This window comes from Oryzias latipes, chromosome 23, assembly GCF_053564925.1.
Source record: "Oryzias latipes strain Hd-rR chromosome 23, Olatipes_Hd-rR_3.1".
NCBI lineage: Eukaryota > Metazoa > Chordata > Actinopteri > Beloniformes > Adrianichthyidae > Oryzias > Oryzias latipes.
Window position 1 is genome coordinate 7,347,810 of NC_136259.1, and position 144,179 is coordinate 7,491,988.

General features: G+C 40.1%; 5 protein-coding genes across 18 annotated transcripts; 3 read left to right on the plus strand and 2 right to left on the minus strand.

The window, feature by feature from the left end:
• Nucleotides 1-4,546: 4,546 nt before the first annotated feature.
• cald1a (caldesmon 1a) lies at nucleotides 4,547-85,655 on the plus strand. 11 transcript variants are annotated; one of them, XR_013653450.1, is made up of 17 exons: nucleotides 4,547-4,894; nucleotides 44,336-44,421; nucleotides 58,646-58,783; nucleotides 62,216-62,618; nucleotides 62,712-62,744; nucleotides 62,839-63,063; nucleotides 64,979-65,082; nucleotides 65,835-66,102; nucleotides 68,349-68,486; nucleotides 74,455-74,498; nucleotides 75,917-75,992; nucleotides 77,558-77,698; nucleotides 77,833-77,928; nucleotides 79,048-79,116; nucleotides 80,607-80,659; nucleotides 81,594-81,630; nucleotides 84,231-85,655. XR_013653450.1 is itself a non-coding variant. In XM_078941519.1 (16 exons), the coding sequence occupies exons 2-16, from the start codon at nucleotides 44,345-44,347 to the stop codon at nucleotides 84,242-84,244; spliced, it is 1,863 nt and encodes a 620-aa protein (XP_078797645.1). In that variant the 5' UTR covers nucleotides 4,547-4,894; nucleotides 44,336-44,344; the 3' UTR covers nucleotides 84,245-85,655. The 11 variants fall into 11 exon arrangements, 7 of the variants coding, with proteins under 7 accessions (XP_078797645.1, XP_020569942.1, XP_011489221.1 ...); XR_002293119.3 differs by having other exon boundaries at nucleotides 62,839-62,949; XR_013653451.1 differs by lacking the exon at nucleotides 4,547-4,894 and adding an exon at nucleotides 42,158-42,297 and having other exon boundaries at nucleotides 62,839-62,949.
• An 8,305-nt stretch (nucleotides 85,656-93,960) lies between these two features.
• Nucleotides 93,961-116,118, plus strand: LOC101158987 (troponin T, cardiac muscle). 2 transcript variants are annotated; one of them, XM_023952303.2, is made up of 13 exons: nucleotides 93,961-94,024; nucleotides 94,813-94,836; nucleotides 95,432-95,506; nucleotides 95,957-95,977; nucleotides 96,401-96,422; nucleotides 96,535-96,595; nucleotides 97,394-97,510; nucleotides 97,622-97,699; nucleotides 99,001-99,114; nucleotides 99,187-99,299; nucleotides 99,379-99,469; nucleotides 114,752-114,789; nucleotides 115,987-116,118. In XM_023952303.2, exons 3-13 carry the CDS (start codon nucleotides 95,461-95,463, stop codon nucleotides 116,024-116,026), a joined length of 741 nt encoding a protein of 246 aa, XP_023808071.2. In that variant the 5' UTR covers nucleotides 93,961-94,024; nucleotides 94,813-94,836; nucleotides 95,432-95,460; the 3' UTR covers nucleotides 116,027-116,118. The 2 variants fall into 2 exon arrangements, with proteins under 2 accessions (XP_023808071.2, XP_023808070.2); XM_023952302.2 differs by having other exon boundaries at nucleotides 93,965-94,024; nucleotides 95,408-95,506.
• A 40-nt stretch (nucleotides 116,119-116,158) lies between these two features.
• LOC101168415 (dynamin-1-like protein) lies at nucleotides 116,159-133,257 on the minus strand. Of its 2 annotated transcripts, XM_011490924.3 has the most exons (20): nucleotides 133,120-133,257; nucleotides 130,320-130,557; nucleotides 129,827-129,968; nucleotides 129,691-129,737; nucleotides 129,534-129,605; nucleotides 128,011-128,097; nucleotides 127,571-127,733; nucleotides 127,365-127,485; nucleotides 125,390-125,521; nucleotides 123,349-123,555; nucleotides 123,055-123,175; nucleotides 122,802-122,957; nucleotides 122,040-122,129; nucleotides 121,872-121,964; nucleotides 121,674-121,727; nucleotides 121,384-121,464; nucleotides 118,832-118,963; nucleotides 117,676-117,785; nucleotides 116,752-116,911; nucleotides 116,159-116,653 (listed from the first exon to the last, which is right to left on the minus strand). In XM_011490924.3, exons 2-20 carry the CDS (start codon nucleotides 130,419-130,421, stop codon nucleotides 116,597-116,599), a joined length of 2,127 nt encoding a protein of 708 aa, XP_011489226.1. In that variant the 5' UTR covers nucleotides 130,422-130,557; nucleotides 133,120-133,257; the 3' UTR covers nucleotides 116,159-116,596. The 2 variants fall into 2 exon arrangements, with proteins under 2 accessions (XP_011489226.1, XP_020569690.1); XM_020714031.2 differs by lacking the exon at nucleotides 121,384-121,464.
• On the plus strand, nucleotides 130,636-132,689 carry stmp1 (short transmembrane mitochondrial protein 1). The gene is made up of 3 exons (XM_020714032.3): nucleotides 130,636-130,795; nucleotides 131,010-131,063; nucleotides 132,277-132,689. The coding sequence occupies exons 1-3, from the start codon at nucleotides 130,781-130,783 to the stop codon at nucleotides 132,346-132,348; spliced, it is 141 nt and encodes a 46-aa protein (XP_020569691.1). The 5' UTR covers nucleotides 130,636-130,780; the 3' UTR covers nucleotides 132,349-132,689.
• A 1,713-nt stretch (nucleotides 133,258-134,970) lies between the features above and the next one.
• LOC144989313 (uncharacterized) lies at nucleotides 134,971-140,279 on the minus strand. Of its 2 annotated transcripts, XM_078941517.1 has the most exons (3): nucleotides 139,568-140,275; nucleotides 138,197-138,375; nucleotides 134,971-135,326 (listed from the first exon to the last, which is right to left on the minus strand). In XM_078941517.1, exons 1-3 carry the CDS (start codon nucleotides 140,145-140,147, stop codon nucleotides 135,204-135,206), a joined length of 882 nt encoding a protein of 293 aa, XP_078797643.1. In that variant the 5' UTR covers nucleotides 140,148-140,275; the 3' UTR covers nucleotides 134,971-135,203. The 2 variants fall into 2 exon arrangements, with proteins under 2 accessions (XP_078797643.1, XP_078797642.1); XM_078941516.1 differs by lacking the exon at nucleotides 134,971-135,326 and having other exon boundaries at nucleotides 135,346-138,375; nucleotides 139,568-140,279.
• Between the last annotated feature and the right edge of the window lie 3,900 nt (nucleotides 140,280-144,179).

Consider the following 144,179-nt stretch of genomic DNA (forward strand, 5'->3'; position numbering starts at 1 on the left):
ACGCGCCGCGTCGAAAACTATACGACCAATGAGAATGGCGCTTTTGCACACGTGTCTGGAGCTTCTGAAGTTACAGTAAAACACAACTTGGGGGCGCTCAAACACAAAACTGCCTTTCTGAGCACACATACCAGCGAAGAAGATAGACGCTAAGTAGCGTCTACACTGCCGCGAAGAAATAATGACGGACATTCTAAAATATCCCCGAACCAAGCACCAGTTGGAGCAACTGGTGCCTGGGTGTGAACACAAAAAACGTGGCGAAAAACGCTGGCGAATATTCGTCCCGGTGTGTACGGGCCTTTAGAAGTGTTTTGCAAAGAAGAGGGGGCCAAAATTCCTCCAAATATGTGTAGAAACCTTTACAGCCCTCCACAGGCCCAGACAACCCAAAAACCCACAGCACCTGTACTGCATGTGACTAAGGATTAAGGGTGCCCAACAGTATCTGGGTAGGTGCTAGTAACTCCATGACCCCGCACGAAGATGAGGGGTATAGGCAATAGATATTTTAGTTGGCTACATAAATAGGCCGTAGCGTGGAGGGTCTTGCCCAAAGACCTACACTGAGTGACGCTCAATGCATCACCTGAGAATCGAACCCTGGTTTTCCATGTTGAATACAGTAATAGTAACAATGTACACTGCACTGCAGTTTTGAATTTTTAATTTAATTAGAGGAGAAATGAGATTACAGCCACAGCAACAAAAGAAATATGAAACATTAAAGTGCAATTATTATATGTATAAATAAACAACTATATACACTTAAAATATATACAGTAGATATGAGCACAACAAGTACATATTTGAAAGTTTGACGTCCATTCTGTCTACACTCATACATATTTCTAGATAGCACAGCTTTAACGCTAATATCTCCATGACACAAAGCATAAGTTACACATGCAAACAAGCAATCAATACTCAGCTTTACCTTAAAAAAATCCCCTCTAAATAGAGCACATTACATATGGGTCTCTTTTCTACATCAGTGGTTTAATGCTCTTACGTTTGCCCTTTGTTCTGAGCATCACTGCTTTAAAGCGGAACACAAAGACGAGCAGTGTCTGCTGCTTTCAGAGCAAAATGTAGAACACTGTAGCTATTGTGTTGGTCACCTTGTGTATCCACAGGAACACATCTCTGACAAAATAACTGCAAGTTACAGATCACTACTTATCATGTTAAAAATCCCTCTTTTTCATTTATCAATCTATTTAGGGCTTGATTGCCTGATACATGAAGCCCAATCAGGACTGTAGCTTGTATTGAGGACACACATAACATCATCTTTTTCATTTTCCATATCCTCGTTATCCTGAACAGAGCTGCGGGGGCCCAGATGGCCTGTACCAACTGTTACCGCATTAGACAAAGAAGTACAGCTCACAGATCGCTTGCTCATCTGCAATTCTGTTTTTGTTTATTTATTTTCCCTCCCTTCCCAGCTGTCTTCTGATAAAGGTAGAGTACATCCTGGACAAGTCACTAGTTACAGGATACACAAAACCACAGTCACTCACTGAGACAAGAATTCATTGGGACAAGAACGTGCAAACAAGCATATTCAAGCAATCAAATCAAGTCACATGATTTGTCAGACGGAAACTTCCTTCGCCAGTTGAACACACAATGAAGTGCAGAACTTGATTTCTTTCTATTGTGCCTTGTAACATCTATACTGCCATATAATAAATACATCAATATAAAGATTCTAAGTCAAAAATATTGTTCTAAGCCTGATTAAAACAACAGTTGAAAGTCGTTGTTTTTTATTGGGCAAATTTGAAGCCAGTTTTGAAGTTTATCTCCATCTCATTATGACATGATGCAATATAACATGTGATGTCATCATCCACAGGTTTTCTGAAAAAGAAAAAAAAACACAACAAAGAAACTAATTGGTTGCTTCACATGCCCAGTATCTAAATCTATAAGTGCAATTCAATCATAAGGCCACACCCCTGTTTAAGTGGAAGCCAGAACACAGGTGAGGGCATCATTTCAAAATAATCATTTCTACTTTTTTCAAAGTTGTTTGGACTGCGGTCACTCTTACTTCCTAAGCTAACTGTTGAGGCCCGTAATAGTCCTGAACTACAAGGACCTCATTGTCATCGCAATTCTTCTTTCTTACTGTGCCTTTGAGCAAACGTTTTACCCCTGCCACAAACTCAAAAACTCACCAAGACTTCCATACACCTTGTCCCTAGTTAAAATGAATTTTGGGCATGGTGAATGACCCCCCCCCAAAAAAAAATGATGACATCACAGTGGGAGAAACTGTCAAAAAATGAATATGGCCAAAATCTCTGGGGCTCAAAAAAATATTTCAAAATTAATTAACGAAACCAAAACACATGTGTCGGGGAAATCCAAAGGAGGTTTTCAAATTATTATGGGATGCCCACAGGACCTGAGACTTGAAAGTCATTTTATGGCAAAGTGTGAAATTTCACTTTTTTTTTCAAGCAATCTTCACAAAACTTCACAAACCCACCACCAGGTTAAGTCTACAACCACAACAAAAGTTTTATTGACCTTTGACCTTGATAAGAGGCAGCAATCTTGAATTTTCAAAGAAAATCATATTCAGTTCCTTTAACAAATTTAAACTTCTCTGCGTCAGCATGGGGGGCTCACAAAAGGAGAGTATCTTTGTTGTTTACACATTTTTTACCGTAGCATTGTGAAATTGTAATACATGAATCCCAGACTTAAACTTAACAAAACAATATTACACACAAAATGAACATGTTAGGAATGTGGGCATGGTTTCCAAAAATCAAAAATGCCAAGAAAACCCCAAAAGTTTACTTTGCTGATTCTTCTAAAAAAAGCATAGAACTGTTCGTCACCCCCAGGTGACCAGAACAGAAAGTGGTTGCTATGGAGATAAACCAAACAAAAAAAAAACCCATCAGTACATTTGTTAATTTCATACTACATGTTGGCTTTTTTTGTAATATGCATGTCTCGAATGTTTTTTTTTTTAACTTGAAAATGTTTAATTTTAATGTCTCGTGAGAACCACAAAGAAAGGTTTTTGTGTGTCAGTATGGGGCAGTAAACTCTGGAAAAGTAAAGTGCTAGGCTAAAAAAAATCCACTATTATCCATATGTTAAAAATAACTTACAAAGAAATCCTCATGTAGAGGTGAGGAATATTAAAGGACACAGATCAAAATTCCAAGTAAATAAATTTGGAATATATAGTTCACTTGTGTGTTCTGTTAATAGACTTTTCTGATGAAATCATAGAGCGCTTTCACATGTTTCCTTTATATTATCAATATTTATTACTGTGCAAAAAAATATGAATTTGGACTGATACATTTATGTACTTTCAAATAGAGATCATGTTCTTTAATAGAATCATGGAAACAATTTAAGTAGAGCATAAAAAGGTGGGATCATACACACTACTCACAGTAAGTTAGGGGTAAAATTTATTTGAGGGATTTTCCTTTTGGTCTGAATTTTAATTGAATACATCAAAGTTCCCTTTGACATACTAATAAAGAATATCCCCAAACCAAGCACCAGTTGGAGAAATATTCATGTTTTCTTTGTTTGATTCTGATAAGCACGTAAATACTTGCTCTCTTCTTCTGAGTGAAAAGCGACTTTAAGAAGCGTAAAGTTGCGCAGCGCCACCTTGTGTACAGGAGTATTTCTGTTTTACATTAAGCGCCATCTAATGTCAGGGAATGAAATTGCATGTTCGCTCGGCTCATCGTCAGCGAAAATTGCCTGGGTGTGAACACAAAAAACGTGGCGAAAAACGCTGGCAAATAACGCCTGGCGAATATTCGTCCCGGTGTGTACGGGCCTTTAAAGTTGACATTTTTCACCTATCAACTGTCTGTCCATTGTTTCAGCCTCAGTGGTTCAATTCTCCGCCAATTCCTTGTCATGGCTTTTTTTTTGCAAGCCATAATTATGACCTTGGACAGATAACTGTCCTCTGTTTGTATCACACTTGTTGGTAACAGTCCCACATATAGTATCCGTGGGTCAGCAGGTATTTCATACCCAGGAATGTCCTAGCGAGTTTTGATGATGCTTTGCCAAAAGGGATCAATTTTACTGCATGTCCAAAAGATGTGAGAATGGTTGGCGTTCAGTCCTCAGCTGTTTGCTCTTTATGTAGGGGCTGATGAAGAACCTTGTTATACTTTTCCACCCAAATTCTCTCCATTGTCTTTAAAATCAGCTTTTTAAGTAATATATTTATGTTAGATAGATAGATAGATAGATAGATAGATAGATAGATAGATAGATAGATAGATAGATAGATAGATAGATAGATAGATAGATAGATAGATAGATAGATAGATAGATAGATAGATAGATAGATAGATAGATAGATATGTTTAAACTAATATCTATCTTGTTTTTTTACTTTATTATTTTTTTCTAAAAACTGTATGACTGTACGACATTAGGTTTGACATTTGTTTTGTTTGCATTTTTGTTTATTTTATATTACTTTAAACTATTTTTTTTCATATCCTGATTCTGACCTCAGAGACCCACGGAAGGGTGACTAAAAAGCGTGTTAATTACCCGCGTGCGTCAGATGAGGTGTCCGAGTGGTTAAGGAGATAGACCCGCGTGCGCAGTTAGGACTTCAGCCCGCGTCCCGCCTCGCGCGGTAAATTGACATAGTTCCGTTTTCCCCCGAGACTTTACAAACTATTTGAAAGTGAGGAGCCCGCTGCTGCCCGGCAGTGAAACAGCAGACTCAGCCGTGGATGTGAAGTTCGGCAGGGAGGAGCCTGAACGGGTTTTCAGTCTGCTTTCATCATCGAGCCCCGCGGAGGACCGATTGCAGCCTCTCCTCTCCCTCGACTTTTCGGCTCTACTTTTGTCCTATTGGGCTCAACAGGTAACCGCAGACTCTCACTAAGTGATTCCAAACTTTATTTGTATTGACAAAAACAAAAGAAGCGGCGGCGGGACAGTTAGGATGCTAGTTTAACAGCGGGTATCTGTCTGTTTGCTGATTCTGTTTTTCGGAGAACCCTGGCTGTGAGCCGCTCCCTCTTTTGTGAGCTTTTCTCCCAAACATTTACCCAACAGGGTAAGCAAAAAAAAAAAAATTGACCTTAGAGCTCAAGTAACGTCTTTCAGACGACGACGCTGCCATTATAAAAGTTTCTAACTGCGCACAAAGAAAAGCTGGGCGAAGTTAATCAGTCTGAAGGGGGTCGGGGGTTTCTCCAGACCTCATCCAAGCTCAGTGGCCGACATGACGCTCGTGATGTATCCGGAATCGGCTTTGCTGGCTGGCAGAGAATGATTTGGGGGTCCAAACTCGTGCAGACTTAAAAAAATAAATAAAATAAATATCGAATGTATTTTAACCTGTTGAACTTTGACACGTAGAAAGAGTCCAGACTTGGCCTGAGGAGTTCATTTGGCCTGACTATCACTGACTGACCGCAGAATTCATACCGAAATGTGTCTGAAACTTTATCACATCCAGGTCTGCTGCAGACAAAAACTACTAAAGGAAAAAAAGTTTTGGCTTCCAGATATCACATAACTCCCTCCGGGGCAAATGGTCTCCTCCACCTTCGTTGTAGTTGAGTTGAGCGGTGGTCTTTTGATGTTGGCTGAGTGGCACTGATGGGGGGGTTGCAGCTTTTGAACTTTCAGGCCAGATCCTGAATCACCACGAAGACTGACATCATGACAGATGATTAAAGTCTCTATAATATAATGTATGTGGCTCCTGCTTCTATGCTAACCTAGAACCTTCACATCAATACCACTTCAATCCATGGCTAAATTCATACGAATTTGTATTTGTCAGTGGTTAATATATGTGAACTTATATGTAAACTTATCTACAATATTAAAAAAAATAGTGTCCAATAGTTTTTTTTTCATGTGGTTCTTGGCACGTGTCACGCATTCTTGAATGTGCGTTTAGCCCATCCTGTTCACACTGCACATGCAGGGAGGGGCTTTTTCTTTTTCGTTTTCTACTGTTAACTAGCTCATCCCTGCCACCTACAGTTTGAGGAGGCCTGGTGCGAAGCGGTGCAAATTTTGCTCCAGAGTATTTCTTTCACATCTCTATTTTTATGGTATTTATAAGACTTGGCGTCGTAGAATTCCGGCCAGGCACAAACCGTAATTCATTTCTCCTCCAGAATCAATTTTCAAATGGTTGGCACATCTATAAATGAAAAGGGACGCCATCCATTTATCACCACCAAATCCAAGTTCCTGATTGGGCAAAGTTCTGCCTGGTTTATCTTTCAACAAGCGTTCAACGCCGTTTTCTACATAGAGACCAAACACGGATTTAAAAAGTTGCGTATCTGCATCTTAATGCGAAAGTTTTTAATGCGGATTTACGCTCATTAACATACTTTTGACCTGGCGTGACCTTAGCTTAAGAAGTTCTTACTTTACGCTTACACTTTACAGTCTTGTTGGTTTTGCTGTTTCAAAGCTCAGAAATTCATGAAAGTTCTAATAGGAATGCGCACTGATCAGGCTGCAGCCTTTTAACTTCCGGATTGAAGCGATTTTAAAAAGACATCTGGTGCTTGAAGCACAAAATGTACTTGGATGTAAAAAAAAAAACACTTAAATTTGGTTAAAAAAACACATTTTTAATTGGAATTGAAAATAAACACTATGGTTTCATTTTTACATTTGTTATATGGGGTGCATTTTATTTGTTAATCTTCTTTTTGACACAACAGCATGGGAAAAATATTTTGATTGAGGAGTAACTTTTATATTCTATGGCCTAACTGCCTAACATCCAGCGATTTTGAAATCTATCTCACCTAGATTCAAAAGCAGTAGAAAAGCCTTTTTTATGGCGCGAGGCTTGTTTGCATCACCCTCTACTAGGAAGTGTTATGTCACTAGCATAAATGCCTGCATAAATAGACTGCACACAGAAACATTAAATTATAATAATTATTAACCCTTTAACACTGCAGTTTTAGCTCCGGCCTTGACATTATTTTGACCATAACTCTCTTTTTTTTTTTTTTTAAACCCAATCCTTTGGAGGAGTGAGGGGCTGTAAGCTAGTGGGATATGGAGTGATATTTCTGCCACTATGTTGCACACAAAACTTTCTGAGTTGCAAATTAAAATATTAAATATTTGCTTTTCAATCATTATTATTTTTTTGCTTTCAATTTTTTTATGCTTTCACAAACTTTTTTTCAACATTTATGAATGAAAATAAAACAATAGTTCAGATACAAATCTTTAAAAGTGTAACTTCGGGCTGGACGGAGTCGGAGCTCGGACGTTTTTTCTGCTGCTGACATAAATAACTACAAAACTCTGTTTTATTCTAGCTGCTTTGCTGGTCCTTCTGGGTTTTACTCTGAGACAAACGGGCCAGAATGATTGAAAACGGCAGAATCCCGTTAGAACAGAACCGACACAGTCCAAAGTCCATGTCTGCCTCCAAGCACTGTCAATACCAGAGATACCTGATTGGTTAGAATCAGGACCAATCAGCAGCTGTTTGATGGCAGCTTTGTCACGCTAAACTGAAACTTATGTGAGCAAAATCAAAGATAGGAAAAAAGTGAGAGGACACACAACGCATGAGAAAACTTGTGTTTTGCCAACGGAAAAAAAGTTTTTGAAGCAAAAAAAACTTTAAAAGCAAAAGAAAAAAAAAAATTGAAACGCAGAGCTTGGGAACAGGGAGGCCATGCCAACGGTTCTGCCCAAAACTCGGAGGCAAATTTTTCCAATTTTGGCTAAAAATGTAAAAAAAAAAAGACCGCTAGTAACGCTTTGAATTTAGATCAAAAGATGACTGTTGGGAGACTTTACAGCAGGGGTGCTCATAAATAACCAAAATAATAAAAACATATTTCTAAAAAGTCCATCAGCGAATCAAAATCCTCACCGAGAAGTACGGGACTTGATACACTGAGCGCAAATTCTGTCTGTCATCAGAAAGTCGCTACTTGCCCCCCCACAGCACATCAAGTCCCCGGCAGAAGACCACTCCGGCCCACTGTGGTGTTTGAGGCCCGGATCGGCCTACGTGCTTCCGCAGTTCCCGCCTGATGGATCCGAGCCCACTATAGCTATATCTATCTATATCTATAGATATAGATAGATAGAGATATATAGATAGATCTTTAAGACATTGTCGTCTCAAAAGTAGCTCACATGCCAAAAAAGTGTGAGCACCCCTGCTTTACAGGGTGAAAACTGTCACATCTAAAGTGGTGTATTTCTTTTAAAAGTGACCTAGTCGCATTATTACCCTCAGGTATTTTCTGTGTTTGCTATTTTATCTTCCAGATCATTCTTCATAGCATAAAACCTTATTTTATACCCTACATCAAAAGGAGGAGGAGAGTTTACAGAAGTAATCAAGTTGTTAGACTAAGTTATCGGCTAATCTCTGACGTAAATGATAAAGTGAGTGTTTAGCTTTTCACTGCGTAAGTAAACTGATCCTTTGGCATGGATGATAATAGTAGTTTGACTTTTTGGAAATAAGTCTTATATTTACATTCAAATAATTTTTTATTTATTCAAATCTGGATGTTTTAATGTCTTCAAACTCACTTTTTTGCTTAAATAATTCAAATAAATAACAGAGGTGACACCTTGGGTCAGTTTTCCAGTTTTTTTTTAAATGTACTTTCAAATGTTAAAGTTGTTATTTTCCTTTTCACTAAAGTTGCCTTTTTAAATACACAAAAACACTGTTTGCAGAAGATGGTGTCATATATGGAATTAAAGTAGAGATAAATCCTTTATGATTTTTTTCTGTCATATTACCTGCTTTGTGTAAACAGTAATTTGCAGTTTTCCCTGCCAGCTGCAGCGCTAACCCTCTATTAGTTGTTTTTCAGTCTTAGCAAGCATGTTAAGACTCGCTAAAGTCCTCTGACACGGCTATTTCTGGACCAAAACGCACCTATTTCATTGCGTTTAGAAAGGGGGGGGGGTGAAAATTGGCCCCAATTTGATGTGCATGCAGAGGAATCTGGAGGTAATTGCAAAGAGCGATAAGAGGGGTTTGGCGGTGTGAGATGGGAGCCGGGGTTTAGGGCTGGGCAGGCAGGCAGGATGTAGAAAACACTGCCATGCATTTCCGGAGTCTGGCTCTGGACTGCGCTGTGCGGTGAAGGCTCTTAGCTCATTTTCTCCAATCCTTTTTGTCTGTTTTTCCGTTCCACGTTTCTCCAAGACTCAAGCGAGATGTCGGGTTATTATTTTGCCTCAATGTTATCACAACCAAATTAAACAAATGATGAGTGTGTTTTTTTTTTCCTGTAGTTTGACGCTACGTAACCCATAATCTACCAAAATATCAAATTCCAAAGCAAAAAAAGGCAGTTTCCGACAGATGCCTTTTGTCTTATTCTCCTTTTTTTTTTTTTAAATACCACTAAGTAGAGACAGTCAATCGAGTGGCCAACTAAATTTGAGAGGAATGGAAAACTGGCCGAGGCATTCGTCTAACTCAAGTGATCTGACTATTACATTTTTTTAAAGCGATTTGTACCTTTGCTGTGTTTGATGTTAAAGTTTTCCAAATGTGGTTCATTTCCCAGCAATCACACTCTGACATGTCAGTCTAAACACACGTTGTTTCTGCACAGCAGGTGCCAGAGCTATCTTCTGGTTTCTTTCCATAACATACCAGTAAAACTGTCAAGCACTTTTTTGGGGGGTTTCTGCAGGATTCATTTGATGCCAACTTCTTTATTGGACAGTATTTACAGCAGAACCACTAAACCTTTCAGGTTTCTTTTATCCAGTGTGTCATGACCACCTACTTTCTGCGATGAAAAACGATTAGGTTGAAGCTAGCTTGTGTCTTCATAGACAAAAAGAGCAGGAAGAGGAGGAGGCACAGCTCATTTGAAGTAATTGTGATTGACGTGCAGCTAAGGCTCATGGGATTCTGGACCCAGACGAGAGGCCAACAGCAAACTTGCAGTTCCCCCTAACTCGCCTTTGAATACGATAGCATGTAATATAAATGTACTGCATCCAGAACCACACACTAAGTTGTGTAATATGGTGACTTTGGATGAATGAGCCGATGCTGGCTCGCAGATTAAAGCTTAACTCCTTCGCTGCACCCCTGTAGTCTTCATTTTACTTTTATTTTACACAACTATTTGTGTGTTTTAACCCTTAAACATTGGAACTTTAGCTCCAACTTTGATATTCTTTCGACGACTGTAACACGGATTCTGAAGCAGAGAAAAAAAAACAGCCAGACTTTTTAGTACTGAGGTTTTTATGCAATTCCACACGAATGAACCCATTCTCTCGCGGAGTAAAGCAGACGCTTTTCCTTGCAGACTGAGCATGCACTGATGTATAGCAACGCAGTGTGAAGCTAACTGCTAAGGTTCCTTGTTAACCACATTGTGTTGTTTGTGTTGTCATCACAGAGCTTTAAAGGCAACACATCAGCCTTGTAGACAAATGTAAAATCACTTCAGCTAAAAGGGCTTTTAATTTCATTTTTCTGTTGGACTTCTTGGACTTGAAAGATGGTTTTTGATGATTCAATACGCTTCTTGATACATGTTCCACAAATTAATACATCAAACATTCAAATAACTTTGTGTTAATATGACACAGTCCAATACCTTTGACTAAATGGATGCAATCTTGATATTTATTATTCATTTGGCATTTAAAACTATAAATGAAAAGGACTTTTAACAGAAAAACATTTTTCTTCTTGCTGAGCACTTGAGTAAAATAAAATGTCTAAAGGACACAACAGCTTCAAACATTAAAATCCGGCATTTTGGGCCTTTAGACTGTTTTATTCCGTTTGGTTGTCAAAAATGTGTCCTATTACTCTATTCAGATATTGTTTGCAGTGTTGTGGGAAAAGGGTCATCATTTGTTTAGTGAACACAACACACATCCCTCATTGTAGTTCACCTTCAGCTAAATATAATTGAGCTGACTTGGTAGAAGCAAGCTGCTGATTGGACGTCTTTTGCTTGCATCACATGAACATAAAAAGGAAAAGACAGTAAAGACACAACAGGAAGAGAAACTGACACTTTGACAGGAACCAACAATTGATTTTATACGTTTTTACCAACACAGCCGTGTTTGTGGTTTTCAACAGATATTGTTGTTACTCCCAGCACTCGACTGATCTTTTTTTGATGACCTTTTACGTTCCTACAAAGTATGCAGATCCTCACAATGACTCCATCTTCCAGGATCCTTTATCTTTGCATCCTTTCCTCCCAAACAGTCAACGTTTGCAGTTTGAAGCTCTCTGTAAGCAACAAAGACACACGTTTGAGTTCCTTCTAGGGTTTAGTTACGCTCTAATTCAAACTGATTTGATAGATCAACCTCTTCCTGGTGTCATTTCTGACCTTAAATCGCGATCACTCGAGGCCAGATTGCTTCATAAACAGCATGGTATGTCAATGTTTGGTAATTGGCATATTGTTCCGCCATCTGCTCATAGCCAGATGCCAAGCTCTGCCAGAGGTTACAGAGCCATGATAATGAAAAAAACAAAAATCCTCTCTTTTACAAGGAGATGATTTAACTCATAAGGCAGCCTTGCTTTGCACTTCTAAAGGTAAATGCTGCTCTCTTACCTCCGTGGCCCACATTTCACTGTTCCTTTTTTACAGATGATTGATTGTGTGCGGGTGAGGTCAGTGCTCCTGATGTCATTCCCCAAAGATGCATGTTCTCCCTTTTGTTCCCAAACGCAGCTTATCCTGAGAAGTGTGCAACCTTGTTAAGGAAGGACATTTAGCCTTTAGGCTCCTTCTCATCTGATAAAACGAGTACAGGAAATGTCTCTTAGCTGATTGGCCTTGTGTTTTCCTTCGGCAAAGTCCCACAGGGACCTCAGACATGCACAGCGCTTTTCCCGTAGCAGAGAAAACCCCGTCTCCCCATATTAAATCTCCTTCTGCTCCTGTAATGCTGCACACACACCGGCAGGGGCGGCTCCAGGATTTTTTCTTTGCAGTAGCTAAGGTGTTGCTAAGTAACTGTAAGGAGTTGCTTATTTGCTTTTATGTCAAATTACATTACCAAGAAGGAAAATTACAGGAACGCACATTCATGCGATGCTAATTAATATCAGATTTTACATTTATTGTCTTGTCAATAGATTGACAGTTAACGCAGTTAAAAAAGTAAAGTCCGAAGACAGACGGGCAAAACTGAGTCCTTTACGCCACTTTTCCAGCCGATTTAAAAACCCTTTCGCGTGCCACGGCTCGACACCTGTGCAAAAATGTGTTCATAAGCTTGACGCCCCAGCGGCGTGTGGGAGGAGCTACCACTAAATGTTTTTAGCCGGATCGCTGCATGGAGCTGTGTCTGTGTGTCTCATTCAAATTCAAATTAATTTTATTTATATAGCACCAACAACGACAGCTCAAGGTGCTGTACATAAAAACAAAATCAAATGCAATAAAGTACAATAAGATACATTAAATTAGCCCCACACAATAAAATACACAAAGACAAACACCAGTGGAAAATAAATAAATGAATAAATAATAATATAAAGAGAAACCAGAAGGCGCCGTCTGCCCTGTCCTCCAATTTGGCAGGGGTGTCAGTATAAAACCCAAACACCCAAGCCAAGGGTGAGAAAACACTCGTAAACAGTCTAATAAGATAAATATGTGTTAAAATATCATAAAAAAGTATAGATTAAACAGATATGTATATGGTAAAATGTCATAAAATACAAGAATAAAAAATTCTAGAATAAGCAAAAAAAAAAAGATAAAATGGTGTGATAAAACATCATAAAACGTAAAACGATTGAAGAATAAATATATATGTGATAAAATATCATAAAATATAAGAGTTAAAAAATATATAAATGCCGATATAGATTAAACAAGTAAAGTGCTATAATGATGTAATAAAACATCATAAAACATAAAAAGACATAAAATCTAATTAAAACCTAATTTAAAAAGGTGTGTCTTAAATTTTTTTTTAAAAACCTCCACAGTGGATGAGGCCCTCAGATCCTCAGGTAGGATATTCCACAGACGAGGCCTCGCCGTGGTTTTTTGTCCTGACCCTGGGGACCTCTAGCAGGCCTGCACCTGAGGATCTAAGGACTCTAGGAGGTTCATACGTTAAAAGCAAGTTGGATATAAAATGAATGGAAGACACGGAGGATGTTTGGAGCCGTGACGTCAGTGCAGGTTGTTGCTGGTGAGCCAGATTTACAAACAAAAGAAAGGCCTATATTATTGAAGCCCTCAACTGTAGGAACCTGTTTTAATATGCAAAAATTTCAATTTATTATCCATGAAACATGTCCCACAACATGAACCTAACCCTGTTAGCATACCCTCTGCTTTTAGCGAAACATCGATCCTATTATTGATGAATGTGTAGAAAAAAATCAGAAAGGTGAGGATCTCCTTTTCATGAATTTTGAAGCCCAAGAAACTCAAGGAACAAACGCAAGCTCATCAGCGCCCTCTCTGTTAAGACAGTGCTACATTGCGGTTTTGTCACATTTTAACACAAAATAAACTAGACACACTTGACATTTAAGTGGAAAGTGATGACATGCAATACAATTTTGTACAGTGAACATTTTTTTGAATAAATCATTAGATTCATGCTTTTATATATTTGATGGTGCATCACATGCACACCAGGGGTTCAAGAACAAGCTAAACAGGCATTCTTAAACGGGCTTATGGGATATGTTGTTCACACTGAACTCCCTGATACTAGTGCATGTGGTCTCAGCTGAAAGAGGCTTGGTGCGAAATGTGCAAATCTTGCGAATCTTGCTCCAGATTTTACTTTCACATCTCTGTTGTGATATATGAAAGACTTGGTGTCATCATTCCACCCGGGCACAAACAGCAGTTATTAATTTCTCCTTGATGATCAATTTGTAAACGGTTGGCACTTCGCAAATGGATAAGGATGCTACTGATACCTCACAACCAAAACTGTTTTGTTCAACTGGTTTTACTTTCAACGCAAGTTCAGTTGCTGTGCTTTTTGAACGTAGAGCCTGAAAATGGCCGTTAGAACTTGTGTAGTGGACGCGTGTTTCCGAACCCAGTGTGACTGTAGCATAACACCAATCTCCTATGCCCGAAAAAAGAAGTTATTGCTGCTGTTCCCTTCTTTACTGGCTGTTTGCTTTTTATTTGCCCTCCTCCATCCTTACCACCTTTTATTTTCTTCCTAAAAGGGCCTAAACCTAAACAAATATCCAATCAAGAGCTCATCCAACCGCAGCTTCAAACTCATATTTTTAGGGGAATGGAGAGTTGAGGCAACAGGGGGGTAAAACGGTGACGTTAATCCCAAAGGAGCGTGTGAAAAATACCATTCAGTAAGTACACATGATCGGTGAGTTCATGTGTTTACACAGTTTGCAAGGTTAACCGCTCAATGAATTGCACCGGGAGGTGGTGGGGGGAACAGCAGACAGGCCAGTGTGTGGGTCAGTTATAGGGCTGCAAGAATTTATGCTTGTGGCTTCTCTGAATGTGCTGAAGTGTGTTGATCGTGAGGGACAACCCGGTAGAGGCAGACTTGGATGGCCGCCATCCTGGGAGTGAAAAGTGGCGAGAGAGAAATTGAGCATGTGGTAATGATGGGGTGGAAGACTTACCTCATCCACATAAAACAATCGCTGTGTCCTTACATGGGTATTCTTACTAGTCCGACTTCTTTTCTTTTTCACCCTTTAGAGGAGTTTTGTACTGTTTTAAAAAAAAAGCAATGTTGACACTCAGTTTGTGGTTTTTAATGATAGACATTTTTTTTAATGTTGGCTATGTTTTGTTATACTGTGCTGTACTCTGTTTACTTGTTTATCAACATAAGTTTATCGACTCAGTTCACCATGTGACCACAAGGTAGCTTAATACATAATGCTTTACAAGTACAAGTCGCATTCACACACTTATGCCGACTCTGCTGCCATGCAAAGCTGCTAACCAGACCACCAGTAGCATTGTGGGGTTCACGGTATTGCCCAAAGACACTTTTACACATGGTGGGAACCAAACCTGTGACCTCCCGATCAGATTCTACCATTATTGTACTGCTGCACTGCAAAAGCAAGTCACTCCCTATTCACTTCATAACATAACAGTCCAACTTGACAACAAAATATAAGCATATTTCAAGGATCTCAAAAGTGACCTGCACCACTGCAAAAATTTGCTCTCCCAGCAAAATACCGTATTTTCCGGACTATAAGTCGCTGCGGAGTATAAGTCGCACAAGCCCAAAAATAAATTATAAAGTAGAAAAAAACACAGTTAAGTCGCACTGGACTATAAGTCGCATTTTGACGTGAAATTTATTTGACAAAATCTGGGACCAAGAACTAATAACTTTCACAACCTCATGTGACACAACCATAGCAGACTGTTTATCTCATAATTTCACAGTAATTCTTTCTCAAACCTATTTATTTATTCTTTTCATGAAGCATCATTGGCCAACTAATACTCTGTTTTCATCATATTTGTTGAAACAGTTGTCATTTTTATTGCATTTCTGAATCTATGAAATCATTGGAACATAGAATAATATGTTGTTAGCCTTCAAGATCTTACTGTAAAAAAGGGTTTGCTGATTCTCTGAGTCACTTAACATACTCTTAACACTTAACATACCTCATACATCAAATTCACCCTCTGTTCCTCACAAATGAACATAACAGGAGGGTTAACAATGTATTTATTTCAATTTATTTTTAATATAAGTCGCTGCGGAGTATAAGTCGCAGCCCTTTCCAAACTATTAAAAAAAGGGCGACTTATAGTCCGGAAAATACGGGTAATCCGTGTTACATGCAGAGTCAGAATTCAATACTCGCTACTTCCCATTGCGAACTTTTTAAAATGTTTCCCAAGTAAATGTTTGCACCAAATAATCCATGTTTATTAGCCCTGCATTTGATGACTTTCTTTAATGCTCCCCCCCTATTGTGTGCACTTAAAGTCCACAATGTGCCCCCCCCCCCAACCCATGGTCACTCATGTTGGTTCATCTCCGTGTAACATTTGGCTAATGAAATGGCGGTATGTGACGATTTTTAACAGGATCTTGACAGAACTGGAGTATAAACCTGCTGGACTTACAGCAGCAACAAAGGGTTTAATAAAAAGCGTTGATTTAGAAATAACTGCGTCATCAGATACTGATGCTGTGACTATTATGCTATGATGGTATGCTAATGAGATTTGCCAGTATGTGACCACAGACTATATTTTCATGTACCCAACCTTAGGACGTGTTGGATAAACATGACAAAATAATTAATTGGAAATTAATAAAAATTGTATTTTCTAAATATAATAACAGACATGAATCAAGTTTGCATGGAACATTAGAGAGCCGGTAAAAATATAAGATAAGCAGTCACAGGAAAACAGGTTGGGAGAAATCATAGTTGTCAACAGTGATTGTTAAGTACTAAATCCCTATTCTCTACTGCTTTCAAATCAGCTGAAATAATGTCACTGGTGCCTGGAAAAGGCAAATAAAGGGCTCTAATTTATAAAATGTTTCAAATACCTTTTTTCAGTTTAAATGATTTTTATAAACTATAACTGCACTCAATATAAGATTTTATTAACTTAATACTTTGTGTAATTCTTACTATTTTAACATATTTTTTAAATCTACACTAACAGTTCTAAGTTTGGACATATTTGTCTCGTTACGATAATTCAACATTGTATCCAGCTAAGTTGCTCAAGGTGAAAAACCATCTGCCAGAGACAAACAAAACACTTTGTGGCACCGCGCAATGATCTATAGGGGTCAGTTTGGATTATCGGCACCATTGAGCTAAATGTGACATCACATCTTGGCCTTTTATAAAATGTGCAAGTGTGAGGGATCGAGCGGCCAAAGAGGACAACAGAAGTTTCACAAAAATGAAAATTTTAATTTTCTCAAAAAATGTAAAAAGATGAACAAACTGGGCCCGTAAAAGAGGTCAACAGAAACATAATTAACTCAGGCAGTAACTTTAACTTAACCAACTGAACAGACCAAGTAACAGAAACAAACTGACCTAACCAAAGACACAACAGGGGAACATATATAGTGGCTGATCAGACCACTTGAGAAACATGGGGGGGAACTAACATGACTACAAAAGACATTTAACAAAGACTATAAAGACAAGACTAAACACAAAACTTGGCCTCTTAGTGGAATAGAAAAATCATCAAAAGTGGAACAAAATGAATAATGAACAACAGAAGCAAAGCAAATAAACATTAAATAAGTCCATTGGTTTCTCCCCTGGAGGCTTCAGTAGATGGTGCCTTCCTAATTGCCTGGCTGGAGTATTTAAAGGCTGTGAAGACTTGAGCTCCTCCTTTGCCAGTCCTCACAGCACAGCTCCAGGAGCAGAACCTCAGCCACACCCGTAGCGACCAGTAGCCCCCTCAGCACTGGCAACTCAAAAACAGGTGACATTAATTAAACAAACCAAAATAAGTAAACTAAACAAGTGTCCATGTGCTAGAAATTATTGAAAATAAATAAATGTATATTTTAACTCAAAGAAATGTGTGCATTTATTTAAGAATAAAGAATCTGAAATAATAAAATTAAAAAGAAAGTGTGCAATGCTGAAGGGAGGTTACCGCCATGTTGTTTGTGGGTGTGGCAGGGTATGCTGCCATCACAGCAAGTTACACACAGTTGCATAAAAATTAACCCCACTTTAAGATTTTTTTGTTATAAATTAGGAGTTTCTATAAAAAAGACTGTTAAATTTAGTTGGAATTTTAGAAAATTGGTGTGTTTGGGGGCTACCTGTATACCATACCCCTAGTGGTTTCTTGTTGTACTTTCGTTTTGAAATATTCAGCCATGTATCAACCTTACTAAGATTGTTCTGTCAAACTATATTTCAAACTATATTTGTCAAAACATTTGTCAAAAACTGTCCAACTATATATTTATTCTCTTCCTATATTCAGAAAAATGTGTTTGGAACGTCATATCTTGGCAAGATGGGGACTACCTCTAAGAAAAAACCATGTTTCAAGTGTTGTGTCCATTTAACTGCAATCTTTTATACCTTTTAATGTATTGAAAGATTAGCTTGAGTTTTACTCAAAGGAATTGTGATCAAAGAAAACAAGATGGGATCTGAAGCAGAGCGGAAAACCAACAGAACTTTTTTGATAAACCATCAAAGTCTTAAATGGTTTATTATGGTGGTATCGGTTTTGATTTTGCCACTTGATCTGTTTGATTAGCTCAAACATTTTTGGGGGCGCTTGGAATCAAGTGTTTTCTAAACCAGTTGTCAGGGATCTGCATCCACCTGAGGAGTCGGGTCGAGCAGCAGGAGCAGCACAGTCCAAGGTCTGTTTCTCTGGAGCAGGGGTAATTGTTTAAAAGTGCTTTTGTGGAGTGCACTCCTCGTGCCTCCTAATCAATTGCATACTCTGGCATTTACATACAAGCCTCCAAGGGTTGCTCAGGAATGCATTATAAATTATAAGCCATGCGAGAGGCAGAGACCCGTCGTTAGTGAGCCAGTCGGTTCTCGCCATTTCTTTCCACTACATGTCACAGTCCTGTTTGAGTCACTGTGGGGGGTGCAAAAGATAATAAGTATGTGTATAAGCTGTTAAACTTGAGGATCTGGAAGGTAAAATAGCTGATTCTAAGTCAAAACCGAATGTTTGGACTCCCTTTTTTGATAATCTCCTCCTGCACCTTTGAGATACAGATACCTACTAGAAATCCAGCGTTCCTATCTATCTGGCTATCAGCGGCGCCTTCATGGATTAGGTCTGGTTTCATGGATTCCTTTCAACATGCATCAACTGCTTTGACAATATTTGTCTCTAAACTCTAACTTTGGTCTGGCATGGTTACAAGAAGAGGAAAAAAAAAACCATGGCCTCAGAAAAGCATTTTAATCACAGCGCGCTCCGTAGGGACAGAGGCTGGCATCAGAGAGAGCTCTTTACCTCATCAGAGCTCTGCCAGTGGTGATTGGTAGAAACACTCAGTCAGGTTTTATTGAATAACCTCAGCTTAGAACCAGTGGGGCTTTCCTGTAATAGAGCCGCAGAGGTGACAGCCAAACGGCGCTTATTAAACTGAAGGCTAATTCTTACTCCATGTTGTGCAGCAATCTCACCTTGTAGAGGGCTTATGGTTTGGCTTTACAGCTGTTGACTGTTTAATGACCGATTTCCATCTGTGCACAGATATCCTTTTAAACTATTTAAAAAAAAACACATAAGCATGCATTTTGGAACCTTAACGACCGCTTGAACTGTAGCACAGTGAGTAGCTTAGCTTACTGGAATCGACTTTTGCATCTTTTCTGCAACAACAGAGCCCAGCACTTCAGGAGTAAAAGCAGCGGGTTCCATCATCTTCGCTTATTTACACAGTACACATTTCTGCCTACAAATTGAGCATGACGTCTAATGGAGTGTGAGCATGGATTAATTATCCCTGCATTTACACTAATGGCTCCTTCTCCTCTGATTAATGATGACACATGTCACAGCGGAGCAGAGCACGACCAAAAACATAGGAAGATTTCAACGCCGGAATAAGATCTCCTATAAAGCAACGGTCAGATATTAAATCTGACAAAAGTGTCAGCTGGTGATCAGTGAGGTAATTTGGATGGGAACTATTGCCATTTGATAGAGTATGAAGTCTCTGGGCTGATATGGTTTTAAATGAAATAGATGGCTTTGTTTTTGGTTTGTATAGCTTTGGACGGTGGGCTGCATGTTGGTGTAGTGGTTAGCATTCTTGGCTCACAGTAAGGTCTTGGTTCAAATCTCGGCTGGGTCCCTTCTGTATGGAGTTCACATCTTCTCGATATATATATATATATTTTTTTATCCTTTTGACCATGGTGTACCTTAACTTCACCCAACAGTAAATGGGATGTGTTCCAGCAACCCTGTGATTCCAAAAGGGATTAAAAGGGAAAATGAATGGATAGATTTTTGAAGGTTTGTTGGGTCAATTAAAGCAGAAGGGACAGATCCAGGTGAAACTAAACACTCTAAATAGGATCTAGTGCTACACAAATGTAAACATAAACACTAATTTTATCATTGAGATGTTGAGTCCAATAAGCTTGCCGTACAAGGGTGGAATAATGGCAATTATTACTTCAGTTTTTTTTGTGGACTTTTATATGCTTTGGTTATTGTTTCTGTTTATAAAGTAGATGGTCTATGGTAAGTTCTTAAATAGAAGTCCTAATTCTTTCTGTGGACAACTGTCAATTCTGCTATTCAATATTAGCTTCTGAGACTCTTTTAGTAAGTCAAAGAGATGCTGTGGAGTTGGGATGTTAACAGCATTTCTATGAATTTGTCAGTTTATTTAATGCTTCTCTGGGTTCATTTTTAATGTCAGAAGACATTAAAAACTGTTTTTTTTGTTTGCCATCAGTTCAAAACTGTTTTCTAACTTTTTTTCTGCCTTTAATTGACCTTCTCACAAACACGACAAGAACATGGACCGACCAAGAGTTTGAGCTGAGTATTCATTTAAGTGAATGCTCAGCTTGAAAGATTCGCATGTGAAAACAGGAGCAGGGGTTGACATAGCCCAGAAATTTGCACTGGCCCACAGGGCCAGTAGTTTTTGAAAGTTACTGGCCCGACACTGCGCACAGCGAGACCCGCCGCTCCGCAGGTGCTTGCAACTTTAGGGGGGTCCGGGGGCATGCCCCCCCGGAAAATTTTAATATGGTGCAATTTGGTGCATTCTGGTGACATCTAGCACTTATTTATACACTATTCAATGACTAAAAATAGAGCATATCAAACTTAAATCTGCTCTAGTCTGTTGCAGATGTTTTGAAGAGAGCGCTGCAGTGTAGTAGGAAACACGAGTTAAGAAGTTTTCATGCTGCTTCTAATCACTGCTATTTCACATTTGTTCCTAATCAATAGTTAAGAAGTTTTATTGACTTTTTTGCCCTGACTGCCTTAAGGTTCTGCTTTTTGTTCCTGTTGCAAAGTTACATTTACTTTTTAGTTACTTTAGTTACCTAATTAAATTAAATAATTGAAAAATTAAATACAATTAAATTACTGAGATCATTCAGCTAACTAGAAATACTTACTGCTTACAGTGTTGTAAAGAAAAACAAAATTAAGTAGTTTGACCTTATACTCCATTTGAGTCTGAGATTCAGGTATTTGGAGTTGCCTTTGATTCTTTGACATTCAGCTTAAAGCTTAGTGCATACAGTTTCATCTTCAATGCATTCATTAAATATCTTGCTGTCCATAGTACTAATTCCACCCGTCACTCCATCTAACATATTCCTATCTATTCCTGCCATGTCTTCCACATCTCTGACATGCTTCAGTCTCTTTTCAGTGACGGTGTTGGATTTATGATCATCGCGGTGAAAAACCACCAGGGGGCGCGCTGATATGTGTGTCAGTTTAAATATATCTGCCTAAAATGTAATAATAACCCACTGGCTTGTTCCTTCGTTGTTGCTGTTTAACATTGTTTAGTATTGAATTGTTACATTCAATAAAGTTTGAAAAAAAAATTGAGTGAGCGCGTGCCGCGTGGTGCTCGGCAGTGACAGCCGCGCGCGCAGGCGGGAGAGGAGGAGAAGAGTGATAAAAGGTTTCCCATAGAAACCCTTGAAGTCTGAACACAGGACTAGCAGAAAAAGTGAATTATAAAGACGAGGTAAATCTACACGTTTTCGCAAAATATACTTTATTGTAAAAGGTGAAAAATGTATTAATTGTTAGATATTTTAGTGGCCCGAGCGGACAAGTAAAAAATAAAGTCTTGTGGTCCGTACTGCTCGAAAAACAGGACCGGGCCAGCGGACAAATGGCTATGTCGAGCCCTGAGTAGCAAGTCAAGAGAAGCTACTTTCCCCAAGCCTGGAGAAAAAAAAACCTCACTAGCGCATGCACTGCATGAAGCCCCACCCCCCTAACTTCTGCTAATTGCCTCTATGTAGCATTTTGGCGGCTGAAGCATGAATGAAACGTGACGATTTTTACCAGGTTCCAGACAGAACTGTTGGATAAATCTATTGGACTTAGAGCTGCAGCAGAACGTTTAAAAAAAATAAAGTGTTAATTTGGAGACAGCTGTGTTGTTAAGCACTGATGCTACGATGCTACGCTAACAAGCTGTTTCTGTGCGTCGCCTACATGTAATTGTAGATTACAGCAGATACCTTCACATTTCTGCCTGTCTGTGTCTCATTACATTGCATTGACGACACGGAGGATGTTTAGAGAACAGATTTATTTATTTTAAAAAGCACAAAAGCATCCATCGTATTCACGTTCATTCACATTATCCTGATGGTACGCCCTCAGTCATCTTGATGCAAAAGCCGCTTCCTGCCGCTACTTCCGTGTCTCTGTGAGCATTCAATAGGGGTAAAAATAAAAGCAAGAATGGTCGATCTGTTATTGTCTCGATGAAAATCTGAAAAATATCACATTAAGCTGGCTGCTTCACCTAAAGCACTTACCTTTAGCTCGTAGCATAACAACAATAGCAGTACGTCACGTTTTCCAGCATGCTTTGCGGCCAATGAATGACTTATGACGTGAATAATTATTGCGTTCGAACGGATTAATTATTGTGATCGAACAAAATAATTATTGTGTTCGAACGTGATAATTATTGCGTTCGCAAGAGTTAATCATTTTGAGGGAACGGAATAGTATTTTGAGGGAACGGAATAGTATCTTGTGGGAACGGAATAGTATTTCGTGCGAACGAGATAATAATCTGTGGGAACAAGATATATTTTAATATCTTAATGTCAGGACACGGGCTCCGTAGCAAACATTTTTACAGCTTGTATTTAGTTGAACTATATGTTAGAGCCAATTTCCAAAGTAGATGTTAGAAGAAAAGTCTTTGTTAAATTTATTCCACTATTTGTCTTTTTCTTTTTAAAGAAAGTAAAAGCAGGGAGAAAACAATTTAGAGATTTAATTTTTCCGCCATATCGCCCAGCTCTAGCTAGAATTTAACAGAAACGCCTGCTAGAATCTTACTTTATCTTACCATTTTATCAGACGTTGCATTATCTAAACTGATGTGGTTTGATGGAGATATAAAGTGATACTAACATAATTATCCTGACTCATCAGTGTAAAGAACAGCATAATTGGAAGACAAAATAAAAAGTTTATTTGGTGACTGCAAACATCTTTTCTTATCTCAGCAAAGCCGGACATAACAAATCTTGTGAATTAGAAATATGAGCAAACAAAGCAGAGATAAAGAGAGATATAGAAGTATTGGTCATCTTCAAGTGGTTGGTGTAATCTATACTAAAGAAGACTTATGGGACAGTCAGTGTGACATAACACCAGGAAGAGGCTATGAAAGCTAATTATCAGCATATGAGCTCAGAAAGTCCTGAAGAATCACTCTTAACATGCTAATGCTGAAGCAGTGAAAGACAGAGAATCATTTAGAGGCTTTTCTTCTCAAGAAATCTAATACCAAACAGTCCGTTTTTTTAGTTAACCCTCTTTTTCCTCGATGTCCAGCTCTTCTTCTTTATCTGTAACTGAATTAGAGCTGTTTTGTCATCTCCCCAGTCTAACTGGTGACTGCCCTAAGTTGAGCCATTTTTAAAACACGCTTTGGCAGCTCTTTGTAGGCAAAACTACATCAGAAAGATCCCACAGGTTTTTGTGACCATCTCTTTACGGGGGCAGAGTTCACACTGCGACAGTCTCTGTTTTTCACAGAACAGCAAAGCAGGAAAAAGGAAGTGTTGAGGTGGACACATAGGGGGTCGGAGAGTGTCTGAGGAATAGGCCATCCTTTCTGTCTGGCCTCATTAAGCCTGCCTTAATGAGAAACAAAGCCCCCCCACCCCCAACTCGTCTCGAGAACAATAGCTTCTTGTTCTCAAAGAGTCAGCGTCCCATGTTTGATGATGCCATGCTAGACTTTTCAGAAACCCTTTTTATGCCCAGAATCCCGCGGTGCCACTCACTCCAGTGACAGCCACCTCGGAAAATTGGCCCCCATTAGTTCAGGTTAGGCTTAATGACCAGCAGTGGTACTAGCCAAGCCAAACTGTGCAAAAGGGCTCCAGGCAGACCGAAATGAAACGCCCGTCACTCAAGCCTCTCAACATAAACACAAAGTGGGTGGTGGGTTGAGTTGGTATGTCTGCGGGTGTATGAGGGTCTTCAGATGTGGATCTGTAGAGGTGACGTATTTTCCCCCCCTGGAAAACGTGGACGAACCCCCATGGACAGATTAGCGCGGGAGGAGGAGGGGGAGGAGGAAAGAGGAGTTTGTTCCTGGATTTATTCCCGTTCCCATTGCTTCTACTTTGTGAACCAAAAGAAACCTTGCAGGAACCTTAACAGAGCTACTCGGAAAAGCCTTCTAAGAGCATGGCGCTATTAATTACAATTTCATGGCTGTCTGATGTATGTTATTCTAATAAATTTAGGAATTAGCAGGCTTAATCGCTGCACATTTATTAACCCTCTGAAGCACAATTTTACCCCCAATTTAGTGGGAAATGCCACATCCTGCTAATGATGATTGCATCTTCCTTGGTCTCACTTGCGAAGATTTAGGAAAGAAACACCTACATGTAAAAAAAAAGGCGTGCAAATGCTCAATGCAGCGAAGACTAGGAGTAGTTTGTATTTTGGGAAGCTTTAGGGTTCCCTAGCAACCAAAATCGCAGATCAACTGTAAGAGAGTAGATTCGGATGAACGTTAGCGTGTTTCTTCTTAATTTGCCAGCTTTAGCCTTTTACACTGGAACTGTCGCCAGTGACACCAAAATAACACACACTCTTTTACACACTTTGACCATTTACACGATCAACATAAATCAGCTGATTCTGATGAAACACATTACTAACCTAAAGTATTGCATCACCGTGCAAAACCACTTTCCTCTGTGACAGAATCAGCTGATTTCCGTTGGTTGGGTAAACACTTCAGTACTGTAAAGTTTTGCATATCAGCGCAAGGCTGCTTCTATTTACTTCAGAATCTGCTGGAATTACATTAATTGCGTAAACGGTTACAGACTTAAGGCCCGTACACACCGGGACGAATTTTGCCCGCGATATTCGCCGAAGTTTAACGCCTCGTGACTAAACAAAGGGCACCAATGTGAGTGTGCACACCGACGCAAAAAACGGGGCGCTCAAACATCAAACTGCCTTTCTGAGCACATATACCAGCGAAGAAGATAGACGCCAAGTAGCGTCTACACTGCCGCGAAGAAATAATGACGGACATTCTAAAATTTCCCCGAACCAAGCACCAGTTGGAGCAACTGGTGCTTGAAATATTCATGTTTTCTTTGTATGATTCTGACAAGCGTGTAAATACTTGCTCTCTTTTTCTGAGTGAAAAGCGACTTTAAGAAGCGTAAAGTTGCGCAGCGCCACCTTGTGTAGAGGAGTATTTCTGTTTTACATTAAGCGCCATCTAATGTCAGGGAATGAAATTGCATGTTCGCTCGGCTCATCGTCAGCGAAAGTCACCTGGGTGTGAACACAAAAAACGTGGCGAAAAACGCTGGCGAATAACGCCTGGTGAATATTCGTCCCGGTGCGTACGGGCCTTTACGGTAGTCAAAAGCATTCAAACACTGGAGCTAAAGATCCGGTGTTAGAATTCACACCTGTAATGGAACTCTTTAAAGGCCTGAACTGTGTCTTTTAAGAGGGTTAAAGGTGAGCTTGTCCAATGGAAATGGGGCACACACACCAAATGATGCTATTTCAGTTCCTAGCAATGTGATTGAAGCGTGATTAATGTAATTCAGCAGGAGTGAAACTATCTGCTGCAGAAGAAATGAAATGGCAGATGCTATGTGTTGCTTTTGTATCGATCAAGAAGAAATGGACTTCTGCTCTGAATGGCATGTTGTGAACATTTTTCCAGAGAGCAACTCTTTGTTTGACCTTTTCTGGACAAAAGTGGACACAACTGAAAGCAGTCAGCTTCTTCTCGTGGTCTGACGCTCATGAGATGACACATAACACAAGCCTGCTGAGTTGTGGAGTCTGTCCCGTGTAGTTCTGAACCCGTGCACACCTGCAAGAGAGCACGTTTGGCACCTTAGGACCCTGGCTTAGGCCTTTCACCCTTTAGGACGGGGAGAGGGGGCAAAAAGATGTGCTGCCGTCCACATTGGCTGCCTGCCACATTAATAACAGTCAGCACAGCTATGCACGAAGATGAGATCTGGTAAAGCGTGTAGATTTCAGCCGGGCTAAGCCCCAAAAGGGTCTGTGGAATGAAAAGAGTGGAATGTATGGTTTGGGCGGAGCTCTTTCCCTTCATGTGTTTTTGGAACTCAACACCACAGATGGATGGCAATGTTTGCGGGAGAATGCCAATATTTTACTTGCCCTGTCCTTAGCATGATGTGTCACGCCCAAATCATTCTAATAAAGCTATCCTTAACATTTCATGTTAATGAAGGCCATATAACACAGCCACTACATACATTTTGTGCATTTTCACGTATGAAATTTCTGTGTATGTTAATTACGTAAGTTAATTACGTATGTAATTCCATATTTAGTGATGTATGTAATATGTATTTCTTGTGTTCGTCATTTGACGATGTGCGCAGATGTCCGTCAAGGGTTTTGGGCGTTAATTCAGTTTTGAGCTGTTCAAAAGTTTTGGTTGGCTGATAATTATGCAGTTTACGCGTATTTTACGCAGTTTATACTCACTTTATAGCATGCTTTTCACACATGTATCACGGATGTTACTTTTAAATTGCGTAGAAGGTGCATGTCGTGTTAAAATGACGTAATTGACTCACGAATAACAAATGAATTGCAAAAAACAGCGTAATAATCACGCAGTTTTCATGTTCTACGTTAAATGAATGTGTTCTTTGCGTGGTTTAGTCATACTTCTTCTTTGGTTTTAATAGATGCATGTTTCAAATAAGAACCAGAACTTTTCCCGTGTATATTCAGGTATGACCAATTTTCATATGTGCAATATGAGGAAAATGTACGTAGCTGTGTAGTAGAGCCTTTAGATAGCTTCTATTTGAGGTCAAAACATATAACGTTCAGCTCAGGACTCCTTCCTTGACGATGATTGGTTAAATATAAGTTAATCCTTTAAGACCAGAGGTTCAGCTCCAGTGTTAACATTCTTTCGACTACTGTAACTCTTGAACCATTAACGCAATTAAGTTAATACCGGGGATTCTAAAGCTGAGGAAAGTAACCTTGCGTTGATATCTAACACTCTACAGCAGGGAAGTACTTACGCAATCCATGTGAATTGGCTAATTCTGTCGTGGAGAAAAGTGACTTTCACATAAAAAATATAAAAATTTGCTTTTCTCCGCGTCAGAATTACCTGATTCAAGTTGATCAATAGTCGAAGAGTGTGTTTTATCTGTGTGTCACCTACGGCATCTTAAGTGTCAAAAGGTTAAAACGGTAAGCACAAGTGGCCGATCGTATCAGCTGATGCAGATAAAACAGCGTTTTGGTTTTTTTTTCTGCCCCAATTCCTTTTTTTTGCAGTAAGATTGACCTTAAAATTGCGTTCAGGGAGCACTCCACCTCTCCACATCCCGTGTGAGTAATAGGTCTACTAGTTCAGGTCATCTGGATGGCTCCCCACCCCCACCCCATAGCCCACCCGCTCCCTTAATCTTCTCCCCATCTTTCTCCAGGAATGCAGCCCCTTATTTTAAAAAACACCTTGTCATGTAATACCCCTTGAAAAGCCTTGCAGCGCACTTCAAAAAATTGGCATTCCACTGTGTGATTTACCGACTTGTGTGTTAAAACAAGGCAAGGAAGATAAGGATTTATTGCTTTGTGTGTGTGTTAGTGTGTGGGGAGTTGATTTAAATAAATAAGTGATTTTCTTTGTTTTTTCCTCATAAGGTAAACTTGCATCTGGCTTTTTTGTTTTTTTAATTCGGTTGTCATGTTTTCAGCAAGCTCTTTAAGTGCTGGAGCGTTGCATCATGCTTTGTAGACTGCATCTACCCTCATGTATGTTTCCATGTAAGGGTATGATGGGAAGGCATTCTCCCTTTGTGTGGGTTTGAGTCAGCCACATAAATCACTCCTCAGCTTATATTCTTTCTCTCCCCCCACCACCACCACCTCCCCATCCCTTCCGATTTTCTCTTTTTCTTCTCGTCTCACCAGAGTGTAATTTCTTTGCAGCCACGGAGGGAGCCCCCACGTTTGCTGCGACTGCTTTTACAGGAAGCCTGTCACAAATGTTCAACAGATCCATTTTCTTTCCATTTCTCCTTCTGTTGAAGAAACACATAAGGAACCTCTCAAGATTTATGACAAAAGGCATTTTTCCGATCCGTCCATTGATTCTGTTGTTGTAGTCTGCAAACCAAAGGGTGGCGGTAGACTTTTGAGCTCCGGTTGTTTGAGCATCGGCGCGTGTCTAGATTGACGTACAGTCATTAAAGTTATAGCTAGAACATCTTTCGCACTAAATGTCATTTGTGCTTTATTTCCGTTGGTTTTCCCAGTCTTTTCCTTTTAGCTCTGCTTTATTGCCATCAGCCGGACAACACGTTTTCAAGCTACAGTGTCAGCGGTAGCAGTTCTTCCAGCAAAGCTCACCATATATCAGCGTGCTAGCTCCACAGTCTCCCTGGTCAGCTCACTAGTAGCAGATTAATGTCCTGTTGTGCAGACACAGACTGCTGCACAGGCCTCATTTACTCTGACTGAAGGCAGGTATCCCACATGGGCTGTCTGGGCGGAGGCTGCTGTCAATAAACCAGTGTCAGTATGGGACCGATTCCAAACCATTTTTCTTAGGTTTTATTCCTTATCTGTCTGACACTTATTTATTTACAGTGTGACCCACTAAAAGGCTAATCTAGAAGATGCTTTGCTGCTCATTGTAATTGCTTCTTTAGTTCTGAACTTCAGAATCCTCAGATGAGTCTTCCTGAAGACCAGAATCCTGCAATAACACGGCCTGGATGACTCAGTCTCTACAGACATAAAACAGAAAAAGACTGAATATCATCTTGTCTTATTTAAAAAAAAAAAGGCAAACAATTGGTGCTATTTCTACCTTATTCAACCCCATAACATTCCCACATGTGGGCCTTATCAACACGCATTAATGGCGCACCAAAAAGATTAAAGCCCGGTTGATAAACCTAGATGTATTATTTAACGGGCTGTTTTATTGCATGTCAACAGCAAGGGTGCGGATTTATTAGGACTGGTTGACATTCCGGATATATTCTGATCTCGTCTTTTTTTTTCTTTTTCTCTTTTCTTCCCAAGGACACACTTACATAAGCGTACCGCAATGATAAAAACGAATCCTTGCTGGATCCCAAGGAAAAAAAAAGGGGGGGGGGGGGGGGGGGGGACATGTTTTTATTAATCATTTTCCTCTTCGGTGCTTGGCAGCCAAGCTAAGAGTGTCTATTGGAAAATGTGTTGAATTCATCAAAGGATGTTTCACTCCCAAACAAACTGACCTAGTAGAATGCTAATATGTCTACTTTAACAGATCAGGCTTAAACATTGAAAGAAGTGAAGCATAGCTAACCTGCTAGGTGACAAACTCTGTGGATAAACTAGACTTTTTGAGTTTCATTTTATTTTTATTTTTTTGGCATTTTCTTTCTCTTGCAGTTGGTTATATGAACAATTATGAGTCTCATCCTAATAAAAACATTTCCTATCCCTGGAATTGAAAAAAAAATTCTGTCAAAGAACTAGCATGTAGAAAATTAAGCTAATAAGCAGATGAAGCAAATTTAAGGTAACATTTGCCTTTTATTTTACTATGTTGCATAAATATGTCCTGACATTTTTTAAATAATGCATAGTAAAAATGTGATATTTATTTTAAAATATGATTCAAAACAAAGATTAAAGTCTAGATTTTTCATATAAGGTAAAGGATTAAAGTACTGTAATTTCCGCACTTTGTCAAGGAGCCAAAAAATGCATTATAAAGAATAAAAAATCATTTTTAAGCCACACTTTTGGGAGAAATTTATGTCATAATACGGGAACAAGAATAGACATTTTAAGGCAAATCATAGTAATGGAATAGATAATAATAGACGGAATATATGCACGCTTCACTGCCGTACCACATTGGTGCTTAATTAGCTTTATGAATGAGGGTAGATGGGGGCGGAGCTGGCAGCGCAGACTCTTCCTGGAAGGGGCTGTTCCTTACTTTCATAACAAGAGAACCCGCTCGTTTTTGTGGATTGGGGGGGCTGGTGCTCGGAGGGCGGGGTTTTGGAGGAATGTGTGAATAGGTCAAAATACCACTTCAGGGTTTGGTTTTCGTCAGGAATTAACATTATAAAACAATTCAAAGCCCCAAAATGCTTATCATGATATAGGCCCTTTTAAAGGGTTACCTCAACTGGCACGTTTGTGTGTTTTTGCCTCTGATGACTCAGCATTGGCCCAATTTTTTTAAATTTTATTTCTATCCTGCATACATTTGTGACAACGGTTTGTGTTGGTCTCTTGTCAATCCCTTCCATCAGTTTTGTTGTTTCCAATTCTGTTATTTTCACAACTATAGTTCTTACTTTTGGCAAGTTTTGAAACTTGTGTCTTATTTATTTATTCTTCTGTATGTGGTTCAAGCCAAAAAGATTACACCTTTTCTCAGCAGCGTCCTGTGTTTAGTAGCTCTTGCAAAAGTTTTTAATTAGTCCTTTTAGCTTTATGTGAACGTTCAGGAGCATTCATCGATCACAGTGTGTTCTGTTCTTGCTGCAGAGTGTCTCTTCTTTTTTTCCCCTAATCGTCCTTCAGCTTTCTGCAGTTTTCTTCTTCTATTTTGCAGCTAAAAAGAAAAAAATAATCAGACAATTCGATAAGCTTCCTGCGAGATGACATGCCTGCAAAGAAATGTATTTCTTGGCAGTCGGCAGCTGCACTGTCAGAGTGACTCTACACAGCAAACATGGAGGGAGGGTGGAAGGGGCAGATAAACAAACTGTTTCTAACTTAAGTGGGGGAACTGTGGCATTAAAAATGGCTGGAATTTTCCCTTTCCAGGGGGGGATTCAAAATAGAGGCTCCCTTTTTTGGAGCTTATATGTTGAAGTGAAGAGAACTGCTGTACGCATAAAAAAGTGACATTTCAGCACGGCGGAAAGGTGGTCGTGCAGGTGAGCAGCACTGGCCAGCAGCGTCTGCTGAGGTGTCACCGCAGGTCCGACATCCCCATCAGTCAAGCTGCTTTGAGAGGAAGCCGACTCTGCGGCCACTGTGTGTAAGCGAGTGTGAGAGCTTCATCTTTTGCTGTGCAAAAACCTTTTTTTTTTTTTTTTTTCTCTCTCGCCGTCTTTCTTTTTCCCAGTTTGGTTACGGGAAAAGGCAGCATTTTTTCCTTCCATATTTGGTAATGTGGAGCTCCGCCAGCCAGCAGTACCCTTTTGATGCTGTACAAACATCCCTATTTTGTGTGGGATTTGAACATTTTGGAATGTTTTTTTTTTCTTCCTCTCATTCTGATTGTGGCCGCTGCATCTGAACGTGCACTTTAAACAGGGACACAATCCTTTTAAAGCCAAGGACTAGAGAGGGATTATATTGGCTCTTGTTGCTGTTTCACAAAGAAGTTGCCTCTTTACAGTATTATTTATGATTTGGTCGGAAGAAACCCAACTCTTGATGCAAATGTCCCCCTTAAAAACCAACATTTAAATTTAAGGCAGTGTTTTATCACCCTTGTTTTCAGCCAGCAGCTACATTGCCTGCTCTTCGGCAGTTATTTAATTTGGTAAATTGGACCAGTGGCTTGCAAGTAAGAATTTATTACCTTGTTTTCAGTTATAAACGTTTAAGAGCTGTAAATAAAAATGTTGAAGTCGGTTTCACATATGGAAAGGCAGCAGCTAACGTGAGTCTTTTAAAACAACAACAAAAAAGCAGCAGTTTGCAGAATAAGGATGAGGTATTACTGCTCCAGACGTTCGATCCCCAAAAAACACAAGATTCTACTGCAGTAGGATGGCAGATGTGAAAGCTCATCTGAAAATGAATAAGCTAAATACCCCAAACCTGGTCTGCTTAGGATCCTGGGTATCTTACAATCAAATGTTATGGATTATTGAAAGTGTGAATGCAATGAACGAAAGTCTATCTAAAATGTTTTATTGAAGTTCGTATTGTTGTGTTCAAGTACATTTAAGAAAAAAATGGCTCACAGCGCAAATAAAAAGAAGCACAAATTTTAGAAACATTGGAATTTTCCAATGTTTGTCAGTAAATGTGGGCTAGTGAGCAGGCCATTTATCATGCAAAATGTTAGTCAAAAACGCACATTTTGTTAGACTAAACTGTTTTTTTTTTGTTTTTTTTCCACTTGATGTTTTTGGTGCTTTTTTTTTTGCTCCCAATGATCAGTGCTTCATCTTGGATACTCCTTTATTACACACTGGTTTTAAGAAAAATGGCCCCTGCTATCCATTTTTGGTTTTAAAGCTACTAGAAAGTAACAAAGTTGCAGTTCCTAAAATGACCACTGGTGGCCTTATGATTTAGACACCAGAAAGAATAAATATTTTTTGCTTATTGCTTTATATTCTATTTACCCTTTAACACCGGAGCTTTAGCTCCAGTGTAGTTATTCTTTTGACTGCCATAACTCTAAAATAGTTTACGACAGTGTTAAAGGGTTAACACACAGCGCAGATTTCTGCATTATCTTTGATTAGCAGGTGGGTAGATTAACTAAAGCTATCCCTTTGTCACATTCCCAGTGTTGTTCAAATGATTGGAATAAGCTCTTGTCACCATGTTCTCAATCGGTGATTTGACCCAAGTTGTTGTTGTCAGTAGAAAAAAAACACCTGTCATGCAACCAAACACATCTTCTGTTTACCTTTATGATTTATCTAATAAAGCGCAACGTTGATTGCGGGTTTGGTTAGGTGCGGGTTTGGTTAGGTCATAGCGAACCAAGTTTGATAATCTTACTTGCCACAGGGAGCTTGACATAATCAATGTCATAGCTCTAAAAAAATACAACCTCAGCACATTTGGTGATCATGCCAGAGGTCCAACGAATCAATCTTATCAAGTATGCCCATCAGTTTCTTTACCTACTTGAGCATCCCAATTATCAACTCAATTCAACTTTGACACACTAATTGTTTAGTGTATGAATGACTTTAGTGGGAAAGGACGCTTCATGAAACAAACTTTAGCTTTAATTTAAAATGCTAGACAATTTAGAGATTATTTATTATTTTATCGCAGCAGGACTTTAGAAAGTATCAAGCTTACAGCCTCCTGTCCAACAGGGATGTGTCACTTTGACAGATAATTGAAACAAATGTTTTTCATAGTGTCAAGTTTGTGATAAGTTGCAGCTTCGGAAAAGTATGGGCCGTGTGATCAGGATATTTACTCCCTCTTATAATACTTTCTGTAGAGATTTCATTCGTTTTTGTAATACAAGATTCTGTTTATCTTCCAACCTGAAGGAGAAACCATTGTGACACAGTAGAAACCTATCTATTAAATGGATCAATGCAAACAACCTACTGCCGAAATGATAAAAACTATATCTTTTGGATGGAGCTTAAAAACTGTGGAATAGGTTTTTTTAAGATCACACTGACAACGTTCGCGCAATTTTTCTCTTGGACTAAACCAGATAGAAAGTTGGTCATTTTTTAATCCCGATCTCCTCACTCCCCCTCTAACATATGATGCCTCTGAGGTATTCCATTGAGATTTCTTGGCCGTGCGCGTGTAAACAGATAACCTCAGTCCGTCCGTCTCCCTGTGTATATTTCTCAGGGCAGGAAGAGTTGCTCTGGAATGTGAACCATTGTCTGGGAATGCAGGAGTCTCCTTTCTCTTCACCAAATGGAACGTTGACATTTTTTAACCCTCGTGTCAATTCCTCACACTTTCTTGAGATTTCCTGTTACTGGTTTATGTTGCATGCGACAGCCAAGCCCAACGCAGGAAACTGTAAAAGATGTTCTGTCAAAAGATTCTGTCTGATCAATGTGTCTGAAGACTTTTCGATATATGAGAAATGTTCAAGGGCCTGTTGCTTTTCACTTTGTTTGGGCATGGAATTCTTAGATTTTTCCCCTTTCTTACAGCGGCTCATGCTCGGTAAAAGTTTTTCCCAATTTAATCTGAAACCCAAGAAATTCATCTTGGAGGAGACGGCGCTTCAGTAGAAAGCAGATGGTATTAAGACTGAGCTGTGATGCAGTTGGCCACCTCATAGGTTGTTACAGCTCCAGCTGGACCTTGACAGCAGACGCTGTTGTTTGGTAATCCATCCATCCGTCTTCTATACCCACTTCACTCTGTTCAGGGACGTTGGGGAAATGGAGCCTATCAGTATATACTGTCTGTATTAACCATCTCGGCACAGCGGTAGAGTCTGACAGATATTGACTGTGGTTTAGGTTGCCTGGACGCCTTGCACACTTTGTGTGAGCTTTGCTTTTCCTTTCCACAACAGTTTTTATCTAGCAAGTGTAACAGGTTTCTTGCTCAAATCAAGCACCCCTTTAAGTTCTGAGTGTTTGGGAAAATTAGTTGTCCTGTGTTAATCGCAGTTGTCACGTTAAAAAAACAAAAAAAACCTGCAGTAGGCAAAATTGAAAGGTCATCTTTAGACCTGAACAATAAATTGCTAATTTATCGTTATGGCCATATCAAACTGTGCAATACACGTTTCACAAAAGACGGCGACAATTCCGATAAATGGTTACCTTAAATGGAAAACCATTTTATGGCAGCTTGAAGTATTTAATAAATCAAATAAATGCATTCATGCATTTGACCAATCAGATGGACGCCTTCCCGTTGTTGACCAATCGGCTGGAGCTCTGTTATGTTAGATGTTTACCTCCTATGTAGACAAAGGTCATTTGGAGTATGAATTAAGTTAAATTGACACTTATTTAAATAAAACTGTTGCAGTTAAATGGAAATGAAGTTTTTGGTTGATTTGCTATTTGTTCATGTACCACAAGATATATCGTCATTGCAATATCGATTACTAGTATCGCAAATAGCAAGTTTTCCACATTTTGTGCAGCTCTAGTCATCTTCCTTTTTTACAATTATAACAAAAGTTTTAACCATTTAACAATGAATTAGTTGCAATGTTTGCATTCTTTGAATCACCAGAAGTCATTGACCATTTGCGTAACTCACGGTATTCAAACGGATTCTAAAAGTTGAGAAAAGCAGCTTTGCGTTGATGCTTTTTCCCAGTGAAGTGTAATGCAAAATAGTTGTGCAATTTTACACTTTCTTATTTAAGCACTGTCAAAGTTCAAACCTTTGTAGAAAAATTAGTTCTGCATTTAGTCACACTAGTAGTGATGCTCCAAGCTGGATGCATTCTGTATGATACAGGAGACACAGCATGGTTGAGATTGATTCCCAATGGTCTGCAGCCAATCAGGACACAGATCACGATGTGCAGTAAAAAAAAAAGATATATATATATATATATATATATATATATATATATATATATATATATATATATATATATATATATATATATATATATATATATATATATATATATATATATATATATATATATATATATATATATATGACCACCAAAAGGTAACTGGGTTATAGCAAGGGACCACTGTAGTATAATCGGTGTATTTGTGTAAAACCTTACTTGGATGAGCCAGTTTGGGAAATGTGGCCCTAATTAGATGTTAAAACCAGTTAATCTTACAGAAGTTGCCATTGTGATTTAAAATCATTATAGAGTAATTCATGACCTTAAATGCCGATATAACTTTAATGCTACAGGCAGCAGCTTTACCTTTTCTGCTCTTAAGGGTTCATCAATAGGCTAAGCTACTTTTAAATCTGGCTGTAAAATGTCTAGTGAAGCTGCAGTTTATTTTCTGTTGTGTACTAATATGTTTTAACTGTGATCCAAAATACTCTCCATTTGGGGCCTATAGCCACTGTGTTGTTAAGGTTGTCACATCCAGCTTGGTTTCACACAAGGATAGTATGATGGACTTGGTTCAATTAGTTAGAAGAATGCTAATAATTTTCACACATTTTTTTTCTTTTCTCACCCATGTTGCTCTCTGCTGATGTCACATCCTTCCTTCCACTCATTGGTCCACTGATAGTTATTTTGTGTTTACACTCAAGTAAACCCGATCAGAGTATGCTTACAAGTGTTTCACGCTTGCAAAACAAAGCAGATTATCATTGGAAACGAACCTAAGTGCAAATCAAACCTGCTGGTGTGGATGAAGACACAAAAGGAACTATTTGAAGTTTCTTTGGTTCATTTAAATATGTGTCTTTGAAGTAATTTTATACTTCAATATGTGTACATGGCATCTTCTTTTCATGAAAATGTGTCAAATGTTGTGTGTGGACATTTTTAAAGTTTGGCACCTGTTTTGACCCTAAATATTGTTTTTCTTATTCATTTTTAAAGCACAGACCTTAACGATGAGGGTTAGTGTTATTTATTGTTGTCGCTCAAATGTTGAACATATACAAACATAATTATAAATAATCTCTCTTGAAACCGTTGGAGGGTTTTCGTTCTAATACTCGTGACATACAATCGAAATATCGGCATAAATGAGTCGCATTTGACAGCTTAATCTTTTAACCCTCTAGTTGTCTGCACATTTTTTCTGTGCCCTTTTAGAAGTGTAAATCTTAGTTTTGGAAATTCTGTTTACAATAAAGCTCAGAGTTTTTAAATACCAGGCTGCTCTCTGGAGACTATTTCCCCCTGCAGAAAACTAGAGGTTTAACCAACCCAAACTGTCCCAAAAGACTGAACCAAAATAGCTGTTAGAGTTCTCTACCTACCAGCATGTTGCTCTGATTATGTCTAAGCATCTTGTTGTTCTGCAGAGCTTTTATCTATTTGATAAAATTATCAAAGGTAATAATTGTTTTTTTTGGCCAAATGCATTATTTAAGCTGAGCTACCCCCACTGATCTGATCGCTGCCTACATTTTTTTCCCTCTTTACCATTTCTATTTTAATTCACTCCTATTATACCTGTGCTTGGACAACATGTTGCATCAGACATTGGTTTATGCAATGTTTATACTTCATAAATGTTTGAGGGCTGTGCAATGCCTCAGAGGAAATCTGAAGTGGTCAGAGAATTTTCTTTACCTCTTCATTTTAGTTTTCTTTCTCTCTCTCTCTCTCTCTCTAATTTAATATATATATAATTTATTTACAGCAAAAATCTTATCGTAACAATACAAAAAGACTTGCCTTGATAGATTTTATAGTTTCTTTTATCTTGTAATGAAACCCATTATGAGTACTTTGAATAACACTAGGATTGATTTAGGCAGTGGATATTTTGATTTATAAAAGGACTAAAGTCATAATTTAGCCATAAAAACAAGGATTTATGTCACTTTCATCATTAAATATTGGTCTAAAACATTTGACAACCCACACCATTGAATATACTTGTCAAGTGGGAATAATTGCACAGTTAAAGCCTTGACTTTGGCAGTTGGACTGAAATTTGATACATGAATACCAATGCTTTTCCTACTTTTTAACTTTTCCAAGAAGCCCAAAATGTCAGGCTTTTACATATTTATAAGTGAAGAGAGTGGAGGTCAAATCAAATGAACTCCTGCAGTTTGTGCAAAAAGCTTCTTTTTACAGTTAAGCCAACCACCAGAACAGCCCCATTATATGAGGTCTTTTGGCTGTGTATTTACATTGATAGTGGAGAGGTAAGTAATATGTGGGCTTTTAAAGAGCTGAAAGTGACTCATTAACCCTCCAACTCACCACGGATTACAGTAGGTGGTCAACATATTTTCCTCCACTAATGTCAAGACGAAAAAAGTGTGTGTGTGTGTGTGGGGGGGGGGGGGGGGGGGTGGCTTTGAACAAGTATTTATTTTGCATTACTGGAATACCTGTCGCAACCTGAACACCTGCATGCTTCAAACCTCAAGACCAATCACTTCTTTCTTCTCTGGAGCCTGACGGCAGCTCTATGTCCTCACGGATCAACTCAGTACCTGAGATGGTACTCTAGACAAGAAGAACTGATAATAGATGTATTAGGTGTGTATATAAAAGTTCAAAGTTGAAGTTCTTAAAGTAGGAAAAATACAAAATTATACACATGAAATACAAATAGTCTCTAAAAAAAAATACCTCGCCTCTCGTCTTTCTACTGAAAATGTGACTTTTGTTCAGATATTAGTTTTAAAACTATAAAGCAAAAGATTTATCAGTTTTATGTGTGTGGGGGAGGTAGACCCCCCTTATCTAACCCTCAATGCTTAGTCTCAGAGAGGGGCTCTGGATCCAAATATTTTAATAATCTTTGGTATGACCATGCAATAGATCAAAAGCACCATCATGCTGCTAATATGAAACAACAAAACAATTTTACGGTATAAATAAAAAAAAGTAATTTCACATTTTTATGCTATCTACCGATTGAATTTATTTATGAATTCATTCACTTACTTTATTAATGAATTAAATAACTGTATGATTGTGTGCTAAAATTGCACAACATGATGTAGATATTAGCCAACAAGCTTGTGACTAAAGAAAGAAATAAGTGGATGTTAAGTCGGATTTTTTTAGTATGTGCCGTATTTTTTCTGACTGTCAGCAGCACCAGATTTTAGTGAAACAAAACGGTGACATTGACTACACCCACTCCAACAGGACGCAGCAGGGGATTGGTCAGAGGAATTGATGGGAAGCTCTGCTTCCCATAGCAAACTGGGCAACTCGACAAACTGTATTGACAGTAAATATGAACATGGTTCAGTTGTAACACAAAAATACAAAACAATTCACTCGCCTTTTTATTTCATTTTGTAGAAGCACCATGCGTTCCCATCTGCCCGGTTTCTGACATTGGTACCCAAAATGCTCCAACAATCCATCAAGTGGTGTATCTTCATAGTTTACCAAAGTCGTATGAAAACATTTAGGGCCATTTTTGAGCACCGCATACCACAGAAAATTGATTCCAGGTCAGTAAACACAATTAAAATTTTTACATAAGAGGCCTTGTTGATTTTTGAGAAAATTTTAGAATTTTAAGTCCGACTTATTTGTAATTAATATGGTACTGGCAACCAAGTAACCATTTGCAGGTCACAGGAAACGTCAATTGAATTACAAAAAAAACTGAAGTAAACCAACTAACGAGATGAACTAAAAAACCTGGACAAAACAAATGACACTAAAGTTTCACATAAACTGATTTATCTTAAGATGAAGCTGCGATTATTACAAAGTGAAACCTGATGTAAAAATGAGATGGAGAGAAATAAAGTCTCTGATTTGCCTTTTACCTTTGAACTCTTAATGTTTAGCGAATATGTCAATATTTCAGTTGAGTTGAATTTTATGTTTTCATTATAACATGATAGAAAAAAAACAAATGAGCGTTGCGTTTAAGAAAACAATGTCAACAGCAGTTGACAGTATATTTACTCAGTATTCTCTGAAACATTCAGATTTATTTAATCATTGCATTCCTAAACCCATCCTCGCAATCACTAAATATTAGTGGGAGTAAGGCAGAAACAAGATGTTAGCGCTGATTTACCTTCACTCTGAATTATCATCACAAGTCTGTAGATTCCTTCTTTCCATTAAGTTAACACCCATCTCAATCTACCAGGCCAATGAACTGCGGAATCAGCGACACTCTTGTAGTAAATGCTACTGATTGACTGCATCGGTCTAAAAACTACCCTCCAAATCTTTTGTTTTTTTTCAGATACTTGTTGTAAACCTAATGTGTAATGACATTTCATTTCACGTGCTTTGAAAAATAGAAAACATTCTAAAATGGTTGCAGTTTCTGCAACTTGACATGGATTGTGATAAATAAACAAAGACCAAGTGTGCAGTATCACACCCCATTGCTCTTATATCTGCCTACATTTACATCTTCATGCATAGCACCTGAAATGGACGGTTTAAGCCTCGCAGTCACCACCAATTACAAGCCGCCATTGTTCCTTTATTTGCCAACCACGCAGCCGGCAAGCATATAATTAGCTGTAAATGAGTTTTTCCTCGTTCATCCTCACATTAATTCTGTCTCACTCATTACCCAAAACAGTGGCTGCGTACACAAACACACGTCTGGAGGAGTAGTTGTGTTTAATTGCCATATGAAAAGTCATTTGTTGGCTTTTTCAAGTCCCCTCCACCGAAATAAGAGGTTAAATGGAAGGAGTTCTGGTATGTGTTTGTAACCATAATGTGTAGATTAGTGTGTTTGCATTAAGGTTAAGACTTTGAGAGGAAAGGAGTATTTAGCCAGTCTTTCCATAGAGTTGCAGAATTGCATTAGGAACATTTTACAAAATCTAAAAATAGTTGCCTCGGGGTTCTATTTATTTTGCCGATTTTATTTCACAACTTTGTGGGAGTTTGATGACAACATTAGGTGGTGGAATCTAAGTAACTGTGAGCATATTATCAAGGTTTTTTTCTTTTAAAATAACTACTTAGACCAAATAATGTTCAGGCCAAGAATTAGCGATTTCACCAACTGTACTTTTACAGATAAAAGTGTCATAATGGGGGGAGTGGATGGGTGTGGGATTACAAGGGATGCCACAATTCTTGGTTTAAAAACACCATATGTTGCAAAATTGAACCATTGAACCAATGCATCCCTACTGCAAACCAGTATGCACATTGAAAGTTTCAAACATTTTTTTCTCAATTTAATATGTGTTGTATTCTTTTATGACAATACACCAGGTTTCGCATAAGACAACACACTGAATTATTATTATAATTATAATAATTATAACTATAATTATTATCATTATTACTTGGTTATTAGCAAATGTTTTCTTTTTTTGTTGTTTTGAAAAACACAAATGATTAATCACACCAAAATAAAACCCTGACCCAAAAATTAAGGTTTAAACCAAATTGTAGGGAAAGTGAACTGTTGCTTCCATAGGGATAATTAAAATATCATTAATAATTAGAATATGTTTGTCTTGGAAAAAAAGCAATATCCAAATAAAACCAAACACCAAATATTAGATAATTCAGGAGTTTTTCAAAATTGTTTCAGATTTTTTTTAGCTTCTAGTATAACTGTTTTTTTTTTCAGTGGTGCATCCTTTTTAACATTTGTTGAAAGCACTCCAGGTCAGTTGATTGTAAAGTTGTTGCGTCACTATTGGCTATTAAGAAGAACAAAACAAACTATACTATTGTTCTAGAAAATAGGCCACAAAGGTAAAAACATTAAACACACAGTTCATGTTAGACATTTTCTTCCCATTTATTGGTTAATGGTTAACCATAAAGATTACTTAACAGAGTCAAACTGTGGCGTCTTTGCTGAAGCACTCATCCTTCATTGTAAAGTGGGAATAGACTTTTAGGGAGTCGAGGAATTGCAAATAATCCCGAGCCATCCCAGTTTAAGAAACTGTACCAAGTAGGAATCAGTTTTTAGAAGAATAAATCATGCACACAAATAAATGCAACAAAAGCCGTACATTTATGTGCTTGCATGCTTGTGCTCCTAATAAGTTTGTCTCCCCTGGCATCTTTGGTTATAGGAAGTATGTGATTAGACTGGTGATTTTTGGAGGCCCTGTCGGTTCTCGTTATTGCTCTCATTTCTTTTTAATTACAGTTGTATGAGTAGCCCCACATTCAAGTGCCATTTGCCTCCCAGCCGCTTTCCCAAATGACGAGGCTTGGAAAGTTTCCCCTGCAGCCCTGTTTTCTTCTTGAACGTCTCTCTCACGTGTTTGCATACATATGTGTTTTTCCACCCCTCGTGCGCTTGGTAAAGGCTGTAAATATGCACACGCATGCTCTATCTGCAAGCGTAACCTGCGTCGGGTCTACAAAGAGACAGGGGGAGAACACTCACTGCAAACGGGAAGCCGTGAGCCCAAAAAACCAATACAGCCGAGCACTGACAGGTCAGTAAACAAGACAGGAAAAGTTAGCCGAAGAGATGGGGAGAGACAGGATGGAGTGAAGGGATGAGGGAGGGGCTATGAGGGCGTGGAATAAAAGGGAAGGAGGTCACAAAGAGATCGAGGGAGGGACCAAAAAAAGAATTAGCAGGAGGGGAAAATAAGCAAGCATTTGGCTTTTTTTTCTGAGGCCAGCTCTGGGAGACTACAACCACAAACTGTTGAATTGAGTGTTTTTTTGCCTTGTTGAGACGCCGGACTGGTATGAAGAAAAACCCGCATTTCCTTAAGCTGATTCCAGGTATGTCTTAAAATGTTGGGTTTTTTTGTAGTGCCAGAATCTCAGAAGAAAATATCAGGTTGTATAGTATGCGTTCCTTTTTTAGCATTTGGAATTACTGGTGGGTTCCGTGTAAACATTTTGCCGGTTGTTTGCTTCAGTTCAGTGTTTACTGGATGCTAAACGAAGGGAAGCTCACCAGCCCCTGGGTGGTCTAAGGCCTTACTGTCTGACTCATTTTTGTTAGTTGTTTTTAGCTGATGGTGTTAACATCCTGTTATACAAATCCCCTCTCATCTCTCTTTTTGTCCTCTTCTTTTTTGGGTTCTGACCTGGTCTTTTATTTTTTGGTCTCAAAGTTGCAAATGATGTCATTTCTATTTCAGTTTCTTTGATTTTACCCCCCCTCCATTGACATTACAATGGCATAAATGTGCCCTTTTTTTTAAGCTAACTGGAAGGATGTTTGCCAGAATTAAAATAAAACTGAGTGCTGATGTCTTGGTGTCTTGGTACTGAACCCTACATTTCCTGTTACTGCTGTCCAAAAAAACACCCATCTAAATAAAGGCTTTCTGAGTAGCCAATCAGGTGTTAGCTTGAACCTATAGTTAATGTGGTGGAATAAAAAAAAAATCCTCTGAATTAGGGAAGTGTAGAAACACAGTCTTTGACTGCTTTTACTTTAAGAAAGTCCTGTCAATTGACATTAGTATGGTTAAACAACACACAACATAAATGCATTATAACAGTCCCTCAATTATCGCAGGGGGTTTCATTCTAAAAATAGCCCACGATAAGTGAAATTCGCAAAGTGGGATTACAGCTGTTTTAATCTCTCACTACACACTTCATAACATTTTTTCAGACATGAACGTTTTTGCGCTTTTCTGTCTTTTAACTTTCAAAGTTCCAACCTTTTTTATAGAAAAATAAGTCCAGTATTAAAGAATGATAACAAAGATCTGATTGCAATCGAAGGTTTATGTAGATTATGGAAGTTGAATGGATATAGGAGACATGGCACAAAGGAGAATGATGGACAAGGTCAACAGTCCATCCAGGATGCAGTACACGGCTCTAAAAAATAAGCATGCGTAACCCTTGTGCTATCCTGGGCACTTTAACATTGGGAGTTGGGTCATCTAGACCCACTAGACAGTGCGCTGAACCTTTTTTCTTCAATGATTTGTGATCTTCACTGGTGTCCATGGATTGCATGAAATCTTTCCACCTTTATCCACCTTTGTCATGGTAGGAATAACACGTCAATGTAAGGATGGGGTCATCTGAGATAGCACAAGGGATAATTGTATTGAAAGAAATCCCAGAAACAGCGAGACATAGAAATCACAGGACAGCTGTATACAGTTAAAACGGCAGCTTTGTAGAGTATAAATAAGGGCATCCAAAATGTCAGTGGTAACTGTGTTTATCAATCCATAACAGCCGGAGAACTTGTCAAACTACTTTTCTTTCAGAACTGTAGACTAACCTTGTCTGAAATGACCTTAAGTGACCTACCGCTAGGGTTCGCTTTTCTTGTTTAGTCCAAACCAGCCCCCTAGATCTCATACACAAATTTGATCCAAACCCATTGACTGTATATGAGAACTGGACTGAGCTCAATTTCTTGGGAGTCCTAAAGGGGGGCGTCTAAGAAGCATCTGTGTATATTTGGCTAGAGTATTTGTTTTACACTCCTACATTCGCCAACCAAAATGTATTTAAGGAAACTTCTTAATGCGAACTACACAGACCTGGTGCGAAGAAAAGGAAACGCACAAACAGTGCAAAACATTTCACTTCCACAATCAATCCTTCCAGACTTCCTTGATTTATCTAACAAATGGCATTTTAGCACAGACAAAATGGAGAATAGGGCAATTGTATAATTTCACAAGTCTTGAATAGGTTTGATGCTATGCTTTTTTTAATCCTCACATATCAACAACTGGGATTTCCTTAGCTGGAAATGCAACCGACGTGTCATGTAAGGTATGGTAAATGAATTTAGGACGATAATGCTAATGACAGACTGGTAATGTCAACTCCACAGGGAACAATCATGGAGGAAATGGACTTTGAGCGTCGCCGGGAGCTGAGGAGGCAGAAGCGTGAGGAGATGCGCCTGGAAGCAGAACGGTAGGACCCGCTCAGTGTTTCCTCCCATTCGAGATGTGCAGATTAGCCCTCCAGCTCCACAGCTAATTCTCTGGCAAAGCAGAATTTAAAAAGGTCACTCCTCAGTGGGGTTTTAAAACTCACCTGAGGAAGAGGCTTTGCTGCCATTTACCGTTTGAGGTTGTTTAAACACTGCAGCACAGCCTGCGCGACGTAATGAAGCTTCGCTCCGTTGATGCTCAGCACACCTCCCCTGAAGATCCTGCTCTGACGGGGGAAGGAGGAAAGAAGGAGCAGGTCCTTTTTAAAACGCCACAACACAAATGTTGGCTTTCCTAACGCAAGCAAAAGGAACAAAGGGGTTGATAAGGAATCTAACATGATGTCCTTTAATCACTCCATAAAACTTACCATTTTCCAACCCACCCTGCCCCCATAATGTAGCCTTTTAACCCTCCTTGGTTTACAGGGAAAAAAAGGGATTAAAGTTCGTTTTAGCTAATTGAATGAGTTGTAACCCTGCAATTGGACTCATCAAAAATGTTTGAAATAATTTTTTTGTTGGGACCTGAAAAGAAGTATGACAGTGAAGTGTTGATATAAACTGCAGTTTTTCCACACAAAGTCGTTTTAGCTGTAGTACACAATTTTAAATTAAGGATGAGTCTGACTCGAATGCAGATAACTCTTCAAAGTCACCTGCCTCTGTGAATCCTTTTATGAGAGAGCCAGTTATGTTCTCGATCGTGAAAAACAAGCTGACATCGGTCTGACCCCTGCTGAATGCACAGATCGATGTTTTTGTCTGATAACTCGTTTTTGGTCACAAAGAATATGTGAGTTGCATTCGTTACGGAAAACCGAAGCCTTTTGCTGTGAAAAATGCTTTTCCTGTGAAGGAGAAAAACACACAAATAAAGAAAATCTCCACTTTGTTGAATTCAATAAAAAGTATGTTGAAGGTTAAAGCAACATAAACCTCTACATTAATATAATAAGTAGTTATGGCTTAAATTACTTCTTTAAAAGCTATATTGTAGCATGTATTTTGTGATTCGTCATTGTATGAATGTATAAATGATGATTCTATTGTTTTTGTGTATTATTCTTATTTGATTGCTTGAAATAAACCATTTCAAATCAAATCAAAAATCAAATTATGTATCAGGATAAAATTAATTTTCTTGCAGTGATTGTTTTAGCCACTAGGGGTCAGATCTTAACTAATTTAACTAGCTTATACAGCTCTTTCGTTAACATGACTCTTGCTAACTTGTTGGATAAATTGATCAAATGTAAAAGTTTCAAAGAGCAATTCTTTGAGATATTTTTTTTGCATTCATTTGCAATATAATGTTTTGTAAACTATCTGGAAAACATTTGTTGCTGACGATGCTGCGCTAGAATTAACTAGCCAAAACACTGACTTTTTTTGCCTTCCTGTTAGTTTTTCAACTGGTTTTAGCTGATTTGATCACTCAGTTTTGTTTTGCCTGTTAAATATTTAGTAAATTACAACATTGCATCATAATAGCTGGATGGCTTAGTTTGTCGAGTGAAGGACTGGCTGTTTTTCAAACGATTCGGAGCATTAAAAATTATTTCATTTACAAAAAAATCAATGGTGTGCCTTATATTTGAATTCTGGTTGTTTTTACTGAGCTGGAACCAATTTTCTGTGATACACGGAGCTCAAAATCTGTCAAAATGTTTAATAGAACTTAGGTAAACTGTGAAGCCGCACCACTTGATGGACTGTTGGAGCATTATGAGTAGCATCATCGGCAGCCTGACAGTCATACATTCCATGCCTCAACATAATGAGGTAAAAAATTTAGTTTTATTTAGAGTTATTGTCAATAAACTTTGACTTGTCAAGTTGCTCTCTCTGCAAAGACCTATTATTGCAGATAAGAGACAAACATGAAGAACAACACACGTCACTTGAAAAACGTCCCATCAAACCCCTACAACTAATCGGCTTGTACACTGTAGACCAGATGTCTCCAAGCCCAGGCCGCGGAGCGATTCTGGTCTGTGGGCCACTTGGTACCAGGCTGCACACAGAAAAAAAAACATACATTAACTTTGATTATTTCCGTTTTGTTTATTTTCTGATAGTGAAGGCAGTTTTATTTTGGAAATCTACTGGATTCTGTTTAAACACATCACGTCACGTGACTTTTAGCAGCTCCTTGTATTGCTAAGTTAGTAGCCCAAAGCTAAGAAGCTAATAAAAAAAAAAAACAACAACGTATTTGGAAAGTTTCTTTGGCGTGAGAAGAGCCAGTTAAGACCCCGAAAAAGGGTTGTCGAATTCAAAGAAAAATAAAGTTGCTGTTTACAGACAAAACCAGGAGTCTTCCTCGACGTATGGATTGATTGAGACAGTTGTTCTCACGTACCAGAAGCCGCTCCAGTCTGCGACTTATTCTTGAATGTTTCACAGAACGTAACTAATAAAGATTCAGACAAGGTGGATTGACTCTTACCATTATATCTGAAAAATACCAGCTTTACGACTCATTTTATTTTTGCTTCAATTATCCATCACACCTCCATAGTCGGTCGCAGCTAAACTTAGCATCCGGTTGTTAGCATCCACTTTGACGTCTTCATCTTCATCACAAAGTAATGGTGTAAACCAGCCTCAAGTAAATTCCATAGAATAAAGATTCAAACTAATAAAGTTGCCGAGCTGCTGTAGAGGTTTGTGATCCGAGGAAACGTATAGAAGTGAGATTAAGGTGAATTAGGCAGGCAGGTGTTAGGAAACTTTAGCATAATAAAAATGTTCCTGCTAAAAATAAATACACAACGATTTGGGATTTATGCAAAAAAAGAAAAATCTTTTTGCTCTGAAAGATAATCTGAGCCTGAGTTGAGTTCTCAATGTTATATTGGCATCCTATGGAGAAATAAAAAATCCTTACAAATCAGAAACAACTTCTACAAGTCAACCTTTTACTTCACCGAATCCTCGTCATCTGCAAGAAAAAGAAATACAAATGTTTTATTTTTAAACAAAATTTCTTGTAAGAATTTTAACGTGAAAAATCGTTTTTTTTTATATAAACTGGAAACTGATTGATATTACTCGGTCTGTGAAAATATTGTCTCGCATTAAACCGGTCCATGGTCTGTAGTCTAAAGCCACTGCTCTAGACTACAGACTACACCAGAGGTGGGCACTGAGGGCCGCATTCCTGCATGTTTTCCAACATACCCTGCTCTGGCACGTTCTGATTGGCTGGACACACCTGAACCAGGTAATCAGCCATGAGTAGGGCAAGTCTATCTGGAAATCATACAGACACACCGACCCACGAGGCCTAGAATTATATGTGTGCTCTGTGTTTTTGTCTGAGCCACAGCTTCTCAAGCATGACACCTGAGCTCATATGTTCCAGCTGTAAGGCAGGATTGTGTTACTTGGATGGCATGTTTAAGTCGTTCCTGAAAAGATTTTCTAAACTCATTTATTAAGGGAAAAGAGCTGCCCGAGCCTGCCAGACGTTTGTGAAAAAGTACTTGGTCCCCTCTTACTAAATTATGAATGAACTGTGATTAAGTACATTTTTTTTGGAAGAATGAGTTCAATTTGTCTCTTTTAAACCCAGGCTTGATTACTGCCAGACCTGTTGAGTAGACAAATCACTCGAATAGAAGCTGTCTGACAAAGTCGAGAACAATAAAGGGTCTTCAAAAAGGAACACCGAGCACTACCGTCTTGCCAACATCAAGAACAGGTTATAAAGGTTTGCAAAGCAATTTCTACGACTTTTAAAATCCAGAGACCCACATGAAGATGTCATTATCAGGTAAACCTTTTTCTAAGTGGCCGCTGGATTAGGATTACTCCAAGTGAATCCCTAATAGAACCCACAACCTATATGAAGAACTGCATGCCTCACATGTAGTTCCCATCGGTTGTAGGTTTGCTCATTCTTCACCCTATATCTATCTGTCAGGACAATTGAGAGTTTATGCTTTACTAACGACTAGAGTCTGTCTTAAAGGCAGCATCCAACGACGTCACATTTACTTCAGACGCGCCTACAACTTACATTAGCCTAGCAATTACTTCACGATGCACTAACCAAACGCACAACAATCATATGCTCAATTTTCAATAAACTTTAAGGCAACTGCAAGACACACCTGTGCTTCCCTTGAGATTCGTCTGCTTCTCTATACAACCCTCAAAAACCTGCCACATCCGTATGGGTCAAACCCTGTACAAGTGCATGTGACTACAACCTTCACAAAGAAAATTGAAATTATGTCCAGAACTTTTTTTTATAGTATTCTGTTTCCTTCACAGTTTTAGGATGTTCAGAAAAGTACAAAAATAGCATACAAACTGTCAAAAATGGGGGTGTTGGTGTCATGGTCTGGCTCTAAACATGACTTCTACCAGAACATCCTAAAACACAACGTCCATGTGTCTTCTCCGATTCACAACAATTTGAATAATAAAAAAAAATTCTACAAATGCAGTTTTAAAATGGATTTTCCTTTATATATCCAGTATCACAGGAACACGTTACTAACACCAAAAAAGAGTGGGTCTCTAACAGTAGTATTAACTTTTTTCTGTTGGAATTATTTGTGTATTTATTTTATTTAAACAGAAATGACAGACTTGGGCAGAAATTTGACAAAAGACATGAGTGATGGCAGATGGGGCGATACAGCAAAGACTTAGATGTCGTGTTTTTTTCTTGTTTTGACATTTAAATCTTGTGTATTTTGCATCTTTAGATTGTTTCCATTACTGACAATGCACTGGAACAGTCAATATTTACATACCACTATTCATTAAGCTATAAAAACTGTGTTTTCTCGTTGGGTTGCTTGCATCCAACTGTAACTAATAGGAGAGAATGAATGAGAGAGAAAGGAGAACAGGGGGCTGTAGAAATGGCAAAAAGCTGTCATTTTTTTGTGTTTACTGGCAAAGTCTGCATGGGCTGTTTGCTGCATGCTGTGACTGATTTTCTGTGTGCACCTTTTGTTTCATTCTCCTGCAGTGTTCTTTGCATTGCCTGCACAAGTGTGCTGTTGTGTTTTCTGTAAATGCACAGAGGGTGATCCCAATCAGGCGATGAAATCTTTACCTCAAATACCGCGATGTGCTTGCCTTAAATCAGCCCAAGATAATGGCGCGAGACGATTGCGGTCGACATGGAAAGAGCATGCAAGAGGCTTCCACTCACATCGGATTGGTTCTCGCTCTCAAAGTTTTCTCCCAGCCTCCTAGCGCTCCTCTCCCTTCAGCCAATGCTGCTCATCGATGCTGCAGCATGTTTCTTTTAGTAAATCAAAGTCAGATAGGAATGTATCCAAACAGAACCCATGGACGTGGAATTTTTCCCAGTCAACTTTCAAACAGCTAAAGTTAGCCATATGTTGTAGCAGTGGTATGCAGTGTAGATAGAAATGCTTTTTTTTAATAAGGAATGGACTCTTCCTCTTGCCATACTTGCAATGACATTCATGAGTACTGGGGTCTTTACCAAACAAGTCTAAAAGTTTCAAGTGGTGGTCTTGGTATGCTTCCACATTACAGTATTCTCTGTAATCTGTCACGTTCACGTGTTGCTACACAAGTTTTTAAGTTCGTTTTGGGGCTCTAGGTACAAAACTCACGTCAATTGAATGCGCACTGAAAGTTAAACTAGTTGAACTTTGACCAATCAGGAACTTGGATTCTGTAATGACGAATGGGTAACTTCCTTTTCAAAGCACGGAAGTGCCATCCGTTCGAAAAGCGATCATGAAGGAGAAATTAATAATTACATTTTAATTATATTACACCAGGTCTTTCATATACTGGAATAGAGCTGTGAAAGAAAGATTCACGAAATTTGCACCGCTTCAAAATTATGCAGCAAGCTTCTTCCAACTGTAGGGGCATACGTTTGTATCGGGCAGCATCAGTCCTGTGTGAACACCGCACGCTGAAAGCACGTTTAAGAATGCCCGTGTGCCTGGTGTGTACAGCTTCGCTCTCCGGCTCTTTTCCTGCATCGTGATCCTTTTTTTTCTCCTCCACATTAAGTACTTTCTTTCTCTCCACATCCTCCCGTTTCTCTCCTCCCTTTCCAACTGCTGGCCCTGCTCCTGAGGGACTAGGAGGTGCTGAGGAAATGACACCCATCCCCTGTGAAGGAGCCCGTCAAACGGTCCTTGCCCTGCCTGAGCGGATCGCTCCATACTTGGGCCCGCACCCTCGACCTTTGGTTCCAACAGGAAGAGACACTTGCATGCAGTCAGAATGATATAGAGTTTAGAGACAGTGTCTGCCCAACTGCTAGCTCAGAGTATTAGCATGTTTTATGTGCATCTGGTAGTATCTTGCACATTTGTAGAGACGAGAAAGATGGTAGACGGGGATAATGAGTGCAAGCAAATGCTTTGCATCCTCGGAGAATCCCCTGGGCGAGCGAGAGGGGCAGACGGGATAGGCGAAGGTCCCATGGGCCGGCATTACGAAGAGAAATAGCCCAGAGAGGCCAGCGTGGGAATGGCTCTGCATTTCGAGCCCACACCCACATCCCTTCATCCACTTTTCTCTCTGTTCATTGCAGCTCCTCTCTTCCAATCCCTTCCTCCCTCCCTCCTGTTTTTGTCCCTCTCTTGACGTGGGGAGGTGAAGGAGTGCTTCTTATGGGGCTTTTCCCACATTGTTTTCATTGACATTTCTGAAATATTTTGCTGAAAGACACTATTTGGACATACTTCTTCTTAATAAGCTCACTGCTGCTGTGTGTGGACAGTGGTTTTTTTGAATCGGCCTCACGCTGCAGTTCTGTAAAATCTGCACACGTTTTTAGTTTCCTAAACCAATGCAGCTACAGCCGTAACATTTGTAGAAAGGCATATTTCTCAGCACTTAATGGCATTTTAAAAATATTTTGACTTTGCCCCCAGGAAATAGTTCCTCCGCACACGTTATGCTCTGTCAAAAAAACACACAAACTTAGTTTGACTGCAACACATTATTTCACGCAGGAAAAGTCAACTGTGATCCAATCTACAGATTACTCCATTTTCTATTATTGCACACGCCCTTTCCTTTCCCATTTTTCATTTTTAGCTTCTCCTTTTCATCCCTGCGCTCCATTTTACTTGCTCCTCTCCTCTACTCCTGCCTCCCCCTCCCAGCTTCCACCTCAGCCCATATTTCTGTCAGTATGCTGATAGAGTTTAGGGGCCAAGGTAAGGAAGAGGATATTAAATCAGGGCCTGGGTTGTGCATCTCCGGCCCGAGCAGTGATTGACAGGAATGCTAATTCAGCTTTTAAGAGTTTGTTCTCGTGTCCCACCGAGAAATATTTAACCCCGAGAAACTCGTCGTCGTCACCGCCGTCCTGGACTCCTCCCGTTTTGAGCTGCTGTCGCTCTTTTTCTCATGACATTTGGTGCCGTTTCAGGGTGGGAAACGATCCTTTGGGAGTTGAGGCTGTTATACAACTGATGTGTTTTAGAAATGTTGTTGCCTTCCTCTTTCTGAATAAAGGTTAGAATGGAGAAAATACATTTCTGCTTTTACCTACATCTTTTTTCTTTGTCAGATAGTTATATATGTCCAGCCTTTTACATTGTAAAACACAACTAATGATGATTTTTTTTTTTATATTTTAAATGTTTTGCTTTTCCAAAATGCACACACACACAGAAAAAGATAAAATATCAACACACAATAATTGGATGTGACGTCACATAAGATCCAAACGTTATCCAGCATTTTAAGAAAGACAAAGTTCATAAAGCGAATGAAAAAACAACGTTAAACTTTTAAACAGTATTTGGAAGGAATTTTAAAGATTAAATATAAAGATGTTTAAATTTAAACATGTTCTATTGACCTAAGAATGAATCTCACATTTATCTCTGTGGAATTCTTTAAGGGTGATCTTATCAAAAAACTAAATGTAAATATATTAATATATTGTAAATTAGCATTAATTAATCATCCATTGTTGAACACTTCCTGATTTGATTTGAAGTCCAACTCTTAACACATTTTTAATTATATTACATCCACAATTTTTCTAAGATAGCTTGAGTTAAAACCCAGTAGAATAGAAGCAGTGATGAAAGTCTTCCGGGAATTCCCGGAAATCCGGGTTTTTGAGCAAACCGAACGTACTTTCCGGGAAATAAAGACCTGGGGCCTCATTTAAAACCGTTGCGTACGCACAAAAGAAGGCGTACGCCACTCTCTACGCAATAGTTGAGATTTATAAAAAGCAAACTTGACGGGAAAATGTGCGGTCCTTCACGCAAGCTCTGACCCAGGCGTACGCACAAAAACGGGTGAAATGAGAAACGGCGACACCGTCGGCAGATGGAAGAAACACGTGAAAGTGAAAATGACAATCCTGCCTCTCAGAAATAACATGAAGACTTCACAAAGCAAGTCTTACAATTAACAACTACACAAACACACGTTTGATCGATCAGCAGTGAAACAAACAAAAAAATCAAACGAAAATTACAACAGAAATTCAAATGAACACATATTTGCAAAAAGAAAAGTGAAATATTTTCTGCAATATTGGCATGTTGTGCAATTCATCTTCATAAATAATACAGTTATCAGAACGAAATAATGTACAAAACTGATATTCCCGTCAATGTGTCCGTCTGGCGGAGCAGATATAGGTGTAATTAGACAGACAGATGGATAGATAGAGAGAGATGCATTAATTGTCCACTAGGGAAAGTTGTTTTCATAGTAAAACATTTCTTCATAAGCTACAGAATTATGGTATTCATGCATATGCCTTTAGTTTGTTTTATTTTTGATAAAACAATGTATGGCGTATGTCTCAACCATTCAGAAAGCAACAAGAAATTACATTTGCGCTGATCAATTTCCCATTTCCACGTCGATTATTACCGACATCTGTAGCTTGCCTTGTCAGATGTAATTAAATGGATGGACATAAAATGCCCCACCACAATGCGTAATGACGCACAATGGCTGATCTTGCGCTCTTAGAAGATGTGGCAAATGGAAGAATTCGGAGTGAACGTATCTTTAGACAGCAAGGAGACTTGTTGGCAAACGAGGACGAGTGGCTTATGAGCCGGTTCCGACTTCCTCTGCGGGCTTTTGGGGGGGTGTCACCCCGTGCATCTGGCGCGTCGGTGTCCCCCTGCGCCTCAGTCACCACTCCACTTAAAAGGGATTCCCCAATTATTGCCGCCAGTATCTCATCAGGAGGGGTCAGCTCCGGTGTCCCCCCCCCCCCCCCCACACCCATGGCAGACACGGGTGTGTGTGTGTGGGGGGGGGGGGGGGGGGGGGTCAGCGCTAGACGTTTTTTTGCCTTGACTTTGATATCCGACCTTTTCTTTTTTATTTCGGCCACGGTCCGAGGTTGTGAGGCTACAGCATTTAAGGCGTCTGCCACCGTTTGCCGCTCACGTGCCTTTTTGGCATTAGTAATGCCCACACTGTGCCCTCCAAACAACATTATTCTCCTCTTTTCCACCTCGCCAACGATAACTTCTACTTCACATTGAGAGAAGTTACGTTTTTTTGATTTTCGCTCCGTGTTAGGCATGGTTTCGCAATCAATGAATATTCATTGGTAACGCTTCCTTTTACAGTACAGTACTTACAGTGTACTTAATTGGTATTTACATGGTACTTATAGTGTAACTACTGGGTACTTTCAGGGTACTTACATGGTACTTTTTATGGAATTTACTGGGTACTTACAGTGTGTTTACATGGTACTTTCTATGGGACTTTACTGGGTACTTACATGGTACTTTTTGTGTCTACTCTGTACTTACATGGTACTTTTTGTGTCTACTCTGTACTTACATGGTACTTACTGTGTATTTATATGGTACTATTTGGTTCATACCTATGTGGTACATACTGGGTATTTATAATATTCTTACTGGGTATTTACATGTTGTGCAAAGGTGTCTTTTATGGTACTTAGCACATGTTAGAACAAGGTAAGTACAAATAAAGTACTTTGACCTTTAGGTCTGCACTCGCTGCATGTTTCATGGTATTTACCATGAATTTACCACAGACTTAAGTACACTGTAAGTACTGTACTGTAAAAGGAAGCGTTACCTATTCATTTGTGGGCGTTTCACGGACTATTTATGGGCAACTATAGGCGTGTCATGAAGCCGCAAAAGCTGCGCAGCATTTAGAATTGGTTGTGATTTATTAAGAGAAAGATGCGTAGGATGTGCGTGCGCACGGTTTTATAACTCCGAATATTTCTGTGCGTACGCACATCCTATGTTTCATCCGTACGCCACTTCTGACGCAAATCCTACGCAAAGTTTTATAAATGAGGCCCCAGATCTCTACGGACAAATCGCTTTCCAGATTAAAAAATGGTCTGAAATCAGCTAATTTTAGCTTTATTTTCTATATTTCTCCGCAGATCGCTTCCTCTATGGTCGTGGCCATCTCTCGTCTTCCCAGCCTAATTGACCAATGACGGGACGTTTTAGTTGCTTTCAGATGCGTCGACGGGTCTGATTGGCTCTGTCTGCACCACGTGGTCAGCGTGACTTGCTTCCCTAGAGACCAAAACTGGCGGACCCACGCTAAACTTTCACAAACACATCTGAAGAGTTTGCGATCAAATTTGTGTTAAAATAATGGCAGGCATCGTCATTATTGAGCGTGGTCACGACCTCAGTTGTGAGAAGACGATAAAAAACAAATTGAAGTGGTTTTGGCTGGAAAAAAAAAGATTTTTAAGGTAGTGTAGGTCAAATACTTTTTTGTGTAAAATAATCTCAAAACCACATTTTGAAATAATTTCAATTTTAGTTTTGAGTTTCAGTTTTTATTTTGAATACATTTCTTTATCTAACTTATTAGTATTTCCTAATTACCATGATTTAGTTCAGTATAGTTGACATTAATTATAAGTATTTGATGGTTTGGACCCGCACTCCCTTAAAAAATAATGTTTACAATGTTTAGCTTAGTTTGTATGTTTGTTTTGATATTTCCCAGATTACTTAGTATTGGTGTTAAAGAATTGATGTATTATGTTATAGAATTATAGTTATATTATATAGTATTATAGTCCCATATTTTGATGTAATTATAGTTTGAGAAAACAGTGCAAGTGGATGTTGTACATCAGTCATTTCTAAAGCAGAAATAATGTATAAATAACTGAGGTATTTTCATAGAATATCATAGTTACTGGTGTTCTTTTTGCCATTTGGGGCTTTGATGTTACTATATTTTAGCAATTGTATGTTTTGCAGCTTTAAGGAAAAGCGTAGATTGTAGGATTGTGTTACTTTGAGCAATTTTCCAAATTCTTTTTTAGGACCAGCAAGTCCTTAATGGAGAGTCAAACTAGGGGTTTGAATGACAAATCATGATGCTCCAATTAGTCTTAGTTTCTTGATAAAGAAGTGAATAACTAGCTGCCAGAATGCACCAGAATGCATCTAAGACCACGTATTTTTCCAAAATTTCGCTCTGTGCCCGCCATATCGCTCAAAGAAAAGTTCTGGGATTTTTTCCTTACCTGACTTTCATCACTGTAGAAGACACCTGAGAACTTTTTTTGTCTGTTTTCAAAATTCAAAGTTCCTCGGTTTGTTTTGACTGGACAATAATTTCAAATGATTCTAGTCTGAAATCCTTCAACCGTGTCTTTTGTTAACTTCATGAGGAACATTTTGACGTAAAATAGCACCATAAAGCACCTAATGTGTCGTAAACAATCACACAAACAAGTATTTTCTAACATCTAGATGAGATGTATCGTCATACCACTATTCAAGGTTACACATTATTTAGATGCTACAGACCTGAGTTGATTTGTATTATTTTTTTAAAAACTGAAAAGTTTTGTATTTCTCCACACTTTTAGAAAACCTAAGCAAGTAAATGCATTTTAATTGTCTTATAGAATTTTTTACATTTTTTAAGTAAAAAAATGCGAACTGTGATTTTCACTGTAAATCATGGTTTTGTTGTCTAAACTACTTTATGCTGTTTTTTTAAACAAACCTTTTCAACAAACTCCAAAAACGTAGAGTTCAGGACCTTGTTGATGTCACCATCCCTTGGCTCCGGCTCCGGCGTTAGCAACTGCATCTGCTCTGCTATGACAACATCTGTCAACCTCAGAAAATGAGAGTCGCTAATAGCCGCGAGGAAGGAAACCAAAGCAGAAACTGTTGTTCACACACCGTAAAACTTCACATAAACCGAATCACTTTCGGCTCAACCCACCACACGTGTTGCAATTAACATGCAGCGGCATGCTTTGCTGGTTGACCTCAAAGGCTGCGCTTGTGATCTGAGGTAGCTAAGCATGTGGTGAGCAGTGGGAGGGGAAAGGTCATGCGGGGCAGTGCAGATGAAGCATGCAGCCCAGTTCAGACATCAGGTAGATAGTAAATCAACGGGAAGATGAAAGAATTTACATTTTCAGGACCAAAAAACTACAGTTTTTGCCATCTGTTTATAAATGCATTGTCGTTTCTTTACGTTGAAGACATCTCTGTATACTAGCACTTATACAAAGTTTCCTAAGTTTTCAATAGGCTCCAAAGAAAGACCTAAACTTTTTACTTTCAATCAAATGTAGTACAGTAGTCCTTTGTTTATTTTGGGAGTTGCATTCTAAAAGTATTTTGCAATAGGTGAAGTCTGCTAAATAGTCAACATTACTTTTTACACTTATTCTAAATGTTAAGGCCTCTAAAACCCTTTAATACACACCTTAAACACTTTTTCCAACATACATCAACACTTTCACATTTCTTGATCATAGATGGAACAAAACCAAAGGTCTGCTCGTGGTTGAAGACTTATTTGACAGCTAAAATCAAATTCACTGCAACAGATGGTGATGTTGCTACTATCACACACAACTTTTGATAAGAGTTAGACACATTCTTGTTGTTTTAAGTTGGTAGATATAGATGTTAGTTCTGAAAATATTGATGTTTGATGCTAAAATCTGATGTTTTTGTCTTTTCAAAATGGCCTACCATTATTGTTCTGTTTACTTGATCAGGAAGTATTAGGATGACAAACAGAACATTAAAAGAAAGCTAAAATCAGTGCTTCAAGACTATTTTTTTTTTTAATAAAATAAACCATGATTACTTTTATACTGTCATTTATGTTTCCTTTGGTTCAGAAAGTCTAGAGAAATTGCTTTAATGAAAATTTGCTTCTTCGCTTTACCACGTTTAAGCCAGTTTGAACCAATGCTCCGCCCTCATTGAAACCTGGTGTCCTTTGATTGGTTAACTAAAGGATCAAAGCAAAACTTCTCACTATAATCTGTTTTTAGATTACTGGTTACAGGACGACACTACCACCTTCTTAATGCACAGAAACACATACTTGCATTACATGTTTCAATAACGTACTTTCCTTTCATTTCCAACAGACTCCTGAGCAGTAGGAATACTCAGTGATTTAGAAGAAATCAATCTTTAGACTAATATTTGTTAGTGAAGTCTCACAATCAAAACAAAAACTTCATAGACCTGTTTTTGTGCAGGAAAATTAATTAAATTGCATCTGCAATAGAAGAATATTAAACGGGCAAATGCAGAGATGACCTGTTGTACCTTCTGCTCTACCTGGTCTGAAACATCCAGGCATCAAAAGAAAATCAAAACAGATATGATGAAAGGTCATCAATACAGTAAACTCAGATTTTACCTTAATGTGGCAAATAAATAACATCATAGCAATAAAATCACAAAAATCCCAATAAGTTCCAACTAAAAATCACTTCTAATTCTATGCCATTTTTGATGAAGACATTAGTTTTGCTTCAATAAAGAGCCAGAATATGTCAATTCTATGTCAACATTTGATGTTGTGTAAATAATACATTCCTAACATAGATTGTTAAGCCCTCCTCTAATTAAAGCAGCCTACCAGAAACAGCGTTTCATGGCTTTCCTTTAATCCTCGGCCAAGCCAGTGTTCCGGCCGTACTTTTATCACCTCAAGAAAACTGCAGCCATGATAAGAAGTATTGGCTACTGCACAGCTGACAGGTCAGCTTGATAGGAAAAAGAGAGGGGGGGGAAAGTGAGGCAAATCCATCAGCTTTGGTGACCGTGGTGATTACAGTTCAATTTAAAGAATCCTCCACTTTGAAGTTTTTCACTTGGAGCTTTAATTGTTCAGGAAGAGAGAGGGAGGATAGAATGTCCCCTTTGGGCTCACTGTCGTATTTGTCCTTTACAGGATGGCCAAGAACGACGATGATGAGGAGGAAGCTGCCCGGGAGAGAAGGCGCAGGGCACGCCAGGAGAGGCTGAGAAGCAGGGAAAGTGAAGACCCCTCCAGCCAGTCAGATAGTCTGGTCATGACCAACAGCCACAGGTGACAAAGTCTAGGGATGACCTTACCGTTTTTATTTATCATTATATTAGAGAAGAGCTAACTTCCCGATATGTTTTGAAAAAGAAAGCGGTAGAAACGGCAAAAACCACTAGGCTCTACCAAACAATTCATGATCAGAGCTTCTCTGTTCACTCACTTATGCTACGGTGACATTGCATAAAAAAAATCTACTGGTATGTTGTAGTTAATTTAAATACCTTTCAATAAACAAGGCATTTCCATCTGCAGCTGTTGGTGTTTCTGGGCCCGCCGGCCTATCTTTTGCACATGTGCGACTTATCAAACTAAAACAGATCGACTTTTAAACACAACTCAAAGGAAGAAAAAGAGGAGAGTGGACATATTTTCACTCCGGGGCCAACTTTCCTTTTTAATGATCCTGCTTTGTTCTTCCTGGCCACATATGAACAGGGTGCTTTAGATAATAAACTTGGCTCCTCCAACCAGTAAAGTTTTACATTAGGTTGGGTCACACATTTTGGTTAAAAAGTTTTTTTGTTTTTTTAAATCTGTTGCTTTGGAACAATTTTAAAACCTGTTTTCTGGCTCTGGTTGCTGCTGTTTTAGCAGGATAAAATGTCATTTGGTTTGCTACACTTTGGCACCCAAAAAAATGCGTAAATAAGGACTGAAATATATTTGTATTGAAAATTATATGCATATTTATTTATTTTTAAATACAACTGCCTTTGCTTAAAAACTGTCTTTTTTAGGGCATTTTTTCTGCATGTCGGTAGTAGCTTATTAGAAATTCGCTATTAGGTTGTAAGCGGGACTGTTGGTGCGGAAATTAGCCTAACTTATTTTAAAGTATGCCTTTGTTTACGCTCTCTCCCACTAATAGCACCTCACAAGCCCAAGCTAACATTAGCGAAGCAAAAACCGCACAGCCACATTAGAGCTGTCAAACCACACGGTTTAGAGCTAGATGGAAGCTCAGACGAGGAAAACAAAGTCGTTAATGAATCGATTTGTCTACATCAGAATGGAGCGGAGAAGGGAGACTTTGGCAGTTGTTGCGTCGCAAACCTGAGCTTTTTCAAACCGCTGTCTGTCTTTTTCACACTGCTGTCTGCTCCTAATCTCTAAAAATTTAGATAAAGAAATACTTAAAAACAGTCCTACAAAATCTCTTAAATTCTTTTATACATGTCCTCCATCATAAGAAAAGTGCTACAAGAACATGTTAAAAAACAGTATTTTTATTAAAGTGGGTCCTTCAGTAGAAATAATGTTCAAAGATATTGAGAGCAGTTTTTGGTTGACTCTAGATCTTGTTAGTTTGATGAAGCTCTGGGTAAACATGATGTCATGTCTGCCCATCACAGTGACCGCCTTAGTAACAAAAGAGAAACGATTTCTCCGCAGTTTTAAGGTTACGACTTGACTACGGGGAGAGCGCTGGGCCGAGTCAACAGCCAGGAACACAGATGCTGCTTTGTGGTCGTGACTGTTTCCTCTCTGTTGAACTCAGACACACATCCTGAGCTCATCGAACAACCAGCGGATTGTGTGAAGAGGGGAGGATGCTGAGACAGGACCATGCTCCCTCTGGCTTTTGTCGATTGTGTAGGACATTAATGTTTGCCAGACTTCTAGGTCAGCGCAGATCCAGACCGGACTTTCTGTGGCAGTGAAAGATGACGCGACCAAAACCTGTGTGGGGTTTTGTGATGGGAAGCTGCTGAAGGTCTCCTACTGACCATGGGCGCATCTGAATGAAATGCCAAGGGCAAAAGCCCCCAGTGTTTCTCAAATTTATATTTATTTTTCAGCTTCCTGTAACACACTGTTTCTAACCGGTTAGTTTAAACATGCTGGACTGTTTTAATGTGAAAAATAGATTTTCAGAAGCTAAAAAAATCAGACATCAACTTTAGCCTCGTATAGGCCGGTCTATAAAAATATTGACTGACATTAAACCAGTCCATGACCTCAAGTAGGTTAGCGACATCTGCGCTAGAGGACTCGATGTGCCTCTGTTGCTTTTTATTTTCCCTTATCAGTACATATATTGGACAACCAGTCAGCTGTCGTAAATAAGACATGTTCAATGTTCCCCTAAAGCTGAACCAAACAAATGTCATCTGTATTCCACGTTTGTTTCATTAGGGTCTGCTGGACTGACCTTAAGCCCTACTCACATGCACCCGTACAGGGGTTGAACTGTACAGGTGCATGTAAGTAAACGGGACGTATCATCGTCATGCGTGTGGTGATTGTATTGTGAAGTCAATGTAAACTGCATTCACTTATGACGTACGGGTGATGCTGTCGTGCGATACCCTTACCCAACACTCTTGTCATTAATAAATCACACGCTCTCCGAACTACTATTGTAACTCTTTGACCATTAATGGAATTAACATAATTCCAACGGATTCTGCCGCAACTGGTTAAATTTCGCCCGCGAATTTCGCCGACGTTTAACGCCTCGTGACTAAACAAAGGGCACCAATGTGAGTGTGCACACCGACGCGAAAAAACGCCACGCGTTTAAGCGTCACTTTTTGAAAAAAACGCCTTTTTTGGTTTGACGCGCCGCGTCAAAAACTATACGACCAATGAGAATGGCGCTTTTGCACACGTGTCTGGAGCTTCTGAAGTTACAGTAAAACATAAATTGGGGGCGCTCATACACAAAACTGTCTTGCTGAGCACACATACGTCACGGCGAAGAAGAAAAGAAGAAATACTCCAAGTAATGTCTACACTGCCGCGAAGAAATAATGACGGACATTCTAAAATATCCCCGAACCAAGCAACTGTTGGAGCAACTGGTGCTTGAAATATTCATGTTTTCTTTGTTTGATTCTGACAAGCGTGTAAATACTTGCTCTCTTCTTCTGAGTGAAAAGCGACTTTAAGAAGCGTAAAGTTGCTCAGCGCCACCTTGTGCACAGGAGTTTTTCTATTTTACATTAAGCGCCATCTAATGTCAGGGAATGAAATTGCATGTTCGCTCGGCTCATCGTCAGCGAAAATCGCCTGGGTGTGAACACAAAAAACGTGGCGAAGAACGCTGGCGAATAACGCCTGGCGAATATTCGTCCCGGTGTGTACGGGCCTTTATGCTGTGTAAACAGTTGAAGAGTCGCAGTAGTTGAAAGAACGTCAACACTGGAGCTAAAGCTCTGGTGTTAAAGAGTTAAAGCTCCTCTCTTTGTTCAGACAGAATTGCCGTATTTAGATGGAATATGTCCTGCTATAAACCCACACAAAGATGGTGATAGCTCTGAAAAGTACACTTTGATCAGAGGTCACTCTGATTCATTTGATCCTTCGTGCCCTTCTATGCCCACATTGTCTTAATAGCTGACGACTCCTCTGACCTCAGCTGTTCCTGCTCATTACCAAAGAGAAAAAACTCAACTGCACACAATGAGAGCTTTGTGTCCTCTCTCCTCTTAGTGTGACAGAAAACGTGTCAGTTAGCGGCTCCTATGGAGACGGCGGGGATGACGAGGAGCAAGCCCTTCTGGACCGCATGGCCAAGCGCGAGGAGAGGCGGCAGCGACGCATGAAGGAGGCGCTGGAGAGGCAGAAGCAGCTGGACCCGGCCGCCTCGGAGGCCAGCGAAGGTGTGGCCCTGGAGAAAAACAACATGGAGGAGGAGAGGCCTTCCTCCTGGCGCAAGGGGCGTTACCGCGACAGCATGGACGAAGACGAGAAGACGTTCAGCTCCAGACAGGAGAAGGAGCAGGACTGGCCGACAGGGGACACAAAGGCAGCTACCGAGGAAGAGGAGGAAGAAGAGGAGCAAAAAACGACTGAGGTGGAAGTCATACCGAGAAGGTCAATCTTCAGAGAACAGGTTAGTCTTCTTCATCCTTGGACGTTCGATTGATCCATCTATTGAGGGTTTGTTTTTTTTGACCGCTGGTCCGGGCAAATGTTGTGTCTGCAGAAATCAGCTGAAGAAGGCGAAACGCAAAGCAAGGTATTATCTGTGTGTCCTTCACTCTGTCTACAGAAAATCTAGAAGTCAATCAGAGATTTGTGCGTCAAAGAGCTGCTGTAATCCTTTTTCATAGGACCTCTCTGAAGAAGACACTCACTCTGTAGTCAGGGAGAGCTTGAATCAGGCCGAGTCAGCAAAGTCAGAGGAGGAGGAGGATGCAGTAGCATCAGGGGAGGCTGAAGAGGTATCTGAGGATTGTAATGTAGATAATTCAACCCTGAACAGGAATATGTTACTAAGCAATGACACTGAAGAGGACTTTGAGGTGTCAGAAATACTGCACGCAATGGATAATGAGGTATCACTGACGCGGTAAGAAATCCAAGTAGACGTGTGATGCACAGCGCACAAGGTGTTTGTGGGTAATTTCAGTGTTTAAACAACTGAAAATGGTAATTAGGGCTGCATAAATAATGTTGTCAAAAAGAAGCGTCTCAAACTGAATTTTATCTTTAGTATATCCAAAAGAAATTACATATCTGATAAACAATAACAGTATAAATAAAGGTAAAATGATGTTTAAAATTATTCCGAATTTACTGAAAAACAAAAGCTAAGTGCTGTGGTCCTTTGCTAGAACGCGATCTCGCAGTTTCCACAATTTTCTCTGTGTTCTGCACACTGATTGGCTGTGGAGCCTGTCAATCAATCTCCTCCGTGGCGTGTCTCCTGTACAGAATGCATTCAGCTTTTATTTGTAGTATTTTTCGGAGGAGAATTAGCGTCTTGTTTTGCATAGTTTCGGGATGCAACCAGGTGCGACTTATTTGGGATTTAAAAAAAAAGGCTCATATGTTTATTTTTCCACTAACAACCGCTAGAGGGCACTGTAGATGTGTGTTTCGGTATTTGCCACTGACAGCAACGCCGAAGAAGAAGCACCGCCGAGTTCTACGCCAGGCTTGGCGGAATTGTTCAGAAGCATCGCACTTTTTTCCCTAAAGTGTGACTTGAACAGGATTTTTTTTCCCCTCTTTATTATTCTTTTTTTGGCTGCTGTGACTTTTACCCCGGAGTTACTTATAGTACTGAAAATACAGTAATACTTTTGCCAAATATTTTTATTTTCAATCCTTAAAACTAGACTAGTTTTTCTACGAAAGTTTGAACTTTAGAGTTTAAACAACAGACAAACGTGTATAAAATGGGTAGGTTGTTCGATAAGCTAGCTAGTGTTTGGCTTTATCATAACTCCAATGATAAACGAAGGACCACTGTACTTGAAACCGTATGAAACTCTGTACAGTTTTACTTTTTAAATTTAGCTAGAACTTTTGGAGTTTTGAGACGACGAGAACAATAATAGATAACAGTGAAATCCGGTGGCCAATTGAAGCCATAGCAACCTCTTATGGATAAGACTACATTGACCAAGCTGTAATCAAAGTTCAGCAACAGCATGATCATCACGCCTATGGAAGTCCAACTCCTCAAACCTGAACAGTTTTAAATCTTTTTTTAAATAATAGCTATGTTTCAATAGCTAATCCACACTAAACTGTACGATGCGATGCTTTGACTTCCTGGTTGAAGCTTTAAAAAATAAAAATAAAATTGGATCCAGGACAGTTTACCAAATGACAATAAAGATCGCGACACAATGGTAAATGGTATATTGCGTGTTATTTCAGGATTTAGGCCGAAAGTCTTAACTAGTCACAGTCCCCTTTATCCAACCAGGTTAACAATGTAAGGCTCAGCGTTTTGCCCTAGGACTCTACAACACATGGGTAGGCTAGGTGTGACCCAAACCTGCAACCTTTACTTCTGCATCACTGTAGAATATGTCAACAATGTAGCATGAAAAATTGATTTTGTTTCTACAACCGTCAACAACAAAAAAGTTGCAGCCCCAAAATTACACACACAACAAACATTAAAAAATACATTTTTTTTTACATTATTAAGATGCTGAAATTATCAAAGCACATCAACTTGTCTGATTTGGTGTGCACTGTTTGCTGTACCGTGGTGTCCCAGCTTCCTTCCATGATGTGTGGTTCCTTTCGTGAGGTGTGTGTGTTTGTTTTTAGGTTTTTGGGTTTTGTCTGCATGGTTTTCCACCTCAGCCTCACCTGTCACTCATCCTCACAGCTCCACACGAGGAGGCTTTTCTCACGTTGGCACCACATCCTCCACGCTTCCCACTAGACTACCCACCATGCCCTCGTCCCTCCCTCACTTTTTATTGTTGTCTTTGCGTACGACTACAGGTGAGCGAGGAAGACGTGGCCTGGGAGGACCCCAGGAAACACAATGGCGGGCCGTGCGAGGAAGCGGCTCTTAAACAGCACCGGAAACCCGAGAGGACCCTCAGGTAACAACGGCATTCTCACTCTGAGGCCTCGGCTTATGAAAAATTTAAGACCCGTTTCATGTTCAAACCAGACAAAAGAAAGGACCAAAAAAAGTTATTTTGTATGTCAGATAATACCTAACTTTAGCATCTCCTTTTTTCTAAATTGCATTTATGTGTTATCAGCTTGTAGGTTTAATTCTAGAAGCTCAGGAATGTTAAGCTAAAACATAAAAATGCGGATTTCTGGATCTAGAAGTTGCAGTTGCACACAAATCAACATAAAAACAATTAATAATCTGATTATTCTTTTTCTAAAGTAACTTTCTAAATTCTTCTGTACCACCTGAGACTGTTGCTACTTTTTTTGGCGAGGTGAGCATATTAGAGCTCCGCTGTGTTGTGGCTCTTTTGCTCTGATGGATGCAAACTGCTTGCATATGCTGCACAGGAACGCATTGATGCTGCGCTCTCTCTGACATTCATTGTTTGTCACGGCGGCCGGCATCAAAGCATGAAATTGTTGCCCGCGGCTTCTGCCAAGTGATTGAAAGCATATCTGATTGCGATTTTCAGACAAACAAGTTGTTGTTTTTGTTTTGATATAAAGAGCTGTGGCGGAGCCGGCGCCGTTCAGTGTCAAAGGTGACCCCACAGTAAAATGCTTAAAGCTCGGGCTCGACACCTGAGAAGTAACGCGAGCCGTGGAAGGATTGTTGATTTTTGATGCACATTCAGCCGGGTATCAAGTGCGTTTGTGCTTCTGTTGGCAGCCGCGGCAGCGTGCGCTCCCCCGAGGCCGTCGCCAGCGACGAGCAGGACGAGAACGCCCGCCTGGAAGCCGAGCGCAAACTGGAGGAGCTGAAGCGCCGGCGCGACGACGCCGAAAGCGAGGAGTTTGAGAGGATGAGGCAGAAGCAGCAGGAGGCCGAAGCCGAGCTGGAGGAGCTGAAGAGGAAGAGGGAGGAGAGGAGGAAGATTCTGGAGGAGGAGGAACGGCAGAGGAAGCAGGAGGAGGAGGAGCGAAAAGCCAGAGAGGAGGTAGTAGGATTTGGCTTTTCCACCCGTGTTTACTGAGAAGGATAAATCATATTTTCAACTATTGAATAAAAACTGAAAACCCCAAATTATTTTTAAAAAAAACGACAGCAGTGCGCTTTAAAATCCGGAGCACCTTCATTCTGGCTGTGTTTAATGATGTCAAAGGGTTTTTGAGAGGTTCAGGAGTTACAAACAACTTTAAGGCTCTGTCCACATTCCTTCCCTACTCACTACTTAGTGCACTATATAGTACATTCACCATTTTGTAGTGCTGTCTGAATCTACAATTTCAAAACCAAATTTCCCAGTAGTCTCTGCGAAAACCAGTGTGTATCAATGCTTACTAGATTGGCAAATATAGACCACAATGCATTGCGTCTGAACAATTTTTGCCAAGAGGATTATTTGAATGTATTTTTTAATAAAATATCAGCGTTTTGATCTTCAGTGGATTCATAAATGAGCTTCGCAAAAGGCTTATATTAATTCGATTTTTACTTTGTGAAATCGATGACGTCATATGAGTCCTTTAAAAAAAAAAAAGTAGTGAGCATGGTGTCCGAATTGATTTTAAAATCCATGGCACTACTATGTAGTTTTTTAGTAGTTAGGGAGTAGGGTGGGATTTCTACAACGGAGTTTTAGGGCCAGTTTACAAAAAAAAAATAAATAAATAAATATTAATGTGCAGATCATTAACATTGTAAAGGCTCTAAACTGTTTCGTATTACAAAAATCTTTTGGAGTTCGTTTCAGTTTGGCCACTAGGTGGAGCTATAGCATTACACTTTATTCCAAAAGATTTGAGCAAAGAATGCAATGCTTTAGCCCATGAATGGTTACTTTTTAAAAAAGTTTTACTTAAGAGTTTGGAAAGGTCATGCCTGTGAGTACATGAAGCTGTTCATTTAGTCAGCAATGTATGTTTGGGTTGACCAAGATTTAGCATTAGCCGTCCTATGGGAAATTCCAATTCCCAGCGGTAAATTCCATAGGCTTTACCGCTGTTTTACGTTCGGTCACCGGAAAAAAGAAAGGCACATCTAATTTTGATTTCTTAAGCTTGGTTTGATTCAGATCGATTAATCAATTTTATCAACTCAGCACTAAGCTGTGTTTTTTTTTCTTTACTTGTTAATAACAAGGTTTGGAGTTTCCGTAGTCATGGATACTACCAGTATCAGTCTGTTTTTTCTTTTTACCTCTTACTGATTTGAAGTCAGTGTTGCCACTATAATGTTTGTTTTGGCGTTATCAGTCTGGCTTTTTACGTGTTTTAAACAAGGTTGAGTGTTAATGTGAGTATGCTAACATGTAGTGATTTTGGACTGTGGGGTTTTTCTTTACGTGTTACTAACAACAGTTATAGGTTTTGTTAATACACTAATTCAGCTAATGTTTCAACTGTAGCTGACGTGTAGCGTGTTACAAACAAGTTTTAGAGTTACAGTATATGTAGTTAAAAAAGTCTGACTGACATGTGATCTTATCTCAGATTCTTTTGTAGTTTGGTGCGTCTTATACATGACATAACTTTAAAAATAGACCATTCATTTATGGTTCGCTTTTTAGTGCAGAAAGTACGGTTACCTCGGTTCAGCGTGTTCACGCGCTGTCCTTCTCCTCATACAGTACAGACCAAGAGTTTGGACACACCTTCTTATTCAAAGAGTTTTCTAGATTTTCATGACTATGAAAACTGTAGATTCACACTGAAGGCATCAAAACTGTGAACTAACACATGTGGAATTATATACATAACAAAAAAGTGTGAAACAACTGAAAATATGTCATGTTGTAGGCTTCATTTTAGCTCAGAGGCCCCGCGTCCTTCCCGCCGCCACAGCGTCTCGTCTATGTTGGTCTTGACTCGGAACGCGGCGGGCCGTCTCTTGCCGTTCTTCTCCTCTTGTATGATGTTAATGAGGCCTTTTGGTTTGTAATTAAAAGATGGCCCAGAGATACAGAGAGACTAATTAAGCAAGACATGGAAGCTGGAGAGCACTGATATACTGCCAGACTCCAGCCTTCTTTTCTCAACTCTATGCTAAACATTTAGACAGTAATTGTTCCTCAAACTGTACGCTGACATATCTGAATTGTTGACACGCGTTCATGCCAAGGTCGGTGCAGATATGAGAGCATTTTTATTATTTCTTTTCTCTTTTCAGCCTCATTCATGCACAAGTTCTTTTCAGAAAAGCGTTTATTTTCCTCTGTGTGATACTGAGGTCTTGATGTCACAGGAGGAGAAGAGGAAGATGAAGGAGGAAATCGAAAGAAGGCGGGCGGAGGCCGCTGAGAAGAGGCAGAAGGTGGATGACACGATGGACGGCGAGGGGAAACCCTTCAAATGCGTCAGTCCTCGAGGATCCTCTTTGAAGGTAGAAATAACCTGACCCCTCATGACCCCTGACCCCTCATGTTTGTATCATAGTTTTAATAAACATTAAATAAGGGTTTATTAACTGAGCTGGTTATATATGAGCTTTGTTTTGGGCAAGGAGTAAACACTCTAGTAGAAAACAGCAATTCAAATCTGTAAATGTTTTAGTTAGTCCTTCCTATGCTGTTTTTTAAGCTTCTTTTGAAAAATCTTTGTTTGAATTAAATGTTAATTATTTAAAAATGAACTTCACTTTTGAACTTACTTTCTAGGCAAACTCGTTTATAAGAAAAATTTCTGATTGTTGTCACACAAGAAGCTTGAAATTGCAACTGTTTCACTGAAAAAACTACAGTATATTTCTCTATAAGAATTTTTACCTAAAGGCTTTCTTTAGACAGAAGATCAAGTTTCAAAGGTTTTTTTTTTACTTGTCAGTTTTAGAAGTGCAGTTTTATGTAACCCTACCAACTCTTGAGTAAACAGTGATTTATTTAAAAATAAAATAATGATTTTCCAAATGCAAACAGCTGTTTATTTAGTTCACTTGGATTAAAGACTAATATATTTGCCTGTTTATAAATTCATTTAAATACTTTTCAAACTATGATTCGTACATTTAGCACTCGTGTTTACATCTTCAAGTTGACTCAGTGGCATTAAAAAAAAGAATTCTCCTTTCTGTCTGAAAATTTAGCTCATATTTCACCTAAAGAGCCTTAAAGACTAGATTTCTTTTAAAAGCCACACAGTAAATTCACACACATGCTACGTTCACACACAAGCTACATTCACACGCAAGCTACATTCACACGCAAGCTACATTCACACACATGATACATTCACACGCATGCTACATTCACACGCATGCTACATTCACACACATGATACATTCACACGCATGCTACATTCACACGCATGATACATTCACACACATGCTACATTCACACACATGCTACATTCACACATACTGAATTCACACACATGCTACATTCGCACACATGATACATTCACACGCATGCTACATTCACACACAAACTACATTCACACGCATGCTACATTCACATGCATGCTATATTCACACACATGATACATTCACATGCATGCTACATTCACACGCATGCTACATTCACACACATGCTACATTCACACGCATGATACATTCACACGCATGCTACATTCACACGCATGCTACATTCACACACATGATACATTCACACGCATGCTACATTCACACGCATGATACATTCACACACATGCTACATTCACACACATGCTACATTCACACATACTGAATTCACACACATGCTACATTCGCACACATGATACATTCACACGCATGCTACATTCACACACAAACTACATTCACACGCATGCTACATTCACATGCATGCTATATTCACACGCATGATACATTCACACGCATGCTACATTCACACGCATGCTACATTCACACGCATGCTACATTCACATGCATGCTACATTCACACGCATGCTACATTCACACGCATGCTACATTCACATGCATGCTACATTCACACGCATGCAACAAACACATGCTGAATTCACACACATAATAAATTCACACACATGCTACATTCATACACATGATACATTCACACATACTGAATTCACACACATACTGAATTCACACACATGCTACATTCACATACATGCTACATTCGCACACATGCTACATTCACACACATGCTACATTCACACGTATGCTACATTCACAAGCATGCAACAAACACATGCTGAATTCACACATACTACATTCACACACGATACAATCACACACATGCTACATTCATACACATGATACATTCACACATACTGAATTCACACACATGCTACATTCACACGCATGCTACATTCGCACACATGCTACATTCACACACATGCTACATTCGCAGGAATGCTACATTCGCACGAATGCTACATTCGCACGCATGCTACGTTCACACACAAGCTACATTCACACGCAAGCTACATTCACATGCATGCTATATTCACACACATGATACATTCACACGCATGCTACATTCACACGCATGCTACATTCACACGCATGCTACATTCACACACATGATACATTCACACGCATGCTACATTCACACGCATGATACATTCACACACATGCTACATTAACACACATGCTACATTCACACATACTGAATTCACACACATGCTACATTCGCACACATGATACATTCACACGCATGCTACATTCACACACAAGCTACATTCACACGCATGCTACATTCACATGCATGCTATATTCACACACATGATACATTCACACGCATGCTACATTCACACGCATGCTACATTCACACACATGATACATTTACACGCATGATACATTCACACGCATGCTACATTCACACGCATGCTACATTCACACGCATGCAACAAACACATGCTGAATTCACACACATAATAAATTCACACACATGCTACATTCACACACATGCTACATTCACACGTATGCTACATTCACAAGCATGCAACAAACACATGCTGAATTCACACATACTACATTCACACACATGCTACATTCACACGTATGCTACATTCACAAGCATGCAACAAACACATGCTGAATTCACACATACTACATTCACACACGATACAATCACACACATGCTACATTCATACACATGATACATTCACACATACTGAATTCACACACATGCTACATACACACGCATGCTACATTCGCACACATGCTACATTCACACACATGCTACATTCGCACGAATGCTACATTCGCACGAATGCTACATTCACACGCATGCTACATTCACACACATGATACATTCACACGCATGCTACATTCACACGCATGATACATTTACACACATGCTACATTCACACACATGCTACATTCACACATACTGAATTCACACACATGCTACATTCGCACACATGATACATTCACACACAAGCTACATTCACACGCATGCTACATTCACATGCATGCTATATTCACACACATGATACATTCACACGCATGCTACATTCACACGCATGCTACATTCACACACATGATACATTCACACGCATGATACATTCACACACATGATACATTCACACACATGCTACATTCGCACGCATGCTACATTCACACGCATGCAACAAACACATGCTGAATTCACACACATAATAAATTCACACACATGCTACATTCATACACATGATACATTCACACATACTGAATTCACACACATGCTACATTCACACGCATGCTACATTCACACGCATGCTACATTCACACACATGCTACATTCGCACACATGCTACAATCACACACATGCTACATTCACACGTATGCTACATTCACAAGCACGCAACAAACACATGCTGAATTCACACATACTACATTCACACACGATACAATCACACACATGCTACATTCATACACATGATACATTCACACATACTGAATTCACACACATGCTACATTCGCACGCATGCTACATTCTCACACATGCTACATTCACACACATGCTACATTCACACTTTAAACTCGTCTGATTGGTCAGACCATTAGGTTTATGTATGAGCCTCCAAATTTGATTGGCAGAGGAAGTTTAATGGTGAAATTGGGTTAAAATGAGCAACTGTCAAAGTTGCAGTGATTGGATTAAAAGCGCTGCAGTTGGTTGAATGGGTGCTACTGCTGCACCACGGAATCCTTAAAGGACTGATTTGATGTTGTAAAACCTTAAGTCAACTTAAAAAATAACTGAATGTATTAAATGACAGGTTGCCTGCATGCAAACCTCTCACCTCTTTTAGTTTCCTACGCAAGCTGTTATGACTGAGATGAAGGAGCACGAAAGCTCCATGAACTAAGCACCGCCTCCGAAAAAATCTGCAGCCGATTCTGCTGATATCTGCCCTGTCAGTTGAAAAAAAAAATCCTTTTTGCAAGTCCTTTTCCTTCTTATCCAGAGATAAATGTTTGTCATGGCACAAGAACATTTAATCATCTCAAATGTGAATAAATGTCTCCAATGTTGCCAAAAGGCAACTCCCACACATTGAAAATCGAGGGGGATTTTCAGCCAGAGTAGAAAATCTAATTAGTGACAGTTAGCTGTGATATCCATCTGGTCCTTCCCAGTACGATTCCAGAATGAAGGTTTAGCTCTGATAGTGAGCTCTCATCACTGTAAAGCCAGAATGGAGCTGGCAAATCACTGCTTTTGTAAATAAAACTGTTAAATGTAATTCTCCATCCCACTGCACTGGCCCGGCAGACACAGCTTTACTATGTCGTCATGTTTACTGTAGGTACCGCTATGCACGTGTTCCTCTGTGCATGTCAGCCTGTTGCATGAATTTTATATGGATTGTTGTTGATTTTTATTTCTTTTTCCCCTAAGATGTTTAATGTATTTTCTATCTAAACACTAGTTGGTTACATTAGAACACATGCGCTAATTTTATATATATCAAATGAAGGTCTGCAAAAGCCATATTTGGGGTTTTTCTTTGTTTTTGTAAAGATTAACAATCCCTTTTAATATTTTTCCTGAGAACGTCTCAACATTTTAGTAATATTTAGGAACACTTGTTAGCAAAAGAAGAGGCTAACAAGTGTTCCTAAATATTACTAACATGTTGACTTGGTATATAATTACATTTTAGTTAGCATTATGACAGTTTTGCATTAAAGTATTTCTAGATAAGGGCATAACTAAGCTAGCATTAAAATTGACTACACACTTTCATAGCTAGACATAATGCCAAAAAAAAACCTTTAAATAAATTCGCCCAGGGATTTTATTTTATTTATGTCATAGTGAAATAATTAGTTAGCAGGAAAATTGACTCCACAGTTTTGTTGCTAATTGGTTAGCATCTTTTTATTTTTTAAAGCTTCTATTTAAAACTACATTTTGGTTATTTCACCTTTAAAAAATGAAATTGCACCTAAACTAAATACTCATTAAATTAATGGAGCCACTTCCTGCTCCATTTCACTGTTGAGAGATTTTCATGCTTCACTGACCTCTGGCAGTGACCTCACTGACAGTCATTCAATATAGTTTATACACTTTTTCACCTCTTTTATTTGTAGTTCTGGAATTTGTATTTATTTTTTTGCTCTACAGCTGACTGTATGAAAAAAAAAAAGGTGTTGGTACTAGGAATAAGCTACAGGAACACACAATCCCTAAAGCTGACCTTAATGTTATCAACAGTCGCCCAGCAAACCCCTCCTCTGTATTGCAGATAAAGCGGAGTGTAATCTGGTAGAGATGGACAGAAGGCGTAAATGAAGGACAGACGGCGCGGATATGCAGGAAAGAGCTTAGGGGTTAACAGGATTACTGTAACTGCTTTGGAATGGTCATGACTCTGTAGAACGCGTCTGAGAACGGGGAATTTCCTGTCAGCGAGTATTCTGGGAACTCCCACATTCAGCTGCAGCAGCTGAGTGCAAAGTCTCTTTTTAAAAGAAGTGACTAGATTTATTTTTTTCTGCTGTGTATTTTAGTTTTTTTTACACAAACCCTTTTTGGGGGACAGAGGAACAAATGCGTTATGTTAGCCTCTTTGTCATATATCATAAACCGTCCTCTGAGATTCCCACAGTTCCTGCAGCAGCAGGGATAGGAGGCAACTTTGCCGTGATTTGTGTGTGTGCGCGCCTGTGTGTGCGCAGCGCATGTCTTTGCACAGAAAGGAACAATCGGCCGCATTGTTTTGTTGCCGGTCAGAGGACAGGAACTTAATGAGCATATGAAAAAAATGAGACAGAATGAGACGGTGCCCATTAGAAGAATTAATGGCACGAAAGCTATGCACCAAATAGCTTATAAGTTTGGGAATAATGAAGGTTCAGCCAAGACCTGAAATCACGTTTCTGTCCCCAGACTTGGCCTCAAACAGGAACTGGGTTGGAGTTTATGCAGAAAATCTTCTTTAACTTGTTTTTTTTTTCTGTACAGATTGGAGAACGGGCGGAGTTTCTGAACAAGTCGGCTCAGAAAAGGTAAAAATACCTAAATTATGTCCAAAAGTTGTATAGTTGACATAAACCTCACAACATTTTACCCAAAAACGATAGCATAGACTTGATCTGCTTGTGTTTAAAATATTAAAATGGCATTCAGATCATCTTTTGATCCATTTTCAAAGCGTTCCCAGTGGCCTTTTAATTACGACGATGCTGCTCCTTAGGCCGGGATGACAAACATCCCAATGGCAGCAGGACAGTCAAGAAAGTCTCTCCTCTAGAAGGCTTAGCTCTTTTTCAAACACTCCCAGATGTGAAGAAGATTCTTCTGTTGAAGATTCAGACTTCATCCTCTCTGATTCCTCCTCTGGTGAGGATTTGCCAGCACCGACAGATTCACAGCTGAAACAACCTCTCCACATGAGAATCACACATAAGCAGACTAAAATATTGTTGAAGAGGACGATGAGAAGATTTCATCTGTAAAAGGAAAGTCTTCCCACTTCAAGAAAGGCAATCGGCATGTTGAAGACAAACAATGGTGCCAAAAACACAGGCGCACTGGAGAAAAGTTTTCCTTGTAGACTTTGCTGCCTGTTTTCCTTATTGTGCAGTACACTGGAGAGGGGAGAGGGAGCGAAACTGTGGGCCGTCCTACCACCGATTTGCAACTCGAGGGTCCAGTCATAACAACGCTACCTTAGGAAGGGGGGAGGATTGCGCCAGAAGCTGAAATTTCCGGGGATTCTAGTGTTAACTTTAAATGCACCGTCAACCGCCGCACGTTTTGTACGTAGATCCCAAAAATGGACCTAAAAAAACACATAGCTACGTGTGAAGGCGAGAGTAGCCCAAAACTAGCATATAAACGGGCGTTTATTTAAATTTTCAGGGTGAACGCATATCGCTGAGGTCAGAGGGAATGCAGCATCACACCCCCAACCTAACGGAGGAACAAAAACGGACGAGTAATACTGGGGTCATCCAGCCGTACAGTTTTGAGCCCGATTCCAGCTCGGACGAACATGAATGTGTTTGTCTATAAATGGACATCAGAATGGAGTGGAGCAGGGAGCTAGAGCCCCACCCACCGTATTTTCTGCATCACAAATCCGTTTGTTTTTTCCCAAGGGCATTTTTTCACCTGCTCCTGATTCACAATGATTTGAATAAAGAAGTAATTCAGAAATGCAATTTGAACCCATAAGAACCCACGGTGACATCAGTGGATCATAAAAAGATCAGAAATGGATTCAGTGGTCCGCTTGGTTAATGCTAAAATACCCATAATTGTATCCAGGTCTTGTGGGTTAAGCTTAGTTTTCTTTATATTTGTCCTCCATCATCAGAAAAATGCAACAAGAACATGTTAAAAACCCAGTTTTCATTGGAGTTGGTCCTAACGGTATTATTCTGCATATTCTGCGCTTTCATCTTCTAATTCTGTCCAACAGTGCTGTGAAGGCGGCTCATTCTCCGGTGGTGTCCAAGATAGATAACAGGCTGGAGCAGTACACCTCAGCTGCTCAGGTTAGCGTGATGTGTTAGCTGTCAACCTGTTCTATTATGTTTTTTCTACAAACTCTACAGTGGCTGCAGAGCCCCATTTCCTTCAGGATTTTTGCTCACAATTTTAAAGCCATAAACACACTTTTATTTCACACCAACTACATGCAGAATTTGCTAACTAGCATGAACACGTTTTGTATCATCGCAATACATTATGATTGTATGATTATTGTCTTTATTAAGATGCAATACAGCATTTAAAAGAGTATAAACTAGGGATGTCCAAATCTGATCACATGATCGGAAATCTGGCCCAATCTCCTAGTTTCAGCCCAAATCAAATGCTGTATAAGGATCAGGAATTGAATATTTATTTTTGCTATAATTTTGATCAGTGCTATATAGTTCAAGCTTATTATTTTCAATAAATGATCCTTATTATTTTAACTAAATTCCCTACTAGACGTTTGCATATCACAACATTTTATTGCCGTAAAGCGCAGCAGAATATGGCACTAGTTTTAGCAGTTTGGGAAAGTTATCGAGGTATTTGGACTCAATAACGCTTTTAATAAATGTTAAAACCGGACAGCAAGTGTCTCTATTAGTTTGTCTTACCTTAGCGACCTGCAGAGACATTTCAAAAATATATTTTAAAGGTCATTTTAATACAAATTAAACAGAGATGGCAGTGAAGCAGCTGCTAAGGGACCGTCTACAAAGTGCAAACTCTGGGAAACGGTCATCTAAAAGGAAAAATATTTCAAAAACAACCAAAACTAATAAGTGGTTCAATTGATATGAGCTAGTTATGAATATTTAGCATATTTACGCTCCAACCACAATTTTGGAAGAATGTAATCCTTTTTTTTTAAAGAATTTTTGATGGATATGAATCACATCTGATCAAAAATGTTCAAAAGTTTTATGAGTTTAACTGAAGCTACAGTCAGCAAACGTTCTCACATGGTTATCACCTATTTTACTATTTAAGAGTGAACTATATTTTCTAGTTGATAGTTGTACGATTTTTGTTTCAAGCTACTTAACAGAAGTGCTCTGTTCAAGTGTTAAAAGATTAAAGGTGACAAAAATAAAACTCAAGACTAACTGGAACGTTGTTTTTTTAGCCCCGGAGTTCCCACAGGCTGAAATTTGGTCCATTTTTTCTTTGGATTTTTCTAATTTTGTATTTTTATGTTTTAATTTTTTTGGCCGCTGTGTTATTGGTGCTTCCTAAAACGAACAAACAAAAACCAAATTTGTTTAACTTTAAAAGCCTTGAAGAAGGTTGTTGGGTTGGGTTCTCCAGGGTACTTTTTTTTTGGCCTTGTTTTTGTTTTTTACTGTGTTACAAAAGTATTGGCTTGGGACTCGACTCCGAATCGGGTTGGGTATAAAATCGGGTGATTTTGGCTAACCAGCTTGATTTGTCTGTTGGTTCAAACCACAGTCCCAGTGTTATTCATCACATTCGTCACACTGAGTACATATGGAAGACAGTGCAGGCATGCGCCTGTTGTTATTTATTAAAGAGCAGCTTTAATATGATCACCAGTTTGAACTTTGTTTTACTCTCCATGCAGAGAGAGAATAAGGAATCTCGGTCTCCTCGCGCCGGAGCGGTGGATCTCCCCGTGGTCACCGACAGCATACGAAACATTAAGAGCATGTGGGAAAAAGGCAGCGTGTTCAACGCCCCCGGCAACGGCGGAAGTGCATTCAAGGTAATAATAATAATATTAAGAGCCCTTTATGAGGCGGAGCAGGATGAGGAAGGAGACGAGTTCTATTCCCTTCCTGCTTTGCAGCTGCGATGACAGAGACGAACCCCAATTGACCTCTGACCTTGTCCGAACAGGAAGCAGCGGTGATAAAGACGGGCGTGGCAGGCCGCATCAACGACTGGCTGAATAAAACCCCAGATGGGGGCAGAACACCAGGAGGAAAGCCAACGGTAAGTTGCTGCAACGGTGAAACTTAGAGCCGCGAGGGAAACTTCAAAGGAATCATCAGGAGCTTCTGTCACAGCTGGAGCATTTTATACATGAATTTTTTTTGTTCTTACTGGTCTGGATGTAAGTGGGAGGAGCAATGAGATGCATAAAAAAATATTGCCATTTGTAGTACTCTACTATAGTAAGAGTTTAGTGAATATTTTTTTTTCTATTGTTACATGGAAAATGTAATAATCGTCCAAAAATAAGTTTTTAACGTAAAATATATAAAATATTTTCATGTAGAATATTAATTTTCTTTTTTATGTTGCATAAAAATGCCATACGTAAAAATTAATCTTAAGAAGTCAATTATTTTTATATACATAGTATCACCATAACGAATAAAATCTTCAGAAATATAAATTACAACATTTTTATAAAGACTTAATTTTTTTTTTACATGTTATGATCAAAATAAATCATTCAAAATACAGTTAAAGACGTTTTTATTTTATTTTTTTAAATGTGTCTATATACTCATTTTGTGATCATCAAGTTTCTTTTTTTTTCCATCTTTGATCATTATTACTAATATTCCATTGTATTTTAAACTAGCTTTTATCCCGACGGGGTCATCGTACAGTTAAAATAATAAAAACAAATATAATACAAAACCACTTAAAATAAGTATTTTTATTTAATTGTAATTGTATGTTGCAACATATTTCCATTTATTTATATATTTAGAGACTTGATTCTTTTTTCCTTACCATTTTTTATTGGGTTTCTTTTTTTGGTATTTGTAGTTTTTAGCTTTTATTTGAAAACAAAAGGGAAGCACGCTAACGTGTGATCTGGCACCACCCGGCTGTCACAAGTGGAAGTCATACATGTTCAGCTCTATAGTCTTGACTTCAATGTAAATCTTTAAGTTCAGTCTCGCCCCTTCCGTTTATTGCACGTTTGTTTCTGACTCTGATGCTTAAATATTTCTGCTCCCTCATTTTACATTCCAACTTGAGCCAACTTGGCTTTATTCTCACCCTCTGCCTCTCTAGTGTCCTCTGTTGTTGCAGAGGAACCGCAGCAGATCCCACAGACGCTGAAACTCTTATTTGCTTTCTGCTTTCTTGAAGGATCTGAAGCCTGTCGACGTCACCAACAAGAGGAGTTTATGGGAAAACAAAGGCGGTGCTTCAACTAAGGTAAAACTATTGATCTCAGCTTTAGCTCCAATGTTGATTGACATAACTCCAGCAAAAAAAGCAGATTTTTTTTTATCTTTACATTGGTAAGGTGTGTCAAAAATTGTTTATTTAAAAGTTGCCACCATCATCTCCAGGGTTAAAGCGTGACAGGCATGTCCTGCCTTTAAGCGTAATTTCCGCACTATAAGGTGCATTTAATAGCCTTAATGTAATTCAAAAATTGACAACGCACATTATAATTTGGGGCGCCTTACAAAAAGATTGATTTGTTTTGTGTGTGTTTTTCAGATGTTGAAGCGATTTTGATAGGGACACAAAATGTCAGTCTTTTTTTTTTTTGTGACTTGGTAACATGGTTGGCTTTGTGTTATTGTGAAAATGCTAACGTAGCTAACATGTAGTGTTGTCCGACTATGTTTTTGTTACGTGTTAGCAGTAACGTTGGGTGTTAGCGTAGTCACAATAGTGTTTATTTTAGCGGTATCAGTCTGTGTTTTTACGTATTACCAACAAGCTTGGAAGTAGGGGTGAAGGGAAAAATTGCTTCGCCGATGAATATTTCATTTGATATTTGTATCAATTTAAAATAATGACAAGACGATATTTAATTATTTGTAAGCGTCCTTCAGACTAACTCTTGTTTTTCACTTAAAACCTCCGGCTGCTTGTTGGCAACAGAGCACACTGAGCCTCTTTGAGCAGCTCTAGGCCAAAGCAACAAGATCACGTGGGACTCTGCTTGTGTCAAAGGCTACGTGTTAGAGGCTAAGTGTTACAGGCCAAGTGTTACAGGCCAAGTGTTACAGGCCAAGTGTTACAGGCCAAGTGTTACAGGCCAAGTGTTACAGGCCAAGTGTTACAGGCCAAGTGTTACAGGCCAAGTGTTACAGGCCAAGTGTTACAGGCCAAGTGTTACAGGCCAAGTGTTACAGGCCAGGTGTTACAGGCCAGGTGTTACAGGCCAGGTGTTACAGGCCAAGTGTTACAGGCCAAGTGTTACAGGCCAAGTGTTACAGGCCAGGTGTTACAGGCCAGGTGTTACAGGCCAGGTGTTACAGGCCAGGTGTTACAGGCCAGGTGTTACAGGCCAGGTGTTACAGGCCAGGTGTTACAGGCCAGGTGTTACAGGCCAAGTGTTACAGGCCAGGTGTTACAGGCCAGGTGTTACAGGCCAGGTGTTACAGGCCAGGTAATAAGGTCTGAATGACTTATCTGACTTGTTTGTCTTGCTTAGTCTGCCTTATAGCTCAGTGCCCCTTATATATATATAACACAAGTTCAAAAATAGACTTTTCATTTACGCCTTATAATGCAGTTCATCCTATAGTGCGGAAAGTACAGCAACTGGTTTGTGGTTATGGAAAACGTTCTTCAGCTTCCAGTCGTTTTCCAGTCAACAACAAAAAAAGAGAAACTGCTGGAATCTCATGACCCTGATGTAGCAGCAGGTCAATAACACTCACTTTCTGTATGTTTTTGTGTTGAAGAACTCTCATAGCTAGTTGACCTAACTTTTCAATCTGGAATGAGGCCTGGAGAGGTAAAACAAATGAATCCCAGTTTGCTTAAAATCTCTCTTCACGTGGTTTGCTTTCACCCTGTTTGTTTTTTTGTCTTTTTTTTTTTTTCCTGTTGTCCTACTTATGACAATTCCACTCTGCTTTGCTTTGGTTGGACATTTATTTTAGCTCTTAAGACAACAAGCGTCCAAAAGTTTCAGTCCAAAACCACAGACAGATGGTTCGATGGTAAATCGTGATCCCTTAACGTTGACAGGATTCCAAAAATCGCAAAAACACTTGGAAAAAAAAACTTCAAGAAAAGCGAGAATATCAACAAACGCCTTCGTCAAAGCAGCCGTTGGCGCCAAAACGGCTGTAATTTGTCCGAGCAAATCCAAAGCTTGCCTTCGGAAGGAGCGCATCTGCTGTCCAGCTGCAGGCTGCTCACTCTTTGTTTTTTTCTTTCACCCATGGCTGTCTGATCACTGCTGCTATTCTGGAGGACCACACACCCCTGTCCTCCGCCCAAACCTCACCCAACGTTTGATTGCTTTAATGGAGAAACTCCACAGCTTTTTTAGTAATGATAATGGCGCCTCGCCGAGTTTTGACAACTAATTGAATCTAATTAAGCCCGACAAGAATAAACAGTCTTATCTGGATTTCTATCAATAGTTTTCCACAAATAAACGGTGGCTATATATGCTTTTTCTGTCAAACTGGCCTTTGGGACGTCTCTGCCTTCAGCCGTCCTCTTCGCTTGTCCTGTGCAGACTGCAGCTGCCGCTTTTCAAGGCAGCCGTGTGATTGAAGGGCATCGCTGTCATTAACTGGCAATGAAACGTTGTGATGTTTGGCGAAGTGGAATGACGAAGATGACAGCTGGTGAAAAGAGTCCAAACATCTGCAGAGATGAAGGTGTTCGGACTGATGCTTTGTAGCTTTGTTACCATCCTGTTCTTCTGTTTTCAGGTGGCAGGCAGAGGAGAAACCAAATCAGTTGCCAACGGTGAGTTTTTTGTTTTTTTGCCGAGAGACAAACCTTTGACTTCCGTATTGAAGCATGTTTGATGACAAATATGACATGGATGTCTGTGTATAAAGTTACAAAAAAGTAGTCAATGAAGTATGAGGTCCCAGTTTGGAACCATTGTCTTTTCCATCATGAGAAGACTGTTTGACTTCCAAATTGAAGCAGGTTTAAAAACCAAAATGATTGGAATCAGGCACAATAGACAACTTCACATTCTTTGGACAACCGTAACTCTTTGGTCGAGTCATACCGTAGCTGAAAGACTCCTCCCCCTTTGGAAAGCAAAGGGTGAGGAGTCAGTCAGTATAGTTCTTACATCCAGTCACTGTCCAAGTAGCCACAATCCCATAGAATTATTTTAAGAAATAAAGAGCTATTGCTTATTCTGCTACCTTTTTTTTTTTTACATTTCCTTGATAAACCAAACCTTTTTATGATATTTTCTTAGTACAGGTCATTCAAGCTACAAGCTGACCAATCAGCTGCCACAATAAAAAAAGTATGGTCCCACGTTGGTGGTAGGGGTGTGGCCTTTTAACAAGCTCACTCCTGATTGGCCAGGGTGGTTGCCATGGAAACTGTGACTTGGACCAATTTGGACTAATCACTGCTTACTGGCGTCGTCTGGCTCCAACATGGACGACCAGAACCTCACAAAGGTCTTTTAGTTGAATTAGTTTGATGACTAAAACTGCCTGAACGTCGTGTTGGGCCAACCCAGAGCTTGTTTTCTAATCTTGGGCCCCAAACTGGCTGAAACTACAGTGTCTCACTCATGACTTCAGTTGTTCTAAAAGCACAAACTTCATGTTTTGTCGAGGCGGTCAGAGCTGCAGTGCTCACTGAGGTTTGAAACCCACAGCTGGCGCTCCACACGATCCCTCTCCGGCTCCCCACTCGCAGCGGTGCATTCCAGCTTATCGGAGGACAAATATCCGGGCTCTCAGACTCCGACTGGAGCCTCCTTGTTTAAAGTGTGATGTTGGCACTTGAGCTTTGATTTTTTTTTTTTTTTTTTTTTTTTGGACCAAAGTCAATAACCCCACCACACCCCCCAGCCTGAAGCCTTCTCTTTTTTTTCCCGTTTGGCCTTTCGTTCTGCTGCAAGATGCCACTTTAACATTGTTTGCTATTTTAAATTGAGATCCGCCTCCTCCTCTTTTTTATTTTTTTATTTTTTGAGGTTGGAGGATTCCACGCGTGTCGGCGCGCCCCGAAGCTGTTTTAGCGTTTAGGATCACGCGCACACGCCTGCTCCACCTCTCCAAACATGCTCCACAGGCGTGATGCCCCTCAGACCCTCTGTCGGTGCTCAGACATGATGAGTGCTGGAAGGGGGGGCCTCTTGCCAGGCGGGTTTTTCACATTAATGGCTGCTATGCTGGAGATTAGAGCCCCATCCCTGTAAAGGATGACAGAAGATTTGTCCCAACCTTGAATCACTTGACGAAACTTGACACTGACGTAGAAGAAAGCCACTTATATCTGTCAGGGCTGCAATGACTCAGCAATTATAGGTGTTGGTCTTTTAAAGAAAAGCTCTGTGACACAAACTACTTTAAATAAGCGTGTTTTAAAATGGATTTTGTGCATCGAGTCCCAATAGCGCTAAAGCTAGCGTTTGCGCAACAGGTAACGGGTGTCAATCACATGAAAAAAATGACACAAAATTATTTAACAAAAATAAATTAGGATGAAATCTTTGCGTCTATTGGTATTATAACACCCAAATATTTAGATATTTAAATAATAGATTTTTTTCATAGTTTTACTGCACCTAATCCCGCTAACGCTACAGCTAGCAAAGTTGCTACAGGAAGTGACACCATTATTAAATTAAGTTATATACTTAAGTTAGCTTATAAAATGGGGAAAAGAAATGACTAATTAAAGCCTGTCAAAAGTAAACTTTTGGATTTCCGTGGCAACTGAGGTTTGTTGTTAGCCACGCCCACATTCCTGATATGTTCATATTTTATCTCATATTTAATAGGCCATATTCTGGTAAGGAATTATGCAAACAGGGAAACACCACTTTTGAGATCATGTAATGATTTCAAAACTTCCTTTAAATATCTGTGTGTATTTAGTTTCTGCTGATGGATTTAAAAAGTATGTTTTGAAGCGGAGAAGAGAATTTAGCCCCATTTTTTTGTGAGGGTTGTTCACTAATCCCAAGATTTTTGGCTCAAAGGTGCGGTAAAATGGATAAATTGCGACAACAATCCAAGACTGCTACGGGAGGGAATAAAAGAAGATTTTTTACAGCTAAGAAAATCTAAATTTTATTATTATTAACGTAATATTGAAAGACTATTTTTAAAAATGCCTTTTTTGTTCAGCTTTTAACAAAGTTTCAGAAAAGACTAAATTTGAATTAAAACATTTTTTAAAAACTAGATGTAAGATTAAATAACGTGATCAAACGTCCTGAGGATCTGGCAGTTAACAACAACTAATAGAAAACTGATAGAAAATAAACCAAAGCTGTGGTAGTTTCAAATTAAAAGCACTCACTGAAGGTGAGTAAAAGCCCCAAAATGGTTATAAAGCTATAAATGACTGCTTTCTTTCAGGTATGGGCCACTAATGTCTTGAAGGAGCCACTAAAGCTGGGGACCACGACAATCCAAAAGTCTTCTTGTGACTTTTTCCTCAAGAACCAAATGATGATCCCTAACACCACAGGATGACGGGACGCCGTCCTCGCACTGTACTGAAACAGCATACATTACCAGGGTTTGCCAAGTATAGTGCCTTTGCACAAAATAATTATTATTATTATTATTATTAATATTATTGTTTTATTTGCCTCCTAAAAAGTCAAAACGCTGTGAAATTTGGACAATAGTGATTATCAATCAGTTAAAAAAAAAATAAGAAGAAACCCTGCCGGGAAGAATTCAGATTTTTGTGTTTCAGGCTTTGATCGAGTGGATGAACTTCAGAAATCCACCTTCCAAAGAGACGATTGACACCAGTCCTCTCCCTCTTTCAGAAGATTTTCCTTTATTTATATTTAAAGCTTCACACACGGTATTTTATTCACGGTTCACCTGTTCAGGATAGAGATATAAGCACTTATAGAAGTAGCTGAACTCACTTATTATGTCTTAACAGCAGCAGCAGCAGCAACGGTCTCAGTAATATAAGTTAGCACACATGATTATTTTCAATATCATACGAATCATTTATAACATCAGTATACTCACGAATAAAAAGTATTTCTCCTTCTTCTTTGTTTTTAGTATCCAAATCCAGAAGGCCATTATGACTTTTATTATCTTTTTGTGTCATTTTATTTAAGTTTTAATGTGTTTTTTTTATCTTTATCTTGCTTTTTACATTATTTTTTTGGATCTTCAGACATTCCTCTTTAAAAGCACGTGGTGCTTTCACTGCTTAAAGCTGTAGTTGTTCTTATTTCTTTTTAATGTAAAGAATATGTGAAAAGCCGTCACCTTCCTATTATCCTCTTGTCTTCTTATTTGTCTCTATGCACATTCCTAAAGCGTTCCTTCCTGCAGTAAAATCAGGAGGGTTCAGGATTGGAAGCAGCTTTGAAAGTGTCCAGGAAAGCCTGGCAGCAACAGAAAGACGTGTTTATTCACGCGCAGCACCAGCTTTGATACGAACACGATCGGTTCATCAGGGCATTAAATTGATCAATGTTTCTGCTGCGACAATCACATTCCACAGCTCCTGAAAACGAGCAGGAGAGCTCGACCAAAATCTGTATCAAAGTGACAAATGTGACGTTTGAGTTTTTAATCATTTCATAATGCTGTTTTTTTTTCTACAACCTTGTGTCCATGTAATTTTTTAAAAATTCTTTTACGTTTGTTTAACCTAACACGTGTTTGTGTAGTGCTAAGCCTCCAAACATGTTACCTGTAGTCTCTGCCAGTTTCATATGACTTTCCAACTGGATGAATGTTTTGAATATTTTACTTTTGACTCATCAGCAGCAATAAAGACAATAAAGACATTGAAGTATTTCATGTTGCTCCGTTTCTTCTTCATGTCTCCGTGTCAAAAAGATTTGACACCACGTAAATAAGAATTCAATTCATTTAAGGTGGTTTAAGTCAGAAAATAGGAAATCTGTAGTTTTTGGCAAATTTCTTTTCTTTATTTGATTGCTGGTCTACCCTTAACTTAACCTAAATTAGTGATAATAATGCTTCATTTAGAGGAGGTAAACATGATGACGTCCGAAGCATCACTACAGGTTCATATTGTGTTGAGTTTTGACAATACTTAAAGTATTGTGTTGAACGTTTGTTATTGACCAAATACTTATTTTCCACCATAATTTAAAAATAGGTTCTTTAAAAATCAGACTGTCATTTTCTTTTCTTTTTTTCTTATTTTGTCTGAGTTGAGATATACCTATGGTGAAACTTGCAAGCCTCTATCCTCTTTTAAGTGGGAGAACTTGTACAATTGACTAAATACGTTTTTGCCCCACTGTAAAACACAAATCATAAATCTTAATATTTTTGTTGATATTTCTGATTTATTGCGACTTAACACAAAAAAAACAAGAATAAACTAAAGCTACATTCCTACCACCCTCTGCAACACGGGTTTAAGCGGCTACGTCCAATAAAAAGTTTCTGAAAACCCCTTGTGTTTTCCTATGGGATCAATGGGATAGCACAGTGGGGGGGGTGGGGGGGTGACAGAACCTGTATCGTGAAGGTGGTGCTCTTGCATCACAGTCTAGTCATTGGCCCCCTTTCTGACACCTTGGACAGTCTGCAGAAAAAATCCATACAATATGTCTGCATCTCACCTCTTTCACCCTCACTTTCCCTTGCGTGTTGTATGTTTTTAGTATGACCTGTCACCTACAGCATGCCAAGAAGAAAATGTGCAAGAACATTTTCTCCACCATCAAGCGGTCTATGGTGTTTAGATTTCATGCTGGGTACCTGTGTGCCCCCTATAGGTTTGACGCCACGTTCCCACCGGCCTCGTCCAAGCGACCACTTCCAATAAAAAGTCTATGTAAACCCATGTATAGTCACGTTATGGGCTTCCACGTTCAAATCTCTTGGTTTCACATGTCACTACGCACGTTTTTACGTCCCGTTTTTGAGATCTATGTACAAAACGTTCAGCCAATAGACGAGTTAACCACTGACCAATCAGGGATTGGATTTGGTAGTAACATATTGGTAGCATCCTTTTCAATACACAAAAGTACCAACCGTTTGAAAAGTTAGTCATGAAGGTAGAAATTAATAGTTGCGGTTTGTGCCCGAGCAGAATTCTATGCCATTCTTATCGGAATAGAGCTGTGAGAGAAAAAAGCCTTGAGAAACGAGCCTCTCCAACCTTTCTGTAAATGTATCGGGTAGCGACAGTCCAGTGTGAACACCGTGGGCTAAAAGCGCATTTTAGAATGCGGTGAAGACGGGTTCTTGAACGTGCATCACATACGTGTGTACATGTGTGTACATGTGTGTACAGCTTACTGTATGATTAAAGCTTCAACAGCCAATGATTGGCCCTAAAGAGAAAAAGGTCAGTTTTGTTTTTGCAAAGCAGCGTGGGTTATATCCTCAGATGATTCATGCGTCTGTTTGAGCACGCCTGTCCATCACAAAGCCAAAAAATTAGTACAAAACATCCCAAACTCTCCTCTGAAATTCCTCTAACCCTTGTGCTATCCTAGGCACTTTGACATTGGGAGTGGGGTCATCTAGACCCACCAAACAGTGCTCTGAACCTTTTTTCTTCAATGATTTGTGAACCTCACTGGTTTCCATGGATTACATGAAATCTTTCCACCTTTATCCACCTTTGTCATGGTAGGGAGAACACGTCAATGTAAGGGTGGGGTCATCTGGACCCCATAGGATAGCACAAGGGTCAAAGCAACCAATCGTCCATGCTTTTGGACTTGGAGAGTCAGAACTTCAACAACTCTTAGCAACAGTTCTTTCAGAGGTGATGGCTGTTATTTTTTTCCCTCCGTTTTTCTGTCATGTGCTCATCAAATTATGATGAGCACATGACAGCAGTATTTATTTCAAGGTATAACTCGTGTTTCTGCCTCCAACAATAGAACCGCCTGCCACAGCCAGTCATGGAAAAGATATGGAACCACATGACAGACTTTTGGTTGAGGTGGGGAGTGGGGGGCATTGGGGGAGCTTGATTGAACTTCTCTTTGTCTGGATGTGCAAGAATAAGACTTCCAGTTAATCCAATCTCCTCTTCGGGCGATACGCATTGTTGGAGGTAAGAGTTCAGCCTGACTTAACCTCACAAGTAACAAAAGGGCAAATATCAATGGGACTAACGCTGAATAATGAAGGTTTTATGAAAACATGCGGAGGTTCTTGTTAGACTTTCAATGTTATTATGGAATTACAATAGATTTCTCTTTTTTATCTCTTTATTAATGGATTTTTTTCCTTATTTGTTTCATGCTTTCGGATTCAAACAGTGCTTATGCCGGCAAAGAAGGTGCTAAGCTGGCCCCAGAGACAGTCGTGTTGGTCGCATGCTTCGCAGGCTTTAACTTAATGCTGCCTAATGCTGAAACCAGCACCCGCAACATTCCTGCCACTGTCAGACTGCGTGTTGTTCCACAGTTTCAGCCAGACGGAAACCGACCGCATTCATTAAAGCAAATGCACATTTAATACTCTAGCTATGACAGAACTCATGCACTGTAAATTCTGTCTGGGTTTCCAGTCAGTGGTTTTTTTTTTCTTTCTGCCCTCAAACAGATGGATTTCTTTTCACATCTTCTTTGTATCTCTTCACTTTTGACATCAGATGCTCGATCTGGTAGCGCAATTACCAACCGCACAAGGTCACCACACGATTTGGGTTTGAGCAGATGTGCTGGAGAGCCGGGAGCGGGGACTTGTGGCCGTTTTTCGAAATTTTAGCTGACTTTGAAAAAAGTTTTGTTATAAAAAAAAAAAAAAAAAAGAAGAGGCAGGGGAGCTCATTTTCTTTCATTATCCACCGAGTCTGAATAAAATCTTATTGTTTCGGTGATGAAGTATCTCTTAAAGTCCAAATCGGCTCCTCTAGAGAGCTATTGTTGTATAAATGTTCCATAACCCGCTGCTGAATGTTAAACCTGCAACAGCAAAAATAGTCCTTCTGAATATGGGTCCCCCGATCATTGATTTACTATGGCCAACTTTTAGCCATTGTCAGGAGGAGGGGCTCCACACCTGTTCAGAAGCTCTGCCTATTATTTTTAAAAATAGCCCCCCCCCCCCCCCCCCCTCTCCTTCCTCTCCCCACTCCACAGCCACATTGGTTTTTATGATCTGTTAAAAAAAAAGAGGTCTAAGAAGCTGTTGTGTACGGCTATATTCTGACATGTAACCTCATGACACCCAGTCCATTCTCTCAGACGTGACCTTGGTCCCAAACATATCAGAGCTATTGTTGGAGCTCAACTGTTGGGCTCCTCCGAGCACATGTACTGTACTCTGTTATGTTCTGTCCAAAAAAAACACCCCTTTTTCTTCTTGTTTTCACTATAACCCCTGTGCTATCTTAGATGACCCAACCCTTACATTGACGTGTTATTCCTACCATGACAAAGGTGGATAAAGGTGGAAAGATTTCATGTGAAGATCACAAATCATTGAAGAAAAAAGGTTCAGAGCACTGTCTAGTGGGTCTGGATGACCCATCTCCCAATGTTAAAGTGCCTATGATAGCACATGGGTTACAACTACTATTTCCCATTGCTGCATTGCAGTTTCCATACATTTGCTGCTACGTTCACACCGGGCGCAGAAATGTGCGTTCAGGCGACCGCTTCCAATGATGTAAACGCACTTGCAGTCAGTTTTTCTTGAGTCTATTTGTGCATCACAAGTTAAACCAGCTGAACAATCAGAGACTGGTATTGGTCGTGACATAAAGTTGCGCCTTTTCAAAAACATGGAAGTGCCAACCAGTTGAGAATTAATCATGGAGGAGGACTAAAGGCGCGTCCAAAAACCCTCGTGAAGCACATTCTTACACGCCTGGTGTAGACATTTAGATGTAGACTAGAAATATTTGGCGAATAATGATAATACATGCGCTTTTTAGTCAAATGTACCTTTTAATGCGAATAAGTGGTTACATTTATTTAAGTATGTTTTATTAAAGCTTTTATTTCGAAGGGTAACTTACCTGTTCCACATAATTTACATCTTATTGAGAACATTTTTGATGAAAATAAAAAGTCCCTCTTACTTACTTTTTTGAAATGTTATAGCTTAGATTTGCATGATAACACCTGCACACTGTCAGTGTTAACACATTATACCGGTTTCTGCCAATAAGTCATTCTGGTTTAGTTCTGCGTAGACAGCACAATGCAAAAAATGACACATCAGCACACCTACAACAACTTTTGACGTGTCCGGGATGTGAAGGTGTAAAATATGAAAATATGATGTCATAATTTAGTTCGGACACAAACCGCAATTATCAATTTCTCCTTCTAAACCTGTTTTCACACCGTTGGCACTTCCATGAATTAAAGAGACGCTACCCATAAGTCACTACCATACCAGAATCCCAGATTGGTCAAAGTTAGCCCTTGTGCTATCCAGGCACTTTAACATTGGGAGTTGGGTCATCTAGACCCACTAGACAGTCGCTGAACCTTTTTTCTTCAATGATTTGTGATCTTCACTGGTGTCCATGGATTACATGAAATCTTTCCACCTTTATCCACCTTTGTCATGGTAGGAAGAACACGTCAATGTAAGGGTGGGGTCATCTAAGATAGCACAAGGGTTACACTGGTTGAACTTTCACTGTGCATTTAATGACCGTGCGGAAAATACTAACATTTACATTTTTGTTTCTTTTTGTCATTAGGCTGATTTCTTAAATCATTTGCTTTTTGTTTTGTTTGTGCGTTCGCTTTTGTGTCTCAAAAAAAAGGAATCCGCACTTGTGAGCAATAGAACGCCGTCACGCGTGTTTCCATTCACATGTAAGAGTTCGTATGCGTGTTGTGGGCTTGATCCGTGTTCTGCTGCAAGTTCATGTGTTTACAATAAGGCAAAACGGACAAAAAGTCTCCCATCTCGTATGCGCAAAGGCTGCAACATAAAGATGACGCAAAACACATGGCAACAAACAGCAGCTTCCAAAGAAAAATCAAACTATTTTACAGAAATTTTTACAAATCAAAAGCATTTAAGACAAAATTGTGAAATGTTGGGCTACGATGGGTTTTGGCCGCAGCCGTGTTTTTTTTTTTTTTTTAAGTGCACCTCTTTGGATTTTTTAATACCTGAGAACTGTTTACGAGGTTTCACATCAAAGCCAAAAGGCCGTGCGCGGCTCCAGATACATCAGTCCGTCATTAAAAAATGCATGCAGTATTGATGGCGGTTCAGAGCGGTTCGGGCTCCAGGCCGCTCTCCGCAGCCTTGATCAGTGCCAATAGGAAATGGCTGAGGATTAGGCCCGGAGGCTGTTTGAAGCCCTGGGCTTCAGCCTTCCGTGAACCATGGAGGGATCATGTTTTATTCTGCAAGGCTTCCAATCTCACAGCACAAAGCAAAGTTCTGTGTGTGTGTTTGAGCAGAAGTTGTAAAAAAGATATTTTTGCAAAGGAGAACAAGAGAAGGATCTGCATCTGTTAAGAAAAAAAATAAAAAAGGACAACAATCAAAACCTTTATGATAAAAGATGTGATTAACGAGAACGAATCTGCTCAATGTTCTGCTTTCTTCTGTGATCAAGGTGAGCGTGTGCCGGCATGTCTGATGAAGAAGAAGTGGTCGTGGAGATCCAGTGAGTGCCTGCACCGTGTTTGATTTTGACAGACCTCTGCGAGTTCACTCATTTTCTCCTTTTCTTTTCAGGGAGGAGGGTAAGTGAAGCTTTCTTTGGGCTTTGCTGCTGTTCTGGAACTATTGTTAGATGAAGCTGACCTGATTATGTCTGCTGAGGTGGAAACAAAGCGGTGGGAAGGCGTCTGCATGACTCCGCGCGTGCATCGCCTCGTTTCCTGTTTGTTGCCCGTGATGAAAAGCACTTCACACCTCATGAGTGTGTTTTCTCTTTGAATGCTAACACATCTGCGCCAATCCTTCATGTTTGTATAGGAATTATTCTCCCATTTTTAGCTCTTCTGATGTTCAGACAGGGGAGGTAGGATTTATTAAATCTTTGTTAAACTGCTTTTGATCAAATTTGTCAAACTGTTTTGTGGTGATTTGGAACAAGATATTACAATATGCATAATATATTAGCACGATTTCAGGTTTAGGAAGAGGTTTTAGGTTGAGATCCCGGACAAGCCCCCGTATTATACAAAGTGGTTCAGATAGCGTAAAAAAAAATACTTTCACACAAAAGATGCCATTTTTTTCAAAGAACTCCTGATTGTTTGTATCTGTTTTTGGATTCCTGCTAGAACTTTTGTTATTTTTATGTTTTTTTTTACATTAAAATGTATTAAACATTATTAGCATCATTTGAACTTCAACCACAAATCAGTTTGCATTTTAAGTATCTAAAGAGTATTTATCCATAAACAAAATGACTTCGTCATTTATAGACCTTTTTTTAAACAAAATATGTTTTTAATTCTTTATTTTGCTATTTTTACTGTTAATTGATTTCTAAAAAAAAAGCATTCAGTTACTTTAGCCTTTAACATATTTTGCCAATGCAGAGAATAATTTTAGGTTCTAGTTCTTCTTTTTTAACCCTTGTGCTATCCTATGAACCCCCCCCCCCCCCCCTTACATTGACGTGTTCTCCCTACCATGACAAAGGTGGATAAAGGTGGAAAGATTTCATGTAATCCATGGACACCAGTGAAGATCACAAATCAAGAAAAAAGGTTCAGCCCACTGTCTAGTGGGGTCCAGATGACCCCACTCCCAACGTTAAAGTGCCTAGAATAGCACAAGAGTTTAACCTGCTGCAGATATTTTACCATTAGCCAAACTTTTTAGCAGTTTTTTAAGCTATTTACATTTTTATTTCCTCTTAAACATCCTTTAAAAACACCCTCAGCTTCGGCTGTCTCGTGCATTTTTCAGAGGTGGGAACTTAGCTTCAGTAATATTGTAACCCCTGTGCTATCCTAGGCACTCTTACCATTGGGAGTTGGGTCATCTAGACCCAATAGACAGTGCTCTGAACCTTTTTTCCATAATGATTTGTGATCTTCACTGGTGTCCATGGATTACATGAAATCTTTCCACCTTTATCCACCTTTGTCATGGTAGGGAGAACACGTCAATGTAAGGGTGGGGTCATCTAAGATAGCACAAGGGTTAAGTGTAAGTTGACTAGTAGATGAATAACTAAAATGTAAAATGAGCAAAATTGTTGAAAAAAAGAAAATTGTATTTCAAAAAATCAGCTACACAACAAAATAAGTAGAACATGAAATAAAAAAGAAGGTGGAAACTGGTTTAAATATACGTAGACAGGGACGAGGTAGCAGCAAACTGCAGTAATAAACTGACAAAATAAAATTGAAAATTGACGAGATTGTTAAAATAAAAAAATGAGTGTCATTAATCCAGTATTTGCAGTAACTTATGGCAAGATGGAAAATGATGAGGTAACACCAAAAAAGAAAAGGAAAAAGTTCTGACATCACTTTCAGGTTCTATCTCATAACAACACAGCCGTGTCATCAGTTATATAAACAAAACAAAACGGAAAAATGTGACCGTAAAACAAAGGGTCAAAGATCTCAAATGAACGACGAAAACTATAAAAATTATTGTCAATCAAAGAAAGAAAAATCAACCAGATAATAAGAAAAAAAAATTCAAAAAGAGAGAATCCATCAAAATTAAACAGTTATTGAGTTCATATAATAAGAAATGTGTAATCTGTTGAACCAAGAAAAATTAGTTTTGAGCAGTTTTGACCAACATGTCCTCAAATTCTCCACATTTTGGGCCCGTTTAGGACCCAGTGGATCACATCACAGCACGGCGCTGAACTGTCCTGTTGTGGTTTCTGAATTCAGATTTCAGCCCAGAGGCTCAGCCGCTGATCAACATCAACCCCTCGTTTGTAGCTTTCTTCACAGCGATTGTCCACAGATGCTTTTGCGTCTCGGGAGACAAAGATCCCACGGCTCAGAGTGGGAGCCAATCCCTCCAGCCGGCTTTTTGCAGAGTCTCATTGATCCTCTAATCCATATTGTGTTCATTCAGTCAAAACTGCCCACAGAAGGGATTGTATCAGTGTTTTACATCTGTGAGCACAGCTGTGTTTTTCTTTTCTTTGTAGCGTACTTTCATTTTGTTGAACATATATATATATATAGTTTTAATTTTTGCTTCCTTAACCTTTATATTATTTTTCTGCACAGAAGAAGAAGCTGCTCCCCAGGTAGAAGGTAATTGTCTTTTTTAGAAGAATCTTTCACACTCCACAATAATTCCATCTGTGTTTTTAAAAATGTACAAATAAAATTTTCTATTGCTAAATATGTCTGAAACGGATAGAACTACACCATCTGGTTTCTAAAAAACAAAAATGTAAGCATCTTAAAGAGCCACTTCAATGTAAATGGTGTTTTTGGTGGTTTTCTGACAATGGAGGACATAGTTAAAGACAATTAGGCTGTAATTAGATTTCCTCGATTTTCTTTTTTTTTTTAAATCTCTGTGAAAAAGGAGCAGATGAAAAAATGCTGTTTGAAAAGGATCATATCTGTGACGTAGAAAATAAGCTGGGCGGACCACAAGCCTCCTGCTCCGTTCTGATGCATCCGCTTTAGTTGACAAGATCCATGTACGTCTTGGACGGTTGGTTCACAACTGTACGGCTGGATAGCTCCAATACTGTTCACCATGTTAGGTCGGAGGTGTGAGAGTCTGTAAGCTAGCCTGAGAGCGTGTAAACAGAGTTATGGGTGACGGGAAGAGGAGTCGGGGTTGCTCTGCACTAACGGTTCCGCCCTCGACTCAGAAGGGATTTTCAAATGAACTGCTGCTCTACAAAAACGACACAGTTTTTTTGATTAAATCTAAATATGGCGTAGACATAATTTAAAGACCACTGAGAACTCTTTGAAAAAAGATCAATAGATGATCAGAGTGGGACTTTAATACCTCAATAACTATCTTTAACATCATTGTTGGAAAACCAGCCTGTTTTTTCTTCTTTTTTGTGTTTTCTCAGAGCCTCCTTCCTCTGCAGCTGATGGTAATTATTTTCTTTTCTTTTTCTTGTTTCTGATTACTGTAACCAAATAAGTGTCTAAAAATGTCAATCTGCAATGAAAAGTCTTGAATATTCTAAATGAAATGTTTTGGGTTTTTTGCACCATTTCTCTTTTTGTTACTTTTTCTTCTGTTTCGGGGGGGATGTGCAAGTTTTTACCAAGTATTGAATTGAATTTGTATAGTTTTAACAGTTATTTAAGCTTGGTGACAGTATATTTTCTAATTTTCTCTGTTTGAATTGTTTCCCACAGAATATCTATTATTGCCCCTGCAAATGCATTAATTAACCCCTTAACACCTGAATTTCTTTCCAACTATAAAAAAAGAAAAACCTAATGTTTCTGCTTTCAAATAGATGCTAAATTAAGGTCATTTTGGAGCCAAAGTGGTTTGATTAATACTTGCATTAATGTACTAATAGGCATTATCTAACAAAGTATGGGGAAAAACCAACAGGAAGATGGATAATAACATGTAAACACATGGAAAACACAAAAATATATGTAATATTATTTAATGTTCTGTTTCTATTTGAATTTTCTTTCCCAAAGAACCTGTGGAAGAACCAGTGGAAGAACCTGTGGAAGAACCACTGGAAGAACCAATGGAAGAACCACTGGAAGAACCAATAGCAGAACCTGCAGAGGAAGGTAATATTTTCTTTTCTTTAATCTTTCCATGTCTGTATTTATCATGCAGAGTTATGCATCCTAATGATGTCTTACCTACTTGGAGCGTAAGGACAATACTTATTAAGGCATTTCTTGGTGTTAGGAATACTGTGAGGAAATGCTGTTCCAGGTGAATACACCTGCAATACAAACAGCTTATCTTTCAGTTCTTGTTTTCCTCTTAGCTTTATATTTCTTTCGATAACAGACTTTGATAAAAATAACTTTTGCACGCTTTGAAAACCTCCGGCGTGTCACAGCATACAGAATTGGCTGCTATTTCCCCCTCAGACATGCACGGAAGGTTTTCACCTGAAAATGTAGGAAGTAAATATCAGACCTGAGTCGAGCAGGTTTGGGAAATAAGAACGGGAAGTGATTTGTATTCTGCCTGTTGATTCTAACATTTCCCTCTGTCCTCTTCTGCAGGAACTCCAGCTGCAGATGAAGGTACCCTAAAGCTACGTTCACACCGCCTTCGTGCTCAGCCTGTTTCCCATTGTCTATCCCCATCAGTTAGGGGGTGGGAGGTGTGAAAGGGCTGGGGGTTGGATATTTGGCATTGCTGAGACCACCTGTCTCCTAAACATGATCCAAACTTTCCTTAAAAAGCCTGTTGTGTGTTTTTTTGCCCTGTAGTTCATCATCATTCCACTAGGGGCAGTAAAAGGGTTTAATTCAAAATGGCTGCCTCCATGACATTTAAAAATACACTTTTGGTTTTGCTGATATACTAAGCTTTTTTAAACAACTTTAAAGTAAAACTTTTTTAGAATTTTAATTTGAGTTTTCGGCTTGAAACAGATGAGATCAGATGTGAAATAAGTCAAACTAACATTCATGTATCCAAATGTGCTTTTTCTATTCTGACAGATGAATCCAAACCCAAACCAAAGTGAGTTTTTTTCCCCTTTCCTTTTAAATTTTTGCCTCTTATTTGAAATCTAAGCAAAGCCGATTCAGAAAAGCCATTGCTGTAACTACACCGTACACATGTTGTGTTTCAGGGCTTTCGCTCCTTCTATAACTGTGCCAAAGATCCCCGAGGGAGAGAAGGTGGATTTTGATGTGAGTGATTGATGCTACTTTAAACAAATATCACAGTGTAATTTCTACTTTCCTGTAGAGGGTTGGATTATTAACCCCAGCAGAGCTTTAGCTCACCCTAGCAGAGCCAGAAGGCAGAGACAGCATAGCCAACATGACAATATCTGATCCTCAGTAAAAACGAAATGATCTCAAATATTGTACGATACAAAAAAGTTAATAAAAATTGTATTATACTTAACTTTGTCAAGCTTGACACAACTGAGCGATATGCAGTCGGAAAAAACTAGTAACAATGTTTTATATATTATCCAGTTTTAAATGGGAAAAATGTTTTTCCAACCTTAGAGAACCACTCCAATGAAAAATTGTGGGTTTTTAAGCAAATTTTTGTAGCACTTTTCTGATTGAGGTCATACATAAGGAAAATTAAGCCCCCAATAGCATTTCTGAGTATTTCGTTACTCAAATCGCGGTGAATCAGGAGCAGATAGAGAAATCCTGCTTGAAAAAGATTGCATTAGTGACAAAGAAAATGAGCTGGATAGGCCACAAACTCCCTACTCCGCTCCATTCTGATGCATGATCGCGATTAAAAGACCAATCAGAACACTTCCAGTTAAATCAAAAGATGATCGAATTGCAAATAATTACAATGTAATTAAGGCTTAATTACATTGGATGTAGTTAAACTTAATGTGACAGAGAAAGTGTAATTACATTGTTGTTATTATACAATAACTTTTTTTAAAGGGCATATATGAGACAGATTAGTGGCTATAATTTTTTCTAAAATGACGTTTGCTGTCACATCTGCAGGACATCCACAGGAAGCGTCAGGAGAAGGATTTTTCTGAGCTGCAGTCTCTTATCGAGGCCCACTTCATCCAGAGGAAGAAGGACGAGGAGGAGCTCCTAGCTCTCGTTAACAGGATTGTAAGTCTTCCAGGGAAAGGGGGGAAAAAAAATGATGGTGAGAGTGTTGCAGCCTGCACCTCGCAAACAACTGCAGTGTTTTTGTTTACGCGTGTGGGCATGCTTGATTAGGAGAAGCGGCGGGCTGAGAGGGCCGAGCAGCAGAGGATCCGCACTGAGCAGGAGAAGACGAGGCAGGCTCGCCTTGCGGTGAGTTTGGGAGTTCCAGCAGGAGGGGAGGGGCTGCAAGTTGCTATGAAACAATCTCAGACATCCTTTTCTTCAACTTGTCCATCTTAAAAATGGTCCTGCAGAGTGCTCAGGCAATCGCTGAAAAATTGATGCTGAGTTAATATAGATGGGATGGATATTTTTGTTGTTTTTTGTGCTCTGATTATTATTTCTCGGTTGTTGCTCAGAATTTTAGGACTGGAGGGTTATTTCTGTTTGCCTTTCTTCGTGGTTTTTAAACAGTAGGTCAATCCACTGTTGGGTCGGAGACTGTGAATAAACTGAGGTGTACAAAGTCAAAAAATGAATTTACTTTGCTACACTCCATGTTTATGAGCCTTATTGAGGGTTTTGCTGTTTGAACCTCATTAGTCAATGTTACCAGTTCAACATTTTACACCAGCTTGGTGGGACAACAAAAGAATTCTAATGGAAAGCTCAAATATGTAAAAGTATTTTTTTATTCCACTCATAAATGTCCATATATTCCTACCAAAAACTGTTTTATGTATTCATTTAAACATTACAAACTGTGTTAATATTGGGATGCCATAATATTTGGTTTAAAACCGAACCTTATGTTACACCATTGAACCGAATGACTGGGAAAGTAAATTGCTGCGTTCTCACAGCATATGTTTATCCCTATCATATTTGATTCTAATATTTCTGAGACCCCTATCTCATTAGCATGATCACATTTTTTTTTAAAAACCTGTTGGATGCAACTTGGTCCATGTTTTCTGCCCTGTAGTTCACATTTATGCCACTAGGGGCAGTAGAAGAGCTATTTCTGCTCAATAAAAAATGGCTGCCTCCTTGAAATCTTAATTAACACTTTGGGGGGGGGGGGGTTGACCTTATTTTCAAAGCTTTATGGTGAGAAAAACTCACCTATATTTATTCATTGATAAAAATTACCAGCTGTATTTCAAAAATGCTAAATTTGTTTGAATTTTCTTTTTTTTATAAATGTGGATCAAATTTATTCAGTGAGTAAATGAAGGTACTTATTAAAAAATATATAGCAATATTTTTACCGTGGATTTCATCCAAAAACATCTTAATTCTTTCAATTTTTTGGTATAATGCACTTTGCATGGTTAAAATGAAAATTTTAAGCAGGTGTGCTGTTACTTTTTTACCAGACTTATAAGCCAACTGAACAGTTTTTCTTCATTGTTACTTGATTGTAAGCAAATTTGAAACTCACTCCTCACTTTTTGTTTTAAACGTGAAATGGTGATTTTGTGTGTGTGTGTGTGTTTAATCTGTCGCAGGAAGAAAAGGAGAGGAAAGAGCAGGAAGAAGCTCGGAAGAAGCAGGACGAAGAGGCCAAGAAGAAGAAGGCTCTGACCAACAGGACCCAGCAGTACGGTGGCGTTCAGCAGCGGGTCGGTCCTCAGCTTAAACACTTTGATGTGTTTCTTTCAGCTTCTTGACTTTCTATGAACTCTGCTGCGCAGCAAGATGCAAAGCGGGGAGCAAAAAAGCAGACCGAGCGAGAGAAGAAAAGGAAGATCCTGGCAGAGAGGAAGAAACCACTCAACATCGAAAATCTCAAAGAGGACAAGCTGAAGTGAGGAATTCTGCATTTAGAGTTTGATGCCAAATATCCAAATCCTTGATTTTCTCGGTTTGCTTTTTGAACTTTAAAGGGAGAAAGCCAGTGATTTGTGGCAGTGGCTGTGGACACTGGAGGCGGAGAAGTTTGACCTGACGGAGGAACTGAAGAGACAGAAGTATGATGTGAGTGAGACGATCACAACCCAAAGCCAAGTGGGTCCCGTCATGCTATTTGACTTAACTGTTTTACAGTTTTTCTAGCATGGCTAAATAAATAGCTGGGAGCAAAAACACTGAGACAAATATATAAATATGCATACATAAAAAAACAGAAATGAGAAAAAATACATAAAAAATTTACTCTCAATTACAAATATGCATATTTTTACATAAACATACAGTATGGGATATCGGCAGCGTTCTTTAAACTACCGTAACTATGTCTGGGGGGGGCAGCCTCAGGCTGCCGCCGCCACCGCCGCTTTTGCCGTCAATAAGGTGTCAGTAGGTGGCGCTCTATCCTTGCACACTGGGGAGTAAACGGCCATCAAACAAACAGAAGAAGAAAACATCTGTAGTCTTATGTCGACATTGCAGGATCGTGCGGTCCTGATCCTTAACATTTGATTTTTTTCTCTTGTTTTTTTCAACATTAAAATAAAAGTTAAGACAAAATAAAAAATCTTTTTTTTCTAAAGATTCTTAGAGGTTATTATTGTGACATTCTCATCCTTGTGCTGTCCTAGGCACTTTACCATTGGGAGTTGGGTCATCTAGACCCACTAGATCAGGGATCAGGGGTGCTCATTACGTCGATCGCGATCAACCGGTCGATCTTCAAGGACAAGAGGGTAGATCGTGGGCCAGAAAAGATTTTTTTAAAAAAAGGACTTCTTTAATATCCACCAGCCAATCAAAATCCTCACCGAGAAGTACGGGACTTGATTGACTTGCAGAACGGCCAATCGGACATCTTCTAATACAGTGTTTTTCAACCAAGTGAGGCGCGGCACACTAGTGTGCCGTGGAGAAATTGCCCTCATTCACTGATCTAAAAACATTTTCCATCTCCAGGAAGTCAGCTCTTTGTTCATCCAAACAGGCCCTGATAAAACACTGAGGAGTTAGGAATATAAAAGATCTTAAAATTACTTTTTCTTTGTGTTTATTTGATTCTATTAAAGACATTTTGATAAGAATGAAGGTACCGCGATTTAGCGTGTGTAAGGAAAAGTCCCGCCCCTTTAACTGTCTCTGCCAATCATTCTTGAAGGCTTAATCACATGTCATCAGTCTGACCAATAGGAAAGTGGTTATAGTCTTCACTTCCTTGTTCTTGATTCTGCTGATAAAGTCGCTCAGTTTCTGTTCTAAAACAGTTTCTAAATTTTTCTAATTTAACTTTTATTTCATCTCTTAGAAAAACAGCCGCAACTTCCTCCTTTTTCTGCCACAATTATCACAAAAATCCATGTGAGATTGGGGGGGGGGGGGGGGGGGGGCTGTCGATCAATACAGACCATGAATTTCTGCTTCTTCTTTTTTTTTGGATGCTGGTGAGCCGCGGGATTTTTGTCAAGGTTAAAGTGTGCCGCGGCTCAAAAAAGGTTGAAAAACACTCTTCTAATACATACGTCACTGTAGACGTGTGTTTAAATACACTGAGCGCAAACTCTCTCTGTCATCAGAAAGTCGCTTTCTGCCCCGCGGCACGTCAAATCCTGGCAGAAGACCACTCCGGACAACCGGAGTGTTTAGTGAAGCCGCCCCGCGTGTCTCTTCCTGCTATCAGCTCTGCAGTTCTCGCCCGACAAATGCGAGCTCATTGAGGAAGCTTTTCATTTCTGTGGCACGCGCTTCATACGGAGCCATCAGCGCCTTTGAAATGCCATGATGCTCCCCCCCATTGCACGGTATACAGCAGAGCATGACATACCACGGTCGCTGCTTTCTGTCTTTGTACTGAAACGCTTCATATGTTATTACAAAAGTATCTTTGTGTAATCTCACTGTGTAGTTTTTAATCAGTATATAAACAATAATGTTCAAATAAACATGTAACTAATAAACATAACTAACAAACATTTACTAATAGCATTTTTATATATATATATATACACACACACACATACACATACATATATATATATATTTATACATAAATATTTTATACGTAGATCTTCAAGACATTGTCGATTCAAAAGTAGCTCACACGCCAAAAAAGTGTGAGCACCCCTGATCTAAACAGTGCTCTGAACCTTTTTTCTTCATTGATTTGTGATCTTCACTGGTGTCCATGGATTACATGAAATCTTTCCACCTTTATCCACCTTTGTCATGGTAGGGAGAACACGGCAATGTAAGGGTGGGGTCATCTAAGATAGCACAAGGGTTAAAGCGCTTTGGTGGAAGTGACGTAATGCACGCGTGGACAGATCGGGTAGCTACCGTGAATGTTGCAACAGGTGTGTTTGGGCTGTTTGCTGAACAAAATGTTATAACTTCTGTAGCAAATTATTAGTTAAATCAAGATTCAACATTAAAATAGATCAATATAGTATTAATACAATGCCCCCCCCCCCCCCCCCCCTTATGTGGGTTTACATATTCGCTGATTCACTTTTTTTTAATCACAAAAGCTTAGACACTTGTATGAGACTTTTGCGCTCGGAGGACTTGCTGGGGGGAGGAAATGAAGAGCACGCCGACATTTCCCAGCTGGCTCCACCGGTTCCTGAATTTCTAGCAACCGAAGTTTCTGCCTCTACATGGACAAATAGCAAAAAAGAAATTAACCTGTTTTTTTGTTTTTTTTAGTTTTGTCATAAATTCAAGTTTTTTCATGTATTTTATTTAGTATTTTTTAAAATAGCATTTATTTCCAACATTTTATAACAAATGTGACTTTTATCCTGTCAGGCATCCTATATACTATAAGATATAGAAAGTTAACACGTAATTGATATTACCTGAGCTTGGACCAGCGCACTGCTGTCCAGAAGCTATTTCCTCCAATGCTGTTCCCGAGGAGGCCTGTTGAAATGAGTGTGGCTGAATCCCCGGATCGATAGCCTTCAGACTGGAATCAATGAGGTTGGGAGTAACTGTTGAAGAGGAGCGTGACCCGCCCGGTCGGTGGGTCGTTTTTCTGTCCGACTGTGTTTTGAGGAGAAACCGAGCGAGTCTTGGAGGGTTGGACCAAAACAGGATGATAAAGTGACCTGTGGACTGGAGGTGAAGCCAGTGTGTGTGTGTGTGGGTGTGTGTGTGTGTGTGTGTGTGGGTGTGGGTGTGTGTGTGTGTGTGTGTGTGTGTGTCCCTTTAAAAGATGGCATGTCATTTCACCCATAAACTCAACAGAAATCTCACGGCGTGGACACACTCTGCCTGCAGCAATTCCGTTTGTGATGTGTCATTTAAAGAGAGTGGAAAACAAGAAAGAGAGGAACGCTTTGACATTTCGGGAAATTATTGGTTTTCTGACCAAGAGGCTGCTGGGAAAATTTGGAGATGGTTACTGCAGCTTCACAAAGCGACAGCTGTTATTTGGGTTAGAGCTAAACAAAACTGTAAGGATTATAAAGATCATTTGAGTATAAAGCAATATTTATACATTTCCTATTACTCCCTATTATTTAGTTCATATTTTCTAATACTATTTATGTTATATATTGCAATTAACCCTCATCTAATCTAAACGGTAATTGAGAACCGCCTCTCCTTGATGATGATGATCAACAGAAAAACAAATCATCCATTAAAACAACCTTTTTGTCACCGCGGACCGGTGTGGGTACCGGATGTTCTCGGGTTGCCGGATGTTCTCGGGGTCCTTCGGGGTCCTTCGACCAATGATGACGTCACACTATTTGATTGGCTGTAAGTTGCCACGACCAATGAGTTAACGTCGCTAAGTTTTTTTAAAAAAACTTTATTGACAATTGCGGTATCATACATTAACAATGACATTAACGTTAACAACGAACAATAACAATGTAATGAATATTGCTTCGAAGATCAGTCACCATTGCCAAACATAATATATTAACATAGAAAATAAAATATAGAGGGGAAAAAAGAAACAATGAACATAACACACAAATAAATAAAAACATACGTAAAATAAAATGAAAGAACATAGAAAAAATCTAAATAGTCTAATACTAGTTAGGGGTACTCGTGAAGTTTGTATTTCTGAACAAAACTAAGCAATTTCAAGCCATTCTTCTTTTTCATATAATGAAGTGATTGAAAGCAAAAACAGAGCTCTTTATTAAATGTTATAAAAAGTGGCTTGGTCTTCAAAACTTGACCTCACCATGATGGCGGTGCTCTCCTCCCATGGGGAACCACGTGATGTCTCCTCTAGTGTTATAACTCATTGGAAGGACCCTGAAGGACCCAGAGAATATCCGGCAACCCGAGAACATCCGGTACCCACACCGGTACAACGCAAGACACGTTTACCGCGGACCGGTGGTGGTGGTGGTGGGGGGGGTTTACCGCTGCCTGTTAAAAGCAGGTTTCCCTTTTTTTAGCGGGTGCAGGTTCCTCTTCTGTCCCTTCATTGGACCGTTTCCCCTTGTCAAAACAACTTTCTAAAGAAGTTTGTTTTTTGCTCATTTTGGTTGTTTGGGTTTAATTTTAGCGGGGTGTATCACGTGATGCTTGGTGTTGCGACTTTGACATGCGTGAAGTGTGACGGATGTAACAGAGAGAATCCGGTCAATTTTCAAAATAAAACGTTTTTGCGGAAAAATAAACAATAAAATGGAAATTATTTTTTCTTTCTGTGCGTCCCGGTGCCAAAATTTCCTGGGGCCTCATTTATAAAGCTTTGCGTAGGATTTGCGTCAGAAGTAGCGTACGGATGAAACATGGGACGTGCGTACGCAAAGAAATATTCGGATTTATAAAACCGTGCGCACGCACATCCTACGCATCTTTCCCTTAATAAATCACAACCGATTCTAAATGCAGCGCAGCTTTTTGCGGCTTCATGACACGCCCATAGTTGCCCATAAATAGTCCGTGAAACGCCCACAAATGAATATTCATTGATTGCGGAACCATGGCAAACACCGAGAGGAAATCAAAAAAACGTAACTTAAAAAACGTAAAGTAAAAGTTATCGTTGGCGAGGTGGAAAAAAGGAGAAAAGTGTTGTTTGTGGACAGTGTGGACATTACTAATGCCAAAAAGGCACGTGAGCGGCAAACGGTGGCAGACGCCGTAAATGCTGTAGCCTCACAACCATTCGAGGTTGTGAGGCTACAGCGCTCCATCGGGGGGGGGGGGACACCGGAGCGCCAGATGCATGCGCCGGGGGGACCGGAGCGCCAGATGCACCGGGTGACACGCGTGGTTCCTCCGAGTGCTCCGGTAACGCCGGGCCCAAAAGCCCGCAGAGGTCCAACAGGACGGCTGGAGGAAGTCAGAACCGGCTCATAAGCCACTCGTCCTCATTTGCCAGCACGTCTTCTTGCTGTCTAAAGATGCGTTCACTCCGAATTCTTCCATTTGCCACATCTTCTAAGAGCGTAAGATCAGCCATTGTGCGTCATTACGCATTGTGATGGGGCATTTTATTTCCCTCCATTTAATTACATCTGACAAGCTACAGATGTCGGTAATAATCCACGTGGAAAAGGGAAATTGATCAGCGCAAATGTAATTTCTTGTTGCTTTCTGAATGGTTGAGACATACGCCATACATTGTTTTATCAAAAATTAAACAAACTAAAGGCATATGCATGAATACCATAATTCCATAGCTTATGAAGAAATGTTTTAATATGAAAACAACTTTCCCCAGTGGATAATTAGTACGTCCGTCCGTCCGTCCGCACGCCCGCACCTATATCTGCTCCGTCAGACGGACACACAGACGAGAATATCAGTTTTGTACATTATTTCGTTCTGTTAACTATATTATTTATGAGGATGAATTGCACAACATGCCAATATTGCAGAACATATTTCACTTTTCTTTTTCCAAATAAGTGTTCATTTGAATTTCTGTTGTAATTTTCGTTTGATTTTTTTGTTTGTTTCACTGCTGATCGATCAAACGGGTGTTCGTGTAGCTGTTAATTGTAAGACTTGCTTTGTGAAGTCTTCATGTTATTTCTGAGAGGCAATATCGTCATTTTCACTTTCACGTGTTTCTTCCATCTGCCGACGGTGTCGCCGTTTCTCATTTCACCCGTTTTTGTGCGTACGCCTGGGTCAGAGCTTGCGTGGAGGACCGCACATTTTCCCGTCAAGTTTGCTTTTTATAAATCTCAACTATTGCGTAGAGAGTGGCGTACGCCTTCTTTTGTGCGTACGCAACGTTTATAAATGAGGCCCCTGGTGGTTGGGGACCTCTGCATTAAAAGATATTTGAAGTTAGTTCAATGATCCAAAGGATAGATTTACTGGAAATACATAAATAAACAAACAAACAGAGTTGAAGTAATTAAAACAATTCAACCCTTGTGCTATCTTAGATGACCCCACCCTTACATTGGCGTGTTCTTCTTACCATGACAAAGGTGGATAAAGGTGGAAAGATTTCATGTAATCCATGGACACCAGTGAAGATCACAAATCAATGAAGAAAAAAGGTTCAGCGCACTGTCTAGTGGGTCTAGATGACCCAACTCCCAATGTTAAAGTGCCTAGGATAGCACAAGGGTTACTGTAGCAAAACTTGGCTAACTATTAACTGTATTTGAGAACTGGACTGGGTGACTCCTCCCCCTTGGCTTCCCAGACAGGAAGTAGCTGAGACATAAACAGCTGTTTCTCTGTTTGTCAGAATAACTATTTTTGCTCTGATGCCTGTTTCGAAGATGCTAATTTTTCATAACATTATCACAAACTATAGTGGAAGATGTTCAAGTGAAAAACTGGCCAATCAGATGCCTTCCTAGAGTATGTGGTTTCACGTAAAAACATTTGGTTAACAGATTCGCTCGAGCCCACTTTCAAGCAGTCGGGGCGTGGACGTCCAACAAGCTCAGGCCTGATTGGCTAAAGGGGCTGCCATAAAAATGGTGACTCAGACCAATTTGGACCAATCACTGCTCACTGAGGTCGTCTGGCTCCAATGTGTCCATATCACAAAAACCAAAGGCGAGACACGGTGGTGGTAGTGTGATGGTTTCCAACCTAGACAGGTTTTCATGTTAGTGTTTAAAAAAATAAACAGGATTAGACTAACCTTTTTCTTTTTCTTACAAAAATTTAACAATAAATGAATTGACTACATTTTTATTTACTCTGGATTCATTTACAACTTTAATTAGTCACAACAGTTTAATTTAACGTTTAAATGTGTCAGAACCTTTTAAAGTTAAAGAAAGAAAATAAAAATCTAATGTAAAGAAGTTTGAAAAAGTCGTCAGTGTCCTGATTTAATTCAAACTGTCAAAATTCTAAAGTGCAAATCTGCTAAAATTCTCTTTCATCTGTATTTATTAGACTGAAATGAGCTCATGTAATAAATAAACATTCAAAAATGTTTTTTTCTTTTTGAGCGGTTCACACTGCAGCAGCCGGCTGAAAAGGCTGCTGACGATCCATTCATCAGGAAAATGTGATTTGCAGAACCTGGCTTCCACTTAGCCTCTTAATTCCTGCCGATCAATAAAAGCACTTTTCACGTACGGATGCTGCATTTAGTCTTTACTCAATAAATAATGACTTTTTGTTTAAAGGCCTGTTGAGAGCCAGATTAGATTTGATTAAATCTTGATGTGTAAGCCAACAAAAGGGGATTGAATCTTGAAAACATCACATCTCCTCAGGTGAAAATGTTGGTTTTAAGGTTTCAATCACATTTACAACAATCATAAACTTTCTGTTTCCTTTCACATATATTCCAAATTCATTTCTTTTGAAATGAACTTTTCTGAAAAACAATTTTAGGTAATGAATTCCAGTTTCTTCTGAATAATTGAACTAATAAATTAACTTGTCAATCAAACTTTGGTGTCTTTTGACACTATCAAATAAGGGCGGGTTTTCCTGCAAAAGTATTATTTTGATTGGTTGGTTTATAACTTAATAAAAAAAAGATTGTTAATCAAATCATATTAACATCCAATAATAGTTTTGTCTGAAAAAAAGTGTACTAACATAGCTAGTGATTTCAAAATAAAATGGAAAAGATGGGATTTTAAACAATAAATGACTATTTGTTTATGTAAAAAAAAACATCAGCAATTTTTACGACTAACAATTATTAAAGGGAAACGTAAGTAATGAATGAGATTAATTGAATTAGCATTTTCTCAGTCAAAAATAGTTTTATTTTAATTTATAAAAGCATGTAAAAATCAAAACCATACCGGTTTACTTGACTTTGCACTCAAAACTACTCCAACACAGATGCAACTGTTTAGACAACTGGTCAACTTCTTACCAGTTAACTAGTTACTCATAGTAGTTTCTGTTTTTTTTTTGTTTTTTTTTGTAAATCCAATTTCATATCAAATTTTGCTGATGAGGCTTCGTCCTGTAAGATGCGCAAACGAACAAAATCACCACAACCAGATTTGTGTTTTGAAGAATAAACTGCATCCACTGCTGCCTGCTAGAATTTACTAAATAGATCTGTCACTCTTATCAGCCAAAAAGCAGCTTCTTAACCTCCTCAATAGAAATAAAAACTTTTATGCTACTTTTTTAACCTGCACAGAAGACCCACTCATGGATTTCAGGGTAAATTGGAACATTTAGGGTTCAGAATGTCCTGAAGTGTGTAAAAAAAGAGGTCCTTTCAGGGGATATGGGGGGGGGGGTGGTGGTGTTAAGTCATACTTTCCCTCTTCAAACCATATTTTTTGTAAATGTAACATAACCATGGTAGATATTTAGCTAAAAAAACACAAAAATCATGCTTCCGAAAATCCGACTGAAGATTGACAGGAAGCATGACGAAAACGTATTTTTAGAAAAAAATATCATAAATTACAAAAAAATAAAGAAAAGTATAAACGATATATCTCCAACAAAAGCTTCCAAGAAGACAGTCCATGTTTCCAAACTCTTCTGGACAGACTTGTTGACAAATCCACCTCTTTAACTCCGAGTTCACCGCAAAGATTTTTATATCCTCACACATATACCTATAAAGTCATAAATATACGATAAGTTGGTACCAATATAACCGTCGAGCTGCAGGCTGCATGATGACATATGAACTCAATTTAAGGCATTTGCAGGCAGGTTTTTCTCACCTTGGGACAAAACCAGGATATTACTTTCCCCTTTTATCCTGTTTTCTTTCTTGACTCCAAAGCTCCGATTGTTGGCTGCACCTTCTTCAAATCAAGAGGGTTTCTTAAATATAAGAATATATAATACATCTTTTAGAGTTTTTCTAAACTCAGTAAGGCATCAATTCAAAAGCACAGAACAAAATAGGAAAATTGTTATGGTTGTTATGATTTCCAAAAGTCAGCCTTACTGGGAAATAAGCAGTTTACACAGAAAGGTTTTCTGCTAATTCCCACCTTGACTCAGCAATCGTAGTTATCTGTCTTAAGAATTAAAAAAAAACGTTTTTAACTCTAATAATTGGAAGAAGCTGCTAATTTGAAGCATGAATGTTTTGTATTTTCCGCAGTGCAAATCATGTTTCTCTGCATAGTTTGGTCAGGGGTGCGACTTATAATTAGCTTTAAAGTGTATTGTAATGTTCATTTCTCACAAAAAGAAAGCCCAGAGCTGTATTTTGATCCGGTCACACAATTCTGAATATTCCTCTAAAAAACCTGCAGTCTGAGCATCAGCCCCTCCCAATCCACAAAAACGAGCGGGTTCTCATTTGGGACGTCACCAAGTGAGGAACCGCCCCTTCCAGGAAGGGTCGGCTAATAGACACACAGTTTCTCCATGCAGCTAGCGGTGATCGGCTAAAACGCTTTCATTTCCCACACACAATATTCACATCCATCTTTGTAAAAGTTTGAATGTTTTTTGTTTTCGTGGACAAAAACTGAGGACGACTCCAGGTTGACATCATGAAATGGGCGGCACCCACAAGGAGATTGAGTCGTCTTAGGAAAATAACTAATATTTAACAAAAAAAATTTATTTTGTGTGCCAAAGATAATTTATTACCAGATACATCAATATTATTTAATAGCATAGTATAGACCCTGTAACCCTCTTGCTATCCTACGGGGTCAAGATGACTATTGACGTGTTCTCCGTACCATGACAAAAGGTGGATAAAGGTGGAAAGACTTCATGTAATCCATGGACACCAGTGAAGATCACAAATCATTGAAGAAAAAAGGTTCAGAGCACTGTCTAGTGGGTTTAGATGACCCAACTCCCAATGGTAAAATGCCTAGTATCCTAGGCACAAGGGTTGAAAGGCTTTAGAATAGCATGGTATAGACCAGGGGTGAGCAATTATTTTAACTCGCGGGCCACATTGGGTTCTAAAATTGGATAGAAGGGCCGGACCAGGAGCAGATACGTGGAGTGAGAATGATATAACATGGAATGTAGATGAAAACATTTGGATTGAAAATTAAATTCTAAAACAGAATATTCCAGAGTTTTCAGTTTAAAACCTTTGTTCCCATTTTAGATCAAATTTTTAATGTGAAGCCCTTTGGTACCTTCAAGGAGTTGCTATATTGCTATATAATAAAGTTTCATTCATTCATGACCCTTTTAATGAAATAAATAACATTATTTATTAAATAAAACAATGACCAAATAACAATCTATGATTTTCAAAGACAAAAATTCAGGAAAAATATACTCCATCCATCCATCCATCTTCCTCCGCTTATCCGGGACCGGGTCGCGGGGGCAGCAGACTGAGCAGAGATGCCCAGACTTCCCTCACCCCAGCCACTTCCTCCAGCTCCTCTGGGGGGACCCCGAGGCGTTCCCAGGCCAGCCGAGAGACGTAGTCTCTCCAGCGTGTCCTGGGTCTTCCCCGAGGCCTCCGCCCAGTGGGACATGCCCGGAACATCTCTCCAGGGAGGCGTCCAGGGGGCATCCGGACTAGATGCCCGAGCCACCTCAGCTGGCTCCTTTCGATGTGGAGGAGAAGCGGTTCTACTCCGAGCTCCCCGCGGGTGGCCGAGCTTCTCACCCTATCTCTAAGGGAGCGCCCAGCCACCCTACGGAGGAAGCTCATTTCAGCCGCTTGTATTCGGGACCTCGTTCTTTCGGTCATGACCCATAGCTCATGACCATAGGTGAGTACTGGAACGTAGATCGACCGGTAAATTGAGAGCTTTGCTTTTCGGCTCAGCTCTCTCTTCACCACGACGGACCGATAGAGCGACCGCATAACTACGGACGCCGCTCCGATCCGCCTGTCAATCTCACACTCCGATCTTCCCTCACTCGTGAACAAGACCCCGAGGTATTTAAACTCCTCCACCTGGGGCAAGGACACTCCACCCACCGAGAGATGGCAAGCTACCTTTCTCCGGTCAAGAACCATGGCCTCAGATTTAGCGGTGCTGACCCTCATCCCAGCCGCTTCACACTCGGCCGCAAACCGCCCCAATGCACGCTGGAGGTCCCGGTTCGATGAAGCCAACAGGACAACGTCATCTGCAAAAAGCAGAGAGGAAATCCTGTGGTCCCCAAACCAGATCCCTTCCGGCCCCTGGCTGCGCCTAGAAATTCTGTCCATAAAAACTATGAACAGAACCGGTGATAAAGGGCAGCCCTGCCGGAGTCCAACGTGGACCGGGAACAGGTCTGACTTACTGCCGGCTATGCGAACCAAGCTCCTACTCCGGTCATACAGAGACCGGACAGCCCTCAGTAAGGCTCCCCGGACCCCATACTCCCAGAGCACCCCCCACAGGATGCCACGGGGGACGCGGTCGAACGCCTTCTCCAAATCCACAAAACACATATGGACTGGATGAGCGAACTCCCACGATCCCTCCAGCACCCTAGATAGGGTGTAGAGCTGGTCCACTGTTCCACGACCAGGACGGAAACCGCACCATTGTTCCTGAATCCGAGGTTCGACTATCGGACGGACCCTCCTCTCCAGTACCCTGGCATAGACTTTCCCAGGGAGGCTGAGGAGTGTGATTCCCCTATGGTTGGAACACACCCTCCGGTCCCCCTTCTTAAAGAGGGGAACCACCACCCCTGTCTGCCAGTCCAGTGGTACGGTTCCCGACCGCCACGCGACGCTGCAGAGACGTGTCAGCCAAGACACTCCCACAGCATCCAGAGACTTGAGGTGCTCAGGGCGGACTTCATCCACCCCCGGGGCCTTGCCACCGAGGAGCTCGTTGACTACCTCAGTGACTTCAGCCCGGGTAATAGACAGCCCCACCCCAAAGTCCTCACTCTCCGCTTCTTCAAAAGAAGGCGTGTCAGTGGGATTGAGGAGATCCTCGAAGTACTCCTTCCACCGCCCGACAATGTCCCCAGTCGAAGTCAACAGCTCCCCACCTGCACTGAAAACGGTGCCTGTGGAGAACTGCTTTCCCCTCCTGAGTCGCCGGATGGTTTGCCAGAATTTCTTCGAGGCCAACCGATAGTCCTTCTCCATGGCCTCACCGAATTCCTCCCATCACCGAGTTTTCGCCTCCGCAACAGTCCGGGCCGCAGCTCGCTTAGACTGCCGGTATCTGTCAGCTGCCTCTGGAGTCCCGCAGGCCAGCCAGGCCTGGTAAGACTCCTTCTTCAGCTTGACGGCATCCCTTACTTCCGGTGTCCACCACCGGGTTCGGGGGTTACCGCCGCGACAGGCACCAAAGACCTTGCGACCACAGCTCCGAGCAGCAGCAGAGACAATGGAGGTGGAAAACATGGTCCACTCGGACTCAATGTCCCCAACCTCCCTCAGTACCTGTTTGAAGTTCTCCCGGATGTGGGAGTTAAAGACTTCCCTGACGGAGGGCTCAGCCAGACGTTCCCAGCAGAACCTCACAGTACGTTTGGGTCTTCCGAGTCTTTCCGGCCTCCTTCCCCGCCAGCGAATCCAACTCACCACCAGGTAGTGATCGGTGGACAGCTCCGCCCCTCTCTTCACCCGAGTGTCCAAGACACAGGGCCGAAGGTCGCCTGAAACAACTACAAAGTCGATCATTGACCTCCTGCCTAGGGTGTCCTGATGCCAGGTGTATTGATGGACACCCTTGTGCTCGAACATGGTGTTCATTATGGACAAACTATGACGAGCACAGAAGTCCAATAACAAAACACCACTCGGGTTCAGATCAGGGGGGGCGTTCCTTCCAATCACACCCCTCCAGGTGCCACTGTCATTGCCCACGTGGGCATTGAAGTCCCCCAGGAAGACAATGGAGTCCCCCGTTGGGGCACTTTCCAGTACCCCTTCGAGAGACACCAAGAAGGCCTGGTACTCCGAACTGCTGTTCGGCCCGTAAGCCGAAACCACAGTTAGAGACCTGTCCCCCACCCGGAGGCGGAGGGACATGACCCTCTCGTCCACCGGGGTGAACTCCAACACTTGGCGGCTGAGCTGGGGGCTCACGAGTAAGCCCACGCCAGCCCGCCGCCTCTCACCTTGGGCAACTCCAGAGTGGTAGAGAGTCCAACCCCTCTCTAAGGACTGAGTTTCAGAGCCCAGGCTATGTGTGGAGGTGAGCCCGACTATATCTAGACGGTATCTCTCAACCTCTCGCACCAGCTCAGGCTCCTTCCCTCCCAGAGAGGTGACATTCCATGTCCCAAAAGCCAGGTTCCATGATCGGGGTTTGGGCCGCCGAGGCACCCGCCCTCGACTGCCACCCAAACCACATTGCACCGGCCCCTTTTGAGGTCTCCTACGGGTGGTAGGCCCATGGGAGAGTGGTCCCACGTCGCTCCTTCGGGCTGTGCCCGACCGGGGCTCGTGGGAAGAGCCCCGGCCACCAGGCGCTCGCCTACGAGCCCCGACCCTGGGCCTGGCTCCAGAGCGGGGCCCCGGTGACGCCAATCCCGGGCGATGTAGTCGGGTCCTCGGTATTACGTTTCATCAGAGGCTTCTGAACCGCTCTTTGTCTGGCTTGTCACCCAGGACCTGTCTGCCATGGGAGACCCTACCAGGGGCTTAAGCCCCAGACAGCTTAGCTCCTGGGATCACCCGAGCTCTCAAACTCCCCCACCACGTTAAGGTGGGGGAGTTTTAAATGTATCAATATACTGATACATTTAAAAAAAAAACACAAAAAGAATTTTAAATAATGGATCCTCTCCCGTCATAATCCTAATAAAGTCTTAGAGGGTTACAGCTCCTCACGTCTCACAGTTTGTGCAGCTGCGCTGTGTTCTGCGCGTCTGTTTCTCATCCAGTAAGAAGCACATTTCTATGTCTTCTGCTGAAGCTCATCATATATCTGCGTTACCTTTTCACCAGAACAGAGTTCCCTCGTTTATTGCAGGAGTTACGTTCTAAAAAATAACAGTTATCGGTGAAATCCACCGAGTCTGATTACAGAGGTTTATGGCAGTAAAACTCCTCACTGCCTAAATACACTTTTCTCAGACAGACATGAACATTTTCACCCTTTTCTTTGGTTTAAATTCTCAAACTTTCATAGAAATTAGGTCCAGGATCTTAGATTGAAAACAAAGATCTGATTGGATCAAAGATTTCTGATCTGAAGAGCTCCGTGTTTCTGTACAGGAGACATGGAGATTGATTCAATTCAATTCAATTCAATTTGTATAGCCCAAAATCACAACAACAGTCGTCTCGATGGGCTTCGAAGTAAAACATGAACTTAAAAGGATCATAAATACAAAGAGTTCAATAGGAGAATACTAAAATGAACTAACAAACTGACTATGCTATACTGGCATCCCTGCCCTTAGACCCCCCTTCGCGGTAAGGTCTTCAGCCAATCAGGACACAGAACGGGGTGCACTGTTTAAAAAAAGCAGCATAATCGCTCTAAAAGAATGAGCTAAACCGGGAAAGATGAACTGCGGCGTAGAAAGGGAAGACTGTCTTCTGTTCTATTTGACAGACTTTTAGAGGATTTCATGTTGGAGCACAGATATGTCACGTCTTGATCATGTGGCCAGATTTTAAAAACAAAAACATGGGTCTCTGATATTCTTCAGTGGGCCGGACCAAACTTGGAGGCGGGCCGGATCCAGCCCCCGGGCCGTAGTTGGTATAGACACTGTAACCCTTGCGTTATCCACAGCACTTTAACATTGTCAGGACCGGGTCATCTAGACCCACTAGACAGTGCTCTGAACCTTTTTTCTTCAATGATTTGTGATCTTCACTGGTGTCCATGGATTACATGAAATCTTTCTACCTTTACCCACCTTTGTCATGGTAGGGAGAACATGTCAATGTAAGGGTGGGGTCTTCTAAGATAGCACAAGGGTTAAAGGAGCCTCAAATCCTTCGGCTGCGTCTGTGAAAGCCGTACAGTAGTATGGGGCGGTCTTTGCACCCTCCCCTGGTTCTTTTTTCCCCACACTCAGCTGTTCCTCTCTGTGCCCCCCCCACAGATCAACCTCCTGCAGAATCGCGTTCAGGCCACCCAGAGGTGAGTGCTGCTCTCTCAGAGGGAGAAAAGCCATCTGTATGGAGTTAAATCAGTTTGATTCCATTCAATTCAAGCTGTAAATAAAATAGAATGATCATTTCACACATGAATTTGATGTTTTATGCATAAGACCCTAATCCACACTCTTTGATCTTCATGAGTGAATGTGTTGGAAAGTTTTAGGTTGATTATAAGGGATGAGAAGAAAGCTGCACAAATGTAGTCTAAAAGGAAAGCTGGAGGTTTTACAAATTACATTTTAAAGCATGTTAAAGAAGATGAGAATAAACGGTCTGCTGGTTTTAAGCCACAATCAGGCAAATTTGAGCCAAAAGTGCCCAGAAAATTGAGCCGTGTGAGAAGGCGACCCTCAGTGTTCCGCTTAGAGCAGAAAGAGATTTAACTCTTGAGATCCACATAGTAAAAAACAACAAAAATTGCTGGCAAATATGATCCCAGATGTTTCTGCTTATGATTGGACCTTTTCTGTGTTTCCATTTTCTCTTTAAACACCGTCTCCAATCACTTTTTGATCTGTTTTTAAGCGTTCCCAGTGGTCAGAAATGCAATTTTGAGCTTAACGTATAAACTTTAACTGCAAGGTTTTAAAAGAAAAACTTTATTGAATCTTTAGAAATATCATTTAAACTAATGACTATAATTTATAACCTGTTCTGATACATTTGTTTTGCAAAAAAGATTCTGAAACTTTTATGCAAAAATGTTATTTTAAATATTTAATTTGTGGTTATAGTTATTGCATATTTGATCTATTTTCTATTCCAAATATATATATATATAATTATAATTAATTTAAATTTCAGTTTTGTATTCATGTTTATGTTTTAATATGTTGTGGTAAGACAGTACAAAAAAAAAAAAAAAAAAAAAAAAAGGAGAAATACGTCAATATCTGAAAGAATCATATTTACTAGAGAAGCCGTTCCGTGTAGCATCTAGGATCCTAAACAAGTATTTTCTTTAGGGTAAGCTTTTATTATGAAATCTTTTTATGTGAATATTTTTAACCATTTACTTGTTGCTATAGTTTTTTTTTACTCTGACGAACTTCCTATTTCAGAATTTTAGCCAAAATTAGATCAATTTTTCATCTCATTTTTCTGTACAATTGAACATCTTTGTGATGCTGAACACTTTTGTTTGTGTGTGTGTGTGTTCGTGTGTGTGTGACCGCAGCACCAAAGGACGAGGAAAGGCCAAAGGCAGGGTGAGATAGACGGCGGCGCTGAACGGAGATGGTGGAGGCGGCGCACGAGCGGGACCCCCCCCCCCAAACTTTAAACAACAATAAACGGTTCCTGAAGTCTCCGTTCCGTTTGAGTTTGTGTTCTTCAAGAAGGAGCCGAGCGGCGATAAAATACTTCCATTTATTCTGACTTTAATGAGGCGAACACATATGTACATCCGACCTTTGACCTTCTGCATACGTTCCTGCAGAGCGACACATTTAAATAACACAGAAATAAATACATCTGAAACGGCTGTACAGTGTGGCGACAACAGTGCAAAACCCAAAACGAATAGGTTCAGTGCTTTTTGACACGAGACTTTGAAAAGATTGCAGAGCAGAAGCGGAAATGATCCGTATGTTTACGTCCCTACATCCACCTCACAGATTCTGATGCTCCAGAGAACGCCTTTTAAGAAGCCGCCATGACGCCTTCTGCACACGGGAGCAGGGATCTGACTAGTTTTATAGCTGAGGGATCCTTGATCCTTGATGAAGTTGAGGCCTGATGGGTACGAGGGGCGCCGCCCTTCGGGGGCGGGATCAGGCGGATGTTTCTCACCACAGATGCGTCTCCCTGATTTCGGCGATGACCTGGCTTGCTCTCTGTAGCGCCTACGGACCACAATTCCCAAACAAACGTTGAATGTGAAAAAAACAACAACAATGATCTGAGACTGGGGCCCCGCCAGGAAGGGGGGAGGTGCCGGTACCTGCAGCATGTCTGCCGCCTCCTTGCGCCGCTGAGCCATGTCCTCAGACTCTGTCAGCAGGTCGGTTAGGAGGCCCGACTTGTACAGCTGGCCGACGAGCTCGCTCTGCAGGCTGTCCTTCACGTGGTTGACCAGGAAATGCATCACGGCCTTCGGCACGCTGGTAGAGCAGACCAATGAAGAGAGGTTAAGTTAGCCAAAAAGGAGGCGGGGCTTCTGGTTCCTGCAAGGAAACCTAGTGGACGTGGATCACATTTTTGCTTTTAATCTCAAAAAGAGATCAAATAAAAAACCTGCGGCAAAGGTTTTTTTTTATAAAAGGGAACATTAATCAAGTATGTAGAAAAGTATTGAACTTATGAGAATAGAGTCACAATTTTATGATTATTGGTTTCAAATATGAGTAGAAGTTTAAAAAATTCTGAGAATAAAGTAGAGAAAAAAAATTAAAAAATTATGACAGTAGTCCAATTATGACAGACATAATCAAGAAGAAATGTTGCAAAACTATAAGCACAAAGTCTTCAAACTTAATAATAATAATTCTTAAAAAGTACAATTATTAGAAAAAGTCAAAATGTTATTAGAATAAAGCTGTAAAATTACAAAAATACTTTGTTTTATTTGATGAGAATAAAGTCAGAATATAATGAAAAAATAGTCAACATTTGATATAAATAGAATAATAATTGTATGATTCAAAACTCTTGTAATTTCATGAAAATATAAAGCAGACTCAGCGAGATACGTGAGCAGCATAAAGAAACGGAAAATGTTTGTGTTGTGGAAACATTTTAAAAGCTAAATGTAACTTTTTTTTTTTTTTTACTAAACTTTGTCCTTATAAAGTTAGGACTTTTTCTCAAAAATGGTTGACTTTGTTCTCATTGTTTCCTTTCCCTCTAATCCTGGAGGTGAAGTTACCTGTCCTGAATGTTCTTCCGGACAATGAGGAAGTAGGACTTGATGAGGCGTTCGATGACCTCACAGTCCCGCTGCTCACGAGACGAAAGCTTCCTGGCAACAGGAACGGGCTTTTTATATTGAAAAAAAAAGAGGTCAAGAAGAACATTAGAGATCAATTCAACTGCAACATCATACACAGTAAAATATTAAATGTTAAATGTAAACTTTAGTTTTCTTTTGAGTTTCTTATTTCATTTTTCAGCTCTCATCAGTTTGTTTAGGAGGAAGTTTCTTTAAAAACTCTGATCTTATGATAATTTAGTCGATTTTTCCTACTAAAGTTTTCTGCTTTAACCACGTTGATCTTCCACTTTCGGCTTCTCCCATCAGGGGTCGCCACAGCGAACGAGTCGCATGGTAAATGTTTTACGCCGGATGCCCTTCCTGACGCAACCTTCTCAAACCGGGCTTGGAACCGGCAGAGGTAGAGAAGGGAACAGGGAGCAGCCCGGAGTCGAACCCGGGTTTCACGGACGGAAGGCGCCGCAAACCAGCACGAGCTAAACTGGCTCCCCTTTAACCACGTTGATAAAATGTTATTTTTAAGGAGCGAGGCAGAGGGAGGGGTAGCGTCACTGAAGGCCCCCCCAGGCAAAAATTCACTTCAACTATCTTTATCTTTATTCACTGAGAAAAACAAGAAAGAAATATTAGAGTGAGTAAACATCAAATACGTCAGACATTTAGATGATTTTAAAAACAGTCAAATTAAGCGAGATCTACGGAAAATAAGAATTAAGCCAATTAAAATACGTCAGTGATCCACGCTCTCACATCTGGAGCAGAGAATGTTGCCAAAAGCTTTTGGAAGGATCTTCTCTCCCCGGGACACTTGCAGCTGATAAAATATACAAATTCGATATGGGTCGGGCCCTTGGGGGGGCCGTCCCCCTCCTCATCCCAGGGACACAAAGCCTCTGCGGCCTCGACTGTCATCTCAGAATTTAGTTACTCGATCGTCCAAAATGACTTTTGCTTTCTTGAATCCAGAACATTTCTGCGTCTCTGATCTTCCATTCTGCTCATTGCGAGTGCAGAGATGCCCGATACCCTAAAGGTTAGCATATTTTTTCTTTTTGCCAAGCAACGGTTCCAGCCGTCAGGCTTCGGTTACCACGTCCAGAAGGTTGACGGCTCCTTTCAGAGGAGTTCCGGGTCCGGAGGCAGGAGCTTCCTCTCCTTTCTTCAGCATCCCTCTCCAGTTCCCGGTGCCGTCCTGCTCGCCCTGGGGCCCCGCCGCAGGAGCCTGAGATGAGACGGCGTGTTTACTCAATAGAGCCTCCTTTCTTTGAGGGTTTGTCTCCACAGTTCAGGGCCGTAACGGTTAGCAGGACAGGAAGGACAAGAAGGAAAGCATCTCTGACTTCTGTGCAGTCAGTCGGGCTCGTCTGGGGCAAAGAAAATGTGGAAATGACCGTCCAGCATCCCAGTCATCAGGGATGCAGGAAACAAAACCGTTCTTCTACAACGGAGCTCGTTTTGGATCAGAGCCACATGTCCTCCAATCTGAAGTCCAATACCCATTCAGGTCAAATCCAACACCTGGGTGGAGCAATCGGGGGGTTTACCCCCCAATTCCAACCTTTACATGCCGAGTTGTTTTGTGAAAACTTTGAACCAACCGTGGATTTGAACCCACAACCTGAGCAGACACTCCACACCTCCTGTCTGTCGGGGCTGCGGTTTTGTCGTCATTTTGTGTCTAATTGTGTCTGTGTGACTTTCAACGTCCTCGTAAATTTCATTTATAGACGAGGATGGAGCTGAGGTCAAAATCATTAGCCCCCCCAAACACACACAATGACCTTTGACCTCTCCACAGAAATAACTGCGACTTTATCTGGACTCACAAAGACAAAATACCAATTAAAGCGCTAAAAGTACATGTCTATTAGCTTCTTAACTCATTCAAATACTTTCTATTAAAAACTCATATTTTAAAAAAGACAAAATCCAACCCTCTGGAACCGTTTTAGCTTTTTTAGCTAAATGTTTTTAACCCGTTTGGAGACGAGTGTCCTCGTTCCTGAAAGACGATGCAGATCTAAGCCCAGATTAGGATCAGAGACCTAGTAGAAAGGAAAACAGAGGCAACTTCTTTCCATAAAAACTGGAGGGAAAAAAGGATGGAGACTGTTCCCTTTTCACCGTATAAAGATCGTTTGGTGGGAACGTCCGGAAATATTTTAGAAAAAATTAACCCTTGAAGCAAAAAAGGACAAATTCTTACATTAAAAACTAACAGAAGAACTTTTTTTGTTTAGCAAAAATAGAAGCTTTAAAGCATTCCATGTTTGATGAATTACCAAGTGTATCTAAACTAAAGCCTGGTGCAGTTCCCCAACTAACCTCTAGAAGGCGTTTGTAGAAAAAAATCAGTTTCCGATCATAGAAATGAAAATACTCTCAGCTTATTTCATCCCTTAAACATCTGAGCTTTAGTTCCAGCTTTTAAACTCTTTCAACTTCCGTAACTCTACAACCGTTTAGGGGAATTAACTTCATTTTATCTGATTTGGAGAGATGCAGCTTTGCACTGATGTGCAATACTTGACTGGCAGCTTTGCGTTGTTATACCACACTTTGTTTAGCAATGTGTTGTATATCTGTGCAAATCTGGCATGAACTGCGTCAGAATCCACTGATTCGCGTTGATCATGTTAACGGTTGAAGAGTTACGGCTTCCCCGTTAACCCCGTTAACCTCATGTATGTTCTTTAACATACCATAAATTTTTGATTATGATGATTTACAATTCCGTAAAAACTTCACGACTGTAAAGTGTTGCATATCGACGCTTCAGAATCCACTGGAATGACGTTAATCGCATAAACGGTCGAGGAGTCACGAAAGTCAAAAGAATGTCAACATTGGAGCTGAAGCTCTGGTATTAAAGATTTTTGAAAGTTTTAGCCAATAAAATCGGAACTAGAAATGTTGGACATTAACTGCCTAAAGTGTCTTAAAGCATGTTTGCTTTGTACCTACGACTATTTTAAAATGTTAAACTTGATTAGCTACAAGTTTTTAACGTTGTTCCTCCAAATATGAACTTTTTGTTTCCTTCCTTTTCATGACAGCAGAAGCTCATAACATTCCCTAATTCTCAATGCAGCTGAGCACTACCATATCATCACACTACCGCTGCCATGCATCACTGCAGGAACTCCTGTTTTTAAAGCTCTGATCAATAAAGCCAAGTGAATCAATAGTTTTTGTTTGGCCCTCTTCATTAATAAACGTTTAAATTCTTCAGTCCAGTGTTTATTATAATATTTCCATCTTTGAGACATCCTGAGATCTTTTTTCTCCCTTTTAAATGCTTTCCTTTTTCTACTCTGAGACATAGAGAAGGCAGGATCGCATCTTTCCTTCTCTGAAAGATGCGATCAACGCTCAAGATTTCGCAGAAAAGCTCGACTTCACAGAACTTTTTCCAAACCCCAAAGGAGGAAATGGAGACAGGAGGAGTTTGGAAGAAGGGGGAGAAAAGAGGAGCACAAGTGTTGTTAGTGCAGGTTCTGACGGGCCGGGGGAGGGGTTCAGATCAGGAGCATCAGCACGCATAAACAATGGTGCATGCCAGCAACCCATGCAAATCCATCCACTCATCCACGACCCACAGTCATCCAGAAGCAGAGCCAGGCGGCTGCGCTACGTGCCCACCTTGGCACCGTCCACGTCTGCTCCAGACGCATTAGGATCACCAGAAACCGCAACCGGGCCAGCCGGGCCTTTGCCCACAGACTGGCAGGAATACGAAGAAAGAAAGAGAATAAGGAAATCTGGAAAGAGTGAAGGAGGCTGGCGACGGCGGAGAGCTGGAGGCTCTCGGGGAAGGAAAGGGATGGAAACTATCCGAAGCATTTGCCTCACAGGACCTTAAAAAAGAACTCTGAGAAAGATGACAAATGATCTGCTGTTATCACACTTTTAAAGAAATGAACAGCTTTCACCTTATCCCTGGGAACCGCGGCCGGCAGCTCTCTCATCCTGTTTCTCCTTTGTTCCTGTGAAGAAAGGGAGAAATGCCAAACAAACTAACTTAATCAAAATATTTCCAGACAAAGTTTCTGAAATTGTGCATTAATGACTCAACAGCGCCATAAATCACAAAGAAAGCTTTCAAAAAAGTGTTTTTGTGGAGTTCGGACCTCAATGTTGTTATTCATGACGCCGCATGCGTCTGCAAAGTCTGGATGCTTGGTGTTGATGTAAGCCAGCTCAATAGCTACCAGGTTATGGACCTGGGGGAGGAAAGAAAGACGTGGGTCAGTCCATCTCTGCAGCTCTGGAGGGGGAGCTGGACTAAGAGGAGGTACCATCTCGTTGGTGATGGGCAGCCTCTTCCTCAGGAGAGAAGTAACCACTTCAACGATGGCCTCATGGAGCTTCGGGAATCTCTGCAGCTCCTGCAACACCCAGAAATCTGCACGTCAGTGTCTGCCTGCAGCATGTACTTCTGTGAGTGTACCCAAGTGTGTACCCTAGTGTTTACCCAAGTGTGTTCCCTAGTGTGTTCCCTAGTGTGTTCCCTAGTGTGTTCCCTAGTGTGTTCCCTAGTGTGTACCCTAGTGTGTACCCTAGTGTGTACCCTAGTGTGTACCCTAGTGTTTACCCTACTCTGAACCCAAGTGTGTTCCCTACTGTGTACCCAAGTGTGTTCCCTAGTGTGTTCCCTAGTGTGTTCCCTAGTGTGTTCCCTAGTGTGTTCCCTAGTGTGTACCCTAGTGTGTACCCTAGTGTGTACCCTAGTGTGTACCCTAGTGTGTACCAAAGAGTGCACCCTAGTGAGTACCCAAGAGTGCACCCTAGTGTGTCTGTGTGCACCCAAATGTGTCTGCGTGTACCCAAGTGTGTACCCAACACCTGTGTTCCTACGTGTATCTCTGTGTACATGTTGTACCTATATGTGTATGCATGTTGTGTACCTGTGTGTGTTGTGTAGCTGTGTGTATTGTGTACCTGTGTGCTTTAGTTGTGTGTTGTGTAGCTTCGTGTTTTGTGTACCTGTGTGTGTTGTGCACCTGTGTGTGTGTTTTGTGTATCTGTGTGTGTTGTGCACCTGTGTGTGTGTTGTGCACCTGTGTGCTGTAGTTGCTGCAGTGCTGGATGATCCTCTGCATCTCCTCATGGACCAGCTCCACACAGCGCAGACTGGGCTCCTCCAGGCGCTTCACCTGCTTCTTCACCAGCAGCTCAAAGGAAATCTCCGGCACAAACAGAGACGGCCGGGGGCCCTAGACCGGGAGCGGGGAGAGGGGTGAGGGGGTGAGCCAGAGCCGCGTTGGGATCATCAGACATTATTTAAGAGCTGCAGCGTCTTGGAAAACGTACGGTTGCGTTCCTGATGGCGGTCAGGATGTCGATGGTGGTGAGTCCTCCAAGAGGATCCACAGACTCCAGCGTCCGGCCAAACGTCTCGTGGAAAATGTAACAAATTCTGGCTCCACCACACCTGAAACACAGGGGTGTGATAGGGGGGTGTCATTAAAAGAGAAGCCTGCAGTTCTGTCAGCTCTCCTTCCTCCACCCGCCCCCAAACACTGAATGATGAAACCCATGCAGGTGATCGGCCCGGTTCCCTCGGATCAACAGCACCCCCATGTGGCGGACTGAGGAACCACTCACAGCTCTGCCGTCTCGATGTACTTGGCCGTCCCTTCGATGGTGTTGCAGTACTCGGTGGCAAACTTGGTGATGAGCTGGAGCAAGGTGGCGCTGGCGTCCTCGACGGGCTCACCATAGCTGCTCAGCAGCGACTGGTACTGAGCGGCCAGGACGTTGATGCGCGTCTTCAGCTCGGGGAGGCAGTCCCTGATGTGATGCATCAGTAACCTGACGTTCAGACGGGGGAAGGGCGCACTTTAAATGGTTGTTCCAGGACACAAAACCCTGAACCCATTTCAACTAGTCTAGTACTAGTTGCTGGCTGGTTAGTTAGTTTGATCTTTAGGACCAAATTTAGAGAGCAGAAAATGTCTGAGGGCCTTTGTTCTTTGAAGCCTTAAATAAATTAAAGGCAATTAATTTGCTATGAGATACTTTTCATTTCTTAATAAAGAAGAAATAAATGTAAATACTTTTTTTAACCAAAATTACAGTGAATTTCACAAAAAAATTAAAAAAACCTTTTGTCAACATTAAATCTGGGTTCATAGGAAATGTTCCATATTATCTATTATTAGATTTATTATTAAATTCTTCTACATTTAAATCACGTGAGCAGGAAAATAACACATTTAGAAGAACAAACCATTGTGCTATTGATCACAGGAACAAATCTGTTCTGTTTTTCTCGTTTTCAGGCTCTAAAGGTCAAGCAGCCACAGCTTTATAACGGCTTATAACATAATTGAACCAATTATAATCAAGAAATGTGACGGGGGCCGAATATTTTAGATTTTAAGAGAGGAGCCTGCGAGCCAGAATGCGGGCCAGACTTTGGACATGTCTGGTTTAGAGGGAAAATATGAAAAATCCATTTAAAATCTACGAAGGAAAAAAAACACACATATCCCTCATTCCAGTTGCTTTGTCAGTTTTAAAAATAATAATAATAATAATTTTTCGTTTATTCTGCAAAGTCTTTTGTTTAAGAAAAATGTGTCAATGAGTTTGTGTTAACTTGTTTATTTTTAACAAAAAGAAGTTAGAAAATTGTGTCCATCTGAAAGCACAAACACCAAAACAGTGACAACAGCCTGTTGGTACCAGCTGGTTCTTGGAGGAACCGAGGAGCTTTTAGGATTTTTTCAGCAAATTCAGGCAGTTTTCAGTCAGGAAGGATGAACTTCAGTTTGAAGAAGGATAAAATTACAGGTTTGTTCTCCAAAACGTTTAAGTGAAGAGTTTATTTATCTCTAATTATTTCCACTTTTGAATAAACTGAGCTCAAACCGTTTTTAAGAGATGTCATAAGATCAGCTTTTCAAAATAAAATGATATGAAAAACTGATGTTAATGAAGTGTACTCATTTTTTCACTATACTAAAACATTTAAATTTTATATTTTAACAATAAAATGTCAGAAATAAGACTAATTTGGGATTTTAATTAAATTAATATCGAGAAATAAAATCTAAAATAATATCAAACACTGAAAGAGTTTTTGTTCAAAATAAGAGAAACAAAATTCTAAACTTTACTGCCCAAAAGGTTTTTTAAAAAAAGCCTTTAATGATAAATGAGTAGTTTCATCAAGCTTTTAGTTTGTTCCTTAATATCTTTATTAAACATTTATCAAAATGATTAATTTTTGAAATCGTCTAGAATAAATTCATATCAAACACGATCAAATGTACCCAACAAATAGGTTCCTAAACAAAAAATAACAACAAATTATTCTAAATTATACTTACAAAAAATAATTAAAATAAGCAAGTAACAGTAAAATAAAAGAATAAAAGGTAAACCAGTTTAACAGAACTGGTTAACAAATAAAAACAGAAATGCATGTAAAAATATATTTAAACAAATCTGGTTTTTTTTACTATACAATTTAACTGAATTTAACACCTAATCATTTTTTATTAGTCTCTACAGAGAAGCTTTAAAAAAAAAAAAGAACAACTTTATTTTCCGATTATCCCTAAATGCCACATTCTTCTAAGTGTTCTCCCAGATTTTTCGGCGGTCCAAGCGGCCCCGCCCCTTCCTGCGTAAACGTTACCTGTTCAGGGTCTTCGCCAGGTATTTGGTTCCATTCCTGTTGGCCAGAGACGGGTATTTCTTCTGCAGGAAGGCCTGTTCGTCTCTGATGGCATCGGCTACACACTTTTTGTTGTTTATGTCCAGCTGGCTCCTGGAAGTTCAAGCACAGATCTTTATTTCGCCGCTCGTTTCCATGACAACGAGGCGGGAAGCTAACATGAGACAAGGATTTAACACGGCCTGCCAGTCAGACTGGAGAACAGAAACTCCGCCCACATCACAGACATCCCACAAAAAACCAAATCAGGAGGAAAAAAGTTTGATATTTTCATCCAGTTCATTTAAAAAGTGAAACTCTTACTTTACCTACAATCCTTGATTCATTATTTCCAGCCTTTATTTGTTTTATGTTTGATTAATCTGGCCCATAGTTAATCAAAACCTGTAGTAGTGTCCCAGAAATTTCTTAAATCATATCAAATTTCTTTGCATTTAATACTTGGTTGGTGTTTCTTTTGTAAGGTTTACTGCGTCCGTCCTTGATGTAATAGGAGCGATCAGCCTATGACAAATAGTTTCTATAGGGGAAATATCCAGGATGCATTGGAGCCGTTCAAGTATGAAGCGGCTGGGATGAGGGTCGAGAAAGGTCATTTGTCCTCTCTGGGTGGGTGGAGAACTCTTCCCCAGAGGGAGGAGTTTAAGTATCTTGAGGTTTAGTCCGAGAGTGCGGGAAGATCAGAGCGTGTCATCGACGGCGGCGTCAGCTGTTGTGGGGTCACTGTCCCGGTCTGTTGTGATGAATCAAATAGCAAAGCTCTCAATTGACCGGTCGATCTTCGTTCCAGTATTTGCCTATGGTCATGAGCTCTGGGTCATGATGACCGAAAGAAGGAGGTCCCGATTACAAGCAGCTAAAAGGAGCTCCCTCTGTAGGGGGGCTGGGTGCTCCCTCAGAGACAAGGTGAGAAGCTCGGTCACCCGCAGAAAGCTCGGAGTAGAACCGCTGCTCCTCTATATCAAGGAGCCACTTGAGGTGGCTCAGTCATCGGGTTTTGCCTGCTGGACGCCTCCCTCTCCCTCACCATACAACATGTCAGCAGAGGGCGCTCCAGAGCAGTTTTTTTCAACCAGTGTCACTGGGAGATGGTCAAGTGTGCTGTGGGAGATTGCCCTCATTAAGTGATCTAAAAACATTTCCCATCTCCAGGATATCAGCTCTATGTTCATCCAAACAGACCCTGATAAAACGCCGAGTAGTTAGGAATATGAAAGATTGCAAAATATTTTTTCTTTGAGTTAATTTGATTCTATTAAAGACATTTTGATAAGAATGACGGTGCCGCGGTTTAGCTGTAGCTTCAACTGTCTTTGGAAAAGTCTCGCCCCTTTAACTGTCTCCACCAATCATTCTTGGAGGCTTAATCACACGTCATCAGTCTGACCAATCAGAAGTGGTTAAAGTCTTCACTTCCTTGTTCCGATTCTGTTCATAAAGTTGCTCAGTTTTAACAAAAATACCCGCTAAAGCTCGTCTTTAGCGGTGCAGCTTTCCACAGAATCCGGTGTCAGACCGTGGAACAAGTGAATAAAACACTGAAGCTCAGAAAAGCGATCTCCGGACGTTATTGCACTACATCTCCCATGATGCATTGGGTTAAAGAGACAGCGTCTCAGCGCACAATGAGTCGTCCTTGTTAAACGTCTTGAAACAACAGCGAACACACATTAAACAGTTTTTAAATCTTCTAATTTAACTTTTATTACATCTTTTAGAAAAAAACAGCTGCAGCTTCCAGCTTTTTCTGCCACAATTATCACAAAAATTCATGTGAGATTGCAGAGGGGCTGTAGATCAATACAGACTATGTGTGTCTCCTTTTTTAATTTTTGGATGCTGGCGTGCCGCGGCGTTTTTGTCAAGGTTAAAGTGTTTTTAAAGTATTCAGATAATCTTCATTATTGGTTTTATGGAACATCAGACTGAATCTGACCTGTTGACGACTCCTATGAGGCCCAGCTTGACGGGGATGACCCTCCCCATCAGCACATCCATGGCGTCCGTCCCAGCGTCCATCAGGTCCAGCTTGGTCACCACAGCTAGCGTCCTCCTGCCTGATGAGTCACATGACGGCGCTCACTAAACCTAAAAACTATGACAGCATTCATCAGATGTTGGGGGTGTTTTTTTTTTCCGTACCGTCGGGGTCGACCTCACGGGCCACCTTCAGAGCCTCAGAGGTGGCCATGTCAGTGTTGGCCGCCGTGACGGCCAGAATGATGCAGTTCGGGTTGGAGATGTGCTTCAGGATCAGATCTCTGATCTGAATCTCGATGTCCTGAGGCTGATCGCCCACGGGCACCTGTGGAAAGGAGGACTAGTTCAAGGAGAAGCCCTGCGGTGCCATCACTGCTGAGCATTAAAGGAGGGAAAATCCCGAATTAGCAGCCGACAAACGAAGCTGGAATCTAATCCTGACTTCGTCTGGGCTTCAACAGAACGTCGATTCAGAACTTTAAGGAACAAAAAATTCCACATTTGCAGATATAAAGCCATGCGGGGATTTTACAGGCGGATTGTCAGACGAACGGGGGCTCGTCTCGGTTTGTGGGAGGAGCTTCCAGGTCCGAAATGGTTACCTTGGTGATTCCCGGCAGATCCACCAGGGTGAGGTTGACCACAAAGGGGGAGAAGATCTTTAGATGGATGGGCTCCTCGCTGATTCCCTGCCGAAAACACGTCTCACTTAGCAACACTTTCCAGAACTAAAAAATGTCTATTTCAATAAAAACTTTATTTATAAACCACCTTCTACACAGTTGTAAAATCACCTAGAAGAACTAATAAAATTATTTCTTTTCTTTTGTTTCTTAGTAATATAATAAAAAACCAAAAGAACTTTAACTAAAGTCTACCTTTTTAAGCAAATCTCAAAAACTAATGAAGCAAGTTTTTAATTAAAAATGCTACAGAAACAACAAAAAATAGAAAACAGCCATTATCATAGGTTTATCTGACTTTCATTCTTTCACTCAACATCTTTTCTTCATTACTTTGTCGGTTGTTCCTTAGAGTCTAGAACGATCATTTGCTCCATGAGGGACTGCGTTTGTTTTGGGTTTTTTTTAATCTATAGTCTTAGGAACGTGCAGATAAATTCAGAAATGTTTGAGAACGGCTATTTCTTCCAGCAGAGGGAGCTCTGCAGACTGTGGCCAGTTGTGTGTCACAGAAAAGGTAAAAACCCATTCTGATTAAAAGAAAGAAAGAAAATCCTGTTTTGGGTGTTTTTTAAAGACAGAAAACAGCACAGTTTTTTGAATTTGTCTAAAAACAACACATGATAATTAAAACTTTAATAGATCAAAAGATGATCAGAGTGGGGTTTATCCAGTTTCTCCCTCGTCTGATAAATATGTCTGATTTCTGACCGGATGTGGGATTCCAAAACCTGATGGACCTTATTTTTGTTAAACGATCCAAAATGTCTTGACCACAGATGGGCTGATGTTGAGCCCTGAAGTCCATTTTCCAGCCTTGATCTTAAAAAAGTCTAAACTTTTTCCTCATCCAGCTGGAAAACATTCAACTTTCCCCTCATGGAGCCGTCTGATGATTCCACAGACATCAGGTGACACCAACGTGTTTTGTATTTGTCTGGTGAAATGTAGTTTATACTTTTCTAAGTATTTATAAGTGGGAATAAATTGACTGTATAATAAATCAACACAGTTGCCATGCAAAAATTGTACCGTGAATGTTTAGTATATTTCCGTAAATGGAATCATGTGCCTCATCAAGTGTTGTAAAAAGGGGTGGAATCAGACAACATTCCTCTTCAACCCACTCTTTTTAAAACACACTATGTCTTTTAAACCACCGTCTTGATTTTATTATTTGTGTTTGAAAATAAATAAAATAAATTAAAAAAAAATATTTTCTTTCAAAACTGTTTTTTAATGGTGCTACAAACAAAATTAAGTGCTTTTTAAATTCTGTTTAAAGACTTTTATTTAAAAAATAATAATTTGGTGACTTTAAGGGCTTTTTACAGACAGAACCCAGCTGTCTGCAGATTATTTTATCGTGTGTACGCGTTCCTCTTTTAGCAAATCTACATTTCCAGTTAGGTTTTTAAGATTTCCTTCGATGGGCATCTTACCTTATTATTTCCAGAAATTCGCTCCGTTTCCTGTTCGATCTCCAGCCGGATTTCATCAAAATCTGTGAAGATCTACAAGAAGATTCAAGGAGATTCAAGGACAAGCAGCAGTCTTGGACGTGCAGTGGAATGGTTTAAGATTAGATCAATTCCAAACCTTGCTTTTGGTGTGCAGAAACTTGCCCCACTCCTGCACCTCTTTGCCTACAGTCACATTAAAACACAGGAGATGGAAGATGCTGAGAAATTGAGAAGATATATTGTTTTGACCACCAAAGAAACTGGGCTGCCACCTCCATCCTCGTTGTTCCTGGCGTCTCCAGCATCCACGTGGACCAGCTGGAGGATGAGGGGTCGCCTGGTGACGACGCCGGTCCCCCGAGGCAGCAGGTCTCTGCCCACCAGGCTCTCCAGCACAGAGCTCTTCCCGCTGCTCTGGAGACGCAAATAAAGCAAAGTTCTTCCTTGACACCAAAACCACCTAAATGTAGGAAGATTTTAGGTCAGGTGGAGCAACCTCCACCTCAACTAGTAACATGTACGTAGCTAATAAAAGTAATGAGCACAATCACAACAAAAAATACTTTAATAGCATACATGATGTGAATTAATTAGGTTTGAAAGCAATGACTTCTGGGTAACAGAAGTCTCTTTTTTAAATAATAAAATACTAATATAGCCAAACAAATAAAAAAAGCATACTTGCTGATTGATTTGATAAAGACTGTGGGGTTTGCTAGCATGACAGCCGCTTTCTGAATGCAGAATGAAAAGCGGTTTTTTTACCTGAGTTCCCACGACTGCAATCTGCGGCAGCTGTATGATATCCGCCCCAACGGTGTTGAACACGTCCTGAAGCTTGTTTATGACGGGAATAAGCGTCTCCATCTCTCCTATTTTTGTTTATTTAAACAAATAAAGGAGCCGTTTGGTGATGGAGCCAAAGTCATTCAATGTCCCTCCGTCTCCACCATTGCAACAAGACCCGCTAGATGGACGTCAAAGCCTGTTGGGAGTTGTAGTTCTATGAGGAAGCAAAATAACAGATCAAAGTGAAGAATAAACTACCATGCGGCTTGCTGAAAATTAACGCGATGGTTTGTATTCTCGCGCATGCGTACGTTTGTTTGACGACGAACGGCTCGCTGACTTGTAGAATTTTGCCTTTAACGTCGAATTTACCTCCCTGTCCTTTGTTATTCATTTTCAATTCTCGTGTGAAACTTTTTGGATTCCTTTCTTTCATCATGCTTCAGTTTCTGGTAAGAAATATTAAAATATCTGCATAAAATATTGATTTAATTAATCAGGGTGTAAAACTGTTTTTAGCTTAGTGCTCTTCAAGCTAAGCTAACTGTTTTGCAGTGAAGTTGCTGACACTAAATAGTATTTGTCAAAAGTTTAATATTATGCTCTAATTTTGTTTATGCAAGAAAACGCAATACATTTCGTGTTTTTAATCATATGTCTCTCTAGGCGGGCTTCACCTTGGGAAACGTAGTGGGAATGTACATCGCTCAAAACTATGAGGTGAGTCAGTCAGTGTCTGGTTTCTTTTCTTTTTTTTTTTAAAGCGTGGCTCCGGATTTTAGCTTTAGATTTCCACGAAAATGTTTTAATATTTTACTGAAATGTTTCATTTACAGTAATTGGAAATAGTAGCTGGAAACCTAACCTACTTTTAATAAATGACAAGAAATCTAGCTTTGGAATTTTAATTTTAATGTTCAAATAAACAAGTTTTGTTTCTTCAAAAGAAAAATGTTCATTAAAAATGCTGTCACTTTGAGTGCTTTGACACAAAAATTTCTCTGTTTTTGACACAATAAACTAATAGCTCTCTGGCTGTAAAAACAAAGATTTACAGCTGTAAAAATGCGGTTAAGACGTACAAAAAACAACTTGTATTTGTTTTCCCAATTTTTACTTTTAGAAATATTTTCTAGGCCCTCAGAACATGTTTGTCTCCTTTAATTCATTGATGTTTCACCAAAAGTGGAAAAGAATCTTTTAAAAAAGGACTTTCAGTGGGTTTTGGAGTCATTGTAAGTGTGGAACCTTTATAATCTTCTAGCTTTGGTGTCCATGCATTTGTAGAACCAGGCTTTGTGGAAATATTCATCCAATCCATGGAGAGAAAAAACAGATATTTCCTAAAATAACAAGCTCTGTCATTCTACGAAGTGTTTAGAGGTTAAATATTTGTATTCACAATGGAACCAGTTATACATGTATAACTTTCTCTTTATTTTTAGCTTGCAAAACCTCTATACACATTTTTAGAGGTCAGACTATGTTGAATCAGTTAGCAAAAAGTTTTAAAAAGTCTTGACATATGTTCCCAACATAAATGTCTTGACAAATAGTTTGACTTACCCATTCTGCATTAGTTTGTATTAATTCTACCCGTGGCTGTTTATTTTCATTCCTTGTTTATGTAGCTTTGTAAAATCCAGATTGATATTTTTGTACTGTACCTCTTTAAAAACAAAGACAACCATATTATTAAAAGGTAAGAAAAATGATGTAAGACGATTTAATATTTTAAAATGTATTGAGCCTTAGAATATTTTACCCTGAAACATTTTTTTTTGAAAATATACAATCTGCAAATGATAAAAGATCATCAAAGTATTAATGTTTGGAAAATTTTTTGTTTTATAGTTTAGTTTCCTCAAGTAAAAAAACAAAAGCAAAGCATGTCGTAGTGGTATGTTTTATTCTCATTTCCTGTCATCTGTAGGTTCCCAACCTAGCAAAGAAAATTGAAGCTTTCAAGAAGGATGTGGAGGCCAACAAGAAACCACCGGAATGAGCAAAGTGTGGACCTTGTTAGAATCTTCTTAAAAAGTTACTTTAGAGGAAATATTTATTTTTGCGGGTTTCTGGTGCATTTCAATGGATAAAACAAGGCCTTTAACAGTATTTGTTCATACGCCATTTACCATTCCCAGTTTTTTTTTTTTATATATAAAACTGTTTAAAAAAAGGCTCTTAACTGCAGTGCATTCTGAAGTGCTTCATATTTAACCAAAAGTTGTGGGAAAAAAGTAACTTTTTAAAACTCTAAATTTGTCATATGCCAAAGATTTTTGTCATTAACACTGGCAGAACTCACAGCTACATACTTTGCAATAAAATGTTGACAAATCTGAAGTGTTTTTGTCAAGTGTATTTGTGAACTGCGTGCTCCCACACTTGTAATAAAAGGACAGGACTGGACCCAGGATTTCACTCTTTCCAAGTTTTTATTAGCAGTTGGTAGCAGGTGAAAAACCTTAATCGAAAAACAGAACAATTTATAAAAGGGTAAGTAAATTATTTTTCAAACATAAAGGTAAACCAGGTGAATAAATTAAGATGAAAACTAATCCAACAATTTGTAACCAAGAAAATGTAACGAACAACTGTTACAATGTAGGAAACTTAAAAATACAATTTATCTTAAGTTGATTATCTTACAAATAATTATATCCTTTTTGTAAATTAATTTTCAATACATATTTTAGGACAGTGTACAACATAATAAATATATATATATATTTATTTTTTTTGACATATTTAAGAAGTCCAGCATTGAACTCACCAGTAGCCCTTTAAAGTCCAAGTCCCACTCACGGAGTGGTTTGAGTTGAACGTCCAAGTTCATAGAGAAGCTGCCGTCTTCCAGCTCAGATCTTTACTCATGGCGCGGTGAAACGCCGTTGTAGTGTCCCCAGTTTATGCCCTGATTGCTTCATTGAGTTCAGCTGGTAACGACAACTAACCCTGGCTACTGCAGGCTGCAGCCAGGGCTTACTCGGTAACGAGGCGCGTTACGTCTCTGCCGAAGGGTAATAATTGTTTATAATTTTGAACTGCATTTCTTTTATTTTGGGGGCCACTGGCCATTTTATGAATTTCCAAAATTGAGCACCAGATGTGACAGGTGTCTCAGTTATTTTATATTTCACCTTTCTATTAAAGTCATGATATAATTTACCTTTAAAGGATTTGTTTAGGTATTTATTATCACATTTTTTTTCATTAAGTTTTATTTCTCCTATTACTAAATTTGGTAGTTTAATTTGAACATAGGAAGACAGTATTGTATTTTTTATTAAATGTATTAAAGCAATTGGAATTACTCTGCAGGTTTTCTGGAATTCTTTGGTTGTGCATTCAATATCATATTTACTTTTGAAGTCTCTTAACTGAAGAATTTCACCATTTGAATCAAGAATATCCCTTACAAAAAGAATCTTGTGATCAAACCAATTCTGATGAAAAATGGTCTTCCTGTTTGTGGCAATTACTCTCTTGTTCCACAGGGTGGCGCAGTGAGGAGTGAAATTGTGGCTAAATATCATTTTCCAGTGGAAAAGTACTTGTTTGTGAAATTCTGAAATCTTTATAGGAAGTTTGGAAATTTCAAAGTCACATCTAAGCAAAAAATCTAATCCACCTACTTTATTGAAGATGTTTTTGGGAATATGAAACCATATTGAGTCAGGGTTAGCCATAAAATCTTTTAACCATTTTATTCTAAAGGTTCCAATCATTGATTCAAAATCAGTCGTCTTTATACCTCCTAAATTATATTCCTTAATTAGTTGAGATTTTCTGATGTAATGGGTCTTATTTCTCCAAATAAGTTTATAAATAACTGAGTTAATTTTTTTAACATTCTTTGGGTTAATGTAGAGAGATTGACACGGATATATTAATTTTGAAATTCCTTCAGATTTGGACAACAAATTTCTTCCAAAAATGGTTAGATCTCTGATTAACCAGTGATTGAATGATTTCTGCATTTGGTTAATTTTTTCCATTATGTTTATTTCTTCCCTTTCTTTTTCATCTCTAATTAATTTAATTCCTAAATATTTCACTTCATGTTTTACTGGGATTGAAAACATTTCTTTTTCCAGGCAAGAGAACAGGGGTAGTAATTCACATTTTTGTAAGTTTAATTGAAGACCAGAAGCTTTTGAGAAAATGGATATAATTTGTAGGGCTTCCATTACCATGTTTTTGTCTTTTAGAAAAAATACTGTGTCATCTGCAAACTGGCTAAGGCGGAATTCAAAATCAAAAACTTTAATGCCTTGAAAATTAGGGTTGTTTAGAATTAAGTATGCTAAGAGTTGAGTACATAAAATGAAAATTTTTGGTGATATTGGACATCCTTGCCTTATTCCACATGTTACATTTATTCTGGGTGTTAATTCTGAGTTAACAGTGATGTAACTGTAAATTTCAGTATAAAACATTTTTATAATTGAGCAAAATTTTTTTCCAAATCCAAAATGTTCCAGCGTTTGAAATAAAAAGTTATGTTCTACAGAATCAAAGGCTTTGAAATAGTCAATAAATAAAATGAGACTTTCTGTTTCTATCATAGATTTGTTACGACCCCGGGGTGTGGGAGGGAAAAGGGAATCAGCAATACAACAGATCTGTATTAACTGATTTATTCGGAGCAGTAAGCTACAACTGGTTCCGTCACACAGATATCCTCCCACATGGGATCACAACGTGATGTAGACACAGTTGACAATAATCAAAGAACACATGCCCGTAAAAAGAGGCATTCAGACATAGCAAGGATAAGTAGAAATCATTCTAAGGTGTCAAGAACCGAAACGAAACACAAATAAGTGCACAGAACACAAATGGCGAGCTGAAGAGTCAGCCGCCCTGGTGCTTGGGCCACGTCAGCTTATGTGTCCGTGCCTCCAGCGCAGAGGGGCGGGGCCGACGCTGTAGATGGAGTGACAGGCCAACCAGGACGACGAGGCAATGACGTCCAACCTAGAAGAAAGGAGATGGGCCGATCGCCCCCCCAGATACCACCGCGTTCAATTAACATAACTAATAACCCAAAACAAGAAGAAAGCTCATCCACCCCAAAAGACTCGGCACGTAACACCCTCCCCCTTAAGATCTGGACGCCGGGTTACCCGGTGACCTCATACCCTAGACAAAGCGTCAGCAAGTACATTGTCAGACCCCTTCTTGTGACGAATTTCCAGGTTAAAATCCTGGATCACAAGTGCCCACCGCATAAGACGTTGATTGTGGTTGTACATACTTGACAGAAACGTGAGTGGGTTATGATCAGTATAAACCAGAACAGGAACAGCACTCGACCCGAGGTAAACCTCAAAGTGTTGCAGAGCCATCAACAGGGCTAAAGTCTCTTTCTCAATGGTGGAATAGTTGATCTGGTGCTTCGCAAATTTACGCGAGAAATAGCAAACGGGGTGGTCAATTCCCTCAGAATCCTCCTGTAAGAGTACCGCACCAGCAGCCACACCACTTGCATCCACCTCCAATTTAAACGACTTTGAAAAATTCGGGGCAGCTAGTACTGGGGCATGGGTGAGGAGGGTTTTTAAAGAATCAAAGGCGTGTTGGCATTCTGGGGTCCAGGTGAAGGCCGTAGATGGACTGAGAAGATGCGTCAGAGGATAAACAACTGCGGAAAAGTTACGACAGAAGGCACGATAATATCCTGCCATTCCTAGAAAGCGGCGAAGTGCTTTGCGAGTAGAAGGGGGAGGAAACTCGACTATAGCAGATATTTTCGCGTCTACCGGCCGCACCTGTCCCTGACCTACTTCTCTCCCTAAATAAATAACCGTAGCTTTGCCAAAGTCACACTTAGCCAAGTTTAGAGTAAGTGAAGCTTTGGCCAGCCGTGCAAATACCTCACCGAGCACTTGTACATGTTCTTCCCAAGAGGAGGTGTGGATTATGAGATCATCTAAATATGCGTTGCAATTTTTCAAATCAAATAACAGAGTGTTAATTAGCCTTTGGAAGGTTGCCGGAGCATTACACATACCAAAGGCCATGACTTTATACTGAAGGAAATGATCAGGTGTGACGAAGGCAGAGATATCCGAGGCACGAGGTGTAAGGGGAACTTGCCAGTATCCTTTTAACAGATCCAGTTTTGTGACATATTTGGCAGTACCCAAATTGTCCACACAATCCTCCATACGCGGTAAAGGGTAAGAATCGGGAATAGTGACCTTATTTACTTTACGAAAATCGGTTACGAACCGGCGCGAGCCATCCGGCTTCACCTCCAGGAGACAAGGAGAACTCCAGGGGCTGGAACTAGGTACTGCTAACCCATTTTGGAGGAGGTAGTCTGTTTCAGTCTTCATAATCTCACGCTTGGTGACGTTTAAGCGGTAGGGATTCTGTTTTATTGGCCGGGCTGCTCCTACATCTATGTCATGTTCAATGACCGTAGTCCGAGTTGGCACATCCGGAAATAAGCAGGAGTAGCGATCGAATAAAGAGACCACATCTCGTTGTTGGTCAGGGGATAAATGGGGCAAAAGAGTCGGCAGTCTGGTTAATAACTCAGAGTTAGATAATCGGGCGCCGAGATGAGCTGAAGGAGGGACGCGGAGCCCATCATCCTTAAGAATGGTACCTTCGGTTGTAATAGGGATGCAACAGCGCTCCACCGGAATGTCTTTGCACGGCTCAGCCTCGGCACCTCTGGGAAAATACTTCTTCAGCATATTTATGTGACACACACGATGTTTTCGACGTCGTTCCGGAGTGGCTACAACATAATCAGTCTCACTCAGCCGCTCAGTAACAGCGTAGGGACCACTGTAGTGAGCGGAAAAGGTCGCTCCCGGAGAGGGAAGCAAGACCAGTACTTGTTCACCAGCATGAAACTGCCGAGGCTCCGCTGACCGATCATAATTCGCTTTCATGGTTGATTGAGCAGCAGACAAAGATTTCCGTGCCAACTCATTGGCTCGGTGAAGACGTTCACGAAAGCAGCTAACAAAATCCAATACGTTTTCAGGGGAAGGCAGTGCTAAAAAACGGTCCTTTAAAGACTTAAGGGGCCCACGGGGTGTGTGACCGAACACTAATTCCGCCGGACTAAACCCGAGGGATTCCTGATTAGCTTCACGGGCTGCAAATAACAGGAACGGGATGCCTTCATCCCAATCATTCTCCGTCTGAAGACAATATTTCCGCAACATGGACTTTAACGTCTGATGCCACCGTTCCAGAGCACCCTGAGACTCAGGATGGTAGGCGCTAGACACAACGTGTTGGATGTTTAGCGTTCGAAGGACCTGTTGGAAAATTTTAGACAAAAAATTTGTTCCCTGATCTGACTGGATTACACGGGGCATGCCAAAAATGGAAAAAAACTTTGTTAATGACTTCACGATGGCACGGGTAGTTATGGTACGTAGCGGCACTGCCTCTGGGAAACGAGTGGCGGCACACATGATGGTGAGTAAATATTGATTCCCATGTTTGGTCCGAGGCAAAGGGCCGACACAGTCAACTATAACCCGTTCAAAAGGCTCCCCTACCACGGGAATCGGACGTAATGGAGCGGGGGGGATCTTTTGATTTGGTTTTCCAGTAAGTTGACAAATATGACAATGGCGACAATAGTTTGCTACATCGGCTTTAATGCCTGGCCAAAAAAAATGCTGCAAAATGCGCCGGTAGGTTTTTCGAACCCCAAGATGGCCCGACCACACACTTTCGTGGGCCATGGCTAAAATGGAGGGTCTATAAATAGCAGGAATTACCACTTGAAGAACCTGATCACTGCTAGAAACTACTGAAGGCCACCTGCGCAACAGCAGATCATCCTCCATGAGATAAACTCCCTCCCCTTTTACCTGAGTAGCATCCATCGCCCTAGAAAAATATTGTCTTAGGGTCGGGTCGGCCTTTTGCTCCGCACCAAGACGGGCACGATCCACAGGCAGAGGCACCTCCTCTACTGCGGACGCTCCAGACTCCGGAGTTTCAGCGGCTTCCTGAGTGTCAGCCTTCCTGTCGGGGTCATCTGCGAAAGCTGACATTAAGATGGAGTCAGACAGGTTAATATCCTCACCCTTACGGGCCTGGGCACGAGTAATAACACAACTGGGAAAGATACTAGAAGGCTGTGTGACGTCAGTGGGGGGGGGGCCCGTTGGCCACTTCCAGGGTAGGAGTCACCTTTCCTCCCGCGATGTCATTACCCATTAGAAACGTGACTCCTCCCACTGGAAGCTCCGGGCATACAGCCACAGGGAAAACCCCGCTGATTAATTCAGATTGCACATGTACTTTGTGTACTGGCCGTAAAACATAACCCATCTCAACTCCCCGTAAAATTGCATCATACCCACAGGTAGATTTATCAGAGAAGGGTAAGACAGAGGCCAGTATAACAGACTGTGAACAAGCCGTGTCACGTAAAATGTGCACGGGACAACAGTTATTTTTATCACCCACCAAAGACACCCAGCCGTCAAAGACAAACGGTTTAAAACACTCCTCAACTCCATCTGACTTAATGTCAACTTTCACGACACCCACACCTTTAGGCGGCGACAGTTTAGGCTGTTCCTTATGTTTGAGTGCAAGGCAATCAGCAATGACGTGTCCCGGTTTGTGGCAGTAAAAGCAACACCTCTCCTCCTTCTGGAAAGCAGGAGCCGGACACGACCGATAACTGTTCACCGAAGTCGGGCTTACACCCTCAGAGGACACAGGAAAGGCAAATTTATGTGTCAAAACATACTCATCGGCTAACACAGCCGCAGAAGAAAGCGTGTTCACCTTCTGTTCGTTTAAATACACAACAACACGTTCAGGTAGACACTTTTTAAACTCCTCCACCAAAATTAGTTCACGAAGAGAGTCATAATCGGCAGCATCACAAGCGGCAATCCATTTATCAAATAAAAGCCCCTTTTCCCTCGCAAACTCCGTATGGGTACAAAGGGTTCCTTTTTTCAGGTTCCTGAACTTCTGCCGATAAGCTTCAGGTACCAGTTCATACACTCTTAGTATGGCAGCTTTAACGCAGTCATACTTCAGGCTGTCTTCCAAAGAAAGAGCCGAAACAGCCTCCTGAGCTTTTCCATGCATCTTACACTGCAGTAGTAGAGCCCAAACTTCCGAAGGCCACTGCAGAGCAGATGCAATGCGCTCAAACACCCCAAAATAGGCATCCACCTCGGACTCACGGAAGATCGGTACTAGGTTAATGTACTTACTAATGTCAAACACAGCTGGATGTTGGGACAGGGGAGGAGCGGCCGGCGCGCCGCTGTGCTGATCCTCGGCTATCCCTGCGGATGGTCCCCCCTGCTGGGCGGACAGCTCCAGCTGACGGATGCGCACAGCTGTGTCGGCCTCAATCTCGAGCTTCCGGATCTGGAGCTGAAGGTCGCGCTGCGCCTGCTCGTGCTTCTCCCGAGCCTCCAGCTCGAGTCGAGCCAGGCGCACCTTGAGCCGCGCCCCCTCTCCGGAGCCAGCAGCACCATCCGGAGAAGAGGAATCATAACGGGGGAGCGTGAAGGGCGTCTTTACCTTCGGTTTGCACTCACCTGCTCCCCTGGCCGCATCATCCTTATCCTTGGGCGTCACCAGAGCAGATCGCCCAGACAGCGTCACCAGATCCAACTCCTCCAGCCTGGTCACTATAAGGGACTTCAATTCCCGCTTTCGTGTATGACCGCCAAACGTGATGCCGAAGTGGGTGGCTATTTTCACTAAGTCGTCCTTAAGAAAACACTCCAACGCTTCCACGGACGGGTTTCCTAGGAAATCCGCCAAATCAAAGGGCGAAGGCATTGCTTCCTACCGCCGTAAAATAAGAAATGAATGAATGAATGAATCCAGAGTAAACTAGGGACACCGCCCACTCCTATAAAGGGCGTGAGCGGATGTATCCCGGACGAGCCCCCACTTGTTACGACCCCGGGGTGTGGGAGGGAAAAGGGAATCAGCAATACAACAGATCTGTATTAACTGATTTATTCGGAGCAGTAAGCTACAACTGGTTCCGTCACACAGATATCCTCCCACATGGGATCACAACGTGATGTAGACACAGTTGACAATAATCAAAGAACACATGCCCGTAAAAAGAGGCATTCAGACATAGCAAGGATAAGTAGAAATCATTCTAAGGTGTCAAGAACCGAAACGAAACACAAATAAGTGCACAGAACACAAATGGCGAGCTGAAGAGTCAGCCGCCCTGGTGCTTGGGCCACGTCAGCTTATGTGTCCGTGCCTCCAGCGCAGAGGGGCGGGGCCGACGCTGTAGATGGAGTGACAGGCCAACCAGGACGACAAGGCAATGACGTCCAACCTAGAAGAAAGGAGATGGGCCGATCGCCCCCCCAGATACCACCGCGTTCAATTAACATAACTAATAACCCAAAACAAGAAGAAAGCTCATCCACCCCAAAAGACTCGGCACGTAACAGATTGATAATGTAGCATATCCAGAATTAATCTAACATTATTATGTATGTTTCTTCCTTTTATAAAGGCAGATTGAAAACTATCCACTACTTTGTCTAGAACCATTTTAATCCTGTTTGCATAAACTAGTGCCAATAGTTTGTAATCATTACACAGCAGGGTGATGGGCCTCCAATTATCTAACTTTGTCCTTATTTGGTTTAGGGAGTAAGGTTATCAATCCAGTTTTCATAGATGGAGTAAGGCAACCTTCACGGATACAATCATTGAAAGCGTTAATCATTAAATCTTTAATGTCCTGCCAGAAAAACTTTAAAAATTCTGCAGTCAGTCCATCTATTCCTGGTGATTTGCCATTACTCATATTTTTCAATGCAATTTCAATTTCTGATATAGTTACATCTTCTTCTAAACTAATTCTATCATCGTATTCTATCTTTTGGATGTGTTCTTTAATTTGGGTAAAGAATATGTCACAATTTTCTTGGCAAAAATTTGAGCTATATAAAGTTGAGTAAAATGAAAATATTTCAGATTTAATTTGCTCTGGGTCTTCAATTAATCTTCCTTTTTTGTTTATTTTACCTAATTGTTTTTTTGTTTGTCTACATTTTTCTAATCCATAGAAGTATGTTGTGTTTTTTTCTCCCTCTTCAATCCACTTAGCTCTGGATCGTATAAACGCACCGTTTGCTTTTTCTGAATAAATCTCATCAAGTTGTTTTTGGAGCATGTTTAACTCAGCCAGATCTTCCTCTGAAGGATCAGCCTTGTTGCATAAAATATTCATCTTTCTGACAATTTCCTTTTGCTTTATTTTCCTATTTTTTACAACATGTTTGCCAATTTCACTTGCTATACGTTTGCTTTCAAATTTAAACCACTCCCACTTCCCTTTGTTTGTCATTTCCATTCCCTTGACTTTCAAACATAGAGATTTGATCTCCTTAATAAATATATCATTTATTAAAAGTTTATTGTTGAATTTCCACGTGTTGTGAGATGGGTGTGTATTTTTACACAGTTTTAGGGAAAGGCTGATTAAACAATGGTCAGTAAGTGGAGACGGTTCTATTTCACAGTTTCCTACATGAGCAGATAAAGGTTGAGAAATGAGCCAATAATCTATTCTTGATCGCTGGTTAATCTTTGATGCACTAATCCATGTATAGTTTTTAGATGTGGGGTTTTTTAATCTCCAGAAATCAAATGTGTTTGTTGACAAACAGAAGTTTCTAATTATATCATTGTGTTCTGGTTGTTGTCCTTTAATGGGTAATCTATCAAGCCAAGAGTTTGAAGCAATGTTAAAGTCTCCTCCAATAATTATTTTATCTGTTGCATGAGAAATTTTCCATTCCAACAAAACCTTAGCAAGTTTTTCCAACATATTCTTATTTTGTACTTTGTTATTGTAACCATATAAAGTCAGCACAATAATGACTTGCTCATTCATTTCAATAGCGGCCTTCTCTATCTCCAAGATGCCTAATTAACTTCCCCGAAAACCTGTTAAACAGAATCATGACTCCTGCTGAGCGGCTTGTGCCGTGTGAGTAAAGGATTGTATCTCCCCATTGTTGTTTCCAAAAGACTTTATCTGCTGGACCTGAGTGGGTTTCTTGCAATAAAATTAGATTCGCCTTAAGTTCTTTACAAAATAAAAAAAGTGCCTTGCGTTTTGTAATATTTTTCAAACCTCTGGTATTTAAAGAAACAAATAAAATAGACATGAACACTGAGCAGAATCCTTGGTGTCCAAATAAACGCTGAGATTTCCTGAAGACGCAGGAATGAGCAGAATGTCTGTCCAAAAACCATAACGCAACATAATTGGACCAACTTCCCCAAGCAGTAGCGGTTTTAGGCACGGGCCATACGGGCGATCGCCCGGGGCGGAAAAATGACGGAGGGGCAGCGCCAGCGGCTCAGCTCTTGTAAAATACTTTATGCATCACTATTGGTTTACTTATATCACAGAGTTTGTAACAGCCTGAAACCTGGCGGCGCCCCCGCCCCGCAGCTGCGCTCCCTCCTGTCTTTGAGAAGTAGACGCAAAATGTGTGTGAGAAGGAGAAGGGAGGGGGCGCGGGGTGAAGAAGGAGAAGGGAGGGGGCGCGGGGTGAAGGGTGCAGGCTGAGAGGTGAGCACGGAGCGCAAAACGCATGCGCAAACCTGGCTGGATCTTCTTCCAGGGGGGCAACGGTCGCGGGCCGCGGCTCAGTGCTTGATGAAAAAGTAAAAATTGCGCCGCCATGTAGCGAATTGGCGCCCCTGGGTGCAGCTGCACGCGCTCCTGCTGGAAATGTTTGACGAACGGGGGGGGGGGCTGCGGGTATAAAAAGGGTATAAAAAAAATCATGCTTTTTTGGTTATTTTTGTGTGAAATGCCCAAATAAAAAGTGGGGAAACAAAAAAAATTCTTCACTTAGATGACAGTTGGTTTAGTCGACAGACTTGATACCTATGTCAGGACATTTATGCTAAATGCAAAAACATCTGAAATATGGAGAAAACAGGTCAAAGCTGGTGCCCAATTTAGAAAGAAAATAAAAGAAGAAGAGAAAAGAGACAAAGAAAAGGGTATTATCGCATAGCTAGATGCACGTTTTCTAAATTCGAATGCTACCTGCCCTACAACAACAACAACGTTGCAGAGGAAAAATCTCTTGTTTGGTCTATCATGACCAAAACTGAAGTAGGCCCAAATATTGCAAATAACGTCATTTCTAAGATATTTATTCTTAAATGTTTGCTCTGCCTTAACTTGTAACATTAGTTATGATTCGTGTGTCTGTCTGCTCTGCTGTAACACAAAGTTTTTGTTGTGTTTTATTGTTGTATATTAGTTCATAATGTTAAATAAGCTGTGATGGTAGCATGCTGCTGCTGCTGCTGCTGCTGCTGCTGCTGCTGCTGCTGTTAGCTTTTCAAAACTCCAGTTGATCAAGTCATACCTGAGGTCACCAATGTCTCAGGAGCAACTCACTAACCTGCTGTTGTTAGTATCAATCATTCAGGGGGGAGCAGATTTCATATGATGACGTTATTGACAAGCTTGCATCAGGAAGGCCACAAAGGTTAGGTTTTAGTTAACGTTTTCTGTTCTTAGTGCTGCAGTTACATTTATTCTAGTGTATTATTAGTGTGATTTGTAGTTTATATTTATTTCAGATTATTTATGTTTGATTAAATATTTCCTAACTGTATTTTCAGTTACAATAAATGGACAAAGTGACTATTGGGGGGGCGCCGGAGGAGGGTCTCGCCCGGGGAGTAATTCAGGGTAGAACCGCCACTGTCCCCAAGAATAGTAAAAGTTATTATTTTTTTTATTTTTTTTAATTATAAACCTTGTTGTTATCAACCTTGAAATTACAACATTCTAATGCT

What these genes read in the sequence shown, in the direction of transcription:
- cald1a (XM_078941519.1), top strand. Translation starts at nt 44,345, where the DNA reads ATGGAGGAAATGGACTTTGAGCGTCGCCGGGAGCTGAGGAGGCAGAAG. An exon ending in AACAAGTCGGCTCAGAAAAG is followed by an intron (nt 74,499 to 75,916) that starts GTAAAAATACCT and finishes TCTGTCCAACAG; the next exon opens with TGCTGTGAAGGCGGCTCATT. An exon ending in AGTACACCTCAGCTGCTCAG is followed by an intron (nt 75,993 to 77,557) that starts GTTAGCGTGATG and finishes CTCTCCATGCAG; the next exon opens with AGAGAGAATAAGGAATCTCG.
- LOC101158987 (XM_023952303.2), top strand. Translation starts at nt 95,461, where the DNA reads ATGGAAGAACCACTGGAAGAACCAATAGCAGAACCTGCAGAGGAAG. An exon ending in AACTCCAGCTGCAGATGAAG is followed by an intron (nt 95,978 to 96,400) that starts GTACCCTAAAGC and finishes CTATTCTGACAG; the next exon opens with ATGAATCCAAACCCAAACCA. An exon ending in ACGGTGGCGTTCAGCAGCGG is followed by an intron (nt 99,115 to 99,186) that starts GTCGGTCCTCAG and finishes TCTGCTGCGCAG; the next exon opens with CAAGATGCAAAGCGGGGAGC.
- LOC101168415 (XM_011490924.3), bottom strand. Translation starts at nt 130,421, where the DNA reads ATGGAGACGCTTATTCCCGTCATAAACAAGCTTCAGGACGTGTTCAAC. An exon ending in CTCATAGGAGTCGTCAACAG is followed by an intron (nt 125,522 to 127,364) that starts GTCAGATTCAGT and finishes TTGAACTTCCAG; the next exon opens with GAGCCAGCTGGACATAAACA. An exon ending in CCGCGGTTCCCAGGGATAAG is followed by an intron (nt 121,465 to 121,673) that starts GTGAAAGCTGTT and finishes TATTCCTGCCAG; the next exon opens with TCTGTGGGCAAAGGCCCGGC.
- stmp1 (XM_020714032.3), top strand. An exon ending in ACATCGCTCAAAACTATGAG is followed by an intron (nt 131,064 to 132,276) that starts GTGAGTCAGTCA and finishes TGTCATCTGTAG; the next exon opens with GTTCCCAACCTAGCAAAGAA.
- LOC144989313 (XM_078941516.1), bottom strand. Translation starts at nt 140,147, where the DNA reads ATGCCTTCGCCCTTTGATTTGGCGGATTTCCTAGGAAACCCGTCCGTG. An exon ending in TCCAGCTGTGTTTGACATTA is followed by an intron (nt 138,376 to 139,567) that starts GTAAGTACATTA and finishes TCTTAATGTCAG; the next exon opens with CTTTCGCAGATGACCCCGAC.